Source organism: Loxodonta africana, chromosome 2 (genome assembly GCF_030014295.1).
Source record: "Loxodonta africana isolate mLoxAfr1 chromosome 2, mLoxAfr1.hap2, whole genome shotgun sequence".
Lineage (NCBI taxonomy): Eukaryota > Metazoa > Chordata > Mammalia > Proboscidea > Elephantidae > Loxodonta > Loxodonta africana.
In genome coordinates this window covers 92361881-92506059 of record NC_087343.1, presented here as the reverse complement: position 1 = coordinate 92506059, position 144179 = coordinate 92361881, and the positions used below count along the sequence as shown (strand labels likewise).

Genomic DNA, 144179 nt, shown 5'->3' with positions numbered 1-144179 from the left:
TGGGTATCCTGTGAGGATTTTGTTGTTGAGGATGTGATTCAATGCATTTCACAGTGTCACTTTTATGAGGATCCATAGGAGAAATTTCTCTCTGGTCTTAGAGCTAGAGTAAACATCCTTCTCCTCATAGCTGATTTGTTTTTGCTTTATGGTTACTGTGAATAACAGACTTGATTGCGCTGTCCTTTTTATACTGGTTCCTAGAAAGCTTAGAGTCAAATGAGTGACCCACCTCTAGGAACAGGATGCATGCATTTTGTATACTTTGGTACTTTGGACTCCTGGCTCCATTTTCTAACTTTGCCTCACATTTCTTCCCAATTTCAAAGGTATCATCTTGTTATATACTATGTGTCTTTATACAGTGCCTCAAATGCTTTCTGGAACATTAGTGTGTAAATAAACTAATAAAATTATAAGTTCTCCTTACCTAGAATGTTGTTACAGTATTATTAACTTTATCATTTTTTCTCTTCTTTGCTTTATGGGGATAATGTAACAAATGACCTCAAAATTTTAGTGGCTTAACACAATAAGGATTTATTTCTCACTAATGTCATGGTTTGAATCAGATATTCAGTATGCGGGCTTTCACATGGTAATTCAAATGCTGTCATCTTCTTGGGTCTGTTTGGAGCCCTCTACTCAATCCTCTTGATTAACCTTGCCAACATGCATAGAAAGAGAAAGTAGGGCTCGCAGAGTATAGTTCAAGGGCTAGGCCTGCACATGGCATACACTACTTGTGCCCATATTCCATTAACCAAAACCAATTACATGCTACTGCCTTTATGCAAGGGGTTTAGAAATTTTGAATTTCTTTGTGCCAAGGAGGAAATTGAAAATGGTTTGGTTGAACATATAGCATCTCTTCCACAGAGTCATACTAGTTCCTTGTTGGAGTCTTACAGAGTACCTCTGAAAGAATTCAGTATCCAGTAGTTTTGCTACAATAATTGTGGCTTTGCTACAAAAGCTGTATATGCTCATAAAGTTCCTAATTTTTCTGTGATTTGTCACTCCTGCGCATTTCCTCAGAGTTGCCCGCTGCAGACAATATACTGGAGCCTGGAGTCAAACTGACCTGGGTTCATTTCCAAGATCTACCTTACTATTTAGCTTTTGGCAATTTTCATGATCTTTCCTGATCTATAAAATGGAAACAATGTTTCCTACCTGATAGGGTCGTTAGGAGGGTTAATTGAAATATTTACTGCTTCAAAGTGTTCTATCAGCAAAGATCTCCATCACAATCCCCATTTTAACTTTCTCTCTTTGTTAAACAGATTGGCCATTAAAATCTGCAGGCCTAAAATATAAAATAAGCTGATGTGCAGCTAGTAAGCAAGCTCTCTGAGGGCAGGGAATTTTTTTTTTTTTTTTTTTTTACTTCTTCTCATCACTGATAAATCTATCCTAACTTGTATAATTACCAATTCTCTTTACATCTTTTAATTAAGCCTGACCCTTAATGAGCTACATTCTAAGACTGTATCACTGTCTTATAAGCGAATGGTACTCAATTAATTTTTGCTGAGAAAAAAAAGAAGGAATAACATAGCAGTTTGAATTTAAATGCAAATAGTGTTTTGAATTTGAGATTATGATTTTGTTTTTAAAATCAATTTTATTGACATAAAATTTACGTCTAAAACATATATTTTGAATGTCCCCTTCAATGAGTTCTGACAACTGTATACACTCATGTAAACAACACTATAATTAAAATGTAGAACCTTTCAATTTTTGAAATTCATTCAATTACTTTTAGCAATATATTTTAAAAGTATTGATGTGTTGCTAATTGCTCCCGAGCACCCTAGCACTTGATATCTGGCTACTCTCACTAGAAACTAGATCTACACTCAACCATGTAAAAATGAGGCCCTATTGCAGCATTTTTCAACTGGGGCACTATTGATATTATGCACAAGGTAATTCTTTGTTGAGTGGAATGTCTTGTGCATTATAGGATGTTTAGCACTATCTGTAGCATCTATCTACTAGATGCCAATAGCACACCCCACCCCCACCCTGTTGTGACAAGCAATAATGCCTCCAGACATTGCCAAATATATCCTGGGTGTGGGGCAAGAGAAAAATCACTCACAGACTCCATATCCCTATGGCCATCACTTCAGGGCAACCTGAGACAAAGCCATTGCACCTGCTGAGATTTATTGGTAGAATTACTGTTTCTCATCTAACTCAACAAGAGAAGCCCCAACTGCCTTAGCAATGTGCTGGCACAGTGCCCACCCCCCTTCTCTGCCATCAGCATGTGCCATCCCCTGCCTGTATTACTGAACATTGATAGGGTTCTACAGATCTTCCCTTCTGTTCCACACTGGGTCCAAGGCAGATGGGAAGTGCTATTAAAGCTTGCTCTTGTTTTATTCCTACCTTGTGAACCTGTGTTGTCTGAGACCCACTCATTTAGAAGGTAATGAACCTATACTTAGTTCTACCTTTAGAAATAGACGATTAGTTTTTAATTAAATGAACACATGTTCTTAGCATTATATACAGCAAATAGTAATGCTCAATCCATAACAGCTATATTATTACTTTTGTCATAGTTATCTAGTGCTGTTATAACAGAAATACTGTAATTGAATGTCTTTAACAAACAGAAATTTATTCTCTCACAGCCTAGGAGGCTAGAAGTCTGAATTCAGGACCCCAGCTCCAAGGGAAGGCTTTCTCTCTCTTTCAGCTCTGGGAGAAGGTCCTTGTCATCAATCTTCCCTTGGGTCTAGGATTTTCCCAGCACAAGGACCCCAAGTTCAAAGAGCATGCTCTGCTTGTAGCTCTTCTTTGTGGTGGTATGAGGTCCCAGAAAGGGGCTGTAGTGCTGCCGCTGTCCACTTTTGAATGGTGCTTCCATATCGCACAGAACCATTTGTAAAACAAACACAAGTTTTCTCTTCCTCAGTCAACTGATCCTAAGGAACTCCCCATGAGGCCATAGGTGCAGACTGGGAGATGGAAGGTAATGTGACAAGAGTGAAGACTGTGGACATTTGGGCCACTTCCTCATGCAACTTACTTGTGCCTTCAGGTCTTGCTCGGGCCTGATCTCATATATATAACTTCCATTTAATGATGGAGTACTGTTGTGAACATTCAATGTTATGGTTCTGTGACTCAGACAACACCCAGTTCATGACGGACAGGTCAGGTCGTATGGTGACTTGGTGGCCCATAGTAAAGCGTTTAGTCTCTACCAAAGCCTTGTTACAAAAGCTGTCTTTCAAAAGAAGAGTGGTTATCTGCAGAGGATGGCAGGGCTTTGCTCCAAAATCCTAAAGGATTTGTGCCGTGATTCGTCAATAGGGGCCTGCCGAAGATTCCAAACAACACCTCTATCTGCCACTGCCACTTCAAGCACTATTGGATCAGCCAGATCATATCACCCAAATGGCAGAGCAGCTTGGATGGTAGCCTGAACATGTTGCAGAGCCTTGTCTTGTCCTGGGTCCCACTCAAAACTAGCAGCTTTTTGAATCACTTGATAAATAGGCCAGAGTAGCACACCCAAAGGAGGGATATGTTTTCTCCAAAATCCAAAGAGGCCCAGCAGGCATCATGAGTCCTTTTTAGTTGTGGGAGGGACTAGATGCAATAACTTATCTTTCACTTTAGAAGGAATATCTTGATATTCCCGACACCACTAGACTTCTAGAAATTTCATCGAGGTGGAAGGTGCCTGTATTTTTGTTGGATTAATTTCCCACTCTTTAGTGTGCAAATGTTTTACCAATAAGTTCAGAGTCATTGACACTCTTTCCTTTCGAGGTCCAATCAGCACAGTGTCATCAATGTAAAGGACCAATATAACATCCTATGGGAGGGAAAGGTGAACAAGGTCCCTGTGTACTAAATTATGTCATAGGGTTGCAGAGTTGCTATACTCCTGAAGGACAGTGGTGAAGGGAAATCTTCCAATGGGCAGAACTTCGAGCAGTGCTGCTGGTTGTTCACTTTGCTTGGAAGGAGAAATGACCTGACGTGCAAATGTATAGTGATTCATGGGTTGTGGCCAATGGTTTGGCTGGGTGGTCAGGGACTTGGAAGGAATCTGATTGAAAGATTGGAGGCAAGAAGGTGTGGAGAAATTGTGTATGAATAAAGGGTAGACCTCTCTGAATAGGCCAAAGAAGTAATTTGTGTCTCATGTGAATGCACACCAAAGGGTGACCTTGGCAGAGGAGGATTTTAACAATCAAGTGGCTAAGGTGATGCATTCTGTGGAAACCAGTCATCTTCTTTTTCCAGCCACTCCTGTCACTGCCCAATGGACTCATGAAAAAAGTGACCATGGCGGCAGGGATAGAGGTTATGCCTGGGCTCAGCAACATGGACTTCCACTTACCAAGGCTGACTTGGCTACAACCAATGCTGAGTGGCCAATCTGCCAGCAAAAGAGAACAACACTGAGTCCTTGATATGGCACTACTCCTAGTGGTGATCAGCCAGCAACCTAGTGGCAATATGATTTTATTGGACTGTTTTCATCACGAAAAACTGATAGTTTTATTCTTACTGGAATAGGCAACTTACTCTGGATTCAGATTTGCCTTCCCTACATGCACTGCTTCTGCCAAAACTACCATCTGTAGACTTACAGAATGCCTTATCCATCATTGTGGTATACCACACAGCACTGCCTCGAATCAAGAGGCTCACTTCACAGCAAATGAAGTGTGGCAATGGGCCCATACTCATGGAATTTACTGGTCTTACCATGTTCTCCATCATCCTGAAATAGCTGGCTTGATAGAATGATGGAATGGCCTTCTAAAGACAAAATTACAGCACCAGCTAGTTCACAATACCTTGCCACATTAGGGCAATTTTCTCCAGGAAGCAGTATATGCTCTAAACCAGGTTCCAAAATATGGTACTGTTTCTTCCATAGCTGGAATTTTTGGGTCAAAGAATCAAGGGGTGGAAATGGGAGTGGCACCACTCACTATTACCCTGAGTGACCCACTTATAAAATTTTTACTTCCTGTCCCCATGACCCTGTACTCTGTGGGCCTAGATGTCTTAGTTCCAAGGGAAAAATGTTCCTACTTGAAGATACATCACTGATTCCATTGAAATGGAAGTTAAGAATGATAGCCTGCCATTTTGTGCTCCTTATGCTTCTGGATCAACAGGCAAAGAAAGGTGTTACCATATTCGCTGGTGTGATTGATTCTGATTACCAAGAGGAAATTGGATTGAATCACATAATGGAGGTAAAGGAGAGTATGTCTGGAATTCAGGAGATCTCCCCTAGGGCGTCTTTTAGTACTACCATTCTCTGTGATTAAAGTCAATGGAAAACTACAGCAATGCAATTCTGACATGACTACTAATGTCCCATACCCTTCTGAAATAAAGGTTTCGGTCACTCTAGCAGGCAAAGAACCACAACTAGCTGAGGTACTTGCTGAAGGTAAAGAAGATATGCAATGGGTGATAGAAGAAAGTAGTTTTAAATACCAGCTACAACCACTTGACCAGCTGGAGAAACAAGGACTGTAATTGTTATGAGCGATTCTGCCTTGTATGTGTACATCAAATATTTTTATTTTCTTCACTTATATAAGATGTAAACAGGGCTAGTACATTTTTGGCTGTACACATGTTAGTTGTATCATGTTAGGCACAAGTATAACTTTATAATTATCTTTATTTAGAGATTATGTATAGTTTAAGGAGATGTGTGCAGGTGCCAGCTTGACAAGGGGTGGATTATGATGGTTAAGGTAGTGTGTCAACTTGTCTGGGCCGTGATTCTCAGTGGTTTGGCAGTTATGATATAGTTTGGCAGTTATGTAATGATCTAATCTCCTCCATGATGAGATCTGACATAATGTAATCAGTTCCATGATGAGATCTGCTATGAGCAGCCAATCAGAGCAGCCAATCAGTTGAAGGGGAGTTTCCTTGTGGGGTATGACCTGCATCCAATATATATGGACTTTCTGGGAAAGCTTGCTGGCTTTTACTCTGCTCCAGATTCTGCATTCAACTCATCATCATCTGACATTTGATTCTTGGGACTGCAGCCTACCACCTTACCTGCTGATCTTGGATTCATCAGCCTCTGCAGGCCGTGATGCAGCAGCCTGCCATCTTATTTGCTGATCTTGAGTTCACCAGCCCCTGCAGCTATGTGAGTCAGGAGAAGCCCCCAGCCTGACACCTTATCCATGGCCTTGCATGGTCTTGGAACTTTCCAGCCTTTACAATCGTGTAAGCCATTTCCTCGATATAAAACTTTCTCTCTCTCTCTCTATAAATAATGTATACACAAAACTGTTGCTATAGAGTTGATTCCAACTCATAGCAACCCTATAGAACAGAGTAGAACTGCCCCATAGAGTTTCCAAGGAGTGGCTGGTGGACTCGAACTGCCAAACATTTGCTTAGCAGCCAAACTTACATATATATAGATATATAGATGATATAGATACATAGATGATATAGATATAGATATAGATGATATAGATATAGATATACACACTTCACTGATTTTGCTTCTCTAGAGAACCCAGCCTAAGACAACTTTCTTATCTCTTTTTCTTTTCCTTTGCTGTTGCTATTTTTTCCTATTTTCCCTGTATTGGGATCAGTCTGTTAAGATGGTGTGACTTCCCTCTTACTTGTTGCACTTTCCCTATTGGTTGCATCTGCTTTTGTTTCAAGGTCAGATAATGTGCTCATGTGCCCCAAAGACCCAAATACCCTTCTCAAGCTACCCAGGCCACCAAGGCAACCCTACACTGCCTGCATGACCTTTTGGCTCACCAATCAAACATTTTTCAGCTTTTGATGTGATTTTTTTTTTCAGCTCCTTAGGAAACCCCATTATCGTTTTATTGAGAGGGAAGTGTTTTCCTGACTAAATGTCACTATGAGGACCATACCCTGAAGGAAAAAAAAAAAAAAAAAAAAAATCTGTTTCTTATGCTTTCCTAGCTTTCTCATTTTAAAGCGGTATCTTATGTTGCCATTTCTAAGGGACTATCTTCCGTAGGTGCTGCAGGGTCTCTCAAAATACTTCAGTGAGTAGCTCAACATTTATGGGGCAGCTACGACTGTGCTGAGTGAGAGTCCCTGGGAGTGCACATGTTTAAGTGCTCGACTACTACTCGAAAGGTTGGAGGTTTGAAATCACCCAAGTTCTCCTCAGAAGAAAAGCCCTGTGATCTGCTTCTGAAAGGTCACAACTTTGAAAACCCCATGAAGCAGTTCTACTCGGCACAGTGGGGTCACCATGAGTTGAAATTGACTTAGCAACTGGTTTGGTTTGGTTTGGTTTTGCTATTGCAAAAGTCAGCAGTTTGAATCTTCCAGCCGTTCCTTGGAAACCCAATGAGGCAGTTTTACTCTGTCCTTTATGCTCACTGTGAATTGGAATCGACTCGATGGCAATGAGTATGGGTATGGTATTGTGCCAGGCACTGTGGTTATTGTGGGAAGAACAAATACAGTCACTGCCCTTGGCTAGAACACCTATGGAGCTCTGTACTTGTACTTTGGGCACTTTTTGAATAACAAAGGTAACACGGAGTATTTGATTAAAATCATCTACTATAGTTCATTAATGATAAATAAAAAAATTAAACAAAAATAGACATCTAAGATATGAGAGTATACCTCTTTTAGTCATCTGATTAGGAAACCAGGATATTGCTCATTTATTGGGAAAAGGGGAACCCAGATCATATAGGAAACCTTGAACATGGAGGACTATTAAAGAAGCATACATTATTATTATTATATTCTGTATTATTTGCAAAATATTAACTATTAGAAACTTGGAAAAGTTCATTGAAGTGCTTGTTTAACAAGCTTTAATATTATATTCTTATAGCATCACCATCAGCAGAAACTTGGCTTTTGACAGTCAATATTCAGAGACTTAAGATTTAAAATTCCTTTTGCGCAACCTGTCACCTGGTATTTTCCAGTCTATTCAGAAACTGAAAAGCTAAGAATGTTTCCTCCCTTTGTCATTGTATTCATGTACAGAAATCCTATCCTAAAGGGAGGAAATTGTGGGAGTAAGGTAGAATCAAAGGCAATTTATGGTTAATAAAAAAAAAAAGGTGATGAATTAAAATTTATATTCTCAGGACATAGATTTTTATTACCTGAATAAAATAACTAATTACAGTTATGTCCTCTGAGAGCAGTTCAGGGTATATATTGAGGAAATAGACAAACCTGATTTTAGGGGAGTAAAAAATCCCAATACTTTCCTATTCTTCTCAAGAGGAAACTAAAACTCAGGGGACATCTGTGTCAATTGGCACAACATAGTACATAAAGACAATGCTCTGAGTCCTACTTTGGTGAGTAGCATCTGGAGTCTTAAAAACTTGCAAGCAGCCATCTAAGATATAACTGTTGTCTTTTCCCATCTGAAGTGAGGGAGAGTGAAAGAGACCAAAGACTAAAGGAAGCAATTAGTCCAAAGGACTAATAGACCACATGAGCTACAGCCTACATGACCCAGAGACCAGAAGAACTAGATGGTGTCCAGCTACTACTACCAATTTACTCTGACTAGGATCATAAAAAAGGATCCTGGACAGAGTGGGAGAAAATTGTAGAGCAAAAAATCAAATTCACAAAAAAGACCAGGCTTGCTGGTCTGAAAGAGACTGGAAGAACCCTAGACTATGGCCCTAAGACACCCCTCTGACCTGAAAATGAAGCCATTGCCAGAGACCACCTCCCAGCCAAACAAGAAACAAGCATGTAAGATAAACAATAACACCCTACAGGAATGTACTTCTTAGAATAATCAAATATGAGAAATCAAAAGGGCATTATCTGCCCAGGAGCAAAAATGAGAACGCAGGAAGAGGTAGAAAATCAGGACGAAAGACAATGGGGGAGACTGCAGTGGAAATTGGAAGAGTGCCAACATATTGTGGAAAATGAAACCAAAGTACAAACTACCAAATGGGAAAATAATTTGCTCTGTAAACTTTCACCTAAAATCCCCTCCCCACAAAAGAAGAAAAGAATGTAAAATTTCTGATTAAAAAAAGAAGAGGGAACTAAACCTTTGATTCTAAAATTAGAGATAAAAGAAGTAAGATTTTTTAAAAATAATTTTTATTGTACTTTAAGTGAAAGTTTACAAATCAAGTCAATCTTTCACATATAAACTTATATACACCTTACTACATACTACATACTCCCACTTATTCTCCCTCTAATGAATCAGCCTGCTCTCTCCTTCCAGTCTCTCCTTTCGTGACGGTTTTGCCAGTTTCTGACCCCCTCTAGTCTCCCATCACCCCTCCAGACAGGAGATGCCAACATAATCTCAAGCGTCCACCTGATGCAAGTAGCTCACACCTCATCAGCCTCACTCTCCAACCCATTGTCCAGTCCAGTCCATATCTGATGAGTTGGCCTCAGGAATGGTTCCTGTCCTGGGCCAACAGAAGGTGTGGGGACCATGACAGCAGGGATTCTTCCAGTCTTAGTCAGACCATTAAGTCTGGTCTTTTTATGAGAATTTGGAGTCTGCATCCCACAGTTCTCCTGCTCCCTCAGGGATTCTCTGTTGTGTTTCCTGTCAGGGCAGTCATCAGTTGTGGCCAGGCACCATATAGTTCTTCTGGTCTCAGGATGATGTAGTCTCTAGTTCATGTAGCCCTACTGTCTCTTGGGCTCATAATTACCTTGTGACTTTGGTGTTCTTCATTCTCCTTTGATCCAGGTGGGTTGAGAATCATTGATGCATCTTAGATGGCCGCTTGTTAACATTTAAGACCCCAGATGTCACACTTCAAAGTGGGATGCAGAATGTTTTCTTAATAGAATTTATTTTGCCAATTGACTTAGATGTCTTCTGAAGCCATAGTTCCTAAACCCCTGCCCCTGCTCCGCTGACCTTTGGAGCATTCAGTTTATTCAGGAAACTTCTTTGCTTTTGGTCCAGTCTGGATGTGCTGACCTCCCCTGTATTGAGTGTTGTCCTTTCCTTCACCTAAAGTAGTTCTTATCTACTATCTAATCAGTAAATAACCCTCTCCCACCCTCCCTCCCTCCCCCATCTTGTAAGCACAAAAGAATGTGTTCTTCTCAGTTTAAACTATTTCTCAAGATCTTGTAATAGTGGTCTTATACAATATTTGTCCTTTTGCATCTAATTTCACTCAGCATAAGGCCTTCCAGGTTCCTCCATGTTATGAAATGTTTCACAGATTCATCACTGTTCTTTATCGATGCGTAGTATTCCATTGTGTGAATATACCACAATTTACCCATTCCTCTGTTGATGGACACCTTGGTTGCTTCCAGCTTTTTGCTATTGTAAACAGTGCTGCAATAAACATGGGTGTGCATATATCTGTTTGTGTGAAGGCTCTTGTTTCTCTAGGGTATATTCCGAGGAGTGGGATTTCTGGGTTGTATGGTAGTTCTATTTCTAACTGTTTAAGGTAATGCCAGATAGATTTCCAAAGTGGTTGTACCATTTTACATTTCCACCAGCAGTGTATAAGAGTTCCAATCTCTCCGCAGCCTCTCCAACATTTATTATTTCGTGTTTTTTGAATTAATGCCAACCTTGTTGGAGTGAGATGGAATCTCATCGTAGTTTTAATTTGCATTTCTCTAATGGCTAATGATCGAGAACATTTTCTCATGTGTCTGTTAGCTGCCTGAATATCTTCTTTAGTGAAGTGTGTGTTCATTTCCTTTGCCCACTTCTTGATTGCGTTGTTTGTCTTTTTGTGGTTGAGTTTTGACAGAATCATGTAGATTTTAGAGATCAGGCGCTGGTCGGAGATGTCATAGCTGAAAATTCTTTCCCAGTCTGTAGGTGGTCTTTTTACTCTTTTGGTGAAGTGTTTAGATGAGCATAGGTGTTTGATTTTTAGGAGCTCCCAGTAATCTGGTTTCTCTTCGTCATTTTTGGTAATGTTTTGTGTTCTGTTTATGCCTAGTATTAGGGCTCCTAGGGTTGTCCCTATTTTTTCTTCCATGATCTTTATCGTTTTAGTCTTTATGTTTAGGTCTTTGATCCACTTGGAGTTAGTTTTTGTGCTTGGTGTGAGGTATGGGTCCTGTTTCATTTTTTTGCAAATGGATATCCAGTTATGCCAGCACCATTTGTTAAAAAGACTATCTTTTCCCCAATTAACTGACACTGGGCCTTTGTCAAATATCAGGTGCTCATATGTGGTTGGATTTATGTCTGGGTTCTCAATTCTGTTCCACTGGTCTATGTGCCTGTTGTTGTACCAGTACCAGGCTGTTTTGACTACTGTGGCTGTATAATAGGTTCTGAAATCAGGTAGAGTGAGGCCTCCCACTTTCTTCTTCTTTTTCAGTAATGCTTTACTTATCCGAGGCTTCTTTCCCTTCCATATGAAGTTGGTGATTTGTTTCTCTATCACATTAAAAAATGACATTGGAATTTGGATCGGAAGTGCATTGTATGTATAGATGGCTTTTGGTAGAATAGACATTTTTACTATGTTAAGTCTTCCTATCCATGAGCAAGGTATGTTTTTCCACTTAAGTAGGTCCTTTTTAATTTCTTGTAGTAGAGCTTTGTAGTTTTCTTTGTATAGGTCTTTTACATCCTTGGTAAGATTTATTCCTAAGTATTTTATCTTCTTGGGGGCTACTGTGAATGATATTGATTTGGTTATTTCCTCTTCGGTGTTCTTTTTGTTGATGTAGAGGAATCCAAGTGATTTTTGTATGTTTATCCTGAGACGCTGCCAAACTCTTCTATCAGTTTCAGTAGTTTTCTGGAGGATTCCTTAGGGTTTTCTGTGTATAAGATCATGTCATCTCCAAATAGAGATAATTTTACTTCCTCTGTGCCAATCCAGGTGCCGTTTATTTCTTTGTCTAGCCTAATTGCCCTGGCTAGGACTTCTAGCACGATGTTGAATAAGAGCGGTGATAAAGGGCATCCTTGTCTGGTTCCTGTTCTCAAGGGAAATGCTTTCAGGTTCTCTTCATTTAGAATGATGTTGGCCATTGGCTTTGCATAGATGCCCTTTATTATGTTGAGGAATTTTCCTTCAATTCCTATTTTGGTGAGAGTTTTTATCATAAATGGGTGTTGGACTTTGTCAAATGCCTTTTCTGCATCAATTGATAAGATCATGTGGTTTTTGTCTTTTGTTTTATTTATGTGATGGATTACATTAATCGTTTTTCTAATATTAAACCAGCCTTGCATAATATATATAGCATACCTGGTATAAATCCCACTTGATCGTGGTGAATTATTTTTTGGATATATTGTTGAATTCTATTGGCTAGAATTTTGTTGAGGATTTTTGCATCTATGTTCATGAGGGATATAGGTCTGTAATTTTCTTTTTTTGTAATGTCTTTACCTGGTTTTGGTATCAGGGAGATGGTGGCTTCATAGAATGAGTTGGGTAGTATTCCGTCATTTTCTATGCTTTGAAATACCTTTAGTAGCAGTGGTGTTAACTCTTCTCTGAAAGTTTGGTAGAACTCTGCAGTGAAGCCATCCGGGCCAGGGCTTTTTTTGGGGGGGAGTTTTTTGATTACCGTTTCAATCTCTTTTTTCGTTATGGGTCTATTTAGTTGTTCTACTTCTGAATGTGTTAGTTTAGGTAGGTAGTATTTTTCCAGGAATTCATCCATTTCTTCTAGGTTTGCAAATTTGTTAGAGTACAATTTTTCGTAATAATCTGATATGATTCTTTTAATTTCAGTTGGGTCTGTTGTGATGTGGCCTTTCTCGTTTCTTATTCGGGTTATTTGTTTCCTTTCCTGTATTTCTTTAGTCAGTCTAGCCAATGGTTTATCAATTTTGTTAATTTTTTCAAAGAACCAGCTTTTGGCTTTGTTAATTCTTTCAATTGTTTTTCTGTTCTCTAATTCATTTAGTTCAGCTCTAATTTTTATTATTTGTTTTCTTCTGGTGCCTGGTGGATTCTTTTATTGCTCACTTTCTATTTGTTTAAGTTGTAGGGACAGTTCTCTGATTTTGGCTCTTTCTTCTTTTTGTATGTGTGCGTTTATCGATATAAATTGGCCTCTGAGCACTGGTTTTGCTGTGTCCCAGAGGTTTTGATAGGAAGTATTTTCATTCTCATTGCTTTCTATGAATTTCCTTATTCCCTCCTTGATGTCTTCTATAACCCAGTCTTTTTTCAGGAGGGTATTGTTCATTTTCCAAGTATTTGATTTCTTTTCCCTAGTTTTTCTGTTATTGATTTCTAGTTTTATTGCCTTGTGGTCTGAGAAGATGCTTTGTAATATTTCGATGTTTTGGACTCTGCAAAGGTTTGTTTTATGACCTAATATGTGGTCTATTCTGGAGAATGTTCCATGTGCGCTAGAAAAAAAAGTATACTTTGCAGCAGTTGGGTGGAGAGTTCTGTATAAGTGAACGAGGTCAAGTTGGTTGATTGTTGTAATTAGGTCTTCCGTGTCTCTATTGAGCTTCTTACTGGATGTCCTGTCCTTCTCCGAAAGTGGTGTGTTGATGTCTCCTACTATAATTGTGGAGGTGTCTATCTCACTTTTCAATTGTGTTAAAATTTGATTTATGTATCTTGCAGCCCTGTCATTGGGTGCATAAATATTTAATATGGTTATGTCTTCCTGATCAATTGTCCCTTTTATCATTATATAGTGTCCTTCTTTATCCTTTGTGGTGGATTTAAGTCTAAAGTCTATTTTGTCAGAAATTAATATTGCTACTCCTCTTCTTTTTTGCTTATTGTTTGCTTGATATATTTGTTTCCATCCTTTGAGTTTTAATTTGTGTCTCTAAGTCTAAGGTGTGTCTCTTGTAGGCAGCATATAGACGGATCTTGTTTCTTTATCCAGTCCGAGACTCTCTGTCTCTTTATTGGTGCATTTAGTCCATTTACATTCAGCGTAATTATAGATAAATAAGTGTTTAGTGTTGTCATTTTGATGCCTTTTTATGTGTGTTGTTGATAATTTCATTTTTCCACTTACTTTTCTGTGCTGAGACGTTTTTCTTAGTAAATTGTGAGATCCTCATTTTCGTAGTGTTTGACTTTCTGTTTGTTGAGTTGTTACGTTTTTCTTGGCTTTTATCTTGAGTTATGGAGTTGTTATACTTCTTTGTGGTTACCTTAATATTTACCCCTATTTTTCTAAGTAAAAACCTAACTTGTAATGTTCTATATTGCCTTGTATCACTCTCCATATGGCAGTTCTATGCCACCTGTATTTAGTCCCTCTTTTTGATTATTGTGATCTTTTACATTTTGACTTCAGTGATTCCCTGTTATGAGCATTTTTTTTTTTAATTAATCTTAATTTGTTTTTGTGATTTCCCTATTTGATTTGATATCAGGATGTTCTGTTTTGTGACCTCGTGTTGTGCTGGTATCTGATATTATTGGTTTTCTGACCAAACAATATCCTCTAGTATTTCTTGTAGCTTTGGTTTGGTTTTTGCAAATTCTCTAAACTTGTGTTTATCTGTAAATATCTTAATTTCGCCTTCATATTTCAGAGAGAGTTTTGCTGGGTATATGATCCTTGGCTGGCAGTTTTTCTCCTTCAGTGCTCTGTATATGTCATCCCATTGCTTTCTTGCCTGCATGGTTTCTGCTGAGTAGTCTGAACTTATTCTTATTGATTCTCCCTTGAAGGAGACCTTTCTTTTCTCCCTGGCTGCTTTTAAAATTTTCTCTTTATCTTTGGTTTTGGCAAGTTTGATGATAATATGTCTTGGTGTTTTTCTTTTTGGATCAATCTTAAATGGGGATCGATGAGCATCTTGGATAGATATCCTTTCGTCTTTCATGATGTCAGGGAAGTTTTCTGTCAGGAGATCTTCAACTATTTTCTCTGTGTTTTCTGTCCTCCCTCCCTGTTCTGGGACTCCAATCACATGCGTTATCCTTCTTGATAAAGTCCCACATGATTCTTAGGGTTTCTTCATTTTTTTTAATTCTTTTATCTGATTTTTTTTCAGCTATGTTCGTGTTAATTCCCTGGTCCTCTAGATTTCCCAGTCTGCATTCTAATTGCTCGAGTCTGCTCCTCTGACTTCCTATTGTGTTGTCTAATTCTGTAATTTTATTGTTAATCTTTTGGATTTCTACATGCTGTCTCTCTATGGATTCTTGCAACTTATTAATTTTTCCACTATGTTCTTGAATAATCTTTTTGAGTTCTTCAACTGTTTCATCAGTGTGTTCCTTGGCTTTTTCTGCAGTTTGCCTTATTTCGTTTCTGATGTCTTGAAGCATTCTGTAAATTAGTTTTTTATATTCTGTGTCTGATAATTCCAGGATTGTATCTTCATTTGGGAAAGATTTTGATTCTTTTGTTTGGGGGGTTGTAGAAGCTGTCATAGTCTGCTTCTTTATGTGGTTTGATATCAACTGCTGTCTCCGAGCCATCACTGGGAAACTTGTTTTTCCAGAAATTCCACTAAAAAAGAAATGCATTCAGATCCCTATCAGAACTGCCTTTGGATTATAACCGCCACCTTGTTCCCTGTAAGGATGAAAGTCCGAGATTTGGATCATATATGCTTGGCTGTAGCTGGTTCTGTGTTTTTAGTCCAATTAGGGATGGATTTTTGGTCCCTGGGTTTTTGTGGTTCCTTCTCTCAGGCCGGAAGAGTGGGTTAGGAAAAGACCAAAAGAAAAAGAAAGAAAAAAAGGGGGGAAAGCAAAGCTGCCGCGGAGCCGGAGCTGTTCTCCCTCTGGTTCAGGAAATTCCAATGTTAATGAAGCCGTCTGGGGAGGGTGGGGGAGGGATCAGAGAGATAGGAGAGTAGCACCTCGGAATATAGCCAGAGTTGCTTGTCTTGCTTGGAATGACTTCCTGCGGTGCGTGTCACCTATGTGTGTTGGCTGTGTGGAGATTGCCCCCGGGGGTCTGGCCCGCTGAAGCTGCAGTCAGATCCTCCTCTGCCAGTCCGAAGTCTAGCGTCAAGGTTCCCCTGCTGGGATGCTGTACTCCCGGCTCCAAAATCAGTTGCTGCCTCCCAGGGATTTCTCCTCCCGCCATCCGTGTTGCCGCGCCCCCCCCGCGGACTGGCTGGGCCCCCTCCTGGGGTTAGTTCAGGGGAGTGGGGCCGCGCCCTGTGCTTGCGCCGTGAAAGCGCCCAGTCAAATGCCCGGTGCCAGTGTACCCCGGCTGGGACGCAGCACTCCCAGCTCCAAAACCAGTCACTGCCTCCCGGGGAGTTCTCCCACCAGCCGCGTCGCCACGTGCCTTTGCATTTTAATAGCCACCTTGTTCCCTGTAAGGATGAAAACCAAAGACTGTGGATCTCTTATGCTTGGCTTGAGCTAGTTCTGTATTTTCATTCCAGTTTACGGAAGTCAGGGAAGGATTTTCCCCTCCCTGGGTTGGTAATTGCTGCTTCTCTCAGGCCAGGAGAATAGGTTAGGAAACGAAAACAAACAAACAAAAAACCCCAGCAGAGCACTTCACTCCTTGGACCAGGAAATTCCAATGTTAATGAAGCTGCCTGGGGTAGGGAGGGGAGAGGTCAGATAGACAGATGAGAGTAGCAATACAGGCAAAGTTACTTATCTTGCTTGGTGATGACTTTTTATCTGAGATTCCAGAGGATGTGTAGCCTGTGTGTGCTGGCTGGGTCAAGATTGCCCCCGAGGGCCAGGCCTGCATCCTGTGCTTGCGTCCTCTCAGGAAGCTGTGATCGTCTCCTCTGCTCCTAGTCCAAAGCCCAGTGCCAAGGTTTTCTGGCTGGGATGCTGCACTCCTGGCTCCAAAACTAGTCACTGCTTCCCGAGATTTCCCCTTCTCTTGTCAACCGCGTCGTTGTTCAGCCTGTGTGCCCTGGCTGGCTTTCTGCCGAGGTTACTTCAGGGGCTAGGACTGCGTCCCATGCTTGTGCCATCTCAGGAAGCCGTGATCAGCTCCTCTGTGCTTAGGCCAAAGCCCGGTGCCAAGGTTTTCTACTGGGTCGCTGGCTCCAGTTTCCAGTAACAGTCCCTGCTTCCCTGTGGTTGCTCGTTCTCTTGTCAGCTGAGTCAGTGTGCAGCCTGCTTGCACTGGCTGAGTCTCTACCGAGGTTATTCCTGGGGGTTGGGGGTTAGAGGTTAGGGCTGCATCCCGTTCTTGCCCCGTCTCAGTAAGCTGCGATCAGCCCCACCACTCTGGCACCAGGGAACCGCGAGGGCTCAAGGCTGTGGTGCAGGATGCTGGTTCCAGAAGTGGTCGCTGCTCCAGGGCGTGGCTTTTTGCTCCCCTGTCACTCAGGTCAACTCCTTAGCTCTGTGTTTGATGCTCAGGGTTCGTAGATTGTCATGTATGTGATTGATTCACTTGTTTTTGTGACTCTTTGTTGCAAGAGGTATCTGTGGTAGCTTATACCTGGTCAGCCATCTTGGCCCCCCGCCTCTCAGAAGTAAGATTTTTAATTAAATTCACAATCCAAGACTTTCTGAGAACATAAGATTACCTAAGAAAGGGCAGAGGATTGATACCTGGAAACAGCAAGGGATCAGGAAGCAAGTGATTACAGTAACAGGAAAGATGTGAAAATATAATATTTACTGACATTTGTAATTTCTTTTAGGATCAAGTTTCTTTTTCCTCTGTGTCTCCCTTCCTCACTTTCTTTCTTTCCTCTCCCCTTCCTTGTTTTACCTTCCTTTATTTCTCTTTTGATACATATAAACAGTAGGAATTGGGTGGTGTCATGGAATGAATTTTGCCCCCCAAAATATGTCTATCAATTTGGCTAGGCCATGATTCCCCTCATTGTATGATTGTCCATCATTTTCCTTTGTGTTGTAAATCCTGTCACTATGATCTTTTTTTTTTTTAATAATTTTTATTGTGCTTTAAGTGAAAGTTTACAAATCAAGTCAGTCTCTCACACAAAAACCCATATACACCTTGCTACGCACTCCCAGTTACTCTCCGCCTAATGAGACAGCCTGCTCTCTCCCTCCACTCTCTTTTTTCGTGTCCATTTTCCCAGCTTCTAACCCCCTCCACCCTCTCACCTCCCCTCCAGGCAGGAGATGCCAACATAGTCTCAACTGTCCACCTGATCCAAGAAGCTCACTCCTCACCAGCATCCCTATCCAACCCATTGTCCAGTCCAATCCATGTCTGAAGAGTTGGCTTCGGGAATGGTTCCTGTCCTGGGCCAAAAGAAGGTCTGGGGGCCGTGACCACCGGGGTCCTTCTAGTCTCAGTCAGACCATTAAGTCTGGTCTTTTTATGAGAATTTGGGGTCTACATCCCACTGCTCTTCTGCTCCCTCAGGGGTTCTCTGTTGTGTTCCTTGTTAGGGCTGTCATCAGTTGTGGCTGGGCATCATCTAGTTTTTCTGGTCTCAGGATGGTGTAGTCGCTGGCTCATGTGGCCCTTTCTGTCTCTTGGGCTCGTAATCGCCTTGTATCCTTGGTGTTTTTCATTCTCTGTCGATCCGGGTGGGTTGAGACCAATTGATGCATCTTAGATGGCTGCTTGCTTTTAAGACCCCAGATGCCACTCTTCAAAGTGGAATGCAGAATGTTTTTTTAATAGATTTTATTATGCCAATTGACTTAGATGTCCCCTGAAACCATGGTCCCTAGACCCCTGCCCCTGCTACCCTGGTCTTCGAAGCATTCAGTTTATTCAGGAAGCTTCTTTGCTTTTGGGTTAGTCCAGTTGTGCTGACCTCTGCTGTATTGTGTGCTGTCTTTCCCTTCACCTAAAGTAGTTCTTATCTACTATCTAATTAGTAAATGTCCCTCTCCCACCCTCACTCCCTCCCCCCTCTTGTAACCACAAAGAATGTTTTCTTCTCAGTTTAAACTATAACTCAAGTTCTTGTAATAGTGGTCTTATACAATATTTGTCCTTTTGCACTGACTAATTTCACTCAGCATAATGCCTTCCAGGTTCCTCCATGTTATGAAGTGTTTCACAGATTCATCACTTTTCTTTATCGATGCGTAGTATTCCATTGTGTGAATATACCATAATTTATTTATCCATTCATCCGTGATGAGCACCTTTGTTGCTTCCATCTTTTTGTTATTGTAAACAGTGCTGCAATAAAAATGGGTGTGCATATAACTGTTTGTGTAAAGGCTCTTATTTCTCTAGGATATATTCCAAGGAGTGGGATTGCTTGATTGTATGGTAGTTCTATTTCTAGCTTTTTAAGGAAGCTCCAAATCGATTTGCAAAGTGGTTGTACCGTTTTACATTCCCACCAGGAGTGTAGGAGTGTTCCAATCTCTCCACAGCCTCTCCAACATTAATTCTTTTGTGTTTTTTGGATTAATGCCAGCCTTATTGGAGTGAGATGAAATCTCATTGTAGTTTTGATCTGCATTTCTCTAATGGCTAATGATCGTGAATATTTCCTCATATATCTGTTAGCTACCTGAATGTCTTCTTTAGTGAAGTGCCTGTTCATATCTTTTGCCCATTTTTTAATTGGGTTGTCTTCTTGCAGTTGAGTTTTTGCAGTATCATGTAGATTTTAGAGATCAGGTGCTGATCAGAAATGTAATAGCTAAAAAATTTTCCCACTCTGTAGGTAGTCGTTTTACTCTTTTGGTGAAGTGTTTGGATGAGCATAGGTGTTTGATTTTTAGGAGCTCCCAGTTATCTAATTTTTCATCTACATTCTTTACAGTGTTTTGTATACTATTTATGCCATGTATTAGGGCTCCTAACATTGTCCCTATTTTTTCTTCCATGATCTTTATCATTTTAGATTTTATATTTAGGTCTTTGATCCACTTTGAGTTAGTTTTTGTGCATGGAGTGAGGTATGGGTCTTATTTCATTTTTTTGCAGATGGATATCCAGTTATGGCAGCACCATTTGTTAAAAAGACTGTTTTTTCTCCATTTAACTGTTTTGGGGCCTTTGTCAAATATCAACTGCTCATATGTGGATGGATTTATGTCTGGTTTCTCAATTCTGTTGCACTGGTCCATGTATCTGTTGTTGTACCGGAACCAGGCTGTTTTGACTACTGTGGTGGTATAATAGGTTCTAAAATCAGGTAAAGTAAGACCTCCCACTTTGTTCTTCTTTTTCAGTAATGCCTTATTTACCTGGGGCCTCTTTCCCTTCCATATGAAGTTGGTGATTTGTTTCTCCATCTTGTTAAAGAATGTCGTTAGGATTTGGATCAGAATTGCATTAAATGTATAGATCACTTTTGGTAGAATATACATTTTTATAATGTTAAGTCTTCCTATCCACGAGCAAGGTATGTTCTTGCACTTATGTAAGTCTCTTCTTGTTTCTTGCAGAAGTGTACTGTAGTTTTCTTTGTATAAGTCTTTTACATCTTTGGTAAGATTTATTCCTAAGTATTTTATCTTCTTGGGGGCTACTGTAAATGGCATTGATTTGGTGATTTCCTCTTTGATGTTCTTTTTGTTGGTGTAGAGGAATCCAACTGATTTTTGTATGTTTATCTTGTATCCTGATACTCTGCTGAACTCTTCTATTAGTTTTAGTAGTTTACTGGAGGATTCCTTAGGGTTTTCTGTGTATAAGATCATGTCATCTGCAAATAGAGATAATTTTACTTCTTCCTTGCCAATCTGGATGCCCTTTATTTCTTTATCTGCTGTAATTGCTCTGGCTAGGACATCCAGCACAATGTGGAATAAGAGCAGTGATAAAGGGCATCTTTGTCTGAGTCCCGATCTCAATGGGAATATTTTCAGGCTCTCTCCATTTAGGGTGATGTTGGCTGTTGGCTTTGTACAGATACCCTTTATTATGTTGAGAAATTTTCCTCCTATTCCTATTTTGCTGAGAGTTTTTATCATGAATGAGTCTTGAACTTTGTCAAATGCCTTTCCTGCATCAATTGATAAAATCATGTGATTCTTGTCTTTTGTTTTATTTATGTGGTGGATTACATTAATTGTTTTTCTAATGTTGAACCATCCCTGCACACCTGGTATGAATCCCACTTGGTCATGGTGAATTATTTTTTTGATATGTTGTTGAGTTCTTTTGGCTAGAATTTTGTTGAGGATTTTTGCATCTACACTCATGAGGGATATAGGTCTCTAATTTTCTTTTCTTGTGGTGTCTTTACCTAGTTTTGGTATCATGGATATGGTGGATTCATAGAATGAGTTTGGTAGTATTCTGTCCTTTTCTATGCTCTGAAATACCTTTAGTAGTAGTGGTGTTAACTCTTCTCTGAAAGTTTGGTAGAACTCTGCAGTGAAGCCTTTTGGACCAGGGCTTTTTTTTTGTTGGGAATTTTTTCGATTACCTTTTCAATCTCTTCTTTTGTTATGGGTCTATTTAGTTGTTCTACCTCTGTGTTAGTTTAGGTATTTAGGTTTAGTTTAGGTATTGTGTTTCTAGGAATTCATCCATTTGTTCTAGGTTTTCAAATTTGTTTGAGTATAGTTTTTCATAGTAATCTGATATGGTTCTTTTAATTTCAGTTGTGTCTGTTGTAATATCGCCCATCTCATTTCTTATGCAGGTTGTTTGCTTCCTCTCCTGTTTTTCTTTTGTCAGTTTGCCCAGTAGTTTATCAATTTTATTGATTTTTTCAAAAAACCATCTTTTGTTCTTGTTGATTCTTTCAATTGTTTTTCTGTTTTCTATTTCATTTAGTTCAGATGTTATTTTTATTATTTGTTTTCTTCTGGTGCCTGTGGGTTTCTTTTGTTGCTCTCTTTCTATTTGTTCAAATTGTAGGGATAATTCTTTGATTTTGGCCCTTTCTTCTTTTTGGATATGTGCATTTATTGATATAAATTGGCCTCTGAGCACTGGTTTTGCTGTGTCCCAAAGGTTCTGATAGGAAGTGTTTTCATTCTCTCTGGATTCTCTGAATTTCTTCATTCCATCCTTAATGTTTTCTATAATCCAGTCTTTTTTGAGCAGGGTATTGTTCAGTTTCCAAGTGTTTGATTTCTCTTCCGTGCTTTTCCTGTTATTGATTTCTGCTTTTATGGCCTCATGGTCAGAGAAGATGCTTTGAAATATTTCAAAGTTTTGCATTCCGCTATAGAAAAAAAAAAAATTTTTTTTTTCTATAGCTAAGGCTTGCTTTAAGACCTAACATGTGGTCTCTTCTAGAGAATATTCCATGTGCACTAAAAAAGAAAGTATAGTTGGTTGCTGTTAGGTGGAGTGTTCTGTATATGTCTACGAGGTCAAGTTGGTTGTGTGTGCCATTTAGATCTTCCGTGACTTTATTGAGCTTCTTTCTGGATGTCCTGTCCTTCACCGAAAGTGGTGTGTTGAAGTCTTCTACTACTATTGTGGAGCTGTCTTTCTCACTTTTCAATGCCAATAGAGTTTGTTTCATGTATCTTGCAGCCCTGTCATTGGGTGCATAAATATTTAATATGGTTATATCTTCTTGGTATTGTCCCTTTAATCATTATATAGTGCCCTCCTTATCCTTTCTGATGGATTTAACTTTAAAATCTATTTTGTCAGAAATTAATATTGCCACTCCTGATCTTTTTTGATTGTTATTTGCTTGATATATTTTTTTCCATCCTTTGAGTTTTAGTTTGTTTGTGTCTCTTAAGTCTAAGGTGTGTCTCTTGTAGGCAGCATATAGACGGATCTTGTTTTTTAATCCATTCTGCCACTCTCTGTCTCTTTATTGATGCATTTAGTTCATTTACGTCCAGGGTAATTATGGATAGGTATGAATTTAGTGCTATCATTTTGATGTCTTTTTTTGTGTGTTGGCAGTTTCTTTTTCCCACTTAATTTTATGTGCTGAGTAGGTTTTCTTTATATATTGTCCTTTCCTCATATTTGTTGTTGTTGATTTTGTTTCTGCTGAGTCTGTATTTTTCTCTCGTATTTTATTTTGATGAGTAGGATAGTTTGTCTCCTTTGTGGTTACCTTATTATGTACCCCTATTTTTCTAAATTTAAAACTAACTTTTATTTCTTTGTATCGCTGTATCTTCTTGTCCATATGGAAAATGTATGATTAAATTTCTTAGTCCCTCTTTATTATTTTAATGTTGTCTTCTTTTATATAATAACATCGCCATTACCCTGTGTTGGGCTTTTTTTTTTTTTAATCTTGCCTTGGTTTTTTTGGGTTTCCCTGTCTTGGTTGACTTCTGGTTGCTCTGCCCAGTGTTCTAGTCTTGGGTTGATACCTGATATTATTGGTTTTCTAACCAAAGAACTCCCTTTAGTATTTCTTGTAGTTTTGGTTTCGTTTTTATGAGTTCTCTCAACTTGTGTTTATCTGGAAATGTCTTAATTTCACCTTCATATTTAAGAGACAGTTTTGCTTGCTATATGATTGTTGGCAGGCAATTTTTTTCCTTCAATTTTTTAAATATGTCATCCTATTGCCTTCTTGCCTGCATGGTTTCTGCCAAGTAGTCCTAGCTTATTCTTATTGGCTCTCCTTTGTAGGTGACTTTTCTTTTATCCCTCGCTGCTCTTATAATTGTCTCTTTATCTTTGGTTTTGGCAAGCTTGATTATAATATGTCTTAAGTTCAATGAGCATTTTGGATAGATATCTTCTCATCTTTCACAATATCAGGGAAGTTTTCTGCCAACAAATCTTCAACAATTTTCTCTGTATTTTCTGTAATCCCTCACTGTTCTGGTACTCCAGTCACTCATAGGTTATTTCTCTTGATAGTGTCCCACATGATTCTTAAGTTTTCTTCATTTTTTTTAATTCTTTTATCTGATTTTTCTTCAAATATATTGGTGCCAAGTGATTTATTTTCGAGTTCAGAAATTCTAGCTTCCACTTGCTCAATTCTGCTCCTCTTTCTATTGAGTTATCTAAATCTGTAATTTTATTGTTAATCTTCTGAATTTCTGATTGCTGTCTGTCTATGGTTTTTTCCAGCTTATTAAACTTTCCATTATGTTCCTGAATAATCTTTCTAATTTCTTCAGTTGCTTTATCTGTGTGTTCCTTGGCTTGTTCTGTGAATTGCCTCTTTTCCTTCCTTATGTCTTGAAGGGTTCTGTATATTAAACTTTTGTATTCTGCATCTGGTAATTCCAGGAACGCACTTTCATCTAGAAGATCCCTGGGTTCTTTGTTTTGATAGCCTGTTGATGTGATTATGGTCTGTTTCTTTATGTGACTTGATATTGACTGTTGTCTCCGAGCCATCTAGAAGTTATTGTGTTAGTTTATGCTTGCTTACTATGTCGTAGCTGCTTGCTTTGTTTTGTTTTGGTATACCCCTACGGGTTGCTTGAGTGGGCTAGCTTGATTATTTTAGCCTTTGGAGCTCTGCTGTCCTGTCCCCAGCTGGGTAGAGCTGTTATCAGGTATATCAGTCTAGGAGTCCATTCAGTTTTCTTGTATGAATTCAGCTCAGGTTTCCAGGTAGATGATATCAAGTGTGTGGTACAGGCTCTGTCCTATAGTCTTAGAGGGGCAGGGGTGATTGGCCTATATACCTGTATCTGATTGCAGCAGGGAGTCATACTCTGAACAAGGCAGGGGGTTGAGAACTGACTCCCAAGTGTGTCTGAGGAAAACGTGTCTCTCTTCCCTTGAGCGTGGGTGGGTTCTGCAGAGGGACCATGGGCACCCAATGTTTTTGGTTGTAAGGACTGGGAGGTACCAGTTATCTTTGGACCCCTGTTGCAGGTGGCTGGGTGACCTGAGTGGAGTTACCAGTCCTTAGGCCCCAGATGTGGCTAGGTGAGGAACCTGTTTAACAGGCAAAGCAATGTCAAACATCAAACACCCACCTCTCCACTGCTCAGCTGAAATGGTTGGAGTTTGCCAACAAGGGCCTATTCTCCTGAAATAGGCCCACAGAGGTCCATGCAGAAGGGAAATGTGCTCAAGGTCCAGTGACGGTTTATGCCTGGACAGGAGCTGCTTCTGTCCTGAGCTCCCCTGGTTAATGTAGCTAGCAAATTATCTTTTCCCCCCAGTTGCAAATGTTTTCCTTCCCCAAGGACGTGAGGATGGCTGTAGGTGTTCACCAGGGTGTATTCAGCTGCTGAAGCCAGCTTGGGGATGGGGGGGCGCAGTGAAATACACGCAATACTTAGCCCATAGCGCTGTTCTCCTCAGGTTCCGGAGGTGTGAGTAGGCTGTGTGGCTGGCTGCTTCTCCCTGAGGAAACTGCAGCCAAATGCTAGTACCAGCTGGCCACCACCACCTCCGCCGCCGCCGCTCCAGGAATGGTGCCTGAGGGCTCCCCGTGATTCAGGTCCCGTAACTCCTTTCCACTTCTGAATGGCCTCTTCCTCCCCCTGCCTCTCAGTTCGTTGTCTAAGCTTGCCTTTGATGCTCAGGGCTCCCAGCTTGTTTTTTCTGGTCTTTGTTGTGATGAGGGCTCTATGGAAGCGTCTGCCTATTCTGCCATCTTGGTTCCGCCTCGTAAATCCTGTCTCTATGATCTTAATGAGATGGATTAGTGGCAATTATGTTGATGAGATCTACACGACTAGATTGTATCTTAAACCAATCTCTTTTGAGATATAAAAGTGAGAAGCGAGCAGAGAGACATGGGGACCTCATACCAGCAAGAAAGCAGTACCAGGAGCAGAGTATGTTCTTTGGATGAGGGGTTCTTGTACCCGAGAAGCTCCTAGGCCAGGAGAAGATTGATGACCAGGTCTTTCCCCCACAGCTGACAGAGAGAAAGCCTTCCCCTGGAGCAGACGTCCTGAATTTGAATTTCTAGCCTACTGGTGTAGTGGTTAAGTGCTACGGCTGCTAACCAAAAGGTTGGCAGTTCAAATCTGCCAGGCGTTCCTTGGAAACTCTATGGGGCAGTTCTACTCTGTCCTATAGGATCTCTATGAGTCAGAATTGACTCGATGGCAACAGGTTAGACTGTGAAAGAATAAACTTCTGTGTGTTGAAACCATCTGCTTGTGGTATTTCTGTTATAGCAGCACTAGATGCTTAAGACAGGTAGGAAATGTAAAGATCCAAAGTTAAAATGACTTTAAATTCTTAGAAAATTTGGAATTCCTAAAATAAGAAAAGGTGACAGAAGCAAGCATTAGACTTTAAGGATTCGAAATATATCAGGGAAATACTACAATAGATTCTTAGATTCCAACACATAAAGGTCAAAGAAATCTGAAGAGGTGATTTTCCCCTAAAGATACTAAGAGGAGAAAAAGCTCTTCTCATTCCTTTCCATCATAAATGCCAAACCCGCCATCTTCTTTTATTTTTGAAGATAATGCCCTTCTCCTTATGTACTTAAACTGACTTCTATCTATGCTGCTTTCATTGGGCAGTTTTGACCATAAGCTCCCCATATGATGTCACATGGCACCAGAAACTCAGCATGTATAAAACTGAATGCATGACCTTGGTGAAATTCCATCCTGTACCACAAATCTATTCATCGCAGTTTGCCTTTTCTTCGGTGCTATTCCCATTTGCTGGTTATCCCAGACCAGAATCTGAGAGCCATCTTTGACCCCTTTTTCTCCATTTGCAAGGGACACAGCACTGAGTGGGGAGGATATAAAGGAAGATCCAGGTTGATAGAGGATAAAACAGCATAAAATGTTTTAAATAATTAAAAAAACAAGGATCTAGGCACAAGGCTGAATACTCTTTTCCTTACTCTTTGCCAGAGCTGCCCAGTGTTACTGTGGGGGCTGTTTTACATGGGTCTCTCAGGGCAGTTTCTAGCTATTTATTTCTGTTTTAACCCAAGTGGAAGGTTGAAAGGAACGTATTACTTTTGCTTTGCTCTAAGATGCTTAGCAGCTTTATACTTGATTTTCTAGTGTCTCATTTCAGGGTCATACATGGTTGTGTCAGTACCTACATTAAACAAAACTGTTATTTAGAAAAAAATATTGTCTTTGGATCTCTTAGCCTCTGAGCTCTATTCCTGTTCCTCCCATGCTGTGACACTTCTCCTGCAAACTCTTCTCCATGATTCCAAGAGTCACACTCTCTCTTTCTTTGAGAATATAGCTTTTATGACCTCTAAAATTAATACATTACAAAATATTAACAGCTGACATTGTATTAGAGTGTTAATATTCTCTGAAGACTTTCCAGTTTGATAGTACCCAAGGTCTAAGCAAAGACAACATGTGGAAGAGGGCTTTTGTGTGTGTGTGTGTGTCTGTTTTTGCTTTATTAAGATAAGCGTCTATGAACAAAATTTAAAACATTTAGGTGGTTTCTGTACTGCCTAAATGTTATGAAGTTATGGAAATTTTTTAGGTAATGAATTTCTTTCCTTGGCATTGGTGGAACTATATAATTTACACATCTTATTTTAGATGAATGTCAGTCTATGTGTGGTGCAAATGGTTAAATGCTCCACAACTAGCCAAAAGGCTTGCAGTTCAAACCTACCCAGAGGCACCTTGGAAGACAGGCCTAGCAATCAACTTCTGAAAGATCACAGCCTTGAAAACTCTGTGGAACAGTTCTACACTGCACATGTGGGATAGCCATGAGTCAGAACTGACTCCAAGGCAAGTAACAACAACGATATTTTAACTGTATAATGATTTTTTAAGTATTTGAAATTGACAGCTCCAGTAATAATTTAGAAAAAACACATTAATTTCAATGTCTCCATATTGGATAGGAAGATATGCTAAACTTGAAAAGAAAACATGAAATACTTTATGTTTTTACGAATTTCATTGTTCCTGGCAATATTAGATCATTTTTCTCCATTTTATCAAGTATCACTGTATATTATTTTAAAGAGAAATCTAAAGCATCTGTACTATAATTTTAAATTTCTAGCTTTTTTTTTGACTAGTGATTCTATTTGTGAATGTAGTACATAGTGTTAGTTCATCATAGCCAAATGGTATGTTATTTTACTAGTGAGCCAGTTGAAATTATAAATGTTACAAGAAAAATTTAGCTATGCCAGAAAATTTAAAACAACACTTACAATCGATTTTCCAATAAAATGTTAATCTCATATTTTTAAGAATATGTAGTATATTTAGTTTTGCTTATAGTATACAAAAGGATTTTAAACAAATAATGGAATAATCTTCCAAGGGCAAAAAGTGACCAAAGTGAAACACAGGATTGAGGTTAAGACTTTTCCTTGTGAAATATCCAGGTAACTGAATCAAAGCAATAGATTTTGGCACAAGCCTTAATTCACCATTTCGCTTCACTTTTGTGTCTGTGGAAATAATCATACTATGAATTTTAAAAGGTCATTATTTTCTAAAATTTTTTGACAAAATTAAATCTACAAATTTACTTGTTTTGCATACAGTACAATATTTTAGGTATTTATTAGTAAGTAGCTAATTTTAGAATAAAGTATATAGAACTTTTTTAGCAATATCTGAAGTTTTTTGACAGTGTGTAGATTTTCTTTGAACAAAAATTGACCTATCAGAGGCTGAAGTTACAGTTTCTAAGTCTATTGATTTTCAGTAGATAAGGAAAAACATGAGATTGCTTATACTTATCTACTCTTTCTCAGATTTTATTGATAAAAGCTGTGATGTATTTTGCCTATATGCAAATAAGATGAGCTGGAAAGTGCTTCAGTACTGAAATAAAACGAATGGAGTATGAAATTTTATTATCTTTTTCTGGCTCACGTTTTGTTGACTTTACACAAGCATTCATTCCCTTAAAGCATGAGATAAAATAATTTTTTGAAGGAAGAAATGAATTAAGTAATTAAAATATGAAGGCAAATTGTGTAACTTTCAAAAACCTCTCCCAATATATTACTAAATATGTGCTGTTTTAGGCAGCAAGTGAGAGCGGAGAAGTAATTGCGGTGTTCTTTTGAGCTCATTCTTTCGCAGCCAGAGGGTAGAATCTCTTGGAAGATGTTCAACATATAATTACCTTAATTCTGATTTTCCTGCTGTGTGTCAATACTTTTAACGAGCTGAATTGAAGTGCTTAGTTTATATTGTGTAGTACACAGTGCATGTCAGAACTAATAAAAAATGTATACAAAGGAAGGAAAATGACTAATATTTCTGAGTATTCCCTTTCCTTTTTTCTAACACACAGACAAAAACAGCCCAGTCTGCTACATCTGTGAATAATTTTGCCTATGTATGCGTAAATGATACCAGAAATCATAAAAATGATGGATGGTTTTGTTGGATTTAATTACAACTTTTTGTAACTTTGAACTATAAGACAATTTAGCGAGAATAAGCAGAAACCCTGGTGGCATAGTGGTTAAGTGCTATGGCTGTTAACCAAGAGGTCAGCAGTTCAATATCTGCCAGGCGCTGCTTGGAAACTCTATGGGGCAGTTCTACTCTGTCCTATAAGGTCACTATGAGTCGGAATTGGCTTGATGGCAGTGTTTTTTTGTTTTAAGTAGAAAATTAGCCATATGAAGGGAGCAGAATTTTTGTGGGAGGAACATGGTCATCCCTGCTAACAAGTCATGTTTCAGTTCCTCTTGCTGAGCATTACATTCCATTTTCTAAGGATGAAAGAGATATAGATTTGAAGATAAAAGCTTCAGGCAACAAAGATTTTCAAACCCGTGAGCCCACTTTATGGGTCCTCCCAGCCCAGTACGTATTCTATTTCTAATAATGATGCATTTTGATGGAGCGCATGTTCACAGTTCTTAAAGAGGCATGGGTTTCACTAATGATATTAATAGATACATATTCTAGAATATATCTGATTTCCAGAAGCATAATGACATGGTTGTTTATGCCACTAAATTTGAGTAGTTTGTTATGCATCAATAAATAACTGGAACAGCAATTGGTACCTGAAAGTGAGGTGCTGTTTTGGGGATCAGGCAGTGGACAGAACATATGGACCTTGAGAAGGCTGTCATTAAGGGCTTGGAGGAAAGTGAGAAAATGTTACTGAAATCTGGAGGAAGGGGTGCACTTGTTAGGTAGTTTGGTAATACTGTTGCCTTTGGTTATGTAAAAATTATGAATGCATACAATGAACTATTAGCTAAGGAGATTTCTGGACAGATCGTTGATGATGCTTTGTGTTTGTTTTTTCTAGCTGCTAAAAATAAAATACATGGGAAGATAAATGAACAAATTGTTGTTTTCAATCAAAGTTTAGAGAAACTGTAGAGTTCAGACAGTTTTTCCAGCCAGTGAACATTCCCAGGGGTCCTTGGGTGATGCAAATGGTTAAGCTCTCGACTACTAGCCAAAAGGTTGGTGGTTCCAATCCACTCAGAGGTGCCTTGGATGACAAGCCTGACAATCTGCTTCTGAAAAGACACAGCCTTGGAAACCCTATGGAGCAGTTCTATTCTGTACTTACGGGGTCACCATGAGTCAGAATTGACTCAAAAGCAACTAACAACAACAACAGCAACAGAGGTTCCCAAAGATTAATATTCCAATCCACCTGGAGGCCTCTCAGAAGAAAGGCCTGGTGATCTACTTTGGAAAAATTAGCCACTGAAAACTCTGTGGAACACAGTTGTATACTGACATACATGGGATTGCCATGAGTTGAAATGGTCTTGACAGCAACTAGTTCTACTGGTTTTAAAGGTCCCCAAAATAAGAAACTGTCTTAAGGCAAAGATCAATTCCAAGGAGCTGTCAAGAAAATTAAGCCTTAAGGTAAAGGTAAAGGCAAGGGGAAGATTTTATTCTTGTTTAGATCCCAGAATTATTTAAGGCTGTCTCGTAGACCCTATTTGCTTGACATAAAGACTTCTAAAAAAATCTTAAGAGCTTGTCTTGTAGACCGTCTCCGTTAAACAGTGGGGCTTCTAAGGATGTTTAAGATATTTTGCCACAGTGCTACAGGGGCCTGAGGTAGAAAATGTTATCTCTCAAAGAAATTTGTGGGTGAAGCATTTGATTAATGGGGGGTTTATAAATTGATATATAAGAAACCTACAAAAATTTTAAAAAAGTTATAGTAATTTAGAATTATAGAGACACAGACCATTTAAAATGAAAATAGGTCTTTGGATCTCTAAATTTCTATAGGCAGGAAGCAGATTGAAAAACTGTTTAGCTCAAATACAGGAAATACCTTGTGGGAAAAGAAGAGTGGTTCAAAGGGCAAAACTAAGTGCTGTGGAGAACCACTCACAGGGAGCAAGAAACTGGCAACATGTGCCTGGCTAAATTTCAGAACTGCTATGGAACTGAGCTATGTTCCTCTTTTGAAAATTTATTTCCTTAATGTGTGTTGGGTATGTGGTAGGCAGTTAACTTGTCTCTTTAGCTCATAGTTCTTCAGACTGAGAGAAATTGATGCTAAGAAACCTCATCTACATATGGTGTTGACCTAGATAACATACCTGAACTTAAGCTTGAGCCTGATGCTAAAACTTAAGATATGGGGACAGTCTTGAGAGGGAATGAATGTGTTTTTCACGTGGGAGGTAGCCACTGGGTGATCTCTTACATAGCAAAAGACAACTAGAACAAATATGATTGTGTAAAAGCCTATGTCCATTAGAAAATATTGTCACTCATTTTTTGTTTTCTTTTAGGGCCCTTTAGCTTTGTCTATCAAAATGATAATGTTTCTCAGGATTTGATTTTCTGTATATGCTCTTCTGTCTCTACTTGGAGTCATTAGTATCTGCTATTGACTCACAAATATATATTTTCTTTGAAGACCTGTCACTTAAGCTATTTGGATGGTCCATCTGGATATCCCACAAGGATCTCCAATTTCTGAGAAACTGCAACAGATTATACTCTTCCTATTTCCAAAATCATTCTTTCCCTTGAACCCTAAGTCTAAAAAGAAAATGGGCATCAACAGATTCTTCCTGTTCTTCACTTCTACCAGGCACCAAGTGTTGCCAGCCTAGTATTTACCTTTCTCTATCTCCACTGCATTACTTTAATCAAGATTTTACCTACTTATGTGTAGATTATTATGATAGCCTCTTAACAAGTATCTGAACTCTAGACTCACCTCATTTGAATCCATCCATTACTCTATGAGTCAGAATTGACTCGATGGCACTGGGTTTGGTTTTTTTTTTATTACTCTAGATCAAAAGTCAAATCACATCACTTCTCTGCTTAAGCCATTCACTGAATTTGTATACCTTAACCCAGGCTGACTATATAATTTATCACCCAAATAAAGTTTTTTTTATTTTTTGAGCATTAAATTGGGAGCCCTATTAATAATTTGCCAGAATAACAAGCATAAAGTTAACTATCCCAGGCAAACTTGGATATATGATTGGCTTACACTGTCTTAGTTTCTTAACAGTACAGAAGATTCAACACCACAGACATTGTCTTAGGATAGAGTGGGAATTCTTATTAATTTTTTTTTTTTATAATTTTTGTTGTGGTTGAGAATATACACGGCAGAACATAAACCAATTCAACAATTTCTAAACGTACAATTAAGTGACATTAACTATGTTCTTCTTCAAGTTGTACAACCATTCTCACCCTCCTTTTCTGAGTTGCTCCTACCCCATTAACATAAACTCACTGCTCGTTAAGGTACCTATTTAATCTTTTGAGTTGCCGTCGTCAGTTTGATTCCATACAGATAGATCTTAAAAGAGCACAATGCTCAAGGCAGACATTCTTTACTAGTTAAGCTAAACTATTGTTTGTTTTTAAAAAGTTGTCAAGGGATATTTTTGGTTTAAAGTTTAAAGATATCTCAGGGCATGATTTTGTGGGGCTGTGATGGTTAAGACTGTGTGTCAGCTTGGCTGGGCCATGATTCTCAATGTTCCGTATGTGATCACCCCTATGATGGGATCTGCTTTGAGTAGCCAATCAGTTGAAAGGGAGTTTCCCTGGGCATGTGGCCTGCATCTGAATAGAGTGGATGTTCTGGCTTTTGCCTGCACTGGGATCCTGCAGCTGGCTCCTGTTCATCTGATCTCTAGTTCTTGGGACTTGAGGTAGCAGCTTACCTGCCAGTCTTGGTATTGGTTGATCTTCACAGCCTGTGAGCAAGAACCCTGCTCTCCGACCTGCCAATCTTGGGTTCACCAGCCCCTGCAGCTATGTTAATCGGGAGAAGCATCTATCCTGATCCATGGACTTGGGATGTTCCAGACTCTATAATCGTGTGAGCCATTTCCTAGATATAAATTTCTGTCTATGTATATATTTATACATCTTACTGGTTTTCCTTCTCTAAAGAACCCAGCCTAAGACAGGGATTCATTTAGCCTCTGTGGCTACAGAAAATCTGGATTCCATGAGAATTTGAAATTATCTTCTTTATTTTTTCCCTTTTGATCAGGATTCTTCTATAAAAACTTTGTTCAAAATGCTCAGTAATGATAGCCGGGCATTATCCAGTTCTTCTGGTTACATGGCAAAGGAGGCAGTTGTTCATGGAGGCAATTAGACTCATATTCCATATCCTCTTTCTATTCCTGAATCTCCTTCTTCCTCTGTTGTTCCAGGAGAAGAGAGACCAATTGACCATATCTATTCAATCTGTATCCTGAGCAAATAATCTGAGAAGGTGGACTACAAGAAAAACGGGGCATCAGGATTGGAGGAAGACTCATTAACAACCTGCGTTATGCAGATGACACAACCTTGCTTGCTGAAAGTGAAAAGAACTTGAAGCATTTACTAATGAAGATCAAAGACCACAGCTTTCAGTATGGATTGTGGCTCAACATAAAGAAAACACAAATCCTCACAACTGGACCAATGAGCAACATCAAGATAAACGGAGAAAAGATTGAAGTTGTCAAGGATTTCGGTTTACTTGGATCCACCATCAACAGCCATGGAAGCAGCAGTCAAGAAATCAAAAGGTGCGTTGCACTGGCAAATCTGCTGCAAAGGACCTCTTTAAAGTGTTGAAAAGTAAAGCTGTCACTTTGAAGACTAAGGTGTGCCTGACTCAAGCCATGATATTTTCAATCATATCATATGCATGTGAAAGCTGAACAATGAATAAGGAAGACCAAAGAATTGACTCCTTTGAATTGTGGCATTGGCTAAGAATATCGAATATACCATGGACTGCCAAAAGAATGAACAAATCTGTCTTTGAAGACGTATAGCAAGAACGCTCCTTAGAAGCGAGGGTGGCAAGACTGCGTTTTACATATTTTGGACATGTTGTCAGGAGGGATCAGTCTTGGAGAAGGGCATAATGCTTGGCAAAGTAAAGGATCAGCGGAAAAGAGGAAGACCCTCAATGAGGTAGATTGACACAGTGGCTGCAACAATCAGCTCAAGCATAACAACGATTGTAAGGATGGCTCAGGACCTGGCAGTGTTTCTTTCTGTTGTGCATAGGGTCACTATAAGTCACAACTGACTCAACGGCACCTAACAACAACAACAACAAAAACACAGGGGTTAGGATTTACAACACTTATTTTTGGGAAACACAGTGTAATCCATAACACTTGTCTTTTGACTTTTTTTGTAAAGTCTTTTGATGAGAACAAAAGTTTTTAATTTTTGTTTTATCTTTTTTCTGTTTGTGCTTTTGTTATTATATTAGATAATCCATTGTTAAAACTAGCCCCAACAGCATTGCCCCTGCATTTCCTTCTAAAATTTTATGGTTTTAGTTTGCACATCTAGGTGTTTAATCTACTTCGAATTTGTTTTTTATATGCTTTGAATCATGTCTCCTGTTTCATGTTTCAGCATGTGGAAATCCAATTTTCCCGAAACCATTTTGAAGACACTCTTCTTTCTCCATTGAATAAACTTAGCACTTTTGTTAAAAATCAGTGGGTTTATTTCTGGACTGTCAATTCTATTCCATTGATATGTCTATTGTTATACCAGTAACAGCCTGTTTTGTTTACTATAGATGCATAGTATGTTTTAAAACCAGGGAGTGTGAGACCTCCTACTTTGTTCTTCTCTTTCAACATTGCTTTAGGTATTTGGGGCCCTTTGTCATTTCATATAAAGCTGGAGATTAGTTTTTCCATTTCTGTAAAGAAGGCTGTTGGACTTTTGATCAGGATTTTATTGAATCTATAGATCACTTTTGGTAGCATTGACACCTTAACAATATTAAGCCTTCTAATCCATTTAACTTGGAACATCTTCCCATTTATTTAATCTCTTTCAGCAGTGTTTTATAAACTTCATTGTTCAAGTCCTTCATATCTCTGGTTAAATTTATTCCTAGGTATTTTATTCCCTTAGATGCTATTATAAGTGGAATTCTTCCCCTAATTTATTTTTTAGGTTTCTCCTTAGTGGTATATAGAAACCCACCTGATTTTTGTTTATTAGCCTTGTACCCTGCAACTTTGTTAAATTTCTCTATTAGCTAGAAGAGCTTTCTTGAAGACTCCTTGGAATTTCTATATGTCATCTGTGAATAAAGATAATTTTACTTCTTCTTTTCTAATATGGAAACTTTACTCCTTTTTCTTGTGTTATTGCTCTGGCCAGGACTTCTAATACAATATTAAAAAGAAGTCGTGAGAGTAGGAACCCTTGTTGTCTTCCTCCTGATTTCAAGGGGAAAGCTTTCAATCTTTTTGTATTAAGTATAATGGTGCCTCCTGGCTCTTAGTATATGCCCCTGAATCATATTGAGGACATTTTTTTCTATTCCAATCTTCTTGAGTGTTTTCATCAAGAAAGGGTGTTGGATTTTTTAAAAATGCTTTTTCTACATCCATAGAGATGGTCATGTGGTTCTCCTTTATTCTATTGATGTGGGGTATGATATTGATTGATTTTCTAATGTTGAACCATTCCTGCACTCCTGGAATAAATCCCATTTAATCATGGTGTGTGACTTTTTAATATGCTGTTTGATTTTCTTAGTATTTGGTGAGGATTTTTGTATCTCTATCCATAATGGCCCCCACATGTCTGTCAGTTTGTTGTACTGTGGGGACTCGTGTGTTGCTGTGATGCTGGAATCTATGCCACCAGTATTCAGATACAGGCAGGGTCAGCCATGGAGGACAGGTTTCAGCTGAGCTTCCAGACTAAGACAGACTAGGAAGAAGGACCGAGCAGTCTACTTCTGAAAAGCATTACCTGGTGAAAATCTTATGAATAGCAGCAGAACATTGTCTGGTATAGTGCTGGAAGATGATCCCCCCCAGGTTGGAAGGTGCTCAAAAGATGACTGGGGAAGAGCTTCCTCCTCAAAGTAGAGTTGATCTTGATGACATGGTTGGAATAAAGCTTTTGGGACCTTCACTTGCTGATGTGGCGTGACTTAAAATGAGAAGAAAAGGCTGCAAACATCTATTAATAATCAGAACCTGGAATGTACAAAGTATGAATCTAAGAAAATTGGAAATCGTCAAAAATGAAATGGAACACATAAACATCGATATCCTAGGCATTAGTGAGCTGAAATGGACTGGTATTGGCCATTTTGAATCAGACAACCATATAGTCTACTACGCTGGGAATGACAACTCGAAGAGGAATGGTGTTGCATTCATCGCCAAAAAAAATTTCAAAATCTATCCTGAAGTACAACGCTGTCAGTGATAGGATAATATCCATATGGCTACAAGGAAGACCAGTTAATACGACTGTTATTCAAATTTACGCACCAACTACTAGGCCCAAAGATGAAGAAATAGAAGATTTTTATCAGCCGCTGCAGTCTGAAATTGATCAAACATGTAATCCAGATGCATTGATAATTACTGGTGATTGGAATGTGAAAGATGGAAACAAAGAAGAAGGATCAGTAGTTGGAAAATATGGCCTTGGGATAGAAACAATGCCAGAAATCAAATGATAGAATTTTGCAAAACCAGCGATTTCTTCATTGCACGTATTTTCTTTCACCAACATAAACAGCGACTATACACATGGACCTCACCAGGTGGAACACACAGAAATCAAATTGACTATATCTGTGGAAAGAGATGATGGAAAAGCTCAATATCATCAGTTAGAACAAGGCCAGGGGCCGACTGTGGAACAGACCATCAATTGCTCATATGCAAGTTCAAGCTAAAACTGAAGAAAATCAGAGCAAGTCCAGGAGAGCCAAAATATGACCTCGTGTATAACCCACCTGAATTTAGAGACCATCTCAAGAATAGATTTGACACATTGAACACTAGCAACTGAAGACCAGATGAGTTGTGGAATGACATCAAGGACATCATACATGAAGAAAGCAAGAGGTCATTGAAAAGACAGGAAAGAAAGAAAAGGCTGAGTTGGATGTCAGAGGAGACTCTGAAACTTGCTCTTGAGCGTTGAGCAGCTAAAACAAAAGGAAGAATTGATGAAGAAAAAGAACTGAACAGAAGATTTCAAAGGGCATCTCAAGAAGACAAAGTAAAGTATTATAATGACATGTTTAAAGAGCTGGAGATGGAAAACCAAAAGGGAAGAACATGCTCGGCATTTCTCAAGCTGAAAGAATTGAAGAAAAAATTCAGGGGTCAAGTTGTAATAGTGAAGGATTCCATGGGGGAAAATATTAAACGATGCAGGAAACATCAAAAGAAGATGGGAGGAATACACAGAGTCATTATACCAAAAAGAATTAGTGGATGTTCAGCCATTTCAAGAGGTGGCATATGATCTCAAACCGATGGTACTGAAGGAAGAAGTGTAAGCTACTCTGAAGGCATTGGCAAAAAACAAGGCTCCAGAAATTGATGGAATATCAATTGAGATGTTCCAACAAACAGAAGTAACGCTGGAGGCGCTCACTTGTCTATGCCAAGAAATATGGAAGACAGCTTCCTGGCCAACTGACTGGAAGAGACCCATATTTATGCCTATTCCCAAGAAAGGTGATCCAACCCAATGTGGACATTATAGAACAATATCATTACGATCACATGCAAGCAAAATTTTGCTGAAGATCATTCAAAAATGGCTGCAGCTGTATATTGACAGGGAACTGCCAGAAATTCAGGCTGGTTTCAGAAGAGGACGTGGAACTAGGGATATCACTGCTGATCAGATGGATCCTGGCTGAAAGCAGAGAATACTGGAAAGCTGTTTACCTGTGTTTTATTGACTATGTAAAGGCATTCAACTGCGTGGATCATAACAAACTAGGGATAACATTGCGAAGAATGGTAATTCCAGAACACTTAATTGTGCTCATGAGGAACCTTTACATAGATCAAGAGGCAGTTGTTCGGACAGAACAAGGGGATACTGATTGGTTTAAAGTCAGGAAAGGTGTGCGTCTGGGTTGTATTCTTTCATCATACCTATTCAACCTGTATGCAGAGCAAACACAGGAAGCTGGACTATATGAGGAAGAACAGGGCATCAGGATTGGAGGAAGAGTCGTGAACTACCTGTGTTATGCAGATGACACAACCTTGCTTGCTGAAAGTGAAGAGGGCTTGGAGCACTTACTAATGAAGATCAAAGACTGCAGCCTTCAGTATGGATTGCACCTCAACATAAAGAAAACCAAAATCCTGACAACTGGACCAATGAGCAACATCATGATAAACGGAGAAAAGATTGACGTTGTCAAGGATTTCATTTTACTTGGATCCACAATCAACAGCCACGGAAGCAGCAGTCAAGAAATCAAAAGACGCATTGCATTGGGTAAATCTGCTGCAAAGGACCTCTTCAAAGTGTTGAAGAGCAGAGATGTCACCCTGAAGACTATGATGCACCTGACCCAAGCCATCGTATTTTCAATCACATCATATGCATGTGAAAGCTGAACAATGAATAAGGAAGACCGAAGAAGAATTGACGCCTTTGAATTGTGGTGTTGGTGAAGAATATTGAATATACCATGGACTGCCAAGAGAACTAACAGATCTGTCTTGAAAGAAGTACAACCATAATGCTCCTTGGAGGCAAGAACGGCAAGACTGCGTCTTACATACTTTGGGCATATTGTTAGGAGGGATCAGTCCCAGGAGAAGGACATCATGCTTGGCAGAGTACAGGGTCAGCGGAAGAGCGGAAGATCCTCAACGAGGTGGATTGACACAGTGGCTGCAACAATGAGCTCAAGCATAACAAGGATGGTAAGGATGGCTCAGGACAGGGCAGTGCTTTGTTCTGTTGTGGATAGGGTCGCTCTGAGATGGAACCAACTCGACGGCAGCTGACAACAACAACATTCATAATGGATATTGGCTTGTGGTTTTCTTTTTCTTTAGTGTTTTGTTTTGATAACAAGGTTATATTTCCTTCACAGAATGAGTTAGTAGTAATTCTTCTCTATCTTTTGAAAGAGTTTAAGATAGGATTGATACCAATTCTTCTCTAAATGTTTGCTAGAATTCCCCCTTTTTGGTATTTGCTCCAGGACTTTTTTTGTTGTGAGGTCTCTGATCACTGATTCAATATTTTCACTTTTTATAGTCTTGTTGAGATTTTCTACTTCCCCTTGAGACAGTTTTGGTAGGATGTGTGCTTCTAAGAATTCTTCCATTTCATCTAGGTTATCCAGCTTGTTGCCATAGAGTTGTTCAAAATACTGTCATCTTTTCCTTCATTTCTATCATGTCAGCTGTAATTCTCCTTTGCTTCTTATTTTGGTTGTTTACACACCTTTTTTTTTAAATTAGTCTAGGGAAAGATTTGTCATCTTCATTGATCTTTTCAAAGACCCAGCTTCTGTTTTTATTGATTCTCTCTGTTGTTTATCTGGTTGATTTTATTTATTTCTGCTATGATCATTTCCTTTCTTTCAGTGAGTTTAGATTTAATTTACTCTTCTCTTTCTGTTTCCTCAAATTGTAGAGTTAGGCTGTTGATCTGAGATATTTCTTCTTTTTTCATATAGGTGTTCATTGTTACATGTTTCTCTCTGAGTACTGCCTTTGCTACATCCCATGAATTTTGGCATTATTGTGTTGTCATTTTCAATTGACTTTAAGAAATTTTCAATTTCTCTTTTGATTTCTTCTTTGACCCATTTGTATTTTGATACTACGTTGTTTAATTTGCTTATGTTCTTGTTATTAGCTGCCATCAAGTTGGTTCTGACTTATAGTGACCCTATGTACAACAGAGCAAAACACTGCCTGGTCTTGCGCCATTCTCGTAAATGTTGTTATGCTCGAGGCCATTGTTGCAGCCACTGTGTCAATCCATCTTACTGATTGTCTTCCTCTTTTTTGTTTATCCTCTACTTTACCAAGCATGATATCCTTTTTGAGGGTCTGGTCCCTCCTGGTAGCATGTCCAAAGTACGTGAGATGAAGTCTAGCCATCCTTGATTCTAAGGAGCATTATGGATGTACTTCTTCTAAGACAGATTTGTTTGTTCTTCTGGCAGTCCATGGTATATTCAGAATTCTTTGCCAACACCATAATTCAAAGCCATTAATTTTCCTTTGATCTTCCTTTTTCACTCTCCAGCTTTCACACTCATATGAGGTGATTGAAATACCATGGCTTGGGTCAAGGACATCTTAGTCCTCAAAGTGACATCCTTGCTTTTCAACACTTTAAAGAGGCCTTTTGCAGCAGATTTTCCCAACACAATATGTCATCTGATTTCTTGACTGCTGCTTCCATGAGAGTTGATTGTGAGTCTGAGTAAAATGAAATCCTTGACAATTTCATTGTTTTCTCTGTTTATCATGATGTTGCTTATTGGTCCATTTGTGAGGATTTTTGTTTTCTTCATGTTGAGGTGCAATCCATATTGAAGGTTGTACTCTTTGATCTTCATCAGTAAGTGCTTCAAGCCTTCACTTTCAGCAAGAAAGGTTGTATCATCTGCATATCGCAGGTTGTTAATGCATCTTTCTCCAATCCTGATGCCCTGTTCTTTTTCATATAGTCTGGCTTCTGGGATTATTTTCTCAGCATACAGCCTGAATAAGTATGGTTCAAGGATATAACCCTGAAACACACTTTTCCTGACTTTAAACTGTGCAGTATCACCTTGTTCTGTTCCAATGGCTGCCTCTTGGTCTATGTACAGATTCCTCATGAACACAATTAAGTGTTCTGAAATTCCTGTTCTTTGTGATTTTATCCATAATTTGTTATGATGTACACAGTCTAATGCTTTTGCATAGTCTTTCAGATGTTCTCTGCTTTCAGCCAAGATCCATCTGACATTATCAATTGTATCCCTTGTTCCAAGTCCTTTTTTGAATCAGGTTTGAACATCTGGCAGTTCCTTGTTGATATACTGCTGCAGCTGCTTTTGAATGATCTTCAACAAAATTTTACTTTCTTGTGATATTAATGATATTGTTCAATAATTTCTGGATTCTGTTGGATCATCTTTCTTTGGAATCGACAAAAATATAGATCTCTTCCAGTCAGTTGACCAGGAAGCTATTTTCCACATTTCTTTACATAGACAAATAAGCGGCTTCAGTGCTGCCTCCCTTTGTTGAAACATCTCAGTTGGTATTCTGCTAACTTCTGGAGCCTTGTTTTTTACAAGTGCCTCCAGTGCAACTTGGACTTCTTCCTTCGGTGTCATGGCTTCTTGATCATATACTACCTTCTGAAATGACTGAATGTCGATCAAATCTTTTTGGCACAGTGACTCTGTGTATTCCGTCCTTCTTTTGATGCATCGTGTGTTGTTCTGTATTTTGCCCACTGACTCCTTCACTATTGCAACTCGAGGCTTAATTTTTTTTTTCTATTCTTTCAGCTTGAGAAATGCTTAGTGTGTTCTTCCCTTTTGGTTTTCTAACTCCACGTTTTTGCACATTTCATTGTAATAATTTACTTTGTCTTCTTGAGCTACCTTTTGAAATCTTCTGTTCAGCTCTTTCACTTCATCATTTCTTCCCTTTGTTTTAGCTACTTGGTGTGCAAGAGCAAGTTTCAGAATTTCTTCTGACATCCATTTTGTTTTTTTTTCTTTCTTTCCTATCTTTTTAATGATTGTTTTCTTTCTTCATGTATACTGTCCTTGATGTCCTTCCACAACTCGTCTGGCCTTTGGATATTAGTGTTCAGTACATCAAATCTATCCTTGAGATGGTGTATAAGTTCAGGTGGTATACACTCAGGGTGGTACCTTGCCTCTCATAGACTTGCTCTAATTTTCTTCAGCTTAAACTTGAACTGACTTATGAGAAATTGATGGTTTATTCCACATTTGGCCTCTGGCCTTATTTTGACTGATGATATTGAGCTTCCGTATCTTGTTTTTCCACAGTTATAGTCGATTTGATTCCTGTGGATTTTATCTGGCAAGGCCCACATGTATAGTTGCTGTTTATGTTGTTGAAAAAAGGTATCACAATGAAGAAGTCATTGGTTTTGCAAAATTATATCATACTGTTATTGGTAGAATTCTGTCCCCAAGAATGTATGTCGACTTGACTAGACCATTATTCCCAGTATTGTGTGATTATCCACCATTTCTTCATCTGTTGCAATTTTCCTGTTTTGTAAATCCTACCTCTGTGATGTTAATGAGTTGGAATTAGGAATAGTTATGTTAATGAGGCAGGACTCAATCTACAAGATTCAGTTGTGTTTTAATCCAATCTCTTTTGAGATGTAAAAGAGAGAAGCAAACATAGAGATATGGGGACCTCATATCACCACGAAACAAGAGCCAGGAGAATTGCACATCCCGTGCTGAGAAGCTCCTAGTTCAGGCGAAGATTAATGACAGGGATCTTCCTGCAGAACTGACAGAGAGAGGAAGAGTCTTCTATTGGAGCTGATGCCCTGGATTTGGACTTCTAGCCTACTAGATTGTGAGAGAATAAACATTTGTTTGTTGAAACCACCCATTTGTGGTATTTCAGTTATAGCAGCACTAGTTAACTAAGACACATGCCATCTCCAGCATTGTTTCTATCACCAAGGCCATATTTTCCAACTACGAATTCTACAAGACTACAAGAGTAGGCAGGAAGATTTTGACCCAATAAAATTAACATTTAAAATACTGAAAATAGTTTAAAATTAGTCCTTTAATAAAGCATCTAATTTCTGACTCTACATATATTCTCTACTAGTCACTCACTGTTTCATTAATTTATAAATTAAATCATTCATTCATTAAATTCAGCAATAATTTATGGAATAAGACACTGAGTTAAAGTCTGTCAAATATACATCTGAGGTGTTTTAAACCAAACATTAAGTATAGGTAATGGAATAAACCATACTTATAGTCTTTAAAGTTAATGTGGCAACTTTGTATTTTGAATTGTTGTTCAAGCTGTATTTATCTTTAATTGATTAGCTTTCTGGAAAATTTTTTTGTCAATCTGTAATTTGTATATCCCAAAGCAGTCCTTAAATATCTTAAATGTAGTTTTCCTAAATAGACATTTTAGAATGCCTGTGATTAGAGTTGCAAGTGATGATTGCCTGTGATAGTAATTTTCTTGTCTTAATAGCAATAACCTGCTCATTATCTTTAAAAAAGTGTTTTACCCATTATTCCTGTTTAGAATGCTGCCTTTTCTCCAGAGCTGATAAAATACTCTACTTAATACTGACAGTGCAATAAAGTGTGGGAGAAGACATTAACCTTAAAAGACTGACATAATAAAAAATCCATATTCAGGTTTAATGGGTTAGTTGTTATACCAATCAAAAACCAAACCCATCGCTGTCGAGTTGATTGCAACTCATAGCGACTCTAATAGGACAGAGTAGAATTGCTCCATGGGGTTTCCAAGGCTGTAAATCTTTATAGAAACAGACTGATTCATCTTTCTCCTGTGGAGCTGCTGCTGAGTTCAAACCACCAATCATTCAGTTAGCAGCTGAGTGCTTTATCCCACTACCAGGGCTCCTCTGGTTTTAATACCATTACACTCAAAATAATTTTTTGGGGGGGTAAAAATGCTTACTTTTACATTAATTAGTTAAAGGTTTATATCTATTCACACTATTAATGCATAATAAATATAAAACAAAAATACCAGATTTGTTGACAGATTGAGTGTTAGCTTTTTTGTTCTGAATATATCTAGAATAGTGTTTGGCAAATGGTTTCTGTAATGGACCAGATAGCAATAAATACATTTTGTTTTGTGGGCCATATAATCTTTGTCACAACTATTTAACTCTGCCTCTATAGTACAAAAGCAGCTGTGGACAATATACAACAAAAGTTTATAAATAAACTTCATTTGTAAAAACTGGCAGCAGGCCATATTTGGCCTATTTGCTAACCTTCTGTCTAAATAAAAAGTACATTCCTTATAGGGTTGTTGCAAAAGTCAAAAATATATGTAAAATACTTAAAAACCCATTGCCATCAAGCTGATTTCAACTTACGGCGACCCTATAGGACAGAGTAGAGCTGCCCCACAGGTTTCCAGGACTGAAATCTTTATTGAAGCTGGCTGCCACATCTTTCTCTTATGGATTCGAACCACCAACCTTTTGGTTAGCAACCAATCACTTCAACCACCAGGGCTCCTTAAAATACTTAAAACAGAGCAAGTATTTACAAGCCTTGTAAATACTTAATATATTCAAAACATTATTACTACGATTATTATAGAGGAAGAGAATAAGAGAAAAAAAAGCAAAGTGTATGCTTGATGCAGGCAGTGACCAAGTTTATGTTTAAAGTTTATCTTACTCCTAGTACATTATCCAACAAGTGCTTAACCTGGAGTAGGAAATCAATGAATATTTGTTAAATAAATTAATATGTGAGTAAAGTGTAGCATATATTGTTACTGATTCACTATATGTTTCTGCAAAATTTAGGGAGAAGGCTGTAATTTTGGTAAGCATAAAACCAAGAAAAAATAAACCCATTACTGTCAAGTCAACCCCAACTCATAGCGACCCTATAGGAGAGAGTAGAACTGCCCCATAGGGTTTCCAAAGAGAGCCTGATGGATTTGAACTACTGACCTTTTGGTTAGCAGCCATAGCTCTTAACCACTATGCCACAAGGTTTTCCTTGGTAGGCATAATGTTACCCAATGTTCATTCAATTTTAAGACTTAGAGCAGCAAACATATTTCCAGAAGGTCAAAAAAAAAATTTTTTTTTTTATTGCCCTGGCTTTGGAATCAAGTGAGACTAGTTCACAGGTCTTTGAAGAAAATTATGTGCTTTATTATCATCAACAGCTTTTCCCCAGGAAGCATAAAAAGTTGAGCTGGATAGCACCTTCCATCTTAACCTTTTACCTGCTATTGTTTTATATTTCAGGCACATGATGCTGTCTGTGTGTGTTCAAGTGATTGTTTGCTAAGACCATATAGGAAATGGAACAGTGGATGTTAGAACCTTGGTCTCATTACTCTCAATCCAGAGTGCTTTCTATAATTCTTACCATAGTTAATCTGGAAACTTTATTATTTGTGCAAAATACTCCCACTTCTACCACCTTTCTTCCTTCTTATATAAATGACACCTACTGAACATGTGAACTATTGTATCTTATGAATCAGATGTTACAAAGTTATTAGGCTGAACTCACTTCTAAATCAATGATATTATCAAACATCATCTCAGATTATTTCTATATGTTGAAACAACAACACTCTCCCAACTGTAATATTGAAGAAAAACAAATGAAGTAAAAAAGTTATTTTATGAATTCATTTTCATTTGAAAAAAGAAAAACATTTAAGAGCAATTTTTCTGGTTATTGGCATCTATAACATCATTTTTTATTTAGAAACTTTAATGCATACCACTGCCAAACATCTGTTTACATGCTATTTGCTATTTACATGTATTCTATTTGTTTACCTCAGTGAAAATTTACAAGCAAGGATGCCTCCCCCATGATGAATGATGAATTTCAAGCAGATATTTCTTTCTGCTACTTCCTTTGAAGATCTTGGCATGACAAAATGTCATTAAGCTATATCCTTCATGCCATACAACAAAAATGTTATAATGGAGCTATTTTCATCATTTCATAGCCTTTCTTGTATCCATGAATAATTACATAATAAGGGAATAACTTTGGTTGACTTTTCTTTGTTATAGTCATACCTACATTTAAAGAAAATTTATTGTTATTCTTATTTTTAAGAAATCTTAAAGTTTTAAAATTATTATGCAATGTAATGCACATAGCTATTAGACAGCTGTTTAATATTGATACAGTTAAAATAATATAACTGAAGAAACATGTATAGCTCACTAAATGACCAGGAACTAATTAATTTTTAAGTAGGTTGACAGATGTAATACTTTAGAGGGAAGTCTGGAATCACTCCAGATATCTTTTTGGCTCTAGAAATTCTTCACATGATAAAAATGGCCTTCTGAAAATCACAAAGTCCACCTTTTATTACTTTTTATGCTCATTAAAAGGATATAAACTAAATGGTTGGGAAATGGTTTCATCTGGAGAAAAAAACTAATTTTTTAAAATTATCTATTATAATGAATTACATTTCTAAAATCAATTACCTACCGTAATTTAGCCATTTTATGGCGTAAAGGAACACTGGTGATGCGGTGGTTAAAGCCATTGACTGCTAACTGAAAGTTCTGTGGTTGCAAACTACCAGCAGCTCTGCGGGAGAAAGATGTGACAGTCTGCTTCTGTAGAGATTTACAGCCTTGGAAACCCTGTGGGGTCGCTGTGAGTCGAAATTGACTCCATGGCAGTGGGTATATGGAACATGAGTATTTACTAGTTTGTTAACAATTTAAAATGATATTATGATGATGTAATCTGTCCTGTGCCCTGGTGGTACAGCGGTTAAGAGCTTGGCTGTTAACCAAAAGGTCAGCAATTCAAAACCACCAGCTGCTACTTGGAAACCCCATGGAGCAGTTCTACTCTATCCTATAAGGTCACTATGAGTCAGAATTGACTCAGCAGCAATGGCTTTTTTTGGTGAGTATGAAGTATGAAGTAGTATCTTTCCCATTGTGGTCTTAATTTGCAAATTCCTGATCAATAATGATATTAAGCTCTTTTTGTGTACTTATTGGCCACTCATATACCCTCCTCTATGAAGTACCTGTTCAAATATTCTCCTCTTCTTTTTTTATTGGGTAGTTTATCTTCTTATTATTGAAATACAAGATATATATGTTTTCCGGATACTTTTTTTTTTGTCAGATATGTTTTATGAAAACTTTCTCCATGTCGGTCCCTTGCCTTTTCATTTTTTTTATGGTGTCTTTTGACAAGAAGGTGTTTTTAATTTTGATGAAGTCTAAATGATTGCCTTTTTTGATGAAGTCTAATTGATTCCATTTTTGTCTAATAGATCTTAGCCTACCAGTACTATGTAAAGATATTTTTCTATGTTTTTTTCTAGAAGTCATGAAGATTTAGCTTTTAGATTTTGGTATAATTAAATTCAAATTAATTTATGGGCATGGTGTGAGGTAGTGGGTCAAGATTCAGTTGTCTTTCCATATATTTATTTAGTTGGTCCATCACAGTTTGTTGAAAGGAATTTCCTGTTTTGAAACTTGATTGCTCTTCTGTAGTTGTTAGGTGTTGTCAAGTTGCTTCTGACTCATAGTGACCCTATAGACAATGGAACGAGACACTGTCCAGTCCTGCACCATTCTCACAATCGTTGCTATGTTTGAGCTCATTGTTGAAGCCACTGTGTCAATCCATCTCATTGAGGGTCTTCCTCTTTTTCTCTGACCCTCTACCTTACCAAGTATGATGTCTTCTTCAGGGACTGGTCCCTCCTGATAACATGTCTAAGCATGTGAGACAAAATCTTCTCATCTGCACTTCCAAGGAGCGCTCTGGTTGTACTTCATCCAAGGCAGGCTTGTTTGTTCTTCTGGCAGTCCATGGTATATTCACTATTCTTCATCAACACTATAATTCAAAGGCATCAATTTGTCTTCAGTCTTCCTTATTCATTGTCCAGCTTTTGCACACATATGAGGCAACTGAAAATATCATGGCTTGGGTCAGGCACATCTTAGACCTCAAAGTGATATCTTTGCTTTTCAACACTTTACAGAGATCTTTTGCAGCGGATTTGCCAGGTGCAATGCATCTTTTGATTTCTTCACTGCTGGTTTCATGTGTGTTTATTGTGGATTCAAGTAAAAGAAATCCTTGACAATTTGAATCTTTTCTCCGTTTATCATAATGTTCCTTGCTAGCCCAGTTGTGTGGATTTTTATTTTGTTTATGTAGAGGTATAATCCATACCAAAGGCTGTGATCTTTGATCTTCATCAGTAAGTGCTTCAAGTCCCCTTTGCTTTTCAGCAAGCAAGATGATGTCATCTGCATATCGCAGGTGGTTAATGAGTCCTCCTCCAATCCTGATGCCATGTTCTTCTTTATATAGTCCAGATTCTTGGATTATTTGCTCAGTATACAGATTGAATAAGTACTGTGAAAGGATATAACCCTGATGCACACCTTTCCTGATTTTAAACCACGGAGTACCCTCTTGTTCTGTATGAATTGCCTTTTGACTTATGTATAAGTTCCTCATGAGCACGATTAAGTGCTGTTGAATTCCCATTCTTTGCAATGTTATTCATAATTTGTTATGATCCATACAGTTGAAGAAAAAATAAAAGCCTCGAGTTGTGATAGTGAAGGATTCTATGGGGAAAATATTAGACAAAGCAGGAAGCATCAAAAGAAGATGGAAGGAGGTGGGGCCAAGATGACTGACTAGAATTTACCGCAGATCCCTCTTGCAACAAAGACTCAGAAAAACAAGTGAATTGATCACATACATGACAATCTATGAACCCTGACCATCAAACACAGAACTAAAGAGTTGACCTGAGCAACACGGGAGCGAAAAGCCTCATCCTAAAGCAGTGACCGCTTCTGGAACCGGCATCCTGCGCCACAGCCTTGAGCCCTCGCAGTTCCCGGTGCTAGAGAGGCGGGGCTGATTGCGGCTTATTGAGAGGGGGCAAGCATGGGACACAGCCCTAAACCCTAACCCCCTGGAGTAACCTCGGTAGAGACTCAGCCAGCACAAGCAGACTACACGATGACGCGGCCGACAGGAGAACGCGCAACCATGGGAAAGCAGCGACCACTTTCGGAGCCTGGAGCCAGCATCCCAGTCAGAAAACCTTGGCGCCAGGCTTTGGACTAAGCACAGAGGAGCTGATCATGGCTTCCTGAGGTGGCGCAAGCATGGGACGCAGCTCTAGCCCCCTGACATAACCTAGGGGAAAACCCAGCCAGCACGTGCAGACTGCACAACGATGCGGCTGACAAGAGGAGAAATCACCGGGAAGCAGCGACTGGTTTCGGAGCTTAGAGTGCAGTGTCCCAGCCAGATATCTTTGGTGCTGGGCTTTGGACTAGGAGCGGAGGAGCTGATCATGGCTTCCTGAGATGGCACAAGCATGGGACGCAGGCATGATCCTCAGGGTAAATCTCTACCCAGCCAGCGCACACAGGCTACACGCCCCTCTGGAATCTCAGATAAAACAGTCAACACCCAGCAAGATAAGTAACTTTGTCGATATTGCAGTGCTACTCTCTACTATCTATCTGATTCTTTCCCTCCCCACCCCAGGTGGCTTCATTAACATTGGAATTTCCTGGGCCAGGGAGTGAAGTGCTCTGAGGTTTTTTTTTTTTTTTTTTTTCCTAACCCATTCTACTGGCCTGAGAGAAGCAGCAATGAACAACCCAGGGGGAAAAAATCCTTCCCTGACTTATCTAAACTGAAATAAAAATACAGAACCAGCTCCAGCCAAGCATATGAGATCCACAGTCTTTGGTTTTCATCATTACAGGGAACAAGGTGGCTAATATAATGCAAAGGCAATTCTGATAGAGATCTGATGGTAACTGTTTTAGTGGAGCAATGGAAAGACAAGTTTTTGAGGTCTGATACCTCTCTACCTATTGAACAGAGCCCTCACTGATCCACAGTGTGGAACTGAGGGCTGAACTCCACCCAAACCACCTAGCCACCTGCTAAAGGGGTCTGAGGATGGTGATGCCTACCAATCTTTTGAGGTACAAGCATTGGGTGCCTAAGGTGCAGCTGCAGAGCCCACCCACCAAAGTGCTCTAGGAATAGAGTCACAGCTACCTCACTGGCAAGTGGGGGAAGGCCGTCAGCATCCTGCCCTCCTTGGAGTGTGACCCGCTGCTGCTACTAGAATCTGGCACACACAAATATCACCACTACTCCTCTAAGTTAATAGGTGACAGTCTACACCACACACTTAGTTTCCCAAAATCAGAACATCTAAGCTGATTCTATTCAAGAGTAGTGAATGGACTCTTAGGCTTATATATCTGGTAACAGCTCAAACCAGCTGGTAATAGGATATAAGTGATTCAAAGGCTACAACAATCAAGACAGCCCAATCTAGTAGCCCATCTGGGTACACTGAAACAAAACAAAACAAGAAGATAAGACTCAGGGAGCAAATATAAAATAAATAATTACAGTATTGTATACATGGCTCAGAGACAGCACTCGATATTAAATCACTTAAGGAAGCAGACCATGGTTGCTTCTACAAATCCCCAAATTAAAGAATCAAAATCTTTCCCAAATGGAGATGCAATCCTGGAATTGCCAGATGCAGAATATAAAAAACAAATATACACAATGCTTCAGGACATCAGGGATGATCTCAGAAATGAAATAAGGCAATCTACAGAAAAAGCCAAGGAACACACTGATAAAGCAGTTGAAAAAATAAAAAAGATTATTCAAGAACATAGTGGAAAAATTAATAAGTTGTAAGAATCCATAGAGAGACAGCATTCAGAAATCCAAAAAATTAACAGTAAAATTACAGAATTAGACAACTGAATAGGAAGTCAGAGGAGCAGAATTGAGCAATTGAAATGCAGAGTGGGGGAGATGGAGGATAAGGGAACTGACACCAATATAGTTGAAGAAAAATCAGATAAAAGAATTAAAAAAAATGAAGAAACACTAAGAATCATGTGGGACTCTATCAAGAAGAATAACTTGAGTGTGATTGGAGTTCCAGAACAGGGAGGGATAACAAAAAATACGGGGAGGATAGTTGAAGATCTGTTGGCAGAAAACTTCCCAGGCATCATGAAAGATGAAAGGATAGCTATCCAAGATGCTCATCGAACCCCATACAAGATTGATCCAAAAAGAAAATCACCAAGACATATTATCATCGAACTTGCCAAAACCAAAGTTAAAGAGAAAATTTAAAAGCAGCCAGGGATAAAAGAAAAGTCACCTACAAAGGAGAATCAATAAGAATAAGTTCAGACTACTCAGCAGAAACCATGCAGGCAAGAAGGCAATGGGATGACATATATATAGAGCACTGAAGGAGAAAAACTGCCAGCCAAGAATCATATACCCAGCAAAACTCCCTCTCAAATATGAAGGTGAAATTAAAACATTCACAGATAAACACAAGCTTAGAGACTTTGCAAAAACCAAACCAAAGCTACAAGAATTACTAAAGGAATTTGGTCAGAAAATCAATAATATCAGATACCAGCACAACACAAGGTCACAGAACAGAACATCCTGATATCAGTTCAAATAGGGAAAGCACAAAAACAAAATAAGATTAATTTAGAAAAGAAAAAAATGTTCAAAACAGAGAATCATTGAAGTCATTATGTAAAAGATTGCAATAATCAAAAAAGAGGGACTAAATCAGGAGGCATAGATCTTCCATATGGAGAGGAAAACAAGGTGATATAGGACAATATAAGTTAGGTTTTTACTTAGAAAAATAGGGTGAAATATTAAGGTAACCACAAAGAGGTCTAACAATTCCATACTTCAAAATAAAAACCAAGAAAAACATAACGACTGAGCAAAAATAAATTCAACTACTATGAAAATGAGGAACACACAATTTACAAAGAAAAACTCAGCAAAAAAAGTAAGTGGAAAAATGAAATAGTCAACAACACATACAAAAAGGCATCAAAATGACAGCACTAAACTCATACTTATCTATAATTACACTGAATTTATTGGACTAAATACACCAATAAAGAGAGAGAGAGCCTCAGACTGGTTAAGAAAAAAGATATATGCTGCCTACAAGAAACACACCTTAGACTTAAAGACACAAACAAACTAAAACTCAAAGGATGGAAAAAATATTTCAAGCAAACAACAATCAAAAAAGAGCAGGAGTGGCAATATTAATTTCTGACAAAATAGACGTTAAAGTTAAATCCACCACAAAAGATAAAGAAGGATACTACATGATGATTAAAGGTACAATTTACCAGGAAGATATAACCATACTAAATATTTATGCACCCAATGACAGGGCCGCAAGATACGTAAAACAAACTTTAACAGAATTGAAAAGTGAGATAGACACCTACACAGTTATGGTAGGAGACTGCAACACACCAATTTCGGAGAAGGGTAGGACTTTCAGTAAGAATCTTAATAGAGACACAGAAGATCTAATTGCTACAATCAACCAACTTGACCTCATAGACTTATACAGAACACTCCACCCAACAGCTGCAAAGTATACCTTTTTTTTCTAGTGCACATGGAACATTCTCTAGAATAGATCACATATTAGTTCATAAAACAAAACTTTGCATAATCCAAAACATTGAAATATTACAAAGCATATTCTCATATCATAAGGCCATAAAAGTAGAAATCAATAACAGAAAAATCAGGCAAAAGAAATCAAATAGTTGCAAACTGAACAATACCCTGCTCAAAAAAGACTGGGTTATAGAAGGCATTAAGGAGGGAATAAAGAAATTCATAGAATGCAATGAGAAAGAAAACACTTCCTATCAAAACCTCTGGGACACAGCAAAAGCAGTGCTCAGTGGTCAATTTATGTTGATAAATGCACACATACATAAAGAAGATCCAAAATCAGAGAACTGTCCCTACAACTTGAACAAATAGAAAGTGAGCAACAAAAGAATCCATCAGGCACCAGAAGAAAACAAATAATAAAAATTAAAGCAGAATTAAATGAATTAGAGCACAGAAAAACAATTGAAAGAATTAACAAAGCCAAAAGCTTGTTCTTTGAAAAAATTAACAAAATTGATAAACCATTGGCCAGACTGACTAAAGAAACACAGGAAAGGAAACAAATAACCCAAATAAGAAATGAGATGGGCCATATCACAACAGACCAAACTGAAATTAAAAGAATCATATCAGATTATTATGAAAAATTGTAGTCTAACAAATTTGCAAACCTAGAAGAAATGGATGAATTCCTGAAACACACTACCTACTTAAACTAACACAAACAGAAGTAGAAGAAATAAATAGACCCATAACAAAAAAAGAGATTGAAAAGGTAATCAAAAAACCCCCAACAAAAAAAAAGCCCTGGCCCAGACGGCTTCACTGCAGAGCTCTACCAAACTTTCAGAGAAGTGTTAACACCACTACTACTGAAGGTATTTCAAAGCATAGAGAGGGATGCAATACTACCTAACTCATTCTATGAAGCCACCATATCCCTGATACCAAAACCAGGTAAAGACATCACAAAAAAATTACAGACCTATACCCCTCATGAACATAGATGCAAAAATCCTCAACAAAATTCTAGCCAATATAATTCAACAACATATCAAAAAAATAATCCACCATGACCAAGTGGGATCTATACCAGGTATGCAAGGTTGGTTCAATATTAGAAAAACAATTAGTGTAATCCACCATATAAATAAAACAAAAGACAAAAACCACATGATCTCATCAATGGATGCGGAAGAGGCATTTGACAAAGTCCAACACACATTCATGATAAAAACTCTGAGCAAAATAGGAACAGAAGGAAAATTCCTCAACATAATAAAGGGCATTTATATAAAGCCAACAGCCAACATCATCATAAATGGAGAGAGCCTGAAAGCAATTCCCTTGAGAACGGGAACCAGACAAGGATGCCCTTTATCACCGCTCTTATTCAACATTGTACTGGAGGTCCTAGCCAGAGCAATTAGGCTAGACAAAGAAATAAAGGGCACCCGGATTGGCCAGGAAGAAGTAAAATTATCTCTATTTGCAAACGACATGGCCTTATACACAGAAAACCCTAAGGAATTCTCAGGAAAACTACTGAAACTGATAGAAGAGTTCGGCAGAGTTTTAAGGTACAAGATAAACACACAGAAATCACTTGGATCTTTACATCAACAAAAAGCACATCGAAGAGGAAATCACCAAATCAATACCATTCACAGTAGCCCCCAAGAAGACAAAATACTTAGGAATAAATCTTACCAAAGATGTAAAAGACCAAGAAAACTACGAAGTACTATGCAAGAAACTAAAAGGGACCTACGTAAGTGAAAAAACATACCTTGCTCATGGATAGGAAGACTTAACATAGTAAAAATGTCTATTCTACCAAAAGCCATCTATACATGCAATGCACTTCTGATCCAAATTCCAATGACACTTTTTAATGTGATGGAGAAACAAATCACCAACTTCATATGGAATGGAAAGAAGCCTCGGATAAGTAAAGCATTACTGAAAAAGAAGAAGAAAGTGGGAGGCCTCACTCTACCTGATTTTAGAACCTATTATACAGCCACAGTAGTCAAAACAGCCTGGTACTGGTACAACAACAGGCACATAGACCAATGGAACAGAATTGAGAACCCAGATATAAATGCATCCACATATGAGCAGCTGATAATTGACAAAGGCCCAGTGTCAGTTAACTGGGGAAAAGATAGCCTTTTTAACAAATGGTGCTGGCATAACTGGATATCCTTTTGCAAAAAAAATGAAACAGGACCCATACGTCACCCTATGCACAAAAACTAACTCCAAATGGATCAAAGGTCTAAACACAAAGACTAAAACGATAAAGATCATGGAAGAAAAAATAGGAACAACGTTAGGAGCCCTAATACAAGGCATAAACAGAATACAAAACATTACCAAAAATGACGAAGAGAAACCAGATAACTGGGAGCTCCTAAAAATCAAACACCTATGCTCATCTAAAAAAAGACTTCACCAAAAGAGTAAAAAGACGACCTACAGACTGGGAAAGAATTTTCAGCTGTGACATCTCCAACCAGTGCCTGATCTCTAAAATCTACATGATTCTGCTAAAACTCAGCCACAAAAAGACAAACAACCCAATTAAAAATTGGGCAAAGGATATGAACACGCACTTCACTAAAGAAGATATTCAGGCGGCTAACAGATACATGAGGAAATGCTCTCGATCATTAGCCGTTAGAGAAATGCAAATTAAAACTTCAGTGAGATTCCATTTCACTCCAACAAAGCTGACATTAATCCAAAAAACAGAAAAAAATAAATGTTGGAGAGGCTCTGGAGAGATTAGAACTCTTATATACTGCTGGTAGGAATGTAAAATGGTACAACCACTTTGGAGATCGATCTGGCATTTCCTTAAAAATCTAGAAATAGAACTACCATACGACCCAGAAATCCCACTCCTTGGAATATATCCTAGAGAAATAAGAGCCTTTACATGAACATATATATGCATACCCATGTTTATTGCAGCACTGTTTACAATAGCAAAAAGCTGGAAGCAACCAAGGTGTCCATCAATGGATGAATGGATAAGGTATATTCACACAATAGAATACTACATATCGTTAAAGAACAGTGATGAATCTGTGAAACATTTCATAACATGGAGGAACCTGGAAGGCACTATGGTGAGTGAAATTAGTCAGATGCAAAAGTACAGGTATTGTATAAGACCACTAAGATAAGATCTTGAGAAATAGCTTAAACTGAGAAGAACACATTCTTTTGTGCTTACGAGAGGGGGGATGGAGGGCGGGTGCGAGAGGGTTATTCACTGATTAGATAGTAGATAAGAACTACTTTAGGTGAAGGGAAGGACAACACTCAATATAGGGAAGGTCAGCACAACTGGACTGGACCAAAAGCAAAGAAGTTTCCTGAATAAACTGAATACTTCCAAGGTGAGCGGAGCAAGGGTGGGGGTTTGGGGACTATGGCTTCATGTGACATATAAGTCAATTGGCAAAATAAATTCTATTAAGAATACATCCTGCATCCCTCTTTGAAGTGTGGCATCTGGGTTCTTAAACGTTAACAAGCGGCCATCTAAGATGCATCAATGATTCTCAACCCACCTGGATCAAAGGAGAATGAAGATCACCAAGGTCACAAGGTAATTATGAGCCCAAGAGACAGAAAGGGCCACATGAACTAGAGACTACATCATCCTGAGACCCGAATAACTATATAGTGTCCGGCCACAACCAATGACTGCCCTGAAAAGGAGCACAACAGAGACCCCCTGAGGGAGCAGGAGAACACTGGGATTCAGACCCCAAATTCTCATAAAAGACCAGACTGAATGGTCTGACTAAGACTAGAAGAATCCTGGTGGTCAAGGTCCCCAAACCTTCTGTTGGCCCAGGACAGGAACCATTCCCGAAGCCAGCTCGTCAGACATGGATTGGACTGGACAATGGATTGGAGAGAAATGCTGATGAGGAGTGAGCTACTTGTACCAGGTGGACATTTGAGACTACATTGGCGTCTCCTGTCTGGAGGGGAGATGGGAGGGTAGAGGGTGTTAGAAACTGGCAAAATGGTCACGAAAGGAGAGACTGGAAGTAGGGATCGGGCTGACTCATTAGGGGGAGAGTAAGTAGGAGTATGTAGTAAAGTGTATGCAAGTTTATATTTGAGAGACTGACTTGGTTTGTAAACTTTCACTTAAAGCATAATAAAAATTATCTTAAAAAATATATGGAAGGAATATGCACAGTCATTATACCAAAGAGATAATCAGTCAATATTCAACCATTTCAGGAGGTAGCATATGATAAGGAACTGATGGTAATGAAAGAAGAAGTCCAAGCTGCTCTGAAGGCACTGGCGAAAAACAAGGCTCTAGGAATTGATGGAAAATCAATTGAGATGTTTCAACAAACAAATGCAGTGCTGGTGGTGCTTACTGGTCTATGCCAAGAAATTTGGAAGACAGTTTCCCGGCCAACTGACTGGCAGAGATTCATATTTATGCCTATTCTCAGTAAAGGCAATCCAACTGAACGTGGAAATTATAGAACAAAATCATTAGTATCACACACAAGCAAAATTTTGCTGAAGATCATTCAAAAACGGCTGCAGCAGTATATCGACAGGGAACTACCAGAAATTCAGGCCAGTTTCAGAAGAGGATGTGGAACCGGGGATATCATTGCTGATGTCAGACGGATCCTGGCTGAAAGCAGAGAATACAGAAGGATGTTTACCTGTGTTTTATTGACTATGCAAAAGTGTTCAACTGTGTGGATTATAACAAATTATGAATAACATTGTGAAGAATGGGAATTCCAGAATACTTAATTGTGCTCATGAGGAAACGTTATGTAGATTAAGAGGAAGTTGTTCGGACAGAACAAGGGGATACTGATTGGTTTAAAGTCAGGAAATGTGTGCATCAGGGTTGTGTCCTTTCACCATACCTATTCAATCTGTATGCTGAGCAAATAATCCGAGAAGCTGGACTACATGAAGAAGAACGGGGCATCAGGTTTGGAGGAAGACTCATTAACAACGTGTGTTATGCAGATGACACACACAACCTTGCTTGCTGAAAGTGAAGAGGACTTGAAGGACTTACTATTGAAGATCGAAGACCACAGCCTTCAGTATGGATTACACCTCAACATAAAGAAAACACAAATCCTCCCAACTGGACCAATGAGCAACATCATGATAAATGGAGAAAAGATTGGTGTTGTCAAGGATTTCATTTTACTTAGATCCACAATCAACAGCCATGGAAGCAGCAGTCAAGAAATCAAAAGACACATTGCATCGGGTAAATCTGCTGCAAAGGACCTCTTTAAAGTGTTGAAAAGCAAAGATGTCACCTTGAAGACTAAGGTGTGCCTTAGCCAAGCCGTGGTATTTTCAATCGTGTCATAAGCATGTGAAAGCTGGACAATGAATAACGAAGACTGAAGAAGCATTGACGCCTTTGAATTGTGGTATCCGTGAAGAATGTTGAATATACCATGGACTGCCAAAAGAATGAACAGACCTATTTTGAAATAAGTAAAACCAGAATGCTCCTTAGAAGCAAGATTGTCGAGACTGCATCTTATATACTTTGGACATGTAGTCCTGGAGAAGGACATCATGCTTGGTAATGCACGGGGTCAGCAGAAAAGGGAAAGACTCTCAACGAGGTAGATTGACACAGTGGCTGCAACAATGAGCTCAAGCATAACAACGATTGTAAGGATGGCACAGGACGCGGCAGTGTTTTGTTGTGCATAGGGTTGCTGAGTCAGAACCGACTTGATGGCAACTAACAACAACAACATACAGTCGAATGCCTTTACATCATCAACGAAACATCAGTAAGCATTTTTCTGGTATTCTTTGCTTTCAGCCAAGATCCATCTGACATGAGCAATGATCTCTCTCCTTCCAAGTCCTCTTCAGAATATGGTGTGAATTTCTGGCAGTTCCCTGTCAATGTACTGCTGTAACTGTTTTTGAGTGATTTTCCACAAAATTTTACTTGTGTGTGTTGTTGTTGTGTTGTAGTATTAATGATATTGTTTTATAATTTCCACATTCTGTTGCATTGCCTTTCTTTGCAGTGGACACCAATATGGATCTCTTCTAGTCAGTTGGCCACGTAGCTGTCTTCCAAATTTTTTGATGTATACAAGTGAGCACCTTGAGTTGCATCCATGTGTTGAAACATGTGAATTGGTATTCCATCAATTCCTGGAGTCTTGTTTTTCACCAGTGACTTCAGTTCAACTTGGACTTCTTCCTTCAGTCCCATCAGTTCTTGATTATATGCTACCACCTGAAATGGTCGAATTTCCACTAATTTCTTTTGTACAGTGACTTTGTGTTTTCCTTCCATCTGCTTTTGATGCTTCCCATGTCGTTATATATATTGCCCATAAAAAACCAAAACCAAACCTAGTACCGTTGAGTCGATTCTGACTCACAGTGACCCTATAGGACAGAGTAGAACTGCCCCATAGAGTTTCCAAGGAGCACCTGGAGGATTTGAACTGCCAACCCTTTGGTTAGCAGCCATAGCACTTAACCACTACGCCACCAGGGTTTTCATATTGCCCATAGAAACCTTCAAAATTGCATCACGAGGATTGAATTTTTTCTTCAGTTCTTTCATTTTGAGAAATGCTGAGTGTGTTTTTCCCTTTTGGTTTTCTAACTCCTGGTCTTTGCACATTTCATTTTAATACTTTATTTTGTTCTTTCCTGCTGCCCTTTGTAATCTTCTGTTCAGCCATTTTACTTTATCATTTTTTCCATTTGCTTTAGCTACTCTATGTTGAAGAGCAAGTTTCACAGTCTTTTCTGACATCTATTTTGGTCTTTTCTTTCTTTCCTGTCTTTTTAATGACCTTTTGCTTTCTTCATGTATGATGTCCTTAATGTCACCCCACAATTCACTGGTCTTCAGTCATTAGTGTTCAATGCATCAAGTCTATTCTTGAGATGGTCTGCAAATTCGGGTGGAATGTACTCAAGGTTATAGTCTGATTCTTTTGGAATTACTCTAATTTTCTTCAGCTTCAACTTGAACTTCCATATGAGCAATTTATGATCTGTTCTGCAGTTAGCCCCTAGCTTTGTTCTGGCTGTTGATTTTGAGCTCTTCCATTGTATCTTTCCACAGGTGTAGTGAATTTGATTCCCATGTTTTCCATCCGGTGTGGTCCACATGTATAGTCACTGTTTATGTTGTTGAAAATATTTATTGGGAATGAATAAGTCATTGGTGTTGCAGAATTCTATCACGTGATGTCTGGCATCGTTTCTATCACCAAGGCCATATTTTCCAACTACCGATCTTCTTTATTTCCAACTTTTGCATTCCAATTACCAGTAATTATCAATGCATTATGATTGCATATTTGATCAATTCAGACTGCAGAAGTTGTTAAATGTCTTCCATTTCTTTATCTTTTGCATTAGTGGTTGGTGTGTAAATTTGAATAATAGTTGTATTAACTGGTGTTCTTTGTAGGCGTATGGATATTATCCTATCACCGACAGCATTGTACTTCCGGATTCTTCTTGGAATGTTCTTTTTGGCAATGAATGCGATGCCATGCCTCTTCAGTTTGTCATTCCTAGTATAGTAGACCATATGATTGTCTGATTCAAAATGGCTAATATCAGTCCATTTCAGTTCACTAATTCCTAGGATATCCATATTTATGTGTTCCCTTTCATTTTTGACAACTTCCAATTTTCCAATGCCAGCAGTGTCACCCATGGTTGACAGGTTTCAACTGAGCTTCCTGACTAAGACAGACTAGGAAGAAGGACCTGCCAGTCCACTTCTAAAAAAAGTGACCACTGAAAAGCTATGAGTAGCAGGGGTACATTGTTTGCTATAGTGAGGGAAGATGAGCTCCTCAGGTTGGAAGGCGCTCAAAATACTACTGGGGAAGAGCTACCTCCTCAAATTAGAGTCTACCTTAAGGACGTGGATGGAGTAAAGCTTTCAGGATCTTCATTTGCTCACGTGTCACAACTCAAAATGAGAAGAAACAGCTGCAAATATCCATTAATATTCAGGACGTGGAATATATGAAGTATGAATCTAGGCAAGTATTGCTTTTTTAGTGAGGGTCAATTTCTAGACTTTCCATTCCATGTCAAATATTTGTTTGCTTTTATACCAGTACCAAAAGAAAAAGAAAAAGATTTTCACTGAGATTGTGTTGAATCTATAGAAGAATTTTTGGACAACCTACATGTTTAACAGTACTGCAATTTTCCATTCATGGACATGCTGTATCTCTCCACTTATTTAGACATTCGTTAGTTTCTTTCAGCAAGAACTTATACTTTTTGAGGTTTGATAGCAGCTAGTAAATAGAAAAAAACTAATTTTGGTATATTGTCTTTTTATCCTACAACAATGATAACTTCATACTTTAGTTCTTTGACTTTTTAGATTGCTTTAGATTTTGTATATAAGCAACCATCTTGATTTTGAATGAAAGCAGTTTTAATTAAAAAAAACACATGCTTATATCCTTTTTCCTTTCCTCCCCCCGTTCCTTTTTTTTTTTTTTTTTTTTCAGGGAGCACAGAAGACTCATTTATTGAGCCCTTCTGCACAAGATATGTGTCACTCTGGAGCCTCAGAACATCCCTGTGAAATGAGATGGACCCCCATGTAATAAAAGGTGAAACCAAGGGCAGAGGGGGACCCTAGTCTGGGGTTTCCTGTGTATGTAGTCATTCTGACCTGACAGCTATGGACCAGCCTGGGGCTGCAGGGTGGAGGAGCTGTGGGCTGCTGTTTAAGGATATCCATAAGTTCCACTCTTGGTGGCTGCGCAGGCCCAGGGGACAGCTGCGGCCAGGGAAGACAGCTGTAGGTGCCCAGATAGGTTCCTCAGACCCTCAGCTTGATGAAGGAGTCCCAGGTCAAGCCTTGGATAAGTAGGGGGCTATGAGAGTTTCAGTCCTGGCTTTAAGCAGATGCAGGGACTGTTGGTGACTCAGGCCACGTCCTGGGCTGGTGAGGCTATGGGAGAGGGATATGGCGGTCTAGCCCTGGCTCTGAGTGGGTGTCCCCTATGGCTAGCCCCACCATCAATGTCTGCTCCACCTTCTCCCTGAAGTGCTGGTTCTTCTGTTTGATCTTGGCCAGTTCACCTTGCACTTGGCCTCCAGGTTGGGGTCTTTCCCCTCTAGGATCAGCTGATTCTGCTTGTTGATCTTTTCTTCCAAGTTGGCCTTTCCCAGTTTAATTTTGCATTCTTGCAGAACCTAGTTTGACCTGTGTGAGAATCTGCAGCACTTTTACCTCTGCTATGGAGACCTCCTCTGGCTTCTTTTTAAAAAGAAAAAAATTTTAAAGAATTTTATTGTAATGATAATATGCGTAAAGATATATGCCATCTCAACAATTTTACATGTACAACTCAGTGACGTTGATTACATTCTTCAAGTTGTGCAATCATTCTAGCTATCCTTTTCCTCATGGAGCCCTGGTGGTTCACTAGGCTGCTAACTGAAAGGGAGGCAACTGGAGCCCACCAGTCACTCTACCACCTGGGAAACCCTATGGGGCAGTTCTACTCTGTCCTATAGTGTCACTATGAGTCAGAATTTACTCCATGGCAATGGACTTTTTAATTCTTTTCCAAATCATTCCATCACCATTTATATAAGCTCAATGCCTCCTAAGAAAAACCTACCCCTTTTCCTCTCCTTCCCACTCCTGGTAACTACTAATCATCTTTGATTTCTATATATTTACTAATTTCATAAAAGTGAGATCATACAATATTGGACCTTTTTTTTTTCACTCAACATCATTTTCAAGGTTTATCTATGTTGTAGGACTTTCAGCTTCTTCTTGGTCTGCAACTCAGTGGTGTGTATCAGGTGGATGTGCTGTTGCATCACCATTGCGATGGCCATGCCCGGCCATCCTACGTGGCTGTGTGGTTGACTGGTGGATGTAGATCTTGGGGAGCCTGGGGGTGTTGTGGTTGCTGACAACCTGCATAGTGGGAATGTCCAGGCCCCTGGATGCAATCAGGATCCCTCTGTGGCTATCAGGATGTGATAGATGCTAAACTTCAGCTTGCCCTGGATGGCAAAGCGTTCTTTCTGCTTCATCATTGAATGTAGAGCCACTGTGGGAAACTGAATTTCCTGGGCATCATGCACAGGAACTGGCAGGTCTTGCATGTGTTGGTGAAGACTATGATGGCCCAATCATCAAGTTTGCCCTGAATCAGGTCCTTATTCTTATCGGGCACCAGCAGGTAGTGCTGGTCCAGCTGTTCCACCATTCAGAGGAGGGCCTGGTTGGTGGGCAGACCTTGCAGCTTCCTTAACAGATGGGTTAGCATGATGCTGAAGAGCAGTGTCTGCCTGCAGATTGGCACCACCTTCAGGATTGTCTCTAGGTCTGTGGTGTAGTCTGTGCAGTCCTACTCTAGCATGCTGTCTGCCTCCTCCAACACCAGGAAATGGATCTTCTTGATGCTGAAGGTATTGGAGCTACAAAGGTGGTCCAGCAGGCTTGGCGTGGTGGTAATCACCTGTGGTTTCCGAGAGAACTCCATCGCTGTCCATATCACCAGTGATGTTGCACTTTGCAGGCCTAGAGTCTTCCCCAGGACCCGGTACTGTCCTGCCATCTGGTAGGCCAGCTGCCTGGTAGGTATCAAGATGAGGCATAAGTTGACATGGAGGCCCTCTGATAGCTTTTGCAAGATGGGTAGAACTAATGTCACCATCTTGTCACTGCCAGGCAGTCACGACCACTAGAATGGCATGAATGCTGCCGAACTTCACGGGTGTGGGCTGCTTCAAACCCAATGCCAACATTGTTTCACTGGAAATGATGACAGCCCAAGCTCAGTGAAGCTAATGATACTCACTGTCCTTATTTGTTTTCCTTATCTATTTTATTGGCTGGAGACCTGGCGGTTCAGTGGTTAAACATTAAGCTGCTAACCAAGAGGTCAGCAGTTGGAATCCACCAGCTGCTCCTTGTAATCACTATGGGGCAGTTCTGCACTGTCCTGTAGGGTCACTATGAGTCGGAATCAATACCACAGCAACAGTTTTTTGTTGTTGTTGTTGTTATACTGGCTAAGGCAGTGTCAATAAAAATGATGAGAGTGGAGGTCTATTTGCTTTTAAGTTCACAATTATACTACACAAACCACTCTGTGTATACACTGTTGGTAGCTGGCAGATTTGAGTCACTATTGCTCTGTTTTATTCTTACTAGTCAGAGTAATCATAGTGACATTAACAATATTAGCGACCTTATATCAAACACTTCATACCGTGGATTCTGCTAAGTCTTTTTTGTGCTTTTCTCATTTAAATCTTATAAAAGCACTATAAGCTTTGGTTATATTGTTGAACAAGGAAAACTGACCTTTCTAGAAACTCAAAATCACTCAGCTAGTAGTGGTGGAATTTACATGGGGTTTGAACTCAGGTAATTAAAAAAAGAAAAAACTTTACCACTCCAAAATCAGAAGCTTTTTTTTTTGTCATTTCTGCTCTGTCCTATTAGAACACAATGGACTCATCAGGTAACAAATATTTTCTATTTTCTCCCATCCTAAGAAATTCCTCTCTTGACCCATATTTGATGCTGGTAGTTCCCCATTTCTCTGTTTCAGTCCACAAACTCATTAAATGATTGTCACCATACAGACAGTATCTCTATTTCCTCACCTCTCATTCACTCCAGTCACTCCAGCCTGGCTTCTATCCCTACCGCTCCACTGAATCTAATCTTATCAGTGTCAACTGTATTCTACATTTTGTCAACTCCTTTGGTCATTTTTCTCTGGTAATTTATTATTTTATTTGAAAGCAGCATAAAATACATTTGATCATTTTTTTTTTTTTTTATTTTTCCAACGTGAGTTTTGGTATAAAAATCATCTGCTGAGTGAAGTGTCACTTGAGTGGGGATAAGAAGGGATTATGGGAGACTATTGGGAAAGCTGTTGGTGATACTGTAATCGATGACAGATAGTAACAGATTGGACTGGGATATTGGGAATTGGGAATGGAGGTAGAGATAAATGAACAGAGAAAACAACATTTGGGAAGTAAAATTGGCAGCTATTCAGGACTGATAAGGTTTGGTTCACTTTTGAATATATTGGAATTGAGGAGCTCATGAGACATCCAAATAGAGATATTGGATAGGCATTACCCATAATGGACACATACTTTGGAGAAAAAATGGAGATAGAGTTAATTTTGAGCATCATCAGTGTGTGGATTGAGGCCATGGGCTTAGATGTGATCACTTAAGGACAAAAGGGTAAATTGAAAGAGAAGTCTTAGCAAAGAACGTGCTATAGTCTGTAATGTATTCCAGTTCTTCATTCACATAAAAAGATTTCTATAGAGTAAGCTTGGATATATAGGAAGTGACAAGATAACCCTAGCAGTTGTTCTTTTTATTCCTTGTCTCATGTGATGTATATATCTTTCAGTTTGTGATGAGATATAATGTAGTTGAAGGCACACAAGCAGTAGATTTTGTCACACCCGTCACTCTACTTTTAATAATACATTTCAGCGATTGAGCAAAGTCTAGCATGATGTATAAAGTCAAAATCCAGTATAATAATGCTATAATTGATTATGATGATGGATTTTGATGTACATATGTTTTTTATACTTTAAAAGAAAAAGTCTGGATACAACTATGAAATTCATTTAGTGCTTTGTTGTTGTTTGGGAATATAATGTTCCTTTTTTTTTTCTTTATGTACTTTTAAAGTGCTTTAGCTTTAATGGTTGAGCTTGCAGTAAATAATATATGTTTGTACTCTAAACAAATAGATTTTTAAAAAATGTTAGAAATGTTATAAATATATAAATTTAAGGTGGAAAACTATAAAGTAACAAAATAAAAGTATATCATGCTTGCACTGGGAAAAAGAAAGTATGTTTTAATACATTAATAATAAGAGAAGCAGAAGATGAAACATACCCATTTTATCACAGAGGTTGTTATATGCATTGGAATCTTATTAATAGTTTGCTGGTTCTAATTACCATGGGCTGATAAGCTGGATAACTTACTTTGGAATATTCTTTTCCTAGGTGGATAAATAGAGGTGTAAAAAAGCAAAGAAAGGAGAAGAATTTTAGTACCCTTACATGTAGGAAACCAATTAATTACCCTGAAATTATCCTTTTGTTCTGATGTCATCTCTTAGTAACATAAACAAATCTTTTGAATAAAAAGTAAATTATTGAATTTATTCAAACCTTTGATATTTAATAAGAGAGAAGGAAAGGGTTGGTTGTTTGACTTTATATTTTCAAGCATATTTGATAGCCAGATTTTCCATTTAGCTTTTTGAGGAGATGATAAATGACAAAGTAATTGAATGCAAAAGACCTTTACTTTGGAATTCCTTGTAGTTAAATTCAGAATGCTCTGATATATATATATATATATATATATATATATATATAAAATCACAGAAGGCATAGTGTGAAATGGAGAATTTGCCTGGAAATCTGAAAATATATTGGGAGATATATTTTTTCCAGAAACGTTGCCAGAGATTCATTAATTGCATACTGCACAATCAATGCATATTAAGCAGAAATCAGTTTATTCAACATGCATAAAATTCAAAACATCTGAAACATCCCAGCTTTCCTATTTTTATAATTAATGCAAACTTGTAAAACCAGCTTTAAATTTTATGAAATTATAAAAGACAAACTCTAATCTTTCCCCAAATGATGCCAGTTTTTTTCTTACATGTCCTTCTAATGGCTTAATCCTTTGAGATTATTTCTTAAATGTGTAATACTCAGACCTAAAAGTCATTATTGTAAGCAATGACTTTTTTAAATGTGGAGCCCTAGCACCATTCTGAACCGGGACCCTTTAGGAAGCTTCTTTGAGCTCAAGAATTTAGGTAAGATTCTGCTGATACAGGCTCCTTAGAATAATATTCCGGGGGAAGATTACAAATCTTTGTTTTCTGGGAATGCTGTCTTTCTGGAAATGTATGCTGCTACCAAAAAAAAAAAAAAAAAAAACCAAACCCACAGCGGTCGAGTTGATTCCAACTCAGAGCAACGTTAGAGTACGGTGTAGAACTGCCCCATGGAGTTTCCAGGGACCGCCTGGCAGACTCAAACTGCTTAGGTTTTGGTTAGCAGCCGTAGCCCTTAACCACTACGCCACCTGGGTTTCCGTATACTGTGGCGGAAAATATGTACTCAAGTATGTTATGAAGCTAGATTTAAAAATCAAACTGATTAAATTTGTTAAATGAAATGTTTCTTTCTTTTCGAGTCCTTCTGGGATTTATTTTCTAATTAATCTTGAGCCGTGACGGATATCTGGTTGTAACAGAAAGCAGCTTCGACATCTTAGTGGATTTACTTCCCTTCTGGTCAGAAATAAACATGGTAACTTAGTTGAATTGAGGCAGAAATCATGGAATTATTGCTCAAAATCCCTTGTCAGTCTCAGATAATAAACTCTGTATATCCTGGCTAGATTGCCATTTTGTTTAGCTGTGTAAACTAACCCCACCCAACATTCCTGTGCCGCCATTTCTTTTAACACCTCCTCCACTGGCTACGCATATACTTCATGGGCTAAGTTAAATAAGGTGACTTTATTTCATTACTTGGTATTTTTAACTAAATAGTTAGAATTCAAGGGGTCATGACTTCTATACCAGCAGTTTAGAAATGGTACATACTAAAGTTTAGTATTTCAAAGAATTTCTGAAGTATTTTTTTGGTGAAATTTGCATAAAGTAAAATTAATCATTTTAAAGTGGACATCTCAGTCGCATTTAGTACATTCACAATGATGTGCAACCACCATCTATATCAAGTTCCAAAACACTTTCTTCTGCTTAAAAGAGAACCAGTATCCTTTAAGCAGTCATTTTCTAGTCTCCCAGTCTCTAGGCTCTGGCAACCCTCGATCTGCTTTCTTTGTCAATGGATTTACCTATTCTGGATAGTTCATATAAATGAAATTATATAAGATGTGACCTTTTATATCTGTCTTCTTCCATCTAGCATATTTTCAAGGTTCATCTAAGGTGTAGTATGTCTCAGTACTTAATTCCTTTTTATGGCTGAATAATATTGCATTGTATTTGTATGTCATGTTTTATCATTCATCTGTTGATGGACTCTTGGGTTGTTTACACCTTTTAGCTATTGTGAATAGTGCTGCAATGAACATTTGGAGTATTTGTTTGAGTACTTGTTTTCAGTTCTTTGGATATATACCTAGAAGTAAAATTTGTAGGTCAAATTTTGATTCTATGTTTAACTTTTTGAGGAACCACCAAGCTTTTCTGCAGTGGCTGCACCTTTTACATTACCATTGGAAATGGACGTATGTTCCAATTTCTCCACATTGTAGCCAACACTTGTATTTTCCAGTGGTTTTTAAAATTATTTATTTATTTTTTTAACCACAGTTATCCTAGTGAGGGTGAAGTGGTATCTCATTGTGGTTTTGATATGCATTTCCCTAGTGACTAATGATGTTGAACATCTTTTCATGTGCTTGTTAGCGGTTTGTGTATCTTCTTTGGAGAAATGTCTATTAAAGTACTTTGTCCGTTTTTAAATTGGATTGTTTGTCTTTTGGTTGTTGACTTGTAGGAGTTCTTTATATTTTCTGAACCCAAGACCCTTATCAGATGAAGTCCTTTTCTATTATTAAAACTGAATATTTTATAAAATTGAATGAAATTAAAAACTCAAACAGTAACTTTATGGGCAAATCTATGTGGCCAATTTTCTGTTTGTAAAATGGGAGGTTCCAAAATGTACAGGAAACAGAGAATGTAACATAATGAACGGTAGTGTACCCACCACTGTGCATTATCACACTTAGTGTTTCACCATATTTGCTTTATTTTTAAAGCAATAAAGTATTACAGATACATTTGACACAACGTCCAAGGCCCCACTTTTCTCTCTCCCTAAGAGTCACTACTCTCTTGAATTAGTGTTTGTCTTTTACGCATATGTTTTAAAATCATTGTACATATGCATATACTCAAACATAGTGCTGTCATTTTGCATAGTTTTGAATTAAAATAAATTATATATTGTATATGTTTTTGTATTGCTTACTTTTTTCTCCCAGTTTTATGATATTGAAAATTTTCTATAGAAATATGCAACTTGGTCAATTAATTTTAACTGTTTTTCTGTGGTTATTTGTATGAAAACACCACGATTCTTTTTAGGCATTCCCTTATGGATGGATATTAATGTTGTTGTGAATTTTTTCAAAATTATAAACCATCCTATAAAGAATATTATGGTGCATATATATATATATATATATATATATATATCTTTTGTGCAGATGTATCAGAATTTATCCAGGATGTATACATAGAAGCAGATTTGTTGGATGCGAGGGTATAAGTGAATCATCAGCTTTACAAACATGGCCAAATTATTGTCCAAAGTGGATGCGTTCCCACCAACAGTATAGGAGGTTTCCAATTTCTCTGTCTTTTCATTAAAACTTGATATTGTCTGACTTTTAATTTTTTGCCAGTCTGAGGCAGATGAAAGGTATTTTATACTGTGTGATTTGAATCTCACTCATTACTGGTTATGTGTATCATTTTTTTCTTCCTCTTGGAATTGCCTTTCATCTTTTGAATATTTTTCTAATTGGTGGTTTGCTTTCTCTTATTAATATTTAGATGTTCTTTATAATTTTTTTGTAATTTTTGTAATAATTATCGTTATTCATATTAACAGCAAATATCTTATCCTAGCCTTTGGCCTTTTTTTTTTTTCTTACTATTTATTTTGAAAGAGTTATAGATTTATAGTAAGTTGCAAAAATATCTAGAGATCCCATGTACCCTTTACCTAGTTTCCCTAGGACATAACTGTAATACACATCAAAACCAGAAAATTGATATTGATATAATATGTGTGTGGTTCTGTCATTTACAACATGTGTAGATTCATATAACCACCACAATAATCAAGAGAAAGAACTATTCCGTCAACACAAAGATCTCCCTTGTGCTATCCCTTTATAGTCACACCCACCTCCTTCCTTCTCCACTGTCTTTAACTCTGGGCAACCACTAATCTGTTCACCATCCTTATAATTTTGCCATTTTGAGAAAGCTATGTAAATGGACTCATCCAATATGTGACCTTTTGAGATTGGCTTTTGTCACTCAGCATTATGACTGTGAGATTTTTGAATTTGTTATATTTATCCATAGTTTTCCTTTTTATTCCTCAGTATTATTCCATAGCATAAATGTGTCACAGTTTAACCATTCACACATGAAGAATATTTTTTGTTGTTGTTTCAAGCTTTTGATTATTACATATAAAGCTGCTACAAATATGTCCAGGTTTTTGTGTGAACCTAAGATTTTGCCTGCCATAAATGCCCAGGACTGCATTTTTTTTATTTTATGGATTGTACTTTTGGTATCATGTCTAAGAATTTTACTAAGCCCTAGGTATGAAGATTTTCTCTAATGTTCTCTTCTAAAAGTTTTATAGCTTTACATTTTACATTGAAATCTATGATCCATTTTGAGTTAATATTTACATAAGGTGTAAGGTTTAAGTCAAGGTTCATTTTTGCCTGTAGATGTCCGTTGGCTCCACGCCATTTGTTGAAAAAAACCAAAAACCAAACCTGTTGCCGTTTAGTTGATTCCAACTCATAGCAACCTATAGGACAGAGTAGAACAGCCTCATAGGGCTTCTAAGGAGCAACTGGTGGATTCAACTGCCAGCCTTTTGGTTAGTAGCTATAGCTCTTAACCACTGCTCCACCAGGGCCCCATTTGTTGAAAAGACTGTCCTTTACCTATTCAATTGCTTTTTGCACCTTTGTCAAAAATTAGTTGACATACTTAATCAGGGCTATTTCTGGATTCTCTGTTCTGTTGCATTGATCTGTCTGTCCTTCTGCCAAAACCACAGTCTTGATTACAATGACTATACAAGTCTTGAAATCATGTAGACCGATTCTATCCACTTTATTCTTCTTTTTCAGAATTGATTTAGTTATTCTAGTTCCTTTGCCTTTCCATATAAATTTTAGAATAACCTTGTCTATATGTATAAAAAAATCTTGCTGGGATTTTGATAGGAATTGATTAAACCTGTATATCAATTTGAGGAGAATTTTCTTAGATAGTCTTGGTTATTTATAGTAAGAATTTTAGGATCAGTTTTTCAAGTGTCATGGAAAACATATCTTTATGATATTGAATGGTCAACCATTAGCATATTACCATGTTTTAATTTTACTTTTTCGTTTTTCTCTTTATATAAATGTAATTATGAAGTTACATTCTTTGTGGGCCTCTTTCACTTAGTATTATGCTTGTGATATAGCTCCAAGTTTTTGCATGTATCATGATTTGGTCATTGCAATCACTTCTTGTGTTGGATATGTTTCTCATACTATTATTATTTACTATTTATCATAGATTTTTCCCTTTCTTTTTTTTTTTATTTGTTTCATTGGATTTTTCCTTCTACTAGTTTAAATGCTATAGATATTTATTTTCTTTAGTGGTTGCTTTGTATCTTTTCTAACTTAAATATTTAATTATAAACTGAAAACTAAATCTATATTTTATTCAATATTTAAGTCCCCTTCTTAAAACAATGACCTTTTACTACTTTTTACCTATTGAATACTCATTTGCTTATCTTGTCATTTTTTATCAAAAGTTTTAATATTATGAATTCTGTGTTCTACTTGTTTTGTTGTATTACTTGCCACCATCTGCACTTTCTTTTCTCCTTGGTGAAGTACATGTTTAAAATGTTAGTGTCACTTTTTACCTGAATGCTTACTATCTTATATATATATAGACAAGGAATAGTTTGCATATATGTACAAACTGAATCCAAAGAAGAAATAACCCATGGAGATCTAGTTAAGATTTTTTAAGTGGAAGTTTGATACTGAATAATTTCATTTCAGGGATTAGATAACAGACTTTTACCTTTTTAACTACATGTGATTACTCTTTAAATATATTTCTTGTCTTCAAAATGTATAATTTAGAAAATAAGTCATTTTGTATAATTACAGTTTAACCAACCTATTGCTTCAGATAAAAAAGTTAGGGGGTAGACATAATTATAACCATGCTTCAAGAAAATTGTGCATCACTGACATTCAAATTATAAGTAAAAATCATTTGATTTATTTAGCCTGTTTCTACTTAACCTTATTCTCAACCTGCACATAGGTGATCTCAGCAAAAAAAAAAAAAAAGTACAGGAAGAAAGAATGAAAGAAAGTTGAAAAAGCAAAAGACCATGACTATACAAAGAATGATGTTTTCAGAATTATTCCAATTCTTCCTAACTCAGAATAGCAGCTTTCTTTTATGTTCACAAACAGCAGGACTTATATTGCGTTTGTCCTTCTCCAAAATAGTAGGTACTAGATTTTCATCTTTTCTAGTTTTTATTGCGCTGTGTTTATACGAAAACAACATAGAAAACAAATAATTAATTTATCTTAAATGTGTTTGTGTTCTTTTATCCCAATTTGCATGTTTAGATGCCACATCAGTTACTTCAATTAGTCAAATATTTGCCTACTTATTGTTTTTAAGGAACTCTAAAAGATACTGTCTGGGATATAAAGACACAAAATTACCCTCAAATCATTTATAGTCCATTTTAATGATTACAGATTCTCAGGAAAAAAATACGTAAATCTAATTTCTTGGTTACCATATGCAATTTAAGCATTGACAAGAAATGACTTAGATTCTGAAAGGGGGAAATCAAGATTCTGTCGATTTTTCTAAGTGGAAATTGGCCTACTTGTTTTTTGGCCTACTTTCTTAACATAATGTTATTTTTCTGCTACTCAATGAGAATAGAGCAACAATGGCTTCTTGAATGATTATTCACAAGTAATGATTCTTATATCCTTTTGATAGACAATAACTGTAAACAGATGGTGCTCTGTGCAGAATGACTGATTCTTCCATATGTCAGTTGCACCTTAAGGCTTCATGCTTTCCCGTGCATGAAGACAACTCTTGAATAACATAAAGGAGATGCCTTTCATGCTTCAGATTGCTGTCTGAGCAGTAAATACATGCAAATTACAATATCTTGGAATGATTCTGTGTAATCCTGGCACAAGCAGTGTAAGAGCATTTATATGGGTTTGCTATAAGGAGTCCTGGTGGTGCGGTGGTTAAGAGCTATGTCTGTGAACCAAAATGTCGGCAGTTCAAAGCCACCAGCCACTCCTTGATGGGGTAGCTCTACTCTGTCTTACAGGGTGGCTATGAATCAGAATTGACTCAATGGCAATTGGTATAGGCGTCTATAACAACAACAAACCATCACCCTTCAGAGCGGATGCATTTTATTTTGTATTATGGATCCTACCACTCTGAGTGGTACCCACTGCCTCGACGGCAGTGGGTACCACTCTTGGGGTAAGACTAAGCTATAAAACAATGTCATGGCCATAATGTATTACCAGTATTGGTAAGGAAAATCAGAGATGATTTCAAAAACTGGGATTGACTTGCAACTGTTGGCTTCATATTTAGGCTAGTATACCATAGTACTGAGTACAGAATAGAATGTGAGACTTGGGTTTTCAGATGAAACCTGAATGTCTTTTCTTTAAAATAAACGAATCTATAGACCATTTAAAAACCAGGTTGCTACAAACTTCAGTTCACAGGTGAGAGTTTCTATTTTTGTTTGACATAAATTCTTTATCTTTACCAGGCAATGGTATTTTATTGGGATGACAACCTTTAAAATTCACATTCTTATGTGCACACATACACACTCATGCATTCACAAAAACACAGTGATATTGGCAGTTTAGTTATCTTGAAAGATGTATATATAGTATTTTAAGAGGCAAATATTTGAGAAAAGAAATTCCAAATGGAGGAAAAGACATGGATATGTCCTCGAATTATTTAGATCATGTGAATAGTTTAATCCAATTAATCCCAACCTTAACTTTATGCATGGGGTCTGTGAAAGAGAGAAGATTACACAACAGTTTGTTGGAGTGATGTCTTAGAAAATAATTCTAAGATATTTAGATTTTATTTTGCAGGCAAAGGGGTGGGGGATGTGCTAGAAGACTAGACAGAATAGGCTAACCTACTGAACCAGATTTGGCTAGTATATTCCCAACCAGCAACCTCCCAAATCTCAGTGGCTTAACAAAATAAACATTTTTCTTCTGCCCATATTATCACCCAGCGTGGGTCATTGGAAGGGTCTACTTCCCATAGTTATTTAGAGATACAGGCTTCTTCCACCAATTACTAGGGCTTCAATGTCTTCTGCTGGAATCAAACTTAGTGGGTGGGAAGTTTTTGGGGGCTCAGGCACAGAGAGCACTTCTCTCTGCCCACGTTGTCTCAGAACTAAATCACGTGGTTCCACCTAATCTCAGAGAGTAGAGGACAGATAGTCTAGTTGTTTGTCCAGGAGGAAACGGCAGACACATATTAGTCTCTGCCACAAGGTAGGACCCTGGCATGAGTAGAACAGTTTATTAAGAATAATCTGGAATAAATAATGAGTAGAGAGAAGGAGAAGTTGGAGGTGGAGTCGGTCCAGAGTAGAATATTTAGGACCTGGTTATATGGCAAATGATTCTGCTTGGTACTAACCTAAGGTTCAAACACAGCCAGTGGCACCATGGAAGAAAGGCATGGTGATCTGTTTTATTAAATATTAGAATCAAGAAAACCCTATGGATAAGATCTACTCTGTAACACGTGGGGTTGCCATGAATCAGAATTGACTTGATGGTAACAGGTATTTATTTATTTATTTATTTATGGTTATAGAGAGGGTTTAGGCAAAAATTTTCAACACATGTTTCTACCCACAGCATTTTGAAATGACCACATCTCTAATTCAGAGGTACTGTGAAAATTTTGTTTAAAACATGGCTTGTAAAAATTACCAAGCAGGACACTCTTTGTATTCACCAAAATGTATGTATTCGTAGCCTAACTTTGCCTCTACAAACCTCATAAGATGATGATAAAGGGAAATGGTGACAGTGAGTTGAGTCCAGAGTAAAGTTTTCAGTAATAATAAGAATTGTCTGTCAAGGCAGGTGGCTTTGAGTATAGAAAAAAACAGAGAGATCCCATGTAAAGATATGGAGAAGAGGATTTCTACCTGAGTAGGGCAGTCCAATAGCTTTCATGAACTACCTGTTTTAACACATTACAATTACATTCATTTGAAAGACTGGTAACTTTGAGTAAGGAGGAAGTTTACAGACTTTTTTTTTTTTTTTTTAATTTCAAAGTGAGCTGAGAAACAGTACCAGGATGTGATCTCATTTGTCTATAGGCTCAGGAGGTTGTTTGGACCAGTTCTATCATATGAGCCACTCATACCAGGTTCCATTTTTAGATAAGGCTAAGAAATTCATGAATCAAAGAAGGGGCCCTTTACTACGTACACAACTAATTTTGCAAATAGCTAATGTTGTAGACACAAAATTGTGTGAGGTCTTTCACCTTTGACTTTTATCTGTACTTGAGAACTGGAGGTTGATACAGATAACAGTGTTATCTGAGATTATTCACTTAATTATTTTTTTTTAAATATTTTTTATTGTACTTCAGATGAATGTTTACAGAGAAAACTATATTCTCATTAAACAGTTAATACACATATTGTTTTGTGGCATCGGTTGCCAACATCAAGACGTCAACACTCCCCACTTGTCGACTTTAGCCTCCCCATTACCAGCTTTCCTGTCTCCTTCTGCCACCTTCCTGTTCTTGCCCCTGGTTGGTGTGCCCATTTATTTTGTTTTATCTTATGGGCCTGTATAATCTCTGGCTGAAGGGTGAATCTCAGGAGTGATTTCATTACTGAGCAAAAAGAGTCTCCGGGGGCCATACTCTCAGGTTTCTCCAGTGTTAGTAAGTCTGGTCTTTTGTGTGTGTGTGAGAGAGAGATAGAATTTTGTTATACATTTTTCCCCAGCTCTGTCTGGAACCCTCTATCCTGATCCCTGTCAGAGCAGTTGGTGCTGGTAGCCAGGCACATTCTAGTTGTGCTGGTCTGTAGAAGCTGTGGCACTTGTGGTCCATTAGTCTTTTGGACTAATCTTCCCCTTGTATCTTGGTTTTCTTCATTCTCCCTTGCTTCAGACGGGGTGAGACCAGTGGAGTGTCTTAGTGGCCACTCATAAGCTTTTAGGACCCCAGACGCTACTCACCAAAGTAGAATGTAGAACATTTTCTTTGTATACTATGTTATGCCAGTTGACCTAGATGTTCCCAGAGACCATGGTCCCCACAGCCCTCAGCCCAGTAATTTGGTCCCTCAGGGAGTTTGGTTGTGTCTATGGAGCTTCCATGACTTTGTTTTCATCAAGTTGGGCTGGCTTCCCCAGTAGCACTTACATTCTTTCACTTGAAGTTTTTGTTTTTCTTTTTCTGCTCTCGTGTCCTTGACTGTATTCGTTAGGAAAATAGAAACTATTTTAACTAATTTGTGTACGAAGGTTTACTTTAGGAAATGGAGGCTCATACAATTGTTGGGGGAGCTGAGGAGAAATACACCAGGTAATTTTCCAACAGACATCAACCTAAAAAATAAAAATGGGTAGTTTATAATAATTTTTCTGGACACTGTGGTAATAGCAATTTCTGGGAAAGAGCAGTTGATGTCAAATCATCTCATGGCAACCCAAAGTGTATCAGAGTAGCACTGTGATCCATAGGGTTTTCAATGGCTGATTTTTCAGAAGTAGATCACCAGGCCTTTCTTCTGAGTAGCCTCTGGGTAAACAAGAGTATTAACCATTTGCACCATTCCCAAATCCAAAACCCGCTGCCATCAAGTTGATTCCGACTCATAGCAAACTATGGGACAGAGTAGAATTGCCCCATAGGGTTTCCAAGGACCAGCTGGTAGATTCGAACAGCTGAACTTTTGGTTAGCAGTGAAGCTCTTAACCACTGTACCACCAGGGCTCCTGGCACCACCCAGGGACTATTAATCTCTAGGAAGCTCCCACCAACTCTCTCAATCTGTATTTGTGAAGAAGATAGTTTGTGAAAACTTGCCAGGAAACTGCTTTGAATCTCGGATCTGTCCCTGTAACTGGCTGCAATTGCCTAAGGGAATTGGATTCTCCTTGTCATATACCAAACCAAACCAAGCCCATTGCCATCGAGTCGATTCCAACTCATAGCGACCCTATAGCATAAAACCCTTTTAATCTTGTTAGTGCCTCTCACTGGAGAGCTCTAACCCAGAATCAAATAAAGAATGGAATTCTGTGAAATGTAGTCCCCAGTTCCTCCTCTGAGACACTACAGAGGTGTAGGAAGAGAGTGGTGGTGATTCCAGTATTGAACAACTGAGATCTAGTATAATGAGTATTGGTTTTAAATTGGGCTTCAGATACATGATTTACAGCTCTGTCTTGCTTTGATGATCTAATCAGATGCTGTCTCTGGTTTACTGAAGAAACTATGTGACATTTGCTTAACTCATGCATAAGGAAGGCTCTCTGGAGGTGAAGAAAATTATAGGAGAGTTAAGTTTTGGGAAACTCTAAACTTGGAGTGAGACTCTACAGGAATGGAAAACACCTTTACACAGTAGTAATTCAAAGGAGATAGTACTATTATTTGAGTCCCTGCAAGGCTCACACTTAAGTTCTCAACTACTAACCAAAGGAATGGTGATTCAGTTTTACCCAGAGGCACTTTGGAAGAAAGGAAGCCCTCGCGATCTGTTTCCCAAAAGGTCACAGCCTTGAAAACTCTATGGAGTGCAGTTCTATCCTGCAACACATGAGGCCGCCATGAGTCAGAATTGACTGAAGGGCAACTGGTTTAGGTTTTTAGTACTGTTACTTGGATAAACTCTGGTTTTACATTTGAAACAGAACAAGAATCCAGGCTGGCATTCTTCTCATGGTATGTATTAACCTATTTAACGCATGTTTCAGAGTTCCCAACACATGTAAGTCACTTTGCAAGGAGTTAGAAATACAGAAAAGAACCTTCAAACATTGTTCCTATACTCAAAAAGCTCACAGTCTTGGCAGAAGGCAGACACTATGATAATTATGAAGGGAAAATGCCAATTCTTTACAATAGTACTTTGTTTTGTTTCTTATCTGTTAGACTGACACTTGTTAAGGCATGAACAATGGCTGCTCATATGTGGTAGCCTTGGAAAGAATATTTTTGGCTTCACCTTGACATCCTGGCCACTTCCCTTATAGTAGGTTCCTAATATGTTGAACTGAGTTAGCTGTTCTGCTTCTCCATCCCTCAACACACTCCCCAATCCCAATTATTATTATTCTTGATGTTATAATTTCGGTTTCAGAGCAAAATTTCAGCTCACAGTTATGTTAGACATTTTTTTCGAACAATTTGTTAATAATATTTCCCAGCTGTTTTTATTAATTTCATTTAAAGCACATAGTGCTTTGCATTTTTATAAGTCTAATGGGTCCTGTTTGTTAATTTATTGGAATGATGTTTCACACTATGTTAAAGCTGTTATTTATTATTTCCTCCTTTCCCCCTGACATTGAGGCCATTTGTATTTTTCATGGTTCACATTGCTAGCTGTGGAGTCTATTAATGTAACATTATTAATATGTATTTCAATTGATTTTCGTTTCCTGTCAGCAATGCCAGTGTGATTCTAAGGAAATAACAAGCCGAAGAATAAAAATAAGGATAGGAGAACAGAAAATAATTAAAATTTCTGTTGAAAGGCATGACAAAAGCTCATTCTTTTGGCAATTTTACACAAGCTGAAATTATATGTAATTATACACATACACATTAAAAATATACATTTATAATTGATAAGAAAGCTTAAGTAATGATATTTTCCTACACAGTGTTTTTGTTCATCTGAAGTGTTTTCACTAAGGGGAGATAAATATTCAACCTCTCCTTGCTCGTGCTCACATATGGTGATTATAGTATGGCCATTTCGTTGTATAAAAAAAAAACCAAACCCAGTGCCGTCGAGTCGATTCCGACTCATAGCGACACTATAGGACAGAGTAGAGCTGCCCCATGGAGTTTCTAAGGAGTGCCTTGCGGATTTGAACTGCGACTCTTTGGTTTGCAGCCGTAGCACTTAACCACTAAGCCACTAGGGTTCCCATTGTATAGTATTACGAATATGAGCATGCAACAGTGTCAGTGTATATGTTTATATATATATACACACACACATATATACAGTATCTATGTATGTATATATATTCCTATAAATAATATATATATGCGTATACATACATACACACAAGTATGCACACACATACATACAAAGGTTATGCAGCCTACTTCAGTCATACTGATCTATGTTAATTGAAATTGGGCTTAAAAATCCTGTCCTTTAAACAAATATGGAAGTCTTTTTTTCAAGTAAAACAATTTATAGGCAGCCTTGTGCTGTTACTTAAATAATTACAGGAGAATCCTTCTTATCTGACATGAGTATGCTTTGCAGAACAAAAAAGGACTTTTTAGTTAAAATGATAATACATAATTAGCATGTTATTTTAACTTAAAACACAATAAATGTGCATTTATTCCCTTCTATTTAGATGTAGGGTCAAGAAGTGTTTTTGAGTATGTTTGTAGTAATCGCAGTTCCGCCACGTCTTCCTTACATATGCCACGTTCTTCAAACAGTGCGATTTTCAGTTTTGGCTTCATTCAAGGGAAGTGAGAACTTAGATACTTTTGAGACGATTTAAGGATAGAATCATTCTAGATGTTTACCTGCTTTACCCTCAATTTTTTTTTTTTTTTATGGTTCCCTCAGCCACAAGTAATTCAGCTGAAATTTTTAATATTGTTTTCCTTTAATGTGTCTTTCCTGATACTATAATTGGTGCTACACACAATGAGTTTCTAGACTTTTCAGCCTCACATTTCACTGATTTACACAATATTTAGATGAATTTCTTAATTAGCAAAACTACTGGCATAAGTGGATTTGGAAACTATCATAGATGATTCTCAGTTGGTCATTTTACAACCTAAATGGTGGAAGCAAAATTAGAGGTAGCCTGTTGCCCATTACCAACAAGCATTCATAGTAGGTTCCATAGAGGGAATGGAGAGTACCTATTAGTTATGGGCATTGAGGATCAGGATGGTTTACCCGGGGAATGTTTAATTAGTTGAGTTCAATAAAAAGGGTTTTTATTACATTTTTAACCTTTTCAATATGGTTAACTGGGTGACGGTGCTTACCACCAGTCCTTTCTAGGCATGACATCCTCATTGCTGGATTTTCACTTGTTTTCTTGTCCTTCAGAGTGTCTTTGATGCATAAGGTCAAGAAATATACCTGGGAAATATGTTTTCAGCACTCTCGCATATCCAATGCCTTTCTGCTGCTGAACTGATGGTTTTTCTGGAACAGAATTTGTGGATTAGTCCTTCAGAGTTAGGTAAATATTGCCTCACAGGCTCCTTTTAGTGTTGCAGAGCAATCTGGACCTGTTATTTCTTACTTCTTTGTGCATTACTATTTTTTTCCCTGGATGGTTGTAGGATTATTTTTTTACTTTCTAACCGTGATAATTCCACTAGCTATTTCTCGGTATTGTTTTCTTTCTATTTATTTCCTGAAATATAACATTCTAAGACTTCAGATTGAGGTTTCTATGATGAACAAATACTTTTTTTTCCCCTCTTGTTTATTTGACTATTGCTTTTGCTCCACCTATCTGATATACATTGACTAGATTTTGGGAATTTGTTCTCCATACGACTTGTTTTCATTGTTCTCATTTTAATTCTTTTATCCCTTTCCCTATCTTCTAGGAGAATTTCTCGTGTTTTCTTCTACATCATTAATTTGATTTTCTGCAGTATCTCATACACTCTCCAGTTCATTATGTATACAGCTCAGAAACCAAAATTTTGAAACAAAAAATATATTCAGTCATTCCCTATCTTAACTTTCCATTTTATTGGTAATTTATTCCAGATTCATACCTGTAGGGTTTTTGTGAAATATAATTTTTTTTTCTGTTCCAGCAGTCTATCTACTTTGAAGGAAAGCAACTCATAATATTTATAAAAGTGGATATTTATTTCTTTAAAATTCAGAACTTCTCCTTGGCCTGTGATGCTTCTGTTCTTGTTCATTCTTATAGAAGGCAATCTATTCCAGCTCTGCCACTTACTAAGGGGATGATGTTGGGAAAATTATTTCAACTCTTCGTACATAAATGTCCTTATTTATAACATGTTGTTGTTGTTAGGTGCCGTCCTGTCAGTTCTGACTTGTAGCAACTCTATACACAACAGAACGAAACACTGCCTGGTCCTGAGCCGTCCTCACAATTGTTGCTATGCTTGAGCTCATTGTTCCAGCCACTGTGTCAATCCATCTCTTGGAGGGTCTTCCGCTTTTTTGCTGACCCTCTACTTTACCAAGCATGATGTCCTTCTCCAGGGGCTGATCCCTCCTGACAGCATGTCCAAAGTATGTGAGACACAGTCTCACCATCCTTGCTTCCAAGGAGCCTTCTGGTTATACTTCTTCTAAGACAGATTTGTTCATTCTTTTGGCAGTCCATGGTATATTCAATATTATTCACCAACACCACAATTCAAAGGATCCACGATCAACACCCATGGAAGCAACAGTCAAAAAAAAAATCAAATGGCATATTACATTGGGAAAATCTGCTGCAAAAGACCTCTTTAAATTGGTAAAAATCAAAGATGTCACCTTGAGGACGTAGGCAAGAATGACCCAAGTCAGGGTATTTTCAACTACCTCATATGCATGTGAAAGCTGTCCAAGGATAAGGAAGACTAAAGAAGAATTGATGCCTCTGAATTATGGTGCTAGTGAATAATATTGAATATACCCTGGACTTCCACAAGAAGGAGTAAAGCTGCCTTAGAAAAAGTACAGCCAGAATGCGCCTTAGAAGAGAGAATGGCGAGACCTCATCTCACATACTTCGGACGTGTTATCAGGAGGGATCAGTCCCTTGAGAAGGACACCATGTTTGGTAAAGTACAGGGTAAGAGAAAAAGAGTGAGACTCTCAATGAATGGATTAACACAGAGGCTGCAACAATAGGCTCAAGCATAACAATGACTATGAAGATGGTACAGTACTGGGTGGTGTTTTGTTCTAATGTGCATAGGGTTGCTATGAGATGGAACAGACTCAACTGTGCCTAACAGCAACATGTGTTGGAATTGACTCCACAGCACACAACAAACAAATAAGACTCGGTAATTTTGTTGTTCCTGAAGAAAGCAAAGTATTGGTGTAACTTCCAGCTGTTCTTAATTTTCAAGATACTATGAAAAAAAAATTTTTTTTTATAGCTTTAGAAATTGCTTAGTGATTGCCAGAATTTAAATTCTAAACACATAGACAGAAATTTCCCTGCATTTTTTAACAGGGATAGCATTATTGTTTCTTAAACTGCAATTAAAAAGCATTTGTTTTCTTCTGAACTCTGTTTTTAGAACTTCCAGATTATACAGAACAGTATTACAACAAGAAATTTCATTGGAATTTAGAAGGTCATGGTTCTTAGTTCAACTCTCTTACATTTGAGTTACTGATTTTTTTTTTTAAATATATGTTATCCCTCCTACACAGATTACTTTCTTCTCACGTAATCACATAATGCCTGTCAAAAAAATGCATTTTTTTTAGCTTTTTTTTTATTATTGTACTTTAGATGAAGTTTTACAGAACAAACTAGTTTCGCATTAAACAATTAGTACCCATATTGTTTTGTGACATTGGTTACCAACCCCATGATTTGTCAGCAGTCTTCCTTCTTGACCTTGGGTTCCCAATCACCAGCTTTCCTGTCCCCTCGTGCCTTCTCATCCTTGCCTCTGGGCTGGTGTGACCATTTAGTCACATTTTGTTTTATTGGCTTGTCTAATCTTTGGTTGAAGGGCGAGCCTCGGGAGTAACTTCATTACTGAGCAGAAAGGGTGTCTGAGACCATTCTCTTGGGGTTTCTCCAGTCTCTGTCAGCCTAGTAAGTCTGGTCTTTTTTTTTTTTTTTTTGAGTTAGAATTTTGTTCTACGTTTTTCTCCAGCTCTATCTGGGGCCCTCTATTGTGATCCCTGTCAGAGCAGCCAGTGGTCATAGCTGGGCACCATCTAGTTGTGCTGTGCATATTCATTTTGATCCAGAAATTCCACTTCTGGGAATATATCCAATAAATGATACAATCCATTAAATCCAGGCCCAGGTCCTCTTCTCTGTGAAATTTTTATTGCCTGTATTAGTTAGAAATAAAATATCCTTTCTCCTAAATTCAATGATGATTGTGTTATACATTTTATTTTATGGTATTTGTCATGTGCTGCTTTATAGTATGGATATTTCCATACCTGTATTAGCTATATTACTAAATATGAGCATCTTATATCTCTCATGGTAGCTTGCTAGCACTGTGTATTACACATAGCTGGTGCTCAGCAACACTATTGAATGAATAATTTTTCATCTGCTTACAGGTAACTAAAATATTTAAAATCTACAAGTAATATTTTGGATTTATTATTTATTAGAAGGAACACAAGCCAATAGAAAAATGAGAAAAGTAAGGACATAAGAATTTTACAGAACAAATCCAAATGGCTATTATGTATATATAAAAAGATACCAAATTCATTGAGAGTTTTGAGTAATTTGAACGAAAGTCACAATGAGAGATTACTTCCCACTCATCAGATTGGCAAAATTTAAAAAGACTGGAAGAACTCTCTCTGACGGTTATGTGAGGAAGAAGACACACCGTGAACTTGCTGTTGGAGAGGTGAGTTATGAAATCCTCCTTGGAAAGCTACATGTCAACATATTAAATAAAAAAAATGCATATAACTTTTGACCCAGAAATTCCACTTCTGGGAATGTATCCTATAGAAATAAGAGCAGATATACTGCAAAGCTGATTACTGCAGTATTTTATAGTGGGAAAACTGGAATTGCAGATACCGGTGATCTATATCCCACCAATCAGATTGGCTACTGTACCTCTCTTAGAATGGAGACAATAAAGGGCAAAGACATCCTGAAAATATTATTTTAACATTCCCTAGGTGGAGGAAAGTAGAAGTCTTCTTTTCAGTGGAAAAAGGGAGGAATAGAGGAGGAAAAGGATGGTTTTCCTCAGTCACTTTCCTTTGTTTTTTGCTATGTGGCATAACAAAAAATGGGGTGAATTCCACTCAGCATGTGTACTAAGATCTTAATGATAATGAGCCCTAATTTTGCAGAACTGAAATGAGACTAATTTGGTGTTGACCACAGACAAATTGAGGCATTTATCTTCAACCCCTGTGGCTCAGAAGGAAAATGGATTTCTTCTTCTTTGTCCTTCCTATCTAACACATCCATTCTTTGTATCACTACGTTGAGAAGGATTGTTAACTACACGTTGACTTGGTAAGATAGAATGTGGCTATCAATTAGTGATATCTCCCATGGCAGACAAATAAATAGGAGTGGCCACCTACATACATAGTTACTCTTGTCACAGACTTTTCTTTTACTTTTTCCTGTTTTTTTAGCTTTAAGGACACTCATACTCTTTCTTCTTACAGGAGCATTACAATTTTTACAGAGATCAAATTCTTAACATAGGGTAAAGGCCTAAAAATAAAATAGGTTTTGGGTCATTACTGAAGGAACATTATTTTTGGAGAGTGGGGGCAAGCATTCCTCCTGGCCTTAAACCCAATACTCTTGGCATAGATCCGTATGACCTTATATCAGGGCTGACTTCATGGCAGACAATTCTACTCAACGAAGGCAACCATGTTCAGACGTACCCCGCACTTGGCATAATGCTTTGCTGTTGCCGTCTTGACATTTTACACTGGGGCAGTGTAAAATATGCGGCCAGTTCTGTCTTACAGTCCCGGGGGACCACACATTTTCCTGGATCATTCTTTCCCTAATCACTGTGGCTCAAGTTTATATGCGTTTACTATCTTCTCTGTATTTCTTGGATGAGCTGTTATTTCCTTGTATTGGATTACAAAATAATGTTACGGATTAACGTGAAGAAAGTCTCCCTGCAGTCAGAAATGAGACCCTGACCATCACAAGTCATTGAGATCTTGCGCCATCTGCCCTCTTTTAGCACTGGTCTGTATCTTCTAGCATTTGATCACATGCTGCCTTGTGTTTCAAACAAGTTATTTAATGTTTAAATCTTGTCTCCTTAGTCCTTGAAGTTCTATGTTTGTTTTTCTCACAATGTTTAGGCTTACTCTTTGTGCATGGTAGGAGGAAAAGAAAATTTTTTTATTGATTGATTGTTTTCCTGAGTGAACATTGTTAGTAGATGACAGGCCTTCAGGCCTTGGCGTTTGTCACTAAAACTGTTTTCAATTCTTGTCCACTGTGCACTCAGGCATATGGTTACCCTGTTCAATTATTCAATCATTTTGCTGAAAACTTGGAGCATCTATTTGTTATAGAACATAATAAAAATGTAAAGCAATTATCATTAATAAATAACGGAACATATGCGTCTGTTTTCCAGCAACAAGCGGAGTTTAAGTGAGTATTCACGTTGTTCAAGATTAGGTAAATCACCACAGACAAGGAAAATTACGCCAGAGCTTGTGTGATCAGATCAAAACAACAGTTATTTTCTCCACCAGTGATTCCTGTTAAATGAATTGTATGCTAACAGCTTCCAACAATGAGTTCGGTTTAATAAATTATGTACTCTTCATAACTTTTTAATGTACATTCTTCCAAGACTGGCCTGTCCCCAGAAGGGAATTTATCAAACAGCCTCTGCACATCAGAAATAAAAGCAAAATGAATGAAATTGGAGTGTTTGAAGCATAACTAGTGGTAATGGGATTGGTCTTGCTTCACTTTGTCTGTCACCAACCAGACATGAGAAATCTCCCATGAGTGGCAGAGTTTAATTCTTTTTTTTTCTTCCCTGAGTTTTTGTTTCTCCTGTAAGTATTAAATACTGGATACTGACAGCAACAGGGTAGTGTTTGCGATTGATCTTTGGAATGCGCCGTTGCATAAAAAACTTTATTTCTAAAATCCACTGTGTAAAATGAGGCCAGTGAGAAAATATATATATAATCTAAAGATATATACAATAGACCACTGACAATTATTTTCCAATTCTTTTTAATCTTGAATCTTGGTAGTATAGCAAAGAAACATTAAAGAAGAAACAAATCAAAAATGACATTAGTGATACTTTCTTGGTAGGTACCATTAGCTAGTAGGATTCACTTAATAGATAACATCCACTTTTACATTCTAAACCAAATAGCTAAAGTCACTTAAAAAAAAAAAAAAAAAAGAATCTGACTGAGCGTATTTCTTTCCGTTAAAAAATATACTTGATCTTTCAAGAGAGTTAATTCATTCCATCCATGTCACATTCCAGCATTTCGAGAGGATAGCCCTTATTTTATCGGGGTAGGGAAGAAGGGCTGTTCACGGGCCATATATGAATTGCACATTTATCTTTCAAAATGTAACACCATTAAGGCAGAACACTTCTAATCACACACTTTTCAGCGGAGTAGGTGGTGCAACAGACAATTTTTGTGCTTATTACTCCAGGTGATTAAGTCAACACAGGTGTAAAAAAAAAAAATTGTTATCATATCAAAACTGTCCAAGCAATTATGTATATTAGAGACAATATTGTGTTTGCCAAAACTATTTCCTTTTTCTCCTGGGCATATGACTTGACTACATTTCCCATCTAGATAGGTGAAGTCACATAGTGGAGATCCAGGTATTGATATGTGGCCTCCGTGATCTCTCTTTCCCTATTTGCTGACTGCATCTAAAGGTGGTAGAACCACATTAGAAAAAGCCTGTGCTATGGACGATTACATGAACTAGATGTCCCTGCTGACCCAAATCTGACTGCAAGGTGAGCAAGAAATAAATTTCTCTTGGGTTTGGTTACTGAGATCTTGGGATGTTTATTACAGCAGGTAGCTAGCTATTCTGATTAATGTATTATGTACCAGGCAGGATGCTTTCAGATGTAAATAACACAAAACCTAACTTAAAAGTACCTAAACAATAAAAGGACATTTAAGACCTCACATTGCAAGAAGTCCAAAGTTGGTAAAATTCCAGGGTTGGTAAATTCAATGACTCAGTAAAATCACAAAGGATCAGATTTTTCCACTCTGTAGCCTTTTACGTTGGCTCACTTCTTGGTCACAAAACGGCTCCTGTAGTTCCAGGCATAGAGAAGATAATAGCTGTACTTACTAAAATGGCATTTCTCCTTATGTCTCTTTTTTAAGAACAAAGAAATTTTTCCCAGAAGCCATAATGAAGACTTTGTCTTATGCCCCATTTCTCAGAATTGGTTAATGCCTTTTCCTAAACCAATCACTTGAAAGGAGAATTAGGTAGACTATTCAAGATTCACCCCTTGGGCACTCAGTCTTTCCTGAAATACATAGACAGTGATATCTGAATACAAAAAGCAGGATTTTTTTAGCAATGAAGAAAGGGAAGATGGCTTTTGGGCAACCAGCAGTGTATACCCAGATTATTTAAGGTTTATTGGAGTCAAAAATTGTAGATATGCTCATCTATTCTCGTCAGATAGAAGATATAATGATGTACCAGTTTAAGACAGGTACTTGAATAATTAAAAAGAAGAATTGGCCACATATTCAGTTTAGATATCCATCATGAGGTGTGTATTAAATTTGTATAATATTGAAGTGCCCATTTAATACTGTATGAGGGTGGTATTGGTGTGGGTGCTATTACAGCCACTTTGATATTTGCATGGAGAGATCATAGCTAAGCATTTTAAAAAATTGCAGATGGTTGTAGAAAACACAAAAACTGTATTTTTTAAAAATCTCAACCAGAAAGCCATAAGGATGGATTCATTTTTGTTTAGGTTATGGCTGCCTAAACAACATAGCATATTGTGATTATGGGAAATACATGATCCCAGAGGTCAAGAAGGCAACTTAGAGGTCTGGAGCCTAATCTCACATATCAAAGACAAGGGAACTGTGTTCTATAATGATTAAATGAATTGTGCCAGATCATAGGTAAAGTCAGTCCTTGGCAAGGCAGGAGCCAGATGGAATTTCAGCTACCTTCAGTCTAGAGATCTTTCTAATATAGTGTGCTACTCTTATAATTGCATAAGCATAAGTTAGGAAAATGGCACTTAAAGAAGAATACATTACAAGTACGCAAGGCAGCATACAATGCAATTCTTGAAATAACGATAAAGGTTAAAATTTACTTATCCTTCCTTGATTACTGCACTAAGCTTTCTACATTGCGTTAGTTCATTTACTCTTCACAATATCTCTATAATGTAGGTTTTATTAAAGTCCCAATATTATATGTAATGAGACTGGCTTTCAGAGAAGGCAAGTCTATTTTATCTTCCAGGATCCATCTCATTTTTATAGTCATGGCCCTTTGAGGCAATTCTTTGGGTAACTTAAATCAAGACAAAGACTAATCAGTAAGAAGTCTCCTGCTTACTTTTATCTTTCTTCAGAATGGAGCCAAAGAGAGTCATGCAGTTCAACTCCTCAAGCTAATCTCAGTGATAGATAGTTTTGTGAGTTTTGTCTCACAAGAAACACTTTGGTTTAATTAAAATTACACAGTCTTTTAATACAACTTTTTTTTCAGCCCTGTATTCTCCCATACAAGGCATTTGCAGGAAAAAAATTTAGGGGACTCAGGGTTAGTAAGATTGGTCTTGCAATTTTTGATATTTGTCTTGAGAGGTCCTTGTTCATCATCTACCTGTGGACTCTTGGATTTTGAAATCATCATCATCTACCTATCAACACTGAAGAATCTAGGCTTGAATTGAATCTGTCATGTCTAGTATCAATATTGATCAGCAAGAAAACACCTAGTACATGTCCAACAAGGCAAAGATTACACGCAACCCAAGTTAACAAAAAAGAATGATGTGCACTCTATGAAACAAGACAGATGTTTGACAGGTCTGTGGAGCAATATTTAATACATCAACTATGTCATGGATTGAATTGTGTACCCCCAAAATGTGTCAACTTGGTTAGGCCATGATTTCCAGTATTGTGCGGTTGTCCTCCATTTTGTGATTACAATTTTATATTAAAGGGGATTAGGGTGGGATTGTAACACCCTTACTAAGGTCACATCCCTGATCCAATGTAAAGGGACTTTCCCTGGAGTGTGTCTTGCACCACCTTTTATCTTACAAGAGAAGGGAATCACGTAGAGAAAGGGAAGCAAGCAGAGAGTGGGGACCTCATACCACCAAAAAGGAAGCACTGGGAGCACAGCATGTCCTTTGGATCTGGGATTCCTGCGTGGAGAAACCCCTAGTCCAGGGGAAGATTGATGAGAAGGACATTCCTCCAGAGCCTACAGAGATAGAAAGCCTTCCCCTGGAGCTGACACCCTGAATTTGGACTTCTAGCCTACTGGACTGTGAGACAATAAATTTCTTTCTGTTAAAGCCATCCACTTGTAGTATTTCTGTTACATCAGCACTAGATGACTAAGACAAACCATTTTCCTTTAATCACGTGTGTACTTTCATCATGTACTGGTCAAAGGATTCTTAATGAATGAGTACTGCCTCCCTGTCCTTTTTGTCTTTTGTGACTTACTGTAAAGGGTCCATCAGACTTTTTATCTTACTGGTTGTGTTTCCCTTTTCTACTTGAGAAATGCTTAGATTAAGGGACTAACAGAATTTTAGAATTGTTGTTTTAATTTCCTGGGATTCAGAATATATGCCTCAGTGGAAATGTAAGCAGCCTCAAATTTCTCTCATGCCGATGTAATGTGGCCTAAAGAATGTTTCAATTTTCCATTTATATGGAAAATATTTTTTTATGGAATGGCCTTGAACCTGATATATTCAAAAAAAAAATCTGTTTTTTCTCTGAGTACAGTCATAATTTTCCTATAAGAATAAGTCATATCCTAGCATCTTGAGGTGGTATCACTCAGAAAAAGGCCTTATTGCATCCTACCTCCCTTTGCAAGGTGCTACATCATTAAACCTCAGAAAATAAAATCAAATTTTTTATTTGTCTATTATTTGTTGTTGTGTGCCATCGAGTCGATTCCAACTCATAGTGACCGTACAGGACAGAATAGAACTGCCCCATAGAGTTTCCAAGGAGTGCCTGGCAGATTCGAACTTCTGACCTTTTGGTTAGTAGCTATAGCATGTAACCACTGTGCCACCAGCGTTTCCAAAGGATGGGGTAGAACTGTCCCATAGAGTTTCCAAAGAGTGGCTGGTGGATTTGAACTGCCGACCTTTTGCTTAACAGCCTAAGCTCTTAACCACTTCACCACCAGGGCTCCCTATTATATGTAGGTATATATAAACATTTTGCAATAGGGTATATATGTGAAGAAACAGCTGCCCAGTTGGCTTGTTTGGTTCAATCATTGTGTTTCCATGACTACAGAAAATGATCATCACTGAATTTAAGGGAGAAAATAATTTTAGGAAAAATTAGAACCACTATTACATATACCAATACTTAATTAATGGCAGATAATCCAAGAAGCTGAACTATATGAAGAAGAACAGGGCATCAGGACTGGAAGAAGACTCGTTAACAACCTGCGATATGCAGGTGACACAATCTTGCTTGCTGAAAGTGAAGAGTACATGAAGCCCTTACTGACGTAGATCAAAGACTAGCCTTCAGTATGGATTATACTTCAGCATAAAACAAAAATCCTCACATGATAAGTAACATCATGATCAACTGAGAGAAGATTGAAGTTGTAAAGGATTTCATTTTACTTGGATCCACAATCAACACCCATGGAAGCAGCAGTCAGAAATCAAACGACACATTGCCTTGGGCAAATGTACTGCAAAAGACCTCGTTAAAGTGATAAAAAGCAAAGATGTCTCTCTGAAGACTAAAATTCGCCTGACCGGAGCCATGGTGTTTTCGGTCACCTCTTATGCATGTGAAAGATGGACAATGAATAAGGAAGACTGAAGAAGAACGGATGCCTCTGAGTCATGGTGTTGGGAAAGAATATTGACTATACATGGACTGCCAGAAGAACGAATACATCTATCTGTCTTGGAAGAAGTACAGCCGGAATGCTCCTTCGAAGGGAGGATGGCAAGACTTCATCTCACATACTCGGGACGTGTTATCAGGGGGGATAAATATCTGGAGAAGGACATCACCCTTGGTAGAGTAGAGGGTCAGAGAAGAAGAGGAAGACCCTCAATGAGATGGATTGACACAGTGGCTGCAACAATGAGCTCAAGCATAACAACGATTGTGGGAATGGCTCAGGACCGGGCAGTGTTTCGTTCTGTTGTACACAGGGTTGCTATCAGTGGGAACAGACTCGATGGCAACTAACAACAACAACATTGATTCCCTGAAAAGCTTAACGAGAGGGTAATGATGTTTTTAAAAGGAAGGTGCAGTGGCAGAATAGAAAAATGTCTTTTTCCGTTTAATAAGCAGTGGTGCAGGTACTTACATTGTTGCCTTCCCAAGTCACAGGGTTGTGGACATCAAAATAGTAACAATAACAGCAAAGCCTTTGGTATTATGTTTCAAATGACAATGATAGTATTTTATTTCCTTTTGTCACAAAGATTCTTAATTAGAAAAATGAGAGCAATCAAAATTAATGTATATTTCATTGACTTCTTCATGTACTAGTTTATATTTTTATCATGTTTTACTTTTAGACAGCTCAGCTAACCAAATTTACATCAATTTACTTGTGACCGTTTAGATGTGTGTGTGTGTCTATTTGTGTGTGTGTGCACACACAAAGTAATTATTTCTGAAAATGCAAAAACATATTCCCTGGACTGTGAAAAACAAGTAAACAGAGGAATCCATCAGAATCAGAACTTCGAAAATTAATATTGAATTATAGAATCTTGTTTAATAAAATGTTTTAAGAAGCTATACTATTGATTCTCCTGCCTTCAGATCATCCCAGACAGGCTTTTCATCTGGACTGTAAGATTTCCAGAGGAGAGTAGATTCTATAAACCTCTTTGACAGCTTTTTCTTGTATTTAATGACCCTTGAAACAAGATGTATTATTCTTTATTTTATTTAATTTCTTTGTAGTCCAGTTTTAAATGTTTACTTCCTTTTTGAACTCATTGGAGATGAAGAAAGCTGGTCACAAAACACCATGGAAATGTAGAACCAGATGTGTATTGTTTATCAATGTTTCTCTAATGTCTATCATAGTACTTGGCATGTAATATGTGCTTGATAAGTATTTCTTGAAAATATAAATTAACAAATACCCAAAAAACCCACTGCCATTGAGTCGATTCTGACTCATAGTGACCCTATAGGACAGAGTAGAACTGCCCCATAGAGAAATTAACAAATAGTAAGTCTATATTTTAATCAATTTCTATCTTTTGTTTTCTTCTAGCCAAACAATCCCAATTCTTGTACAAGTGCAAAATACCATATCTGCAATTCAGAATTTCCAAAATCTCTTATGCCAGAATTATTTTTTGTAACATATTTGGTGGTAAATCCTAAATTCACATGAGCTTAGTTTTTGTGGAAACCCTGGTGATGTAGTGGCTAAGTGCTATGGCTGCTAACCCAAAGGTTGGCAGTTCAAATCCACCAGGCACTCCTTGGAAATTCTATGGGGCAGTTTTACTCTGTCCTATAGGGTTGCTATGAGTTGGAATCAACTCGACGGCAACAGGTTTGATTTTTTTTTTTTAATTTTTGTGGCACATTTCAATCTGAACTGACATGAGAATATTTATAGTCTTTATTGTAATTGCTGTGAGTATTCATATATATTGCTTTACAAATATTAAAATAACATTGTCCCTAATCTTAATGGTGGTGCTATATAACAGAAGGTACACTCATTGCTGTAGAGTCAGTTCCAACTCATAGTGACCCTATAAATCAGGGTAGAACTGCCCCGTAGAGTTTCCGAGGCTGTGATCTTTACAGAAGCCGACTGCCACATCTTCTCCCGTGGAGTGGCGGGTGGGTTCAAAACCACTGACCTTTCAGTTAGCAGCTGAGTGCTTAACCAGAAGGCCACAAGGGCTCCTTTAAAATAAGACATATGTACTGTATTCCCCCATCACACATTCCCCTGAAATTCTACATACATCCACATCTAGCCTCAAAGTCTTTGGGTAAGAAATTGTAGAATTGCAGTATTATTATATGATTTTTAAAATTAGTTTAGACATCTGTTTTTAATTTACCAAGATGTCAAAAAAACGATATTCACAGATCTACGTGAATGTCTCTTCCTTCTAATAAGGTACATGCCAAATTTTTCTAAGGTTTCTACATCTCCGCTCTTCAACCCAGGGGAACCATTTATAATAGGGGACAATTCAGTTTCTATGAACCTCCAGTTTTGACCTTTCTTTTGAGATTGCTAACAAGGATGCCAATTAGTGTCAGTTGTGACAGCAAAGTTTTACCATTTTGACAGGGAAAATCTTAGGAAATGGAGTAGATCACCCCCTCATTTCACATACAACAATGATGAGGGAACTGTAAGGTAATGATTTTATAGTCACTCCCAATCTAGACAAACCAAATTTGTTGTTGCTGTTGTTAGGTGCCATCAAGTCGATTCTAACTCATAGCGACCCTAAGTACACAGAACAAAACACTGCCCGGTCCTGCCCTGTCCTCACAATTGTTGCTGTGTTTGACCACGTTGTTGCAGCCACAGTATCAGTCCATCTCGTTAAGTGTCTTCCCCTCTTTCCCTGACCCTCTACTTTACCAAGCGTGATGTCCTTCTCCGGGGACTGGTCTCTCCTGATAACATGTCCAAAGTACGTGAGGTGAAGTTTCTCCATTTGTCTTCCATGGAGCATTTTGGCTGTACTTCTTCCAAGACAGATTCGTTAATTCTTCTGGCAATCCGTGGTATATTCGATATTCTTCATCAGCACCGTAATTGAAAGACATTGATTCTTCTTCCGTCTTCTTTATTCATTTTCCAGCTTTCACATGCATATGAGGCAAACGGAAATACCATGGCTTGACACCTCGGTCCTCAAAGTGACATTTTTGTTTTTTGACACTTTAAAGAGGACTTTTGTGACAGATTTTCCCAGTTCAATATGTTGTTTGATTTCTTGACTGCTGTTTCCATGGGTGTTGATTATAGATCCAAGTAAAATGAAATCCTTGACAACTTGAATATTTTCTCCATTTATCATGATGTTATTTATTGGTCCAGTTGTGAGGAGTTTTGTTTTCTTCATATTGAGGTGTAATGCATATTAAAGGCTATAGTCTTTGATCTTCTTCAGTAAATGCTTCGTCCTCTTCACTTTCAGCAAGCAAGGTTGTATCATCTGCATAATGCAGGTTGTTAATGAGTCTTCCTCCAATCCTGATGCCATGTTCTTCTTCATATATTCCAGCTTCTTGAATTATTTGCTCAGCATACAGATTGAATAGGTATGGTGAAAGGATACAGCCCTGTCACTCACCTTTCCTGACTTTAAACAACACAGTATCCACTTGTTCTGTTTGAACGACTGCCACTTAGTTTATGTACAGGCTCCTCACTGGCACAGTGAAGTGTTCTGGAATTCCCATTTTTGGAAATGCAATCCATACTTTTATTATGATCCATGCAGTCAAATGCCATTGCACTGTAAATAAAACACAGGTAAACATCTTTCTGGTATTCTCTGCTTTCAGCCAAGATCCATCTGACATCAGTAATGACATCCCTCATTCCACATTCTCTCCTGAACCCAGCCTGGGTCTCTGGCAATTTCTTGTGAATGTTCTGCTGCAATCACTTTTGAATGATCTTCAGCAAAATTTTACTTGTGTGTGATATTAATGATATTGTTCAATAATTTCTATTTGCATTTTGTTGAATCAGCTTTCTTTGGCATGGACACAAATATGGATCTCTTCCAGTTGGTTGGCCAGGCAGTTGTATTCCAAATTTTCTGGCATAGACAAGTGAGCACCTTCAGTGCTGCATCCATTTGTTGAGCATCTCAATTGGTATTTTGTCAATTTCTGGAGTCTTGTTTTTCGCCAGTTCCTTCAGTGCACCTTGGACTTCTTCCTTCAGTATGATTCGTTCTTGATCATATGCTACCTCCTGAAATGGTTCAGTGTCGACCGATTCTTTGTGGTACAGTGATCCTTTGTATTCCTTCTATCGTCGTTAGATGCTTCCTGTGTCATTCAGTATTTTGTTCATACCCAGTGCCATCGAGTCGATTCTGACTCAAATACTTCAAAACTGCAACTGGAGGTTTGAATTTTTTCTTCAGATTTTTCTGCTTGTGAAATGCCGAGTGTGTTCTTCCCTTTTGGTTTTCTAACTTCATTTGCACATTTCTGTATAATACTTTACTTTGTCTTCTGGAGCTGCCTTTCATAATCTGTTCAGCTTTTTTACTTCACCATTTCTTCTAATTGCTTTAGATTTGCTAGTTCAAGATCATGTATCAGAGTCTCTTCTGACATCCATAAGGCCTTTTCTTTCTTTTTAATGACCTTTTGCTTTCTTCATGTGTGATGTCGCTGATGTTATCCTCAACTTGTCCTTGGTGATTAGTGTTCAGTACATCAAGTCTATTCTTGAAATTATCTCTAAATTCAGGTGGGATACACTTAAGGCTGTATTTTGGCTCTCATTGACTTATTTTACTTTTCTTCGGCTTTAGCTCGAACTTGCATATGAGCAGCCAAATTAACAATCTTAAATTCAAAAGTTTCTAAATTCTGAGTGTAATATCTTGGCTTATTATGTTATTGATCACTGAATACTTTTTAATTATGATATCCCTATATAATATGTACTTATCATTGTAATAATTAGAAAAATATATAGTGTATTGATGCAATTAACAAACATTTACCTAAATCCCAAGTATTATGGTAAGATGTCAGAGGATATATAGAAATTTTGCTATGAATTTAGAGTAGAAAAAAGTTATAGAATTTTTTGGATTGATAAAAAAGATATCCAGAGAGTTATTATGAAAATTAAATCAATCAATATTTTCATATGTAAAGTTCTTTGTACAAACTGAGAAATACATAGGGAGCCATGGTGGCACAGTAGTTAAGTTCAGACCCACCATCTGCTCCATGGGAGAAAAGACCAGGAAATCTGCTCTTATAAAGATGTACAGCATAGAAAACTCTATGGGACATTTCTGCTCTGTCCTACAATGTTGCTCTGAGTTGGAATGGACTCGGTGGCACACAACAACAGCAAATACATATCTTTTAACTTAAGTTTTGAACATTAGGAGAGCTCACAGATAAAGAACAAAAGTCATAAGGAGTTATACTAAGAAACACTCAGCATCTAAGCTGAGTTATGAGTAAAAAAGAGCTAAAGGATAGAGCTCCATCAAGGGTGTTTTAGGGAATGTCAAAGTCCTGAGTAAGGTGCTGTGGTTAAAGTGCTGGGCTGCTGACTGAAAGTCCAGCTGTTTGAAGAACCTACCAGCTGCTCCATGGAAGAAAAGTGTGACAGTCTGTTTTGATAAAGATTTATAGTCTTGGAAACACTATGAGGCAGTTTTACTCTGTCCTATAGGGTTGCTATGAGTCAGAATTGATTCTATGGCAACAGGTTTGGCAAAATGGTCAACTTATTGCCCCCTGGTGGACAACATTGCTATGTCTGACCAAGATGAGAAGCACACAAATCTGAGTTGACAATACCCTTCAAAGACTTTATCCCTAGGCTCACAATCTTTCTCTCTGGCTCATATCATCAGCCCAGATTATTTGAGTCTCCATGTTGAAAATATTAGGGTGATGACTTATACATCTCCACTCCCATTTCCCTTCCCTGCTTGGAGCACTGGTAATGCAGTGGCTAAGAGCTTGGCTGCTAACCAAAAGGTCGGCAGTTTGAATCCACCAGCTGCTCCTTGGATCCTGGGGTAGTTCTACTTTGTCCTATAGGGTTGCTATGAATCAGAATCAACTCCACAGCAATGGGGAACATACTGCTTAATGAATTATTCCTTAAATCTCATCATTAACGTAAATTGTTCCATCTCTACATGGATTCTGAAATTCCCTACTTTTCACTGCAGAAAAGCATTTTAAAAAGCATGGCATTTAGTTGAACTCTAAATTTTAAGTAAGAGTAATTACATATTCAGCAGTTTCCAGTCTAAAGGAAAAGGGTCTTTTCCTATTTTGAGAGCTGGAATACTGTGCTGAAAAATTTTCAGCAAATATATACTTATTGCGTATACACATGGTTGCTATTTCTCAAGAGAGGAAACAGTGAGGATAGGCTACAGCCCTAATTCTAAATGGCTAGGATGCAATTTACAGTATTGATGACCATTCTCACACAGTCTGCGGGTATAGCCACCAGTGAGAAACAGGGGAGAAGCAGTGCTTTGATGTTTGTCCTTGAACACGGTTTATGGCTCCAGGAGGGGTGCTTCCTTAGATGTCACATTAACAAAAATGGCATGAACAAAATCGTTAAAATGTTATTTTGCTCTGGGAAAGGAATATACTGGACATTTTCATTAGTGTAAAGTACAGCATTATGTTTAACCCTCCTTCCCTCAATATGCAGGAGAACCATTTGGTGCATTTTGCAATTTCCATGCCATTCACCAATTTCTTCCCTCCCTTTTTTTTAATTTTTGGTCTCTTACAAATATGCTATATCATAATGTATTTATGCTGTTAAGCTGATAAGCACTCTCTTGTCACCATGAATCCAAAGTTATGCCTCTAGGAATTGTTTTTATGAATTGAAATTTTAGTTCAGTGGTTAGGAAAATGTGTCAGTGATTTGGAGAGGTATGTATAATTTTAAAATCCACACATACGACTCTTGCTGAGCAGAGGTGTCTGACAGCCAAAGGAAAACAAAACTCCTCTGCAACAAGAGTCTTATTACAGAGTACTGATAACAGTCGCGATTTGAAAAGAATGAGGTAGACACCGACAGCAACAGTGACCAAGTTGGCATTAATAGCAGACTATTTCTGCCAAATCGAACATCTGCTTAGGTAAGAGTCAGAATAACAAAAAGCTCAATGCAACTTTCAAAATCAGAATGCTCCAGGATTATCCTTTAAACAATGCCAGGGTAAATTGAACAAACAACATATAGGTGATTTGTAAGTTATTTATTGAGTTAGGGATCCTCTGAATTGTACTGAATGTTAGTCTGGGTTACTTAAAAACAGCTGAGTGTTTTTCAAAGATTAGCCAACACTCCCAAATTTTGGACTTAAATTTGAATACTTTTATTTCTTATATTTTGATATGAAAATGTTTATGTAATTTTCTATTGATACATACTCGATAGAATAACTGTGCATGCAAACATATTAATTGCATATGTAAACAAATGTAAATTGAGTCTAATTGTGTATGTAAATTATCTTAATGGCATGTAGACATTCAGTGAATTTTTACTCTAAGAGACTTGGTGATTCAGTACACTTTTAAATTCATGGTACTTTGTGCTAATCTATAAAAATTTAAAACAATATTCCAGAGATAAAATATTTTGCAGACCAGTCTGACTATGAGTCATGGGCATCCTGATGTAAACATCTTTTAGTAAGAACCTCTTACTTAAGCTCACACAAATTGTTATTGCAATACCTAAAAACAGACAAAGAAAAGGAGATGAGAATTTACACTAATATTTAGATTCCGGGAATCACAGATAATATTATGGTCAGCTCTGGGAGGAATATTCACTACTATGAGATCTGTGGAAAGAAATTCAGAAAAATATAAGTAAAATGGGGATAAAGGGATGATTTTGTTCTCATAGAATAGAACAGCATTTGACCCGCATGACAGGTTTTCAGTGCTTTATTAGTTCTGATAAGGAGGTTGTTTGTCTCATACTAGCAGAGCTTCAGTACATAAAAAATCTAATAAACACTCAAAATTGGATTAAAAATCATGTACATCATTCCACCAGCTGTAGATTTAAGATCGGGTTTCCACTAACCTCCAAACAGATAACGAATGGGTCCAAGGGCTAACTCTGTCCACTGTATTTTGCCAAATATCAGATCTTGCTAGATGTCTCGTGAGGCCTATGGGAAAATTGCCAAGGGAAAATTGCCACAGGAAAAAGAAAGAGGAAATCTCTTGAAGACTCAGAGAAAGTATAAATCTCTTAAATGATTTATTATAGGAACAGGAAGAATATTTTAGAAAGCGGATAAAACCCACTGCCATCGAGTCGATTCCGACTTATAGCAACCCTATAGGAGGATATGGCTGTACAATACAAAGCTGAAGCTATAAAGACAGGCTGAGATGAAAATATGGCCTGGTGAATCTCAAGAACTATTAGTTGAGATTAATAGTGATCTGGTTAAGGTATAAAATGTTATATTAAGACATTTAATTTTTAATTATAGAGTTAAAGTGTGTCTTCATGTTGACAAAACAGTCAAAGCCAAAATCTAACCTGTAAGAGGGAGGATGAACATCTTTAGAATGAAAAATAAAAAGCCAAATGGAGAAGATATGGAGGAAAGAATAAAGAGATAGCCTGAGATCAACAAATGATTCTAAGAAAAAAAAAAAAAAAAAGCCTTGAAAGCAAGTATCTATTCATTCTTCTTCATTGTTTTCAGTATGTTCTTATCAAACGCCCATTCTCTCCTTAATCAGTTAGCTGGTGCTGCTATAACACAAATATCATAAGTGGGCGGCTTTAAAGAAAAGTTAATCTTTTAAGGTTACATCTGCTTAACCATTCACATGGAAGGTGGAAATCTAAAGACAATAGCCAGCTAGTGAGGTGAGACTCAAATGTGTGACAGAGAGTAAAAGGCCCAGTCAGGGGGCAGGCAAAGGTTCAGAAGTAGGCCACAGATATAAAGGAGCCCAGGGACAGTAGCCTGCTTGGTAACCATGAGAAGTATATTGGTTTGAGAGTTCACAGTGGACAGAGAAGGACTCAGTCCTGGCCTATAGCTGACAGGTTTATAAAGGTTTCTTTGCCTCGATCTTTTGTCCTTGGTCTTAAAAGGCATTCTAGCTTTTTAATATTTGGTTTCTTTCATGACAGAAAGCCATTTGTCCTTTGGGAAAGTGAGAGCTTCTTCTGGGATTTGTAGCTACAATCCTACTAGTTTATAGGAAATGTAACACTTTGATATGGGACTGAGGATGGTGGTAGACCTTGATTAGAGTTTTCAGCACCAATGTTGGATCTGATCTGGACTCCTTGATATGATTCTCATTTTAAAACATGTGCTGCTGAGGCAGGTGCACTGTCAAAGATGTTGGAAGGGTAAGTATACAAGTAAAGAAGTGAAAGCTATCCAAAATACATGGATTAGAAATACTCCAACTTTGGTTTTTATTACCCCTTTCTTTTTTTTTTCTAGACAGAATTATTTTCTGCTCTGAATTTTTTGTTGAAACCAACTGTTTTCAGTAATGGAAAGCATTCTGATATCAATGGAAGTAATTTTTTTTGAGGTAATATGAATTTTGATACCATCAGTGGGATACATATGTCCCAAGTGGGCTCTGGTGCTGAGATTGGTGTTATGAGGTCCGTTTCTTCTGATTTGCACAGATATACAGGCATCCACCAGGTGGCAGCATGCACTAAAAGTGGGAAAGCTTCCCACTAAACCCCAGAGGTGGAAAATATAGGTGGGACATATATGTCCTTATGGTCAAGAAAGAGTTAGTCTGGTCTCTTCCAATTTGGATTAATTTAAGCTGTCAAAATTATGACAAATACTAACCATGAATTAAGTGTATATTTCCTTTATTCTAGAGCCTATCACCTTGAGACCAAAATAAACACTTTTTGTCAGTTGTAAATTAGACACTTTAAAGACAGAAATGAGTAACCCCATTTCTCTCACTTCTCTGGGGGAAATAAATCTAGATATGCATTTATTTGAACTTGGGACAGGCTTGATAATCATTGCTTGGTTTTCTAGCTATCTATCATCTACCTATCTGTATGTTTGCTTTCCTCCTATCGTTTTTTATTCTAAGTAGCAATTTGAATCTAAAAAACTTATTAGCGTATCTTAATATCCTGTATTCCATGGCTTTCTCCTGCTTACCAATTGTAGGTGAAATGCTGGGGCTGAACTTTTCTAATTAGTTACTTATCAGGTGGGTGAACTTGCTCTGTGTACTCTCTTCAGTGCAGAGGAAATGATCCCTACTTGAAACAAATAAACATTGGTCTGAATAACCTCAAAAGAGCGAAACCAACCACAGATGGATGCTTTTCTTTGTACCTTACTTGGAAAGAAAGGACAACTGGATGAAACCCACAAATTCTGAGGAATAATTTTACTACAAAGAATGTAAATATTTTGTTTCCTTTTCTGTATTTTTTTAATGTAGCTATGATCTATAAGAACTTACAGATCCTATATATTTCCTGCTCTTCCCAAAAAACATATTTAAAAATTTGAATCTGAATTTTGAGGAATTTTATTTTCTAAATTTTAAATACTTGACAATTTCTAAAAGAGTGATATTTTCTGCTTGCCTATCTATTTACATCAGATTCATGTTGTCAGTAAGAATGTGTGTGTTTGTATATACATATATATCCATCCACCCATTCACCCACCATTGTACCATAAGGTTTCTTTATCAACCTTTTCTTATTTAAAAGATTAAATGGATTTTCCATGTAAAACATATTGTCTATTGCCCTTGACATACTGAAAGTTCATGCTCATGGGGTACCCTCTAGTTAGGCAAGAAATATTTACTCCCATCAATTGAATTGAAGCCTTGCTCTACAGGTTTATGTCATTAGTACTTGTTACTGCAATTACAAAAGTTTAAGTAAATATAACACAACTGATGAAATACATGTATAAAAAGATAGTTGTTGTAATCAAGACTAAATTGAAAGCTTTGGAAAGACTTGCTATATGTACATAAGGTGGTAAGAGACTAGAAAAATAATAAAAATCTAAGAGTTGACACTCATTGCTTTACAATGTCTCTAAGCTCTGTTTTGACTCTAAGCTGGAACTGGATAGTGGAGATAATACATTATAAGAGTTTGTGCAAGAAACACTGGTCTTGGGCACACCGGCCCAGGGGAAGGATGAGAAGGCAGAAGGGTTAGTAATGGGGAACCCAAGGTCAAGAAGGGGAGTGTTGACATATCATGAGGTTGGCAACCAATGTCACAAAACAATATGTGTATTAATTGTTTATTAAGAAACATTCGCTCTGTAAAACTTCATCTAAAGTACAATAAAAAAAAAAAGACTGATCAATATTTCAACCAGTCTTTGATCAATGTTAAATTGGTGAATGATAGTTTCTTTACGTTAAGCCAAAATAAAACATCTGGAGTATTTCATCTATTTATTACTTTTATGTATCCATTGTACTCTATTTTTTTTTTGCAGAATATTTATTAATTTTATTCTATTTGTCAAAGTAATGGCTTCATTTGTTTCTTTTTATTTCAATACTTTTTTTTTATTAACTTTTATTGAGCTTCAAGTGAACGTTTACAAATCAAGTCAGTCTATCACATATAAGTTTACATACATCTTACTCCATACTCCCACTTGCTCTCCCCCTAATGAGTCAGCCCTTCCAGTCTCTCCTTTCGTGACAATTTTGCCAGCTTCCCACTCTCTCTATCCTCCCATCCCCCCTCCAGACAGGAGATGCCAACACAATATCAAGTGTCCACCTGATATAATTACCTCACTCTTCATCAGCATCTCTCTCCCACCCACTGTCCAGTCCCTTTCATGTCTGATGAGTTGTCTTCGGGGATGGTTCCTGTCCTGTGCCAACAGAAGGTCTGGGGACCATGGCCGCCGGGATTTCTCTAGTCTCAGTCAGACCATTAAGTATGGTCTTTTTATGAGAATTTGGGGTCTGCATCCCACTGATCTCCTGCTCCCTCAGGGGTTCTCTGTTGTGCTCCCTGCCAGGGCAGTCATCGATTGTGGCCGGGCACCAACTAGTTCTTCTGGTCTCAGGATGATGTAGGTCTCTGGTTCATGTGGCCCTTTCTGTCTCTTGGGCTCTTAGTTGTCGTGTGACCTTGGTGTTCTTCATTCTCCTTTGCTCCAGGTGGGTTGAGACCAATTGATGCATCTTAGATGGCCGCTTGTTAGCATTTAAGACCCCAGATGCCACATTTCAAAGTGGGATGCAGAATGTTTTCATAATAGAATTATTTTGCCAATTGACTTAGAAGTCCCCTTAAACCATGGTCCCCAAACCCCGCCCTTGCTCCGCTGACCTTTGAAGCATTCATTTTATCCCGGAAACTTCTTTGCTTTTGGTCCAGTCCAATTGAGCTGACCTTCCATGTATTGAGTGTTGTCTTTCCCTTCACCTAAAGCAGTTCTTATCTACTAATTAATCAATAAAAAACCCTCTCCCTCCCTCCCTCCCTCCCCCCCTCGTAACCACAAAAGTATGTGTTCTTCTCAGTTTATACTATTTCTCAAGATCTTATAATAGTGGTCTTATACATCCATTGTACTCTATTTTTAAGATTCACCACCGAAGCAGACTTTTTTGATTACATGAAACACTAACACTCTGACTCTTGAGGAATAAGAAGACTTCTGCATTTATCTATTTCTAGGCTTTTTCCACATAGAATTGAAGATGGCTCGTCAAAGTCATTATTGAAGTATTATCTATAATGATGCCATGCAAAAGAATATTAATATATTCAGTTTATTATATAATTATTTTAAGCAAACTTCAAATAATATTCATTGAGTTCTAGAATTAATTGCCAATTCTTTATCATGGGGGAAGTAGAAATACTTTTAACCAGATATGACCAAATAAAATCTGTCTCTCTTCTCCTTGTGTTCAAGTTCTTGGGATCTGTTTCTTGTGCCTCTTGCTACACTAGACTACTGGCCTGGTTGGACACTATTTTTATAACATTTTTTTTTTTTAATAATTTTTATTTTGCTTTAAGAGAAAGTTTACAAATCAAGTCAGTCTCTCACATATAAACTTATGTACGCCTTACTACATACTCCCATTTACTCTCCCCCTAATGAATCAGCCCGCTCCCTCCTTCCAGTCTCTCCTTTCGTGACCGTTTTGCCAGTTTCTAACCCTCTCTACCCTCCCATCTCCCCTCCAGACAGGAGATGCCAACACAGTCTCAAGCGTCCACCTGATACAAGTAGCTCACTCTTCATCAGCATCTCTCTCCGACCCATTGTCCAGTCCCTCCCATGTCTGATGAGTTGTCTTTGGGAATGGTTCCTGTCCTGGGCCAACAGAAGGTTTGGGGACCATGACTGCCGGGATTCTTCTAGTCTCAGTCAGACCATTAAGTCTGGTCTTTTTATGAGAATTTGGGTTCTGCATCCCACTGTTCTCCTGCTCCCTCAGGGGTTCTCTGTTTTGCTCCCTGTCAGGGCAGTCATCAGTCATGGCTGGGCTAGAACCATCTAGTTCTTCTGGTCTCAGGATGATGTAAGTCTCTAGTTTATGTGGCCCTTTCTGTCTCTTAGGCTCATAGTTATTGTGTGACCTTGGTGCTCTTCATTGTCCTTTGATCCAGGTGAGTTGAGACCAATTGATGCATCTTAGATGGCCACTTGTTAGTATTTAAGACCCCAGACACCACACTTCAAAGTGGGATGCAGAATGTTTTCTTAATAGAATTTATTTTGCCAATTGACTTAGAAGTCCCCTTAAGCCATAGTCCGCAAACCCCTGCCCTTGCTCACTGATATAACATTATTTTAACGGCACAAAAAAGCTAGGTTCCTTGTCTACAATCACTCAGAGTTCTTATTTTAAATATCAGGGTCTAAATCAACATTTTTTATGGAGTTTTGCTTCTCCTTACTGGCAATATCTGCATAATTATTGCATGGCTCTTCTACCTTTGTCCTTTTCTTTATCTCTCAATTTCTGTATCTGGTCAAAAGCCTGTTGTATTTCTGTCGTGCATTGGCTCCTTCTGACCTATCTGTGCAGTGTTTGATCAATTGCTTCTGTTGCTTTAGAATAATCAGGAATTTTTCACTTCATTCATTTTGTGGGTAGAGAATGGCTTCTAATTTGAATCCGAGTTATAAAACCACTCTATTAGACACAGTCAGAGAAAGGTATGTCCTGCGTTATAGAATTAAACCTACTCTCTGTCTATTGCATTTTGGAGTTTTATTGTTTGATCTTTTCATGTTCACTGTTGTATAGACCATAAGAATATCCCCACATTTTTACATTTTCACTTTCAGTGCCTGGTAAGTTTAATAGGCAGAAATTTAAATTCTATCTATCTGTCTATCTGTCTACCTACCTAAGCTCTCCAAAAAACCAAACCAAACTCATTGCTGTTGAGTCGATTAAAACTCCTAGCGGCCCTACAGGACAGAGTAGAACTGCCCCATAGGGTTTCAAAGGAGTGGCTGGTGGATTTGAACTACTGACCTTTTGGTTAGCAGCCAAGCTCTTAACCACTGCACCTCCAGGGCTCCTCTAACTACTTACCTATCTATAATTATTCCTGTATGTAGCATGAAAAGGACATGACTAATTGGCCACTTCCCACAAAAAGGAAAACCAGCGGATTGACAAATAAAGGATAATAATACATATTTGTCCTCTAAACACAATCTGCATTATTTACTTTACAGAGACATCAACATAAACAATGGCTTCTGAATGTACTATGAAATTCTCATTATGACCCTAGGAAGAAAAAAGTTCTGTGTATGTGCAAATTATACTGTCTTATAATAGAACAATACTTACATACTTCAGCCTCTTTTACTTTGAAACTGGTTTATCTATCTATCACCTACCTATTTATTTTTACTAGCAACAGGTAGAAGCAGAAATATAAGTTCTCAAAGTGAAATATTCTACTCTATCAAGCCCAGACAAAACCACATAATCCTGAATCTCAGAACAATCCCAGATTAAACTTAGATTGAAATATTTGACAGAGAATTTTAATAAAATACTAAGAAAAAAAAAATTCCGTTTGAGAAAGATAAAGCTATTTTTTGTTCTTTTTTATTTCTTTCATTTCCTAGCTCTTCTTTTGAATATTTTTTCATAAGGTTTCATATCTTTTCTATGTCTGATAAAATTCTTGGAGTACAGTTGACCCTACTGAAACCTTAAACCCTTAAAGCAGGGCACAAATGCAGAATTTTTTGATGTGTAGCTTTAAAAAAAAAAAAAAAGAAAAAATTCTTTTTTTTAGCTTTAAAAGATTTGTTCTTGAAACAGTTAATACAAAGTTTTTGATAGGAAAGATAAATTTTATTATTATTAATAGTATTATTAGTAATTTATAGTTAGGTCTTTCTCAAAGGAAATGGTGACGGTTCTAAATTGTTTTTCAGCTGCTCCTTGCTTGTGATATGGTACCAAAATGATCTACGAAAAATGAACCTTATATACTTTACTTTCAGCCTCAGCCTCAGGCCCAAATCCCTACCAAAAACTACCCTCTCCTGCATCTATCTTGAAGGCCATCAAGCTAGGCTTTCTTTTCCTTGAGAACTTCCCTGGTCCTGGTTGGCATTACACAGCCAGGTCCCTGGCTTTGTTTAACTGGCTGCATTTCAACAGTTATCTCTTGAGGTTCACTTTTCTTTCTCTGTCTTTTCTGATGGATTCTATTATATTTGACTAGCTTGTGTTAGAATTCTACTAGCATATGTTAGACTCTGTCTTTGGTCCCTCATTTCTTTATACACTCTTTCCAGGCAACCTCATTGAGTTTTATGGAGCACAAATATGATCTATATGATGTAACACTCAAATCAATAGCTATACCCCTGACCTTGGCTAGAACTCCAGATTCATATATTCTGCATGCTACTTGATAGCTCCATGTGGATATCCATTAGGCATCTCAAACCTAGCCCCATTACCAATGAGTTGATTCTGACTCACAGTGACCCTATAGGACAGAGTAGAACTGCCCCACAGGATTTCCAAGGAGTGGCTGGTGGATTTGAATTGCTGGCCTTTTGGTTAGCAGCCAAGCTCTTAACCACTCTGCCACCTCTTATTCTGACCCATTCCAGTAAATGTCATTACCACCCAACCAGTTGTTCAAGTCAAGCTTCTAGAGCTTTGCTTTCTCCAACATGGTAGCCAGTAGTTGCATGTGGCTATTTAAAATAAAATATAAAGTCAAATCAAATCAAATCAAATCAAATCAAATCAAATCAAATCAAAACAAAACATCTTGTTTCTCAGCTGCACTAGTCCCATCTGAAGTACTCAATAGCTACTTATGTCCAGGTGCTACAGTATTAGTGCAGTATAGGACATTTCCATCATTACATAAAGTTTTTTGGATTGTGCTAATCCAAAGTCATGCCTTATTCCTATCCCTCCTTCACTACAGACATCGATTCCTACCCTCTCTACAAGAATTATGTATTTTGTTCAAGGAATAAAAAGATACCCTAAATCAAAGAGGCGGGGCCAAGATGGCTGACTAGGTAGAAGCTACCTTGGATCCCTCTTGCAACAAAGACTCGAAAAAACAAGTGAATCGATCACATACATGACAATCTACGAACCTGACCATCAAACACAGACCTAAGAGTTGACCTGAGTGACAGAGACTGAGAACGAACAACCACGGGAAAGCAGCGACTGTTTCTGGAGCCTGGAGCCAGCGTCCCAGTCAGGAAACCTTGGCGCCGGGCTTTGGACTGGGCGCAGGTGGGCTGAGCACGCCATCCTGTGACGGCACAAACATGGGGCACAACCCTAGCCCCCTGAACTTACCTCGGGGGAAGCCCAGCCAGTGCATGTAGGCAGTGCAGCAACGTGGCTTACAGGAGGAGAAGTCACTGGGAGGCAGCAACTGGTTTTGGAGCCGGGAGTGTTTGGAGCCTGGAGTGCGACGTCCGAGTCGGGGAACCTTGGCGCTGGGCTTTGGACTGGGAGCGGAGGAACTAATCACGGCTTCTGAGACAGCGCAAGTACGGGACGCGGGCCTGACCCTCGGGGGCAATCTCTACCCAGCCAGTGCACACAGTCGACGTGCCCCTCGGGAATCTCAGACAAAACAGTCATCCCAAGCAAGATAAGTAGCTTTGTCTATATTCCGGGGTGCTACTCTCACCTATTTATCTGAACCCTCCCCTCCCCTTCCCAGGCGGCTTCATTAACATTGGAATTTCCTGAGCCAGAGAGTGACCTGCACTGCAGTTTTTCTTTCTTTCTGTTTGTTTGTTTTGGTCTTTTCCAAACCCATTCTCCTGGCCTGAGAGAAGCAGCTACAAAAAACCCAGGGACCAAAAATCCTTCCTTAATTGGACTAAAAACACAGGACCAGCTCCAGCCAAGCATATGTGATCCACAGTCTTGGGCTTTCATCCCTACAGGGAACAAGGTGGCTATTATAATGAAAAGGCATTTCTGATAGGGATCTGACTGTAACTGTTTTAGCAGATTACTGGAAAGACAAGTTTCCCAGGTCTGATATCTCTGTGTATTCAACAGAGCCCTCACTGACCCACAACAGGGAACTGAGGGCTGAAGCTCCCCCCAGACCATCTAGCCTCCTGCCTTAGGGGACTAAGGAGGGTGACACCTACCAATCTGTAGAGGTACTTGCATTGGGGGCCTAAGGTACAGTTGCAGAGCCCACCCACCAAGGTGCTTTAGAATAGAGACACACCTACCTCATTGACACTTGGGGAAAGCCTGTCAGCATCCTGCCCCCCCTGGACTGTGAACCCCTGCTGCTACTAGAATCTGGTGCACACAACTATCACCACTACTTCTCTAGGTGGCTAGGTGACAGTCTGCACCACACACTTGATGACCCAAAATCAGATTCTACTCAAGAATAGTGAATGGACTCAGGCTTATATATCTGGTAACAGCCCAAACCAGCTGGTAATAGGACATAAGTGAGTAAAGGGCTACAACAATCAAGACAGCACAATCTAGTAGCCTATCTACATATATTGAAAGAAAAGAAAACAAGATAAGACTCAGTGAGCAACTATAGAATAAATCACTACAATATCTTAGTGATGGCTCAGAGTCAGCAGTAGATATCAAACCACATAAAGAAGCAGACCATGATTGCTTCTACAACTCCCCAAACTAAAGAATCAAAATCTTTCCCAAATGAACATACAATCCTGGAATTGCCAGATACAGAATATAAAGAAGTAATTAACAGAATGCTTTAAGACATCAGGGATGACCTCAGAAATGAAATAAGGCAATCTACAGAAAAAGCCAAGGAACACACTGATAAATCAGTTGAAGAACTCAAAAAGATTATTCAAGAACATAGTGGAAAAATTAATAAGTTGCAAGAATCCATAAAGAGACAGCATTCAGAAATCCAAAAGATTAACAATAAAATTACAGACTTAAACAATGCAATAGGAAGTCAGAGGAGCAGATTCGAGCAATTAGAATGCAGATTGGGAGATCTGGAGGACCAGGGAATTGACACTAATATAACTGAAAAAAAATCAGATAAAAGAATTAAAAAAAATGAAGAAACCCTAAGAATCATGTGGGACTCTATCAAGAAGAATAACTTGCATGTGATTGGAGTCCCAGAACAGTGAGGGATAACAGAAAACACAGAGAGAACAGATGAAGATCTGTTGGCAGAAAACTTCCCTGACATCATGAAAGACGAAAGGATATCTATCCAAGATGCTCATCGAACCCCATTTAAGATTGATCCAAAAAGAAAATCACCAAGACCTATTATCATCAAACTTGCCAAAACCAAAGATAAAGAGAAAATTTTAAAAGCAGCCAGGGATAAAAGAAAGGTCTCCTACAAAGGAGAATCAATAAGAATAAGTTCAGACTACTCAGCAGAAACCATGCAGGCAAGAAGGCAATGGGATGACATATACAGAGCACTGAAGGAGAAAAACTGCCAGCCAAGCATCATATATCCAGCAAAACTCTCTCTGAAATATGAAGGCGAAATTAAGACATTTACAGATAAACACAAGCTTAGAGATTTTGCAAAAACCAAACCAAAGCTACAAGAAATACTAAAGGAAATTGGTCAGAAAACCAATAATATCAGATACCAGCACAACACAAGGTCACAGAACAGAGCATCCTGATATCAACTCAAATAGGGAAATCAAAAAAACAAATTAAGATTAATTAAAAAAAAAATGCTCAAAACAGGGAATCATTGAAGTCAATATGTAAAAGATTACAATAATCAAAAAGAGGTACTAAATACAGGTGGCATAGAACTGCCATATGGAGTGGGATACAAGGCGATATAGGACATTACAAGTTAGGTTTTTACTTAGAAAAATAGGGGTAAATATTAAGGTAACCACAAAGAGGTATAACAACTCCATAACTCAAAATAAAAACCAAGAAAAATAAAACGACTCGGTAAACATAAAGTCAAATACTATGAAAATGAGGAACACACAATTTACAAAGAAAAATGTCTCAGCACAAAAAAATACGTGGAAAAATGAAATTGTCAACAACACACATAAAAAGGCATCAAAAAGACAGCACTAAACACATAAAAAAAATTTATCTACAATTACACTGAATATAAATCGACTAAACGCACCAATAAAGAGATAGTCTCAGACTGGATAAAGAAACATGATCCGTCTATACGCTGCCTACAAGAGACAGACCTTAGACTTAGAGACACAAACAAACTAAAACTCAAAGGACGGGAAAAAAATATGTCAAGCAAACAATAAGCAATAAAGAAGAGGAGTAGCAATATTAATTTCTGACAAAACAGACTTTAAAGTTAAATCCACCACAAAGGATAAAGAAGGACACTACATAATGATAAACGGGACAATTGATCAGGAAGATATAACCATATTACATATTTATGCACCCAATGACAGGGCTGCAAGATACATAAAACAAACTTTAACAGAACTGAAAAGTGAGATAGACACCTCCACTACTATAGTAGGAGACTTCAACACACCACTTTTGAAGAAGGACAGGACATCCAGTAAGAAGCTCAATAGAGACACGGAAGACCTAATTGCTACAATCAACCAACTTGACCTCAATGACTTATACAGAACACTCCACCCAACTGCTGTAAAGTATACTTTTTTTTTCTAGTGCACATGGGACATTCTCTAGAATAGACCACATATTAGGTCATAAAACCAACCTTTGCAGAATCCAAAACATCGAAATATTACAAAGGATCTTCTCAGACCACAAGGCCATAAAAGCGGAAATCAATAACAGAAAAATTAGGGAAAAGAAATCAAATACTTGGAAACTGAACAATACCCTGCTGAAAAAAGACTGGGTTATAGAAGACATTAAGGAGGGAATAAAGAAATTCATAGAATGCAACGAGAATGAAAATACTTCCTATCAATACCTCTGGGACACAGCAAAAGCAGTGCTCAGAGGCCAATTTATATCGATAAATGCACACATACAAAAAGAAGAAAGAGCCAAAATCAGAGAACTGTCCATACAACTTGAACAAATAGAAAGTGAGCAATAAAAGAACCCATCAGGCACCAGAAGAAAACAAATAATAAAAACTAGAGCTGAACTAAATGAATTAGAGAACAGAAAAACAATTCAAAGAATTAACAAAGCCAAAAGCTGGTTCTTTGCAAAAATTAACAAAATTGATAAATCATTGGTCAGACTGACTAAAGAAATATAGGAAAGGAAACTAATAACCCGAATAAGAAACGAGATGGGCCACATCACAACAGACCCAACTGAAATTAAAAGAATCATATCAGATTATTACAAAAAATTGTACTCTAACAAATTTGCAAACCTAGAAGAAATGGATGAATTCCTAGAAAAACACTACCTACCTAAACTACCACAATCAGAAGTAGAACAACTAAATAGACCCATAACAAAACAAGAGATTGAAACAGTAATCAAAAAACTCCCAACAAAAAAAAGCCCTGGCCCGGATGGCTTTACTGCAGAGTTCTACCAAACTTTCAGAGAAGAGTTAACACTACTTCTACTAAAGGTATTTCAAAGCATAGAAAATGATGGAATACTGCATAACTCATTCTATGAAGCCACCATATCCCTGATACCAAAACCAGGTAAAGACATCACAAAAAAAGAAAATTACAGACCTATATCCCTCATGAACATAGATGCAAAAATCCTCAACAAAATTCTAGCCAATAGAATTCAACAACATATCAAAAAAATAATCCACCACGACCAAGTGGGAATTATACCAGGTATGCAAGGCTGGTTTAATATTAGAAAAACCATTAATGTAATCCACCATATAAATAAAACAAAAGACAAAAACCACATGATGTTATCAATTGATGCAGAAAAGGCATTTGACAAAGTCCAACACCCATTTATGATAAAAACTCTCAGCAAAATAGGAATTGAAGGAAAATTCCTCAACATAATAAAGGGCACCTATACAAAAAAAAAAAAAAAAAATTTTTTTTTTTTATACAAAGCCAACAGCCAACATCACTCTAAATGGAGAGAGCCTGAAAGCATTTCCCTTGAGAACGGGAACCAGACAAGTATGCCCTTTTTCACCGCTCTTATTCAGCATTGTGCTAGAGGTCCTAGCCAGAGCAATTAGGGTAGGCAAAGAAATAAAGGGCATCCGGATTGGCAAGGAGGAAGTAAAATTATCTCTATTTGCAGATGACATGATCTTATACACAGAAAACCCTAAGGAATCCTCCAGAAAACTACTGAAACTAATAGAAGAGTTTGGCAGAGTCTCAGGTTATAAGATAAACATACAAAAATCACTTAGATTCCTCTACATCAACAAAAAGAACATCGAAGAGGAAATCACCAAAACAATACCATTCACAGTAGTCCCCAAGAAGATAAAATAATTAGGAATAAATTTTACCAAAGATGTAAAAGACCTATATAAAGAAAACTACAAAGTACTACTACAAGAAACTAAAAAGGACCTACTTAAGTGGAAAAACATACCTTGCTAATGGATAGGAAGACTTAACATAGTAAAAATGTCTATTCTACCAAAAGCCATCTATACATACAATGCACTTCCGATCCAAATTCCAATGACATTTTTTAATGTGATGGAGAAAGAAATCACCAATTTCATATGGAAGGGAAAGAAGCCTCGGATAAGTAAAGCATTACTGAAAAAGAAGAAGAAAGTGGGAGTCCTCACTCTACCTGATTTTAGAACCTATTATACAGCCACAGTAGTCAAAACAGCCTGGTACTGGTACAACAACAGGCACATAGACCAATGGAACAGAATTGAGAACCCAGATATAAATGCATCCACATATGAGCAGCTGCTATTTGACAAAGGCCCAGTGTCAGTCAATTGGGGAAAAGGTAGTCTTTTTAACAAATGGTGCTGGCATAACTGGATATCCATTTGCAAAAAAATCAAACAGGACCCATACCTCACACCATGCACAAAAACTAACTCGAAGTGGATCAAATACCTAAACATAAAGTCTAAAACGATAAAGATTATGGAAGAAAAAATAGGGACAATGTTAGCAGCCCTAATACAAGGCATAAACAGAATACAAAACTACCAAAAACGATGAAGAGAAACCAGATAACTGGGAGCTCCTAAAAATCAAACACCTATGCTCATCTGAAGACTTCACCAAAAGAGTAAAAAGACCACCTACAGATTGGGAAAGAATTTTCAGCTATGACATCTCCGGCCAGCGCCTGATCTCTAAAATCTATATGATTCTGTTAAAACTCAACCACAAAAAGACAAACAACCCAATCAAGAAGTGGGCAAAGGATATGAACACACATTTCACTAAAGAAGATATTCAGGCAGCTAACAGATACATAAGAAAATGCTCTCGATCATTAGCCATTAGAGAAATGCAAATTAAAACTATGATGAGATTCCATCTCACTCCAACAAGGCTGGCATTAATCCAAAAAACGCAAAATAATAAATGTTGGAGAGGCTGCGGAGAGGTTGGAAGTCTTATACACTGCTGGTGGGAATGTAAAATGGTCCAACCACTTTGGAAATCTATCTGGCGTTTTCTTAAAAAGTTAGAAATAGAACTACCATACAACCCAGAAATCCCACTCCTCGGAATATACCCTAGAGAAATAAGAGCCTTCACACAAACAGATGTATGCACACCCATGTTTATTGCAGCTCTGTATACAATAGCAAAAAGCTGGAAGCAACCAAGGTGTCCATCAACAGATGAATGGTTAAATAAATTGTGGTATATTCACACAATGGAATACTACACATCAATAAAGAATAGTGATGAATTGTGAAACATTTCATAACATGGAGGAACCTGGAAGGCATTATGCTGAGCGAAATTAGTCAGAGGCAAAAGGACAAATATTGTATAAGACCACTATTATAAGATCTTGAGAAATAGCATAAACTGAGAAGAACACATACTTTCGTGGTTACGAGGAGGGGAGGGAGGGAGAGTGGGAGAGGGTTATTTACTGATTAGCTAGTAGATAAGAACTACTTCAGGTGAAGGGAAGGACAATACTCAATACACGGAAGGTCAGCTCAACTGGACCGGACCAAAAGCAAAGAAGTTTCTGGGATAAACTGAATGCTTCAAAGGTCAGCGGAGCAAGGGCGGGGTTTGGGGACTATGGCTTAAGGGGACTTCTAAGTCAATTGGCAAAATAATTCTATTATGAAAACATTTTGCATCCCACTTTGAAATGTGGGTCCGGGGTCTTAAATGCTAACAAGTGGCCATCTAAGATGCATCAATTGGTCTCAACCCACCTGGATCAAAGGAGAATGAAGAACACTGAGGTCACACGATAACTATGAGCCCAAGAGACAGAAAGGGCCACATGAACCAGAGACTTACATCATCCTGAGAAAAGAAGAACTAGGTGGTGCCCGGCCACAATCGATGACTACCCTGACAGGGAGCACAACAGAGAACCCCTGAGGGAGCAGGAGATCAGTGGGGTGCAGACCCCAAATTCTCATAAAAAGACCGGACTTAATGGTCTGACTGAGACTAGAGGAATCCCGGCGGCCGTGGTCCCCAAACCTTCTTTTGGCCCAGGACAGGAATCATTCCTGAAGACAACTCATCAGACATGAAAGGGACTGGGCAATGGGTAGGAGAGAGATGCTGATGAAGAGTGAGCTACGTGTATCAGGTGGACACTTGAGACTGTGTTGGCATCTCCTGCCTGGAGGGGAGATGGGAGGGTAAAGAGGGTTAGAAACTGGCAAAATTGTCACCAAAGGAGAGACTGGAAGGGCTGACTTATTAGGGGGAGAGTAAGTGGCAGTATGGAGTAAGGTGTGTATAAGCTGATATGTGACAGACTGACTTGATTTGTAAATGTTCACTTAAAGCTCAATAAAAATTCTTAAAAAAAATATTTATGCACACACACACACACACACAAAAGGATACTCTAAATCAGTTTGTACATACCCCCTAATCTATCCACTTCTTTATTATGTCTAGAATTTCTACGCTGGTCCAAGCCGTCATTGTCTTTTTGCAATAGTATTCTAACATCTCTCAGCCTGTTCCCCTACCCACCGCTTTTCCACAGAACAGCCTGCACAATCTATTTAAAATGTAAATTAAGTGATGTAACCTTTTGCTTTAAACCATTTTTTTACTTCCCATTGCTTATAGAACAAAACCCAAACTTCTTATTCTGGGTCACAAACTTTATATGGCCTTTATGAGTCAATCAGCTCTACGGCAATGGGCTTGGTTTGGTCTGGTTTACTCTCCTTACCTCCTGGCCTCATTTCACACATTTTTTTCTCCTCACCTACTATGTTTTAGCTAAAGTTGCCCTCTTTTTATTTTTCAAATTGAACAGACCAATTCCATTTCTATTTTAGGTCTGTTTCTCTACCTATTCTTTCTGTTGGGTATGTTCTGCTTTCTGGTATTACCATGACTGACTCCTTCTTGGCACTGACAGCTTAGAATGATCTTCCCTAACCAACCAATTTAACAGCAGTCTCTGTACCCTCTTCGGATCTGGATCATGTAAGGCTTCTTAATTATCTGAATTGCTATCCCTGCTAATTCTCTTTTTATTTATTATATATTTATTTTTTGATTTTTAATTTTGAAAGAACACGTTATACTTATTTAAAATAAGAATGAATACATTTAAAATTTAGGTTTATGCCTTTAATGCAATGTATATTTTTAATACTTTTTTAAGTTTCATGCTTAATTATGAAATTTGTGTAAATGGTGCATAAATGTATAATTCTTATTTTTTCAGCATTGCCATTCTTAAAATTTCAGTTGGTCTTTTATATCCTTTCTGCATCAAAATTTTAAAGCACCCAGCATTCTTATTTTATGGAAGAGGATGAAATAAAAAATAAACCCACTGAAGGATATAAAAATGTCTTAATCACTGTTCGTGGACAATAACTCTTAACTTTGGGAGCAATCATCTTTTGATCATCTCAAGCAGCATTTCTTCCTGTCTGACTACTGGCATCAGAATCAGCTGGAGGCTTGTGAACATGGAATTTTCTGCAACTCATGCCTATAAAATTAAATCTTAGGAGATGGGAGATAGAAATCTGCAGGCAAAAATCAAAAACAACTCTGGTTGATTTGTTTTATGTGCTCTAACATTTAAGAACCAATGATCAGTGTTTGTAATGAAGTTTAATGGAATCATCCAAAGCCCTGTTGCGTGGTATTTGTATAAATAGCCCTAGAGTTTAAAGTATAGTTTGATTCAAAACGTATAGGAGCAACTTTACCTTGGAACACCTCTCTTATTAATCTTTTAGGCATAATAAAATTAAGATTGGGTTAAGTTAAAATGTCGATTTAAGAAAAGAGTAATTTAGAGCTAATAATGATTAAAAATAGATTATTTAATGAGGCTAATTTCTGGAATATAGCAAAGCCCAAATGATTGAAACAGTAAGAGTTGAGTTTTATTTGTGGAAAGGGTTCAGAGCACAAGGAAACTTTGCTTAGTGCAGGTTTAGTAATTAATCAATTTAATCACAAATGATACTTGGACATTATGCTAGATGTTATGGGGTGTGGCACAGAGATAAGTCTTGTTATCTTCCCTAATGGGATTTAAATGTACATTAAAGAGGTAAGATATGTAACAAAATTTCCATTATACAAAGTATCAATTGCAGGAAGAAATATATGAATACAAAGGAGGTACCATATTTTTACCCAAATAATAGTGCTTTCTTTGTCAGCTGCGCCCCCCCTCCTCAAGGTATTTTTGTAAGTACACTACGCTAATTTTTTCTTTTTACAGCATCATTTAAAAAAATTAGCATAGCAACGCTTATGAAAATATCTTGTTAGGGGAGGGGGTGGTTGACAAACAAATGTAGAAGGTGTGTGTTATTTGTGTAAAAATATGGTAATGACTTCTACTACTACCCATCTTTTAGTTTGTCATACTGTGATGGTTTGCCTGTTGCTATGGTGCTGGAATCAATGCCACCAGCGTTTCAAATACCAGTAGGATTATTACCCATGGTGGACAGGTTTCAACACAGCTTCCAGACTAAGACAGACTAGGAAGAGAGGCCTGGCAATCTTTGGAAAATTAGCCAATGAAAACCATAAGGATCACAACAGACTATTGTTTGATATAGTGCTGTAAGATAAATCATCTAGGCTGGAAACACTCAAAATACACAGTGGCTTCAACAATGGATTTGAGCATATCCAACAATTATGAAATTGACACAGGATTAGGCAACATTTTGTTCTGTTGTACATGGGGTCAACATGAGTTGGAGCCAGCTAGACAACAACAACAACAGTGACTCCTAGCATGGAGAAGGACAATAAAAAAGGCTTTTTGGAGGACCTAATATTTAATTATGGGTAGAATTTGGGTATATATGGAAACCTCAGAGGGAAACCTGGTAACACTGGATACAGATGCTGAGTGTTTGCTAAGGGAGATAAAAAACCTAGAATAAGGAACAAAATGAGCCCTGATACCATATTGCACATTTTTTCTTATATCAAGCATTATGTTTATGCTCAAATGTATAGAGATATAAATATTGTATTGTTAGAAACTTTGCTGAATATCTAATTATATATCCCAAATACAAAAAATGTGGAATTCAAGATTATTTACAGGTATACTCTCTTTTCAAGGAAGTCTAAAAAAATTCAAATATATGCTACTGGGTATGACATGAAGCCTTACTTTACTTTTCAACAATGATATGGAAATCCTTAGTCCTGACCTAGAAGCTCTCCTGTGGGCAGCCGCTTCCATGGAAAGTGTTTTGGAATGCTTTAATGCTTCCATGGAATATGTTTTGGAAGCATTAAATGGTTGATGCTTGTTGTTGTTGTATATCCTAAAATGTAATTACTTTTACTTTTTTACTAAAATAATATTCTTTTTAGGACCTGACCTCTGTAACTATGCGAGGAATTTGCAAATTGGGTGCTTATGCCAGAAAAGATATTCAAACCACCCATGACAACATAGCAGGTACAGGGACACTTAGAATTACCCAACCTGCTCAACAATGCCAATGAAAAAATATAAGATTAAAAATTGCAGCTGTTATATATCTACCCTTCATGAAATGGCAGCATGCCAAGTTCTTGAGGGTACTAACACCCCAAAATCATCAACAGAACAGTTGTGAAAAATTTCTCTTGGGATAAGGATAATCAATAAAACCTGAGTAGAAGATGAGACTGGAATCTAATCTAGCCTCCTTAAAATTTAGTTTCATTTTCTTACCTAAAAATAAGCAAAGTTGATGTTGCCTGGTGTTAGGATTGGAAATATGGGTGGTTATGGCTAGAATTCAGTAAATACTTGAAAATAATAGAGGGGAAAAAAGTAGTTGGCACAGTAATTTGCCCTTCCCTAAGGAATTATACTGGGAGCACTCGGGGTACAAATGGTTGTGTGCTCTGCTGCTAACTGAAAGGCTGACGGTTTGAACCCACCCAGAGGCTCCACAGGAGAAAGACCTGGTGACCTGCTTCTGTAAAGATCACAGCAACGAAAACCCTGTGAGACAGTTCTACTTTCTCATGGGGTTGTTATGAGTCGGAATCAACAACAAGAAAAGAAATCACACATTTAGTGAGTTTATTTAAAATATTTTACTTACATAGTTTGTATACATTCTTAAATTTGATTCAGATAGTTGTTATATAAAAAAATCAGATATACAGGAAGAATGAATGATCATTAACTGAAATTTGAAATATAAATACATTCAGAATGCTTATTTTAAAGACATTAAAATTTAAACAAAGGAAATGCAGAACCTACACTATGCCTTGAAAACATGTAAGAGATATTAGTTTATAATATTATAAATATAAAAAGAAAACCATATCAACACCGGAGTAAAGGCACTAATTTTGAAACAGAAAGAGTAACAAAACAGCCCCACAATATGGAACATCTGGTCATTGAGTCAAAAATGAACTTTAATTGGAAACAGACAGATGGCATAAACACTATTAGCACAGAGAAAGCTGTTGCATAGACACAGAGATCAGGATATGGACTTTGGCAGTCCTGTCCTTACTTTCACTGTCTGTGATGTTGTTCAAATTGAGTAGAATCTCTGGGAAGGTTGACTTTCTTGCCTACAATTCATTTGGGCCCATTTGTGCTCTTTTAAATAGGTAGACAATTGCATGCTCTTAGGTTATTTAACAAATAGGTGGGGGCATCTCTACTTCTGATGTTATAGACATATGCACACATGTTGGAAGAAATAATATTGTTATATTTGTGTTTTGATTTCATTTGGCAATATTACTGCAAAATGAGAATTTATTACATGGAGTTTCATTTTTAGAGTTGAAAATAAGGATTCAGGAAAAATTACCTAAATCTTTTTACAGTGCAAATTAAATAAGATAAAGTCAAACACAGCTAGATAAGCAGGTAATATCAGAAATATGTTCAGCTACATCTCTTTGGTTTATCAGCTATGATGTAAAGATTTGTTAGATATTTAATCACTACATTCATCTGGCCATTTTTCAAGTCTAACCTATAAATCCATTTTAAAATAGGGGTTCTCACAAAGCATTTAGTAAAGAACACCTGCAGATATATGTTTTTAATAAAATATTTTTTTGAAATATCCTAGTTTGTGCACTGGCTTTATTTTTTATCTTATTTGTACATGGACAAATAAATAGGTTAGGTAAATGGTTCTTTGATACCCATATTGATTTGTTTGAGAATTTGAAGAGAATGAAATCCTTCTCTGAAAAAAATTCACATATACGCATGGAATTTTTCATAGAATTAAAAAGTTTATTCTCTGAAGCCTTATGGTTTGGGTCCATGGATTTCAGGTTGAGGACTACTCATTTCAAGAAAACTGAATAAATTTTTAGTAATGTTAGCAATCTGCAATTTAATGTGAATAAATATGGTTGTTTTTGTGGTTAGTTGCCATTGAGTTGATTCTGAATCGTGAAGACCTCATGTGTTTCACAGTACAACTGTTCCATAGGGTTTCCTGGATGTAATCTTAACAGAAGAAGTTTGCCAGGCCTTTTCTTCCACAGTGCTGTGGGGTAGGGTTTAAAATCAACCTTTAGGTTAGCAGTCGAATGCAAACCATTTAAAAAATTGGATGGGATAGTGGAGCTCAGTTTTTCAATTGCCTAAATTGCCTTAAATCACTGCTCATGTGTTTACGAATTCCTAACGGTTGATTACAACCCTCTTTTCTGTTTTAGTTGCCTGAAAGTTCTTTATAATATGATAAAATATGCCTCCCTCTAACTTTTGTCAATTAGTCCTGATTCTGTTCTCTGTAAAAGCCCAGAACAACTCTCTTCCCTAGTTTAGGTCCTAGTCCTCTAGGTTTTTCTGAGACTCAGAACATTAGAGGAAGAATGGACCTTGTAAATCATTTTAGATTAAATCTTTCAGTTTACAAATGATAAAATTGGAGCAAAGAAAAATTAAATAAAGATGTGCATTCTCTCAGCAATATTTTATCAGGTTACCCTATCTGAGCACTTTAACCTTACTTTTAAAGCATGCTTTCCAGATTCCTTACCCATTGCCCCTCCTGATTGCTTTCTTCAAGGCTCCTCAATTGGTGAGCTACCAGGAATCTGTCACAAGGCTCCTCTTGGGACTCGAGCAACAGATAATAGAACTCCTGCTAGCTATGAATGGCCAATTTTCATCGAACGGAATGGTTTTTAATCTTTTAAGCAGCTGTGTTTTGAAGATTTTCATATGATCAATTTTGTAAGTTAGTTTTTCCTTTTTTGGAATTTATAAAATGACAGATCTAAAAAGGACTAAGTCACATGAGAAAAATAGAATTCCTCAATAACAGTTGGTCACATTTATTGAACACTTACAGTGCAGAAGGAACAAAATGAAGTGACCCTATAGGACAGGGTAGAGTTGCCCCATAGAGTTTCCAAGGGACCGCTCGTGGCCCCACATTAAGTGGACTATCTCATTGAATATTCAAGATGACTTTATGCAATGGGTACTACTAGGTACTACTATTAACGCACAGTTTATAGATGAGGAAACAGAAGTCCAGAGATATGAAGGCCACATAGTTTGGACGTACAAGGATCATAATTTAATCTCACACCACTTACTCAGTGCTCACAAGTTTAACCACTGCATTGTAATGCCTCATTAGGCCTATGTTAATAGCATAACTAATAAGTTGGTTCTTATTTTACTCTAAAAATAAAACAAATGAAATATAAAAATACGTAAAACATGTATGAGCTCCACCTTTCAGAGCAAGCAAACCAAAATTAACTTGGTTATACTTTTTAGGCTATTTTTCTAGATAAAATAAATTCTGAATTTTGGGTGGTGTCGCAAAATGGTAACGGTGTGAAAAGCTGAAGTTCAAAGATAATTATCAGACTTTATTTCTGCCATTAAGGAAGACATTTTTCTTCTGTGAAATATTTTAGCAGAGGAGGGAGCATATAGCCAGATTAACAGTGGCATTTGCATTGCTCATATAAGGTTATAAAATTGATTAGCTAACACAATATCATAAAACTTCATAATCAACACAATTTCTAATATTTTTAACTTTGAGTAGATTATTATGTTACATGAGCCACAAACGACAAAGGCTGAACATGCCGCAAACTGCATTTTACGGCTTTGATCGATTAAAATGTACTTAAGCTAATCTAGCATCTATTTAATGATATGCATAATTGCTGTTGGGCTACAGGGTAATTAAGCATGAATGGACAACAGATGATTATAATTTTACATAGCCAAGCTAAAATTCTATAGCTGTCGTTTTTTTCTTTGTTGCTTCTTCAGTATTTTCATGACTGGAATGCTGACAATTTTATCTGATACTATGCAAAACTAAATTCTCATTAGTCACACACTCCCCCTCACCCAAGGTCTGAAAATGACTCCTTCATTGGTAAAAAAAAAAAAAAATTTTTTTTTTTTTCATTGGTAGAGTTCTATTAATAAAAGTATGTCCTTTCTCTCTCTGTCTCTCTCTGCATCCACATCTCAGGGCTACAACCTGTTTTCTCTTCTATGCAACCGTCCCACAACTGAGAAGGCAATACAGATCATAATTTCGATGAGAACCGACTATGCAGTAAGAGAGATCTGGGTTTGAGTTTGATCACTGTACATCCTAATTGGGTGAAATTGAGTAATACAACCAACCTCTTGAACCTCAGTATATTTATCTATAAGATGGTGGTTAAGACATACCTACTTGGAAGTATTGTAAGGAATTCAATAGTGACTATAAAGAGCTTGGCCCAGGGCCAAGCTATTGTTTAATAGTTTTGTAACTTCTGCTATTTTCCTTGCCTTAGACTAATTCTCTCTCCTCTAGTTACTCACAATGTTGGAGAGCTGAAGGCCCTGTGGATCTGCTGCTTGGATGGCTGGCTTGCCTGACTGGGAAGACCAGGAGATTGTAGCAATCCAAAGCTCTGAGAATGTGGTCTGGATGCTTGGGCTTGAGACTGAGGTGAGTTACAAGGGAAAGAAAGAAGATAGCTGTTTATGTAAGGAAGAAAGACTGATGAAGGAAGAGACCAATTGGGGATTCTAAAAAGGGATGTCGCCAATTAAATGAAAAGATTGATTACAGTGGATCCAGACTCAGAGATCCAGAAACTGTAGACATGTATGTAGATGACTGCATGTACATTTTTCAGCTCCCAACAACTTTTGAAAATAGTACCATGGTAACTGCAGCCAGGTCATTTCCAGAATCATTATTTTTACTCCTGAAATTGCTTCTTTAAAAAAAATTTTTTTTTTTTTTTAAGATAAGTAAATTTGTTTTAGTTTCCAGAAAATAAACCATAGAAATGGTCATAATATTTCAAGGACAACAAGAAAACCTCTGCTTTAAAAAGTTACTACCTACTTGGGTATTTAAAGGGGAGAATGTTTTCCATCCTGTAACATCTTCATGCCTATGCTTACCATGAAAATGACCAGGATCGACAACACAGTGAAACTCAATCACATTAAAGTATATTTAATAAGTCAGCAGACATAGTGAGTGAACTCAGGTGATTTCTCACTTTCACTGGTGTTAAAGGATTAGAAAGCAGAGGAGCCCTGTAATATCCTGACTTGCCTTCAGGAGTAGGTATTACCCAAGAGAGGAGAACAGGTGCAGAAACAGAATACTGGGCACTCCGAACACTGACTTTGAAGGTGTCCAGAAATTTCCCAGGCTGTGCTTCTTAAAGGCAAACAGAATTCTTGCATGTATGAGGTTTTCATGCTCATGATGTAGTTTGGGGCAACAGTGTTCAGAATTATGCTATAATGGAGAAATGATCTACAAAGATGGAGATGACAGTGATAATATTTATCTGGATCTTACAGTGCTAGGAACAGGGAAACTGACTCATGAATAGCAGAAATAAGTAAGCAGACAATTCAAGAAGCTTTTTAAAGTTTGTTTTACCACAAGTAAGAAACAATAAACCAAAGTGCGTTTTAATTACCAAAGCATGATAGACTGTAACTAAATTCTGTATTAAGAAGTTGCTGGTGATAAATCAATATAATTGAAACCAAACGTGTGCCAATTCCTAACTGATGATTGAATGCATTCCTTGTCAGAGTAGCAAAGCAGAGTAATTACATGCCTTCACTCCAGCTCTTAGGAAATTGAGTGCCAATGTCAAGAGAGAAAACTCTAATTCAGGAATTTTGCAAGTTCTGTGATCAGGTTTCCAGGACCACAGTTGAGAGGATAGTCTAGATGTGTATGGATTTTCTTATTTGTTTTAGTTGAAGTAACAACCCATATTTATTCAACTGGAGTCAAGTCATTTCAGTGACAATATAGTCTTCATCGTGAAATCATATGAAACAGCTCTGGCTTGGATGCTCTTGAAAAGTGTGGATCTCTTTTATTTGCTAGGATAATATGAAAGCTAAGGAAGTTATTTTAGGAATAGTGGCTGTTGTATGTATATTTACTTATCAAGTCTAGAATAATGGAAAGATATGGCATCCATTCTTATAGTGAACATTTATGATAACACTATTTTTTTAATTCATTTATTGTGCTTTAGGTGAAAATTTACAAATCAAGTCAGTCTCTCATATAAAAAGCCATACACACCCTGGCATGCACTCCCAGCTGCTCTCCTCTTAATGAGACAGCACATTCCTCCTCTCCACCCTGTATTCCCCGTGTCCATTCAGCCAGTTCCTGTCCCCTTCTTCCTTCTCATCTCACCATCAAACAGGAGTCGCCCATATGGCCTCATGAGTCTACTTGAGCCATGAAATTCACTCCTCACCAGCATTGTCTGTCTAGTCCAGGCCAATTCCTGTCTGTAGAGTTGGTTTCAGAAATGGTTCCAATCTTGGACTATCAAAGGGTCTGGGGACCATGACCATCAGGGTCCTTCTGGTCTCAATCAGCCCATTAAGCCTGGTATTTTTACGAGAATTTAAGATCTGCATCCCACTGTTCTCCTGTTCCATCAGGGATTCTCTATTGTGTTCCCTGTCAGTGCAGTGATTGGTGGTAGCTGGGCACCATCTAGTTCTTCGGGTCTCAGGCTGATGCAGTCTCTGGTTTATGTGGCCCTTTCTGCCTCTTGGGCTCATATTTACCTTCTGTCTTTGGTGTTCTTCATTCTTCTTTGTTCCAGATGGATTGAGACCAATTTACACATCTTAGATGGCCTTTTCCTAGCGTTTAAGACCCCAGACCCCTCTCTCCAAAGTGGAATGCAGAGTGTTTCCTTAATACATTTTGTTATGCCAATTGACCTAGCTGTCTCCTGAAACCATGGACCCCAGACCCGCATCCCCGCTACTCTGGACTTTGAAGCTTTTGGTGATAACACTATTTTGGAATGAAGCATATGCATATCTAGAAAAAATAGACGAGGCAATTTAATTCAAATTAGTACTAAAATCACAAATAGTTCTACTCATCTTTTATTTATCAATTTCAAAAATAATTATTGGCTGTATTCCTGGCTTACTTGAGGTAGCAGGTATAACATTAAAAATAAGTGAAATCCATTTTCAATGACCTTATAGCCTAGGGGGGCCCTGGTGGTGCAATGTTTAAGCATTTGGCTGCTAACCAAAACGTTGGCAGTTCAAATCCACCAGCTGCTCCTTGGAAACCTATAGGGGCAGTTCCACTCTGTTCTGTAGGGTCTCTATGAGTCGGAATTGGCTTGACGGCAATGGGTTTGATTCTGGTTGTATAGTCTAGAGGGAGAAATGGATATACAAATATTTACTATGGAATATAATAAATACATCATGATACATGTATGTAAGATATAATAAGGGGGAATAAGTGTTAGTAATTAATTGTTAAGGGGGGGATTGGGTAGTTTAGGGACATTTCAGTAGACAGGGTGGGGTAAACATTTCAGGCATATAGAGCACTTACAGAGCATCCAACACATATGCACCTACATGATAGTGACATATAACAGCAGCAACAACTAAAAACAACATGCAAAAGCAGAGCGGACGACGAGAGGTAGAGGGAGACGCATCTAGAGAAATAAGCACAGTGTACCAGAGCATGTACTGATAAAGTGTGTGGATGCTGTGGAGCCCCAGAAATAATTTAAACAGGTGAATAAAATAATTGGACTTATCTACTTTAAAAATGTATTAATTTTAAAACTATTTTTAAATGATGACTGTGGAAATAGATTTTGATACTCTCCTTTCCTGAGAGATTGGACAGGCTGGCAATGACTGGTTAGTGGTCAGTGGCTAGGAGTTGTGTCCTACGTGGCTTGTCTATAGTTGATATTATCTAAGCTGGTCCAAGATGAATAGAATGGGTGAGCTTTTGCATATTCTTTTTTCTCAAAGAATATACTTGAGGAGCACCATCTTGTTATTTAACTTGTATACTTTTCAATCCATTGATAATGTGTGCAAGTCTCTCTCAGAGTCAAAACACCTTTTTCTTATACTTCAACCCCAGCTTTTCTTCCACTAGTTACAGGTCTATTGTTTCTTTATAACCCAAATTCTCAAAGTCCCAGATAAAATCACTGACTCTAAGATCTCACCTTCAATTTACGATTTAATATTTAGCCCTCTGACTAACATCTCTGAAGACCTATTGAAATCATTTTTTGGTGAGGACATCTTGCTATACTTAATAACAGACAATTTTTATCCCTTCCTTTTCTGGACCCCTCTATAGCATTTAACCACCCAAAACTCCACCTTGGTGCTGGTGGTATTACTCTACCCTGGCTCACCTTCTACATCTCATCCTCTTTTCTGAATCCTCTTCATCTACCCACTGCTTAAATATTAGTCTTCTTTAAGATACCTTCCTGGACTTTTGTTTTTTGATTAGGCAAGTTCTTCCAGGTTCCCTAATTCAATTTCATTCCATGGTTTTGAATGCCACTCACATACTTTTTTTTTTTTTTTTGATTGTGTTTTAGGGGAAAGTTTACAGAGAAAATTAGTTTCTCATTCAAAACTTTATACACAAATTTTTTCAAGACGTTGGCTGCAGTCCCCTCAATGTGTCAGTACTCTCTTCCTTTCCACCCCAGATTCCCCATTTCCATTCATCTAGTTTTCCTGTCCCTTTCTGCTTTCTTGTCTTTGGGCAGGTGTTGCCTATTTGGTCTTGTATACTTGATTGATCTAAGAAGCACATTCCTCACATGTGTTGTTGTTTGTTTTATACCCAAACCCAGTGCCGTCGAGTCGACTCTGACTCATAGCGGCCCTATAGGACAGAGTAGAACTGCCCCATAGAGTTTCCAGGGAGTGCCTGGCGGATTCTAACTGCCGACCCTTTCGTTAGCAGCCATAGCACTTAACCACTACTCCACCAGGGTTTCCGTTTGTTTTATAAGCCTGTTTAATCTTTGGTTGAAAGGTGAACATAGGGAGTGGCTTCATTTCTGAGTTAGAAGGGTGCCTGGGGGCTCCAGTCTCATGCACTACTGATTTCCAAAACTTTAATCTCTACCTCCTACCACTCTCTTGAGATCAATATCTTTATAGTCAATACTCCTCGACATCAAACATTTTTGAAACCTCTCTGTAGAACTGATAACACATTTTATGGTGTGAACATAGCTCTATCATGGGAGTGTTAACTCTTTATTAATCTCATCTATTTATTTATTTTTTTAGTTGTTGTTAGGTGCTGTCAAGTCAGTTCCGACTCATAGCAATCCTATGCAGAACAGAATGAAACACTGTCCCGTCCTGCAGCATCCTCACAATTGTTGCTATGTTGAGCCCATTCTTGCAGCCACTGCATCAATCCATCTCATTGAAGGTCTTGCTCTTTTTCTCTGACCCTGTATTTTACCAAGCATGATGTCCTTCTCTAGGGACTGATCCCTCCTGAAAACTTGTCCAAAGTATGTGAGATGTAGTCTCGCCATCCTTGTTTCTAAGGAGCATTCTGGCTGCACTTCTTCCAAGACAGGCTTGTTTGTTCTTCTGGCAGTCCATGGTATATTCAATACTCTTTGCCAACACCACCATTCAAAGCCATCAATTCTTCTTCTGTCTTCCTTATTTATTGTCCAATTTTCACATGCATATGAGGCGATTGAAAACACCGTGGCTTTGGTCAGGTGCACCTTAGTCTTCAAGGTGACATCTTTGCTTTGCAAGACGTTGACAAGACCTCTTGCAGCCTATTTGCCGAACGCAAAGCGTCTTTTGGTTTCTTGACTGCTGTTTCCATGGCTGTTGATTGTGGATCCAAGTAAAATGAAATCCTTGGCAACTTCAATCTTTTCTCCTTTTATAATGTTGTTGCTTATTGGTCCAGGTGTGAGGAATTTTGCTTTCTTTATGTTGAGGTGTAATCCGTCCTGAAGGCTGTGGTCTTTGATCTTCATCAGTAAGTGCTTCATGTCCTCTTCACTTTCAGCAAGCAAGGTTGTGTCATCTGCATAATGCAGGTTGTTAATGAGTCTTCCTCCAGTCCTGGTGCCTCGTTCTTTTTCATATAGTCCAGTTTCTAGGATCATTTGCTCAGCATACAGATTGAATAGGTATGGTGAAAGTATACAGCCCTGATGGACACCTTTCCTGACTTTAAACCATGCGGTATCCTCTTGTTCTGTTTGAACAACTGCCTTATCTGTCTCTCTATATTTTTATAAAAAAATTTTAAGGTCAGGAATCCTATACAGTTAATCTGCTTACTCTCTTCATCTTATACACAGTGCCTGCCAAGATCCAATATTTATTATAATTCAAGCATTATGATAAGTTTTTCATTTACATTATCTCATTTATCATTACTAATACCCTGAAACGCAGGTAATATTCCCATTTTGTATATGAGCAGACTTATTTTAGGAGTTAAGTAAACTTTTCAAGGACACATAGCTAGTAAGTAGCAAAACTATGTTAGCAGCAAGTCAATGTTATTCTAAAATCCAATGCTAAATGCTTTACATAAATTATTAATAACTAAGCTGGGGATAGAAAATAGATTGCATCTCCTGTGCCTAGTCTGTTAACTGAAATAGGCCATTGGGTGTCCTATGTAGAGAATTCTGATGATGAATCCAGATTCAGTGGGAAAAATGTTGTGACTGTTCAGTGTCATCTGCCAAAAATACTTGAGGGACAGTGGGAGCATGTTTGCCATCATCATATGATTATATATTTAAGAAAGATTATTCATAGAATAATCAATATATTTTACAATTTCTTGGACTAGTGGATCTTAAAACATTTTGCAGACGGTCTCTGTCTTAGTCATCTAGTGCTGCCATAACAGAAATATCACAAGTGGATGGCTTCAACAAAGTTTATTCTCGCACAGTCCAGTAGGCTAGAAGTTCAAATTCAGGGTGCTGGCCCCAGGGTAAGGCTTTCTGTCTCTGTTGGCTCTGAAGGAAGGTACTTGTGATGCATCAGTCCTCCCTTGGTCTGGGAGCATCTCAGCACAGGAACCTCAGGCCCAAAGAAAGCACTCTGCTCCTGGCAGTGCTTTCTTGGTAGTATGAGGTCCTCAACTCTCTGCTTGCTTCCCTTTCCTTTTTATCTCTTGAGAGATAAAAGGTGGTGCAGGCCACACCCCAGGGAGACTCCCTTTATGTTGGATCAGAGAGGTGACATGAGTAAGGGTTGTGTAACAATCCCACCCTAATTCTCTTAACATAAAATTACAATCATAAAATGGAGGACAATTACACAATAACTGGGAATCATGGCCTAACCAAGTTGATACATACATTTTTGGGGGGACATAATTCAATCCATGACAGTCTCCAAGTAAAATACCATAATTCCCTTGGTAAATAAAACCCTTCCTCTCCAATCCGCCCCCATCACACACACATACAACACACATGTCTCTACAAATTCCATTTAATTTCTAGGCTTCAAGAAAGTAAGTCCATTGTTGCAGCCACTGTGTATTTTGAGTGTCTTGTAACCTAGAGGTCTCCTCTTCTAGCACTATATTGATCAATAGTCTGTTAAGATCCATAGGATTTTCATTGGCTAATTTCCTGAAGTTAGGTTGTCAGGACTTTCTTCCTAGTCTGTCTTAGTCTTAAAGCTCTGATGAATCCTGTCTACCACAGGTGACTCTGCTAGTATTTGAGATACCAGTGGCATAACTTCCAGCATCATACAATACACAAGCCACCACGGTATGACAAAGACAGATGAGTACTGGACTTACCACAATGTCATGCATTTATTTAAACATGCATTTGTCTTCTTTTGATTGTGAATTCATTGAGAAAAAGGAAATACTATCTTTTATTTACCTCTGTATTCCTGTGCCTGACTACCTTGTAGAGTAGACACTCAAAAATATTATCTGGCTGAATGAAATATTTAACATTTTTGTACATTCCTGAGCAATGATTGCTGGATATGTGTGTTAATAATTGTCACTGGTGTTCACCATGTATTTCTGTTTTTTGTTTGTTGGTTGGCTTTTTTTTTTAGGCTTCCTAACTAGATTGTTGTTCCTCTGGGAAAATAAATTATGTTTTCCACTACCTTTATGAAGTTCTATAGTTTGCAATATAAGGATTTTCTCCATTAAATGGCTTTAAAAAGTCAATTTCTTTATAATATACAATTATGCCACCATTAAGAAAAACATTTTTTTTTTTTTTAATCAGAGGATTTTTGTTCAGACACCAAAAATCCTACTTGTTGTTTAGCTATTTCATATAAGGCAGAATAAATACACTAGTTAAAGTATCTACTCGTAAGAGGAGTAGCTATAAAGGACTAGTTCCCTTCGAGAACAAAGTGGATAAATTCAGAAGCAAAGATATCAACTAATCCGTATTTTATCAAGTATTTTTTTCATTCTGAATCACAGTGATTTTGGTTTCCACAATTGCAATCACCCACTTAAGCAAAGTCATTCTTTCCAAAAAGTTTTTTTTTTAAATTGTAACTATGTTTCCTTGAAGAATAATATATTCATGTTTTAGCACAGATTAGATACTTCTTTCAGAGAGAGCTGTGTGTCTTGGATAGAGGAAAGCACATGCAAATATATTAGTGGGAACTATCAGGAGGAGCCCCAGTGTCTGTCAGTTTGTCATATTGTGGTGGCTTGCATGTTGCTGTGATGTTGCAAGCTATGTCACCTGTATTTCAAATACCAGCAGGTCATCTATGGTGGACAGGTTTCAGCTGAGCTTCCAGACTAAGAGAGGCTAGGAAGAAGGACCTGGCAGTCTACTTCTGAAAAAAACTGGCCAGTGAAAACCTTATGAATAGCAGCAGAACATTGTCTGATATAGTCCTGGAAGATGAGACCCTTAGGTTGGAAGATCCTCAGACTATAACCGAGGAAGAGCTGCCTCCTCAAAGTAGAGTCGACCTTAGTGAGGTGAATACAGTAAAGTTTTTGGAAACTTCATTTGCTGAGGTGGTGTGACTCAAAATGACAATAAATAGCTGCAAATACCCATTATTAGTAATCAGAATGTGGAATGTATAAAGTATGAATCTAGGAAAAATGAGTCATCAAAAATGAAATGGACACATAAAGATCGATATCCTTGGCACTAGTCAGTTGAAATTGCACAATCATATGGTCTACGCTGCAGGGAATGACAAACTGAAGAGGAACATTTTCACATTCATCATCAAAAAGAACATTTCAAGAACTATTCTGAAGTACAGTGCTGTCAGTGATAGGATAATACCCATATGCCTACAAGGAATACCAGTTAATACAACTATTATTCAGATTTATACACCACCACTAATGCCAAAGATGAGGACATTGAAAATTTGTACCAACTTCTGAAATCTGAAATTGATCAAACATGCAGTCAAGATGCATTGATAATTACTGGTGACTGGAAGGCAAAATTTGGAAAAAAGAAGAATTGGTAGTTAGAAAAGATGGCCTTAGTGATAGAAATGATGCTGGAGATCACAAGACAGAATTTTGCAAGAACAAGGATTTCTTCACCGCAAATTCGTTTTTTCAACAACATAAACAGCGACTATACACATGGACCTTGCCAGAAGGAATTCACAGTAATCAAATCGACTACATCTGTGGAAAGAGAAGATAGAAAAGGTCAATATAATCAGTCAGAACAAGGCTAGAGGCTGACTGTGGAACAGACCATCAATTGTTCATATGCAAGTTCAAGTTGAAGCTGAAGAAAACTGGAACAAGTCTACAAGAGCCAAAGTATGACTCTGAGTATATCTTTCAGGAATAGATTTGATGTGTTGAACACTAATGACCAAAGACCAGACGAGTTGTGGAATGACATCAAGGACATCATACATGAAAAAAAACAAAATGTCATTAAAAGAACAGGTAAGAAAGAAAAGACCAAAATGGATGTCAGAAGAGACTCTGAAACTTGTTCTTGAATGTTGAGTAGCTAAAGTGAAAGGAAGAAATGATGAAGTAAAAGAGCTGAACAGAAGATTTCAAAGGGCTGCTCGAGAAGACAAAGAAAAGTATTATAATGAAATGTGCAAACAACCTGGGGATAGAAAACCAAAAGAGAAGAATATGCTCAGCATTTCTTAAACTCAAAGAACTCAAGAAAAAATTCAGGCCTTGAGTTGCAATATTGAGCAATTCTACAGGGAAAATATTTAATTACACAGGAAACATCAAAAGAAGATGGAAGGAATACACGGAGTCACTATACCAAAAAAAAAAAAAAAATTGGTCAACATTCAACCATTTCAGGAGGTAACGTATAATCAGGAACCAATGGTACTGAAAGAAGAAGATCAAGCTGCACTGACGCTTTGGTGAAAAACAAGCCTCCAGGCACTGAAGGAATACCAATTGAGATGTTTCAACAAAAACAGATGCAGTGCTGGAGGTGCTCACTCATATGTGCAAGAAATTTGGAAGACAGCTACCTGGCCAACCAACTGGAAAAGATCCGTATTTGTGTCCATTCCAAAGAAAGGTGTTCTAACAGAATACGAAAATTATCAAACAATATGATTAGTATCGCACACAAGTAAAATTTTGCTGAAGATCATTCAGAAGCAGTTGCAGCAATACATTCATAGGGAACTGCCAGAAGTTCAAGCTGGATTCAGAAGAGGACGTGGAACAAGAGATATCACTGCTGTCAGATGGTTCTTGGCTGAAAGCAGAGAAAACCAGAAAGACGTTTGCCTGTATTTTGTTGACTATGCAAAGGCGTTCGACTATGTGGTTCATGACAAATTACGAATTACATTGGGAAGAATGAGAATCCCAGAACACTTCATTGTGTTCATAGGAATCTGTACATAAACCAAGAAGCAGTCAATCAAACAGAACAAGGAGATGCTGCATGATTTAAAGTCAGGAAAGGTTTGTGTCAGAGTTGTGTCCTTTCACCACTCTTATTCAATTTGTAGGCTGAGTAAATTATCCAAGCAGCCGGACTATATGAAGAAGAACATGGCATCAGGACTGGGAGAGGACTCATTAACAACCTGCAATACGCAGGTGACACAGCCTTCCTTGCTGCAAGTCAAGAGGACTTGAAGCACTTACTGATGAAGATCAAAGACCTCAGCCTTCAGTATGGATTTCACCTCAATATAAAGAAAAGAAAAATCCTCACAACTGGACCAATAAGCAATGTCATGATAAATGGAGAAAATACTGAAGGTGTCAAGGATTTCATTTCACTTGGATCCACAGTCAACGCTCATGGGAGCAGAGGTCAGGAAATCAAAGGACATGTTGCATTGGGCAAATCTGCTGGAAATGACCTCTTCAAAGTGTTAAAAATCAAAAATGTCACTCTGAGAACTAAGGTTCACCTCGCCCAAGACATGATATGTGTGGGAAAGCTGGGCAATGAATAAGGAAGACAGAAGAATTGATGCCTTTGAATTACGTGGCGGGGAAAATATTGAATATACCATGGACTGCCAGAAAAAAGAACAAATGTGTTTTGGAAGAGGTACAGTCAGAATGCTCCACAGAAGCAAGGATGCTTCATCTCACATTCTTTGGACATGTTATTTCCAGTGACCAGTCACTGGAGAAGGGCATTATGCTTGCTAAAGTAGATGGTCCGTGAAAAAAGAGAAAGACCCTCAACAAGATGGATTGACACAGTGGCTGCAACAATGGGCTGAAGCATAGTGATGATTGTGAGGATGGTGCAGGACCAGGTGGCATTTTTTTCTGTTGTACATAGGGTCACTATAAGTCAGAACCATCTTGAGGGCACCTAACAACAACATGAGGAAGAAAATTAGGGATTGGGATACCTTTGCAGGTACTACACTGTAGTGCTCAGGACTGAAGCTGTTTTCTAATGTTGTGTAAAAAAAAAAAAAAAATACAAAACAGTTTATGGCTTAAACAGGCCCCCAATTATTATGTCAGAACTCCAGTCATGGTATGGCAATGTTCTCCGCTCAGGGTGAATTCAGGATGTTGGCCACACAGTTTTTCTAGAAGCGCTGGGGAAGAATCCACTTCCAAGAGCATTCAGGTTTTTTCCCAAACTGGGTATCTTACAAATGTAGGCCTGAGGTCCCCATTTCCTTTCTTCCTGCAACTGGGAGTCACTCTCAGCTCCTAGAGCCATCCACATGGCCCCCTCCATGTCCATGGCTAGCAATGGTGATCCTCCCTCATGTCAAATGACTTCCATGCTTTGAATTTCTTCCTTCAGGAATAGCCAAGTATCGTTTATGGGCTCAACTGATTAAGACTGATCCACTCACAATAATCTCCCATTCTTAATGTCAGCTGTATCACACAACATAGCCTACTCACAGAAGTGGCTTTCCCATCATATTCACAAGTCCAGTGCTTGTACAACATAGGGCAAGAATATTGGGGTCCACTTTAGAATTATGCTTACCACATTAGGCTAACAAAAAACAATCTTCAGTTATTGATGGTGACATACGGTAAGAACCAACCTCTCTTCAGTTTCCCATGTCGTTTTCCTAACACGAGTCTTCAGTTTTTTAATTCCTATAAAAACCTCTAAACAGAGCCCTTGCTTCTTGTATCTCTACCTCTTAACTCTTCCATTATCCTGATGGTTAAGATTGTGTGTCGACTTGCCTGGGGCATGGTTCTCAGTGTTTATATAAGATCACTCCCAGGATGATATCTGCTGTGAGTAGCCAATCAGTTGAAAGGGAGTTTCCTTGGGGGTGTGGACTGTATCAGAATATGAGCAGACATTCCGGCTTTTTTTTTTTTTTGCTCACTCTGAATCCTGTGGCTGCCTCCTGTAAATGTGACCTTTGACTCTTGGGACTTGAGCTATGAGCTTATCTGCTGATCTTGGGATTCATCGATATTTAAAGCCTCAGAGTGGAAGCCCTCTCCTCCGACCTGTCAACCTTGGGTTCGCCACCCCTGCAGCTACCTGAGCCAGGAGCAGCCTTGCAGTCTTCTCTGCCAATCTTACAATTCGTCGGTCTTCACAGGCTGTGAACAAGAGCCCTGCTCTCTGCGACCTGCCGGTCTTGGGTTCGCCAGCCCCTTCAGCTATGGATTCAAGGAAGCCTCTATTCTGATTCACGGACTTGGTACTTTCCAACCTCTACAGTCATGTGAGCTGTTTTCTTGATATAAATCTCTCTCTCTATATATTTATACACTTTACTGGTTTTGTTTCCTAGAGAACCCAGCCTAAGACAATTATCTTAAACATAGTTATAATCATTGTAACATTATTACTCAACATCTTTTATTGTCTTCCTAGGGGAATAAGATGTAATTTAGTTTTATAAAATGTCCATCATAATCTGTTAAAGAGGCCTTCTAGAATTAGCTTTTCTGAAACGCTGGTGGCATAGTGGTTAAGAGCTATGGCTGCTAACCAAAAGGTCGGCAGTTCAAACCCACCAGGTGCTCCTTGGAAACTCTATGGGGCAGTTCTTATCTGTCCTATAGGGTCATTATGAGTTGGAATTGATTCGATGGCAACAGACTTGCTCATTAACCATAGAATCAGACCAAATGGACTCCTTGATCTTTTCCATATTTTCCTTCTTCCACACTCTCATAAAAATTTTATTTCTATATCTGTTTTCCTCATATTTCCACATCTAAATGCTTTCATGATTTTGGTGCTTTTTAGGAGCTGCCTCTTTGCGAAGTATTTTCTGACTCCTCTCAGAGCTCTTACAGCACTTCAGCTATAGCAATTTTTGGCAATATTCACTAATGTAGAAAATGAGAAAAGATGTCCATTATATATCTGTGGGTTCTGTTACGACTATAAGCATTTTGAGGACAGGTAGTGTGTTTATATATATTCAATGTATATGTATTCAAATATTATTCAATACCAACTATATGCAAGGTCTTATGGAAAATGTAAAGATTGATAAAACACACTACCTGTCCTCAAAATGCTTATAGTCATAGCAGAACCCGTAGATACATAAATGGACATCTTTTCTCATTTTCTACTTTAGTGAATATTTCCAAAAAAAATTACTACATGTGAATTGAATACGTGTCTGTCAGTTCATCATACTGTGGGGGCTTGTGTGTTGCTGTGATGCTGGAAGCTGTACCACCAGTATTCAGATACCAGCAGGATCACCCATGGAGGACAGGTTTCAGCTGAGTTTTCCAGACTAGGACAGACTAGGAAGAAGGACCCAGCAGTCTACTTCTGAAAAGCATTACCTGGTGAAAACCTTATGAATAGCAGCAGAACATTGTCTGGTATAGTGCTGGAAGATGAGCCCCCCAGGTTGGAAGGCACTCAAAAGATGACTGGGGAAGAGCTGCCTCTTCAAAGTAGAGTCGGCCTTAATGACGTGGATGGAGTAAAGCTTTCAGGACCTTCATTTGCTGATGTGGCACCACTCAAAATGAGAAGAAACAGCTGCAAATATCCATTAATAATTGGAACCTAGAATGTACGAAGTATGAATCTAGGAAAATTGGAAATTGTCAAAAATGGAATGGAACGGATAAACATTGATATCCTAGGCATTAGTGAGCTGAAATGGACTGGTATTGGCCATTTTGAATTGGACAATCATATAGTCTACTATGCTGGGAATGACAACTCAAAGAGGAATGTTGTTGCATTCATTGTGAAAGAGAACGTTTCAAGATCTATCCTGAAGTACAATGCTGTCAGTGATAGGATAATATCCATACACCTACAAGGAAGACCTGTTAATACGACTATTATTCAAATTTGCACACCAACCACTAGGGCCAAAGATGAAGAAATGGAAGACCCTTTTTATCAGCTGCTACAGTCTGAGATTGATCAAACATGCAATCAAGATGCATTAATAATTACTGGCGATTGAAATGGAAAAGTTGGAAACAAAGAAGAAGGATCAGTAGTTGGAAAATATGGCCTTGGTGATAGAAACAATGCCGGAGATCAAATGATAGAATTTTGCAAGACCAACGACTTCTTCATTGCAAATACCTTCTTTCACCAACATAAAGGGCGACTATATACATGGACCTCGTCAGATGGAACACACAGAAATCAAATTGGCTACATCTGTGGGAAGAGACAGTGGAAAAGCTCAATACCATCAGTCAGAACAAGGCCAGGGGCCAACTGTGGAACAGACCATCAATTGCTCATATGCAAGTTCAAGCTGAAACTGAAGAGAATCAGAGCAAGTCCACGAGAGCCAAAATATGACCTTGAGTATATCCCACCTGAATTTAGAGACCATCTGAAGAACAGATTTGATACATTGAACACTAGCGACTGCAGACCAGACGAGTTGTGGAATGACATCAAGGACATCATCCATGAAGAAAGCAAGAGGTCACTGAAAACACAGGAAAGAAAGAAAAGACCAAGACGGATGTCAGAGAAGACTCTGAAACTTGCTCTTGAGCCTCGAGCAGCTAAACAAAAGGAAGAATTGATGAAGTAAAAGAACTGAACAGAAGATTTCAAAGGGTCTCCTGAGAAGACAAAGTAAAGTATTATAATAACATGTGCAAAGAGCTGGAGATGGAAAACCAAAAGGGAAGCACACGCTTGGAATTTCTCAAGCTGAAAGAACTGAAGAAAAAATTCCAGCCTCGAGTTGCAATAGTGAAGGATTCCATGGGGAAAATATTAAACGACACAGGAAGCATTGAAAGAAGATGGAAGGAATACACAGAGTCATTATATCAAAAAGAATTAGTCGATATTCCACCATTTCAAGAGGTGGCATATGATCAGGAACCGATGGTACTGAAGGAAGAAGTCCAAGCTGCTCTTTAGGCATTGGTGAAAAACAAGGCTCCAGGAATTGATGGAATATCAATTGAGATGTTCCAACAAACAGATGCAGCGCTGGAGGTGCTCACTCATCTATGCCAAGAAATATGGAAGACAGCTTCCTGGCCAACTGACTGGAAGAGATCCATATTTATGCCTATTCCCAAGAAAGATGATCCAATGAAATGTGGAAATTATAGAACAATATCATTAATATCACATGCAAGTAAAATTTTGCTGAAGATCATTCAAAAATGGCTGTAGCAATATATCGACAGGGAACTGCCAAAAATTCAGGCTGGTTTCAGAAGAGGACGTGGAACCAGGGATATCATTGCTGATGTCAGATGGATCCTGGCTGAAAGCAGAGAATCCCAGAAGGATGTTTACCTGTGTTTTATTGACTATGTAAAGGCATTCGACTGTGTGGATCATAACAAACTATAGATAACACTGCAAAGAATGGGAATTCCAGAACACTTAATCATGCTCATGAGGAGCCTTTACATAGATCAAGAAGCAATCGTTCGGACAGAAAAACGGGATAGTGATTGGTTTAAAGTCAGGAAAGGTGTGCGTCAGGGTTGTATTCTTTTACCATACCTATTTAATCCGTATGCTGTGCAAATAATCCGAGAAGCTGGACTATATGAAGAAGAACAGGGCATCAGGATTGGAGGAAGAGTCATGAACAACCTGTGTTATGCAGATGACACAACCTTGCTTGCTGAAAGTGAAGAGGATCTGAAGCACTTACTAATGAAGATCAAAGACCAAAGCCTTCAGTATGGATTACATCTCAACATAAAGAAAACAAAAATCCTCACAACTGGACCAATGAGCAACATCATGATACATGGAGAAAAGATTGAAGTTGTCAAGATTTTGTTTTACTTGGATCCACAATCAACAGCCATGGAAGCAGCAGTCAAGAAATCAAAAGACGCATTGCATTGGGTAAATCTGCTGCAAAGGACCTCTTCAAAGTGTTGAAGAGCAAAGATGTCACCCTGAAGACTATGATGCACCTGACCCAAGCCATGGTATTTTCAATCACATCATATGCATGTGAAAGCTGGACAATGAATAAGGAAGACCGAAGAAGAATTGACACCTTTGAATTGTGGTGTTGGTGAAGAATATTGAATATACCATCGACTGCCAAAAGAACGAACAAATCTGTTTTGGAAGAAGTGCAGCCAGAATGCTCCTTAGAGGCAAGGATGGCGAGACTGCATCTTATATACTTTGAACATGTTGTTAGGAGGGATCAGTCCCTGGAGAAGGACATCATGCTTGGCAGAGTACAGGGTCTGCGGAAAAGAGGAAGACCTTCAACTAGGCGGATTGACACAGTGGCTGCAACAATGAGCTCCAGCATAACAACGATTGTAAGGATGGCACAGGACCGGTCAGTGTTTTGTTCTGTTGTGCGTAGGGTCACTACGAGTTGGAACCGACTCAACGTCACCTAATAACAACAACAACAAGATGTTGAATAATTACTTGAGAGATGTTACTCCTTAGATGCTAGATCTCCTAATAACTATCTTTTCTAGATTGAATGACAATAAAATATTAATATTATTGATTACATGGGTGGTTTATTTGTAACAATTATAACTAAAGTCTGTTAAGAGTATTAACTCCACATAACCACTTCCTTTGTTACCTAATTTATCTCTGTGTCCCTGTCTTCATCCTGAAAGTGAAGTTACTGCGCTGAATATGTAACAAATCATCTGCTCTGAGCTCATCTTAGAATTACTTGACTGCAAAAATATACTTTCACCTAAGGATGTTCCTTAATGCTGGATATTGTTGTTGTTTTTAGGTGCCATTGAGTCAGTTCCAACTCATAGCAATCCTACTTACAATGGAACAAAACACTGTCCCGTCCTGCTCCATCCTCACAATACTCGCTGTGCTCAAGCCCGTTGTTGCAGCCATTGTGTCAATCCATTTTGTTGACGGTCTTCCTACTTTTTGCTGGGCCTCTACTTTACAAAGCATGATGTCCTTCTCCAGGGACTGGTCCCTCCTGATAACATGTCCAAAGCATGTGAGATGTAGTCTCCCCATCCTTGCCTCTAAGGTTGTTGTACTTCCAAGACAGATTTGTTCGTTATTTTGGCAGTCCATGGTATATTCAATATTCTTCACCAACAACACAATTCAGAAGAATTGATTCTTTTTTGCTCTTCCTTATTTATCATCAAGCTTTCTAATGCATATGATGCAATTGAAAATATCATGGCTTGGGTCAGGTGCACCTTAGTCTTTGAGGTGATGTCTTTGATTTTCAACACGTTAAAGAGGTCTTTTGCAGCCGATTTGCCCAATACAATTCGTCTTTTGATTTCCTGACTGCTGCTTCCATGGGTGTTGATTATGGAGCCAAGTAAAGTGAAACCCTTGACAACTTCAATCTTTTCTTCATTTATCATGTGTTGCTTATTGGTCCAGTTTGAGGATTTCTGTTTTCTTTATGTTGAGGTGTAATTCATACTGAGGGCTGTGGTCTTTGATCTTCATCAGCAAGAGCTTCATCTCCTCTTCACTTTCAGCAAGTAAGGTTGTGTCACCTGCATAATGCAGTTTGCTAACGAGTCTCCCTCCAATCCTGATGCCCCATTCTTCATCATAGTTCACCTTCTCAGATTATTTGCTCAGCATACAGATTGAATAAGTATAGTGAAAGAATACAACCCTGACTCACAGCTTTCCTGACTTTAAACCACATAGTATCCCCTTGTTCTGTTTGAAGGATTGCCTCTTGGTCTATAATTCTTCATGAGCACAATTAAGTGTTTTGGAATTCCCATTCTTTGCAATGTTATCTATAATTTATAATGATCCACACAGTCAAATGCCTTTGCATAATCAATAAAACAGGTGAACATCTTTCTGGTTTTCTTTGCTTTCAGCCAGGATTCATCAGACACCAGCAATGATATACTTGGTTCTATTTCCTCTTCTAAATCTGGCTTGAATTTCTGGAAGCTTCCAGTCAATATACTCCTGCAGCCACTTTTGAGTGATCTTCAGAAAAATTATACTTCGGTGTGATACTAATGATATTTTTTGATAAATTCTACATTTGGTTTGATCACCTTTCTTGGGAATAGTTGTAAATATGGATCTCTTCCAGTAGGTTGGCCAGGTAGCTGTCTTCCAGGTTTCTTGGCATAGGCAAGTGATCACTTCCAGTGCTGCATCTGTTTGTTAAAACATCTCAGTTGGTATTCTGTCAGTTCCTGGAGCCTTGTGTTTTTGCCAGTGCCTTCAGTGCAGCTTGAAATTCTTCCTTCGGTACCATTGGTTCCTGATCATATGCTACCTCCTGAAATGGTTAAATGTCAACCAATTCTTTTTGGTATAGTGACTCTGTGTATTCTTTCCATCTTCTTTTGATCCTTCCTGTGTCATTTAATAATTTTCCCATAGAATCCTTCACTATTGCAACTTGAGGCTTGAATTTTTAAATCAGTTGTTTGAGCTTGAGAAATATTGGGTGTGTTCTTCCCTTTTGATTTTCTACCTCCAGATCTTTGAGTATGTCATTATAATACTTACTTTGTCTTCTCGAGACACCCTTTGAAATCTGTTCAGCTCTTTTACTTCATTTCTGCCTTTCACTTTAGCTACTTGACATTCAAGAGCAAGTTTCAGAGTCTCTTCTGACACGCTTTTGGTCTTTTTTTTTCTTTCCTGTCTTTTTAATGACCTTTTTCTTTCTTCATGTACGATGTCCTCAATGTCATTCCACAACTTGTCTGGTCTTTGGTCATTAACATTCAACGTGTCAAATCTGTTCTTGAGATAGCCTCTGAATTCAGTTGGGATGTGCTCCTGGTCATACTTTGGCTCTCGAAGACTTGTTCTTATTTTCTTCAGTTTCAGCTTGAACTTGCATATGAGTAATTTATGGCCTGTTCCACAGATGGCCTCTGGCCTTGTTCTGACTGATAATATTGAGCTTTTCCATTGTCTCTTTCCACAGATGTAGTCAATTTGATTTCTGTGCATTCCATCTAGCAAGGTCCTTGTGTATAATTAACTGTTGATGTTGGCGAAAAGGGTATTTACAAGGAAGAAGTCATTAGCCTTGCAATCTTTGGCATCGTTTCTATCACTAAGCCATATTTTCCAACTACTGATCCTTCTTCTTTGTTTCCAGCTTTCACATTTCAATCACCAGTAATTATCAGTGCATCCTGATTGCACGTTTGATCAATTTCAGATGGCAGAAGCTGGTAAAAATCTTCAATTTCTTCTTTGGTCTTAGTAGTTGCTGCGTAAAGTTGAATAACAGTTGTATTAACTGGTTTTCCTTGTTAGTGTATGGATATTATTCTATCACTGACAGCATTGTACTTCAGGGTAGATCTTGAAATGTTCTTTTTGACAATGAATGCAATGCCATTCCTTTTCAATTTTCATTCCGGCATAGAAGACCATATGATTGTCTGATTCAAAATGGACAATACCAGTCCATTACAGCTTGCTAATGCATAAGATGTTGATCTTTATGTGTTCCAGTTCACTTCTGATGACTTCCAATTTTCCTAGTTTCATACTTTGTATATTCCAGGTTCTGAAAATTAATGGATGTTTGTAGCTGTTTCTTCAATTTTGAGTCATGCTACATCAGAAATAAATGTCCTGAATGCTTGACTCCATCCTCATCATTAAGGTTGACGGTACTTTGAGGAGGTAGCTCTTCCCTGGTCATATTTTGAATGCCTTCCAACCCAAGGGGCTCATCCTATGGCACATTATTAGACAATGTTCCACTGGTATTCATAAGGTTTTCACTGGCTAATTCTTTTCAGAGGTGGACTGCCAGGGCCTTCTTCCTAGTCTGTCTTAGTCTGGAAGCTCAGCTGAAACCTGTCCACCATGGATGACCCTGCTGGTATATGAGTACCGGTGGCATAACTTCTAGCATCAGAGGACACGCAAGCCCACACAGTCTGAAAAACTGACAGATGCATGGGGGAATAATGATAATAGATGTTGAATAAAAAGAAGGAACCCAATGCTCAAGATTGCATTGTAACATTAGGGGTCATACGAATGACACAGCAAGAAGTATTAGGGCCAAAATTTTTAATTAGTTAGACTCACCTAACATGGTAATTACATACAAATTATTCATAATGGCAGTAATTCCCAAAAATACTAGTGATTAATTTTGAAGCCATAAGACAATGTCCATGGATATCAAGGCATTACATAGAGCACATAGTAGAATAATTATCTATAGAGCTTCTTTCTTTAACTTCTGTCTAATGATGGATGCCCTTGCTTTAGGACAACCCTCAGCTGTCATAAGTCTGTGCTGATTTTTTTTTTTTTCAGAAATAATAAATGCCTCACTAGAAGCATTCCTTATTCAGCTTTTATGAACTTTATCCTTGAAACCAGTGGTAGGTATTACATATTACATACAGAGAAGCCTTGTTAGTTGTTGTTAGGTGGCATAGAGGTGACTCCAACTCATAGCAACCTTATGTACAACAAAAAGAAACACTGCGCAGTCCTATGCCATCCTTACAATCCATGCTATGTTTGAGCCTATTGTTGTAGCCACTGTGTTAATCCATCTCATTGAGGGTGCACTTCTTTTTCACTTACCCTCTACTTTACCAAGCATGATGTCCTCCTCCAGGGACTTGCCCCTCTTGATAACATGCCCAAAGTTTGTGAGAGGAGCTCTTGCCATCCTTCTGTCTAAGGAGCATTCTGACTGTACTTCTTCCAAGACAGATTTGTTTGTTCTTCTGGCAGACCATGATATATTCAATATTCTTCATCAACACCATAATTCAAAGGCATCAATTCTTCTTCTGTCTTCCTTATTCATTGCCCAGCTTTTGCATGCACATGAGATGATTAAAAATATATGGCTTGGATCAGGCACACCTTCGTCCTCAAAGTGACATCTTTGCTTTTTAACACTTTCAAGAGGTCTTTTGCAGCAGATTTTCCCATTTGATTTCCTAACTGCTTCTTCCATGAGCGTCGATTGTGAATCCAAGTAAAATGAAATCTATGACAACGTCAATCTTTTCTCCATTTATCACCATGTTGCTTATTAGACCAGTTGTAAGGAATTTTGTTTTCTTTATGTTGAGGTGTAATACATACCGAAGGCTGTGCTCTTTGATATTCATCAGTAAATGTTTCAAGTCCTCTTCACTTTTAGCAAGCAAGGTTGTGTCATCTGCAACCGCAGGTTTTTTAATGAGTCTTCTTCCAATCTGAATGCTGCATTCTTCTTCGTATAGTCCAGCTTCTCAGATTATTTCTTTAGCATACAGAATGAATAAATATGGTGAAAGGGTACAACCCTGATGCACACCTTTCCTGATTTAAAACCAAGCAGTATCCCCTTGTTCTGTACAAATGACTGCCTCTTGGTCTATGTACTTTTTCCAGGTGAGCACATTTTAAGTGTTCCAGAATTCACATTCTTTGCAACGTTATCCATAATTTTTTTTGACCCACACAGTGGAATCCTTTTTATAGGCAATAAAACACAGGTAAACATCCTTCTGGTATTCTCTGCTTTTGGCCTAGATCCATCTGACATCGGCAATGATATCCCTTATTCCACATCCTCTTAAGAATAGGGCTTGAATTTCTGGCAGTTCCCTGTTGATGTACTGCTGCACCACTTTTGAATGATCTTTAGCAAAATTTAACTTGTGTGTGATATTGTTCAATAACTTCCACACTCTGTTCTATCAACTT

At 38.0% G+C, this 144179-nt stretch overlaps 1 pseudogene; it reads right to left on the bottom strand.

Annotated features, from left to right (window-relative positions):
• Window positions 1-60994: 60994 nt before the first annotated feature.
• LOC100654580 (probable ATP-dependent RNA helicase DDX49) lies at window positions 60995-133805 on the bottom strand (annotated as a pseudogene).
• Window positions 133806-144179: the final 10374 nt, after the last annotated feature.